Raw genomic sequence first — 144,179 nt, forward strand, 5'->3', positions numbered from 1 at the left:
CAATCTCTCCACAGCGGGCAATCCCCCCATCCAAGGAGTATAGGCCTAGTCCGCTCAATCTCTCCTCATGGGACAAATCCCCCATCCCAGGAATAGAGGCCTAGTCTGCTCAATCTCTCCACAGAGGCAATCCCCCCATCCAAGGAGTATAGGCCTAGTCAGCTCAATCTCTCCTCATAGGGAAATGCCCCATCCCAGGAGTATCTGCCCAGTCTGCTCAATCTCTCCTCATAGGACAATCCCCCCATTTCAGGAATCTATCTGGTGAACCTTCGTTGCACTCCCTCTATGGCAAGTATATCCTTCCTTAGATAATGAGACCAAAACTGTACACAATACTCCAGCTGCGGTCTCACCAGGGCCCTATATTATTGCAGTAAGAAGTCTTTACTGTTATACTCAAATCCTCTTGTAATAAAGGACAACATACAAGTTTGCTTTTTTAATTGTTTGCTGTACCTGCATGTTAACTTTCAGTGTGAACTTTCAGATTCATAAGAAATTAAGAAATAGGAGCAGAAGTAGGCCATCTGGCTCCTCGAGCCTGCTCCTCCATTCAATAAGATTATGGCTGATCTGATCTTGGATTCAACTCCACTTCTCTGCCCTCTCCCCATAAACCTCGGCTCCCTATCTCTCAAAAATCCATCCATCTCCACCTTAAATATATTCAATGACCCAGCCTCCACGGCTCTCTGGGGTAGAACATTCCAAAGACTCATGACCCTCTGAGAGAAGGTATTTCTCCTTATTTCTGTTTTTAAATGGGCAACCCCTTATTCTGAGACTATGCCCCCTAGTTCTACATTCCCCCATGAGAGGAAACATCCTCTCTGCATCTATCCTTTCAAGCCCCCTTTTATTCGTGTACAAGGACACCCAGATCCCTCTGCACACCAACACTTTCGAAGCTCTCACCATTTAAAAAATACTTAGCTTTTCTATTTTTCTACCAAAGTGGATAGCTTCACATTTCTCTACTTTATATTCCATTTGCCATGTTCTTTTCCACTCACTTAGCCTTTCTATATCCCCCTGAAGTCCCTTTGCATCCTAGATTGCTATCATCAGCAAATTTGGATATATTACATTTGATCCCCTCATCCAAATCATTGATATAGATTGTGAATAGCTGGGCCCAAGCACTGGTCCTTGCGGCACCCCACTAGTTACAGCCTGACAACCTGAAAATAACCCATTTATTCCTAATCTTTGTTTACTGTCCTTTAAACAATCCTAAATCCATGCTAGTATATTACCCCGAATCCCATGAGCCCTAATTTCGAACAACAACCTCTTGTGTGGCACCTTATCAAATGCCTTATGAAAATCCAAATACACCACATCCACTGGTCCCCCCTGATCTATTCTGCTGGTTACAGCCTCAAAAAACTAACAGATTTGTCAAACAAGATTCCTCTTTCATAAATCCATGTTGACTCTGCCCAATCCTATTTTCTTTTCTAAGTACCCTGTTACCACATCCTTAATAATAGATTCTAACATTTTCCCTACTATTGATGTCAGGCTAACTGGTCTGTAGTTCCCTGTTTTCTCTCTTCCTCCCTCATTTCTTAAATAGCAGGTTACATTAGCTACCTTCAATCTGCGGAACCATTCTAGAATCTATGGAATTTTGGAAGATGACAACCAATGCATCCACTATCTCTATAGCCACCTCTTTCAAAACCCTAGGATGTAGGCCATCAGGTCCAGGGGATTTATCGGCTTTCAGTCGGTCCCATTAATTTCTCCAGTGCTATTTTTTTACTAATACTAATTTCTTTGAGTTCCTCATTCTGGCTAGACCCCTGATATAGCACTATTTCCAGGCAGTTTTCGTGTCTTCTTCTGTGAATACAGACACAAAGTATTTGTTTAATTTCTCTGCCATTTCCTTATTCCCTATTATAATTTCTGCTGTCACAGTCTGTAGGGGACCCACATTTATTTCCACTAATCCTCTCCTTTTTACATACCTATAGAAGCTTTTACAATCTGTTATTATATCTGCAGCTAGTTTACTCTCATATTCTATTTTCCATTTCCTTATCAAGTTCTTGGTCCTCCTTTGCTGAATTCTAAAATCCACCCAATCCTCAGGCTTACTGCTCTTTTTGTCATCATTATAAGCCTCTTCCTTTGATTTACTTGTCTTGTTAGCCACAATCGGATTACTTCTTCTGTATGGTTTTTGGGCCTTAATTATGCATTAATTATTTAAATGCTAGCCACTGCTTGTCTACCATCATACATTTTAATGCAGTTTCCCAATCTAACTTACCAACTCTCCCTTCACTGTTGGAGAGGCAGTACTGAGGGAGTGCTGCATTATCAGAGGGCCAGTGCTGCATTGTCGGAGGGGCAATACTGAGGGAGCGCTGCACTGTCGGAGGGGCAGTACTGAGGGAGCGCTGCACTGTCAGAGGAGCAGTTCGGATCTCCATAGCACACACCCGGGTATAGTAATGATGAAAGCAATAGCCAGATCCCACGTGTGGTGGGCCGGTATCGACTCTGACTTAGAGTCTTGTGTACGGCAATGCAGCGTGTGTGCTCAGTTGAGCAATGCGCCCAGGGAGGCACCATTAAGTTTGTGGTCCTGGCCCTCCAGACCATGGTCAAGGATCCATATCGATGATGTGGGCCCGTTTCTCGGTAAAATGTTCCTGGTGGTAGTGGATGCTTTTTCAAAATGGATTGAATGTGAAATAATGTCGGGAAGCACTGCCACCACCACCATTGAAAGCCTGAGGGCTATATTTGCCACCCACGGCCTGCCTGACATACTGGTCAGTGACAACGGGCCATGTTTCACCAGTGCCGAATTTAAAGAATTCATGACCGCAATGGGATCAAATATGTCACCTCGGCCCCGTTTAAACCAGCCTCCAATGGGCAGGCAGAGCTGGCAGTACAAACAATCAAACAGGGCCTTAAAAGAGTCACAGAAGGCTCACTCCAAACCCGTCTGTCCCGAGTGCTGCTCACCTACCGCACGAGACCCCACTCGCTCACAGGGGTGCCTAAAAAGGACACTTAAAACCAGACTCTCGTTGGTTCACCCCAACCTGCATGATCAGGTAGAGAGCAGGCGGCAGCAACAAAATGTAAACGATGGTCGTGCCACTGTCATGGAAAATTGATCTGAATGACCCTGTGTATGTGCTAAACTATGGACATGGTCCCAAATGGATCGCCGGCACAGTGATAGCTAAAGAAGGGAGTCGGGTGTTTGTAGTCAAACTATACAATGGGCAAATTTGCAGAAAGCACCTGGACCAAACGAGGCTGCGGTTCACAGACTGCCCTGAACAACCCACAGCAGACACCACCTTTTTCGAGCCCACAACACACACCCAAAGGATCAACGACATCACCCCGGACCAGGAAATCGAACCCATCAAGCCCAACAGCCCAGCAAGGCCAGGCTCACCCGGCAGCCCTGCAGGGCCAACAACACGCCAGCCCAGCGAGGGCACAACAGAACAGACATTTGTACCGAGGTGGTCCACCAGATAAAGAAAGACTCCCAACCGCCTCACCTTGGAAATGTTTTTCACTTTGACTTTGGGGGGGAGTGATGTTGTGCATCTGTAAAGCATGTACTCCCATGTTCCACCACCAGGGAACGCATCCTCTGAAGTCCCAAGGGATCCCAGCATCCCTTGGGAGCACCGTATATAAGCCGGCCCCAAAGGCCTGTTCCACGCTCTGGAGTGTCTCAATAAAGACTGAGGTCACTGTTACTTTAACCCCCCTGTGTGCAGTCTCATCTGCGTTAGGAACACAATAAACAGCAATGAATATCTCTGTTGTTACGTTTAGAATAACTCCACATGACTGTACATCTTAAGTTCAAACTGTTGTGACCTTGGTCTCTTTATTGTAACTCCAGAGTCAGGAGGCAGCATGGTAGTCTGCCTTTTATACCTGCTTGCCCAGGTTGTGAAGGTGACCCTTGGGTCTCCCACAGGTGCGCCCCCTCATGGCAAGTCTTGCACAATGGTAGTGTTTATATACATAACATCATCATCCCCACCCCCCCCCAAATTCTTATGTACAAGTTATTTACAAGTTAAGGCGATCCGGGGCTCTGCGTTCCCGGGTTGATCACCTGAGTTGAAATCCTGGCATGGGTGAGTCGGTTGGATCATTGCTGCACAGCCGCGCGACTGGTCTGATCAGACTGTCGAACATGGTGGGTTCATCCTCGTGGTTGACAGCGAGGTCGATTGTGTTAGTGGGTCGCTGGGGGCCAGGTCCTTTCCAGTAGGTCCTGGTTACCTGTAGTTCACAGTTTGGTCTGTTCCAAATGCTTTCTGCATTTGCCCAGTACATGGTTTCACAACAAACACTCCATTTTCATCACACACACTCCATTCCCCTCTTTGGCTAATAGAGTGCTAGCAGCCCATTTGCGGCCATGAACATGGTCTACTTCATTTATTCTGATGTCGCATGGAGGAGTCATAGGATCATGGTGCATTCTTTGCTGATAGCATAAGGAAGACCTGGTTCTGAGTGATTCAGCCCGGTGACTGCGTAGCACCGGGGATAGCAGGGTGAGCCCCGTGAATCCTGGGCCATGGTATGGAGGCCCAGGACCACCAACTGTGTGTAGCCTCACTGCCTTTCTTTGCAACGTTGCAGGGTTGTCCCATATGGACCAATCTGATGGGATGAACATTACGTCTTTGCGACGGAAGGGCATCGACGCCATTCTCTGTGCCTGGCCCGTGGCGGATCATGTTACAGTGCACAGACGGTGTTGGACCTATTCGAGGCAAAGCATCGATAATGGTGCCTCTGCTCTCCAAAAACTATGAGATAGGCAGCTTGCCTGACTCAAGCAAATATTGGGACTCACTTTGGTATGTCTCTTTTATCCCGTGAACGCAGGCTATAGTCTTGGGTAACTTATTGGACACATGTACAACTGGTTGGGGTTCGCTTGCTACTTTGGCTTGTTGTAAAGTACGCCCCACCCCATGTGATAATCCATCATTTGCCACGAATGGGCGCTCACATGAGTTACACAATGCAAACAACTTATTGGAAAATAGTGGGTTCCTGGCCTTCTCAGTGGCTGCCCCTTTTCCTTTGCCCCAAGCCCAGTCATCTTCCTTGCTGGGCAACACATGCCTCTGTTTTGTTGCGGCGATATCCCGTGGTCTGGACGCACTCTCGTCCCGTGGCTGGACGCACTCTCGTCCCGTAATCTGGACGCACTTTCGTTCCGTGGTCTGGACGCAGTCTTGACCGTGTCCGTGATGCTGACAGCTGCGATCTTCCTCCCCAAGGATTTTGCCTCTGGCGTCGGGAAGACGAATTTGGATCGTTTCGGCCGGAGTCCCACTCTGCTTTGTCAACCTGGAGCCTCTTCCATCGTCGCGAAGAGGCCGTCAGCTTTGGGTGGTGGGTACCGTGCCTGTACCACTGCACGGTTGATCTTTACCTCCTTGTGGTCGTGATGAGCGACCTGTGCCTCGAGGATCTGCAAATGGATCTGCACTTCGATGCCTGGTTCAGCTGAAGGTGGGGGCTTGCTCAGCCTTTGAGCAAGGGGGACGTCGTTTGCCGGAGAAGGTACACAGAGGACTTCCCAGTTCCATCGAATCATCCCCATCCACCTTCTATCTAGCAGCATTGGCCCATCACCTGAAACAATCCACCATGGTAAATTGTGCACCTCTCCCTCATGGAATACTCTTATGTCTGCACTACCAATAACTGGTATCAGTTCCTTGGTGTAGGGGCGCAGCTTTGCCTGAATCAGGATCAGTTTGGGTCATTGTGCTCTGTCACCCCACAGCCTCTCGAATGCCTTCTGGTTCATAATTGATTGACTGGCCCCCATGTCCCATTCCATGGAGACTGGAGTGCTGTTAAGTTTAACTTTTAACATTATCGGAGGGCTTTTGGTGGTGAAGGTGTGTATCCCATACACTTCCTCTTCATCCTCAGGTTGAGTTGTCTCTCCTACTCGTTCAGTGTGGTCGACGCCGGATCGGTCATCTTCTGCTGACTCTGCCACGTGGTGAGTCGCAGTACGTTTGCACATTCGCTGGAGGTGCCCCATTGTTTCACAGCTCTTGCACGTGTAGTTTTGGAATCGACATTGATGGGCTCGATGATTATCCCCGCAGCGCCAACATGGTGCTAATGGATTTGCATTCACGCCCCACAGCGGGTTCTGAGTCATTCTAGGTCTGGCCTCTGCAGGCGTGTAGGCCCTGCCATGTACAGTTCTGCCTGCTGAAGGCATTATTATTGCAAAGTACTTGCCGGTGAGTTCCAATGCTGCAATGATATCTGTTTAGTGTTATCATGGACATAAAAGCCTGGGCTATCGTGATGGCCTTGCTCAGATCTAGGGATTCGGCATACAGCAGTTTGCGAAGGATGACCTCGTGGCCGATTCCAAGCACGAAAAAGTCCCACAACACTTCCCCCAAAAATCCAGCAAGTATGCACAGTCCCGCAAGACGTCTTAGGTCGGTGACATAGCTCGCCACGTCCTGGCCCTCAGAGTGGTGGTGCGTATAAAAGCGATAGCTGGCCATCAAGATGCTCTCCTTCAGCTTGAGGTGTATCCAAACCAGCATGCACAACCCTTCATATGTCTTCTCCATTGGTTTCATCACTGCTAGCAGATTTTTGATGAGGCCATATATCGTGGACCCGCAAAGGGTGAGGAGAATCGCCCTGTTCTTGACCGCGGTTTCTTCCTTTTCCAGCTCGTTGGCCACGAAGTATGGGCAAGATGCTCAATGAAGGCTTCCCAATCATCACCTTCAAAAAAACTCTCAAGAATACCAATGGCAGCCACAACTGCGTGAAAATTCATGATCTGTTACTCGTCGCCAATTGTTATGTTTAGAATAACTCCACATGACTGTGCATCTTCAGCTCAAACTGTTGTGACCTTGGTCTCTTTATTGTAACTCCAGAGTGAGGAGGCAGCATGGTAGTCTCCCAGCGGGAGATCGAGAGCCAGCAGCAGTTGGTGAGAGGGGAGCGACCTATCAAAAGCTCAGCGGGAGATCGAGAGCCAGCGGCGGTTGCTGAGAGGGGAGCGACCTATCAAAAGCCCAGCGGGAGATCGAGAGCCAGCGGCAGTTGGTGAGAGGGGAGTGACCTATCAAAAGCCCAGCGGGAGATCGAGAGCCAGCGGCAGTTGATGAGAGGGGAGTGACCTATCAAAAGCCCAGCGGGAGATCGAGAGCCAGTGGCAGTTGGTGAGAGGGGAGCGACCTATCAAAGGCCCAGCGGGAGATCGAGAGCCAGCGGCAGTTGGTGAGAGGGGAGCGACCTATCAAAGGCCCAGCGGCAGATCGAGAGCCAGCGGCAGTTGGTGAGAGGGGAGCGACCTATCAAAGGCCCAGCGGGAGATCGAGAGCCAGCGGCAGTTGGTGAGAGGGGAGCGACCTATCAAAGGCGTACCGGTGCAGCTACAGTGGGAGAGAAGTAGAAAGTAATCAAAAAGTGACGTCACAGCCAATGGGGTAAGTGATTGGCTGGTGATTGGTGAGTAGCTTTTCTTTTCTTTTTTATATCAGTAAGTGAACTGCAACATTGTTATTACCAATTTAAGGGAATCTAAGGTTAAGACATGGCAGGAGAACTCGGTCACGTGATATGCTCCTCCTGTACCATGTGGGAACTCGGGGACACTTCCGGTGTCCCTGGGCGCTACGTGTGTGGGAAGTGTATCCGCCTCGAGCTCTTGACGGTCCGCGTTGCGGAATTGGAGCTGAGGGTGGATTCACTCTGGAGCATCCACAATGCTGAGAATGACGTGAGTATCACGTGTAGTGAGTTGGTCTTACCGCAGGAGAAGGGTCCACAGCCAGATAGGGAATGGAAGACCAGCAGGAAGAGCAGTGCAAGAAAGATAGTGCAGGGGTCCCCTGTGGTCATCCCCCTGCAAAACAGATACACTGCTTTGAGTACTGTTGGGGAGGATGACTCATCAGGGGAGGGCAGCAGCAGCCAAGTTCATGGCACCGTAGGTGGCTCTGCTGCAAAGGAGGGCAGGAAAAAGAGTGGGAGCGCGATAGTGATAGGGGATTCGATGGTGAGGGGAATAGATAGGCGTTTCTGCGGACGCAACCGAGACTCCAGGATGGTATGTTGCCTCCCTGGTGCAAGGGTCAAGGATGTCTCGGAGCGGGGGCAGGACATTCTGAAATGGGGGGGAGAACAGCCAGTTGTCATGGTGCACCTTGGTACCAACGACATAGGTAAAAAAAGGGATGAGGTCCTACGAAAAGAATTTAAGGAGCTAGGAGCTAAATTAAAAAGTAGGACCTCAAAAGTAGTAATCTCGGGATTGCTACCAGTGCCACGTGCTAGTCAGAGTAGGAATCGCAGCATAGCGCAGATGAATACATGGCTTGAGCAGTGGTGCAGCAGGGAGGGATTCAAATTCTTGGGGCATTGGAACCGGTTCTGGGGGAGGTGGGACCAGTACAAACCGGACGGTCTGCACCTGGGCAGGACCGGAACCAATGTCCTAGGGGGAGTGTTTGCTAGTGCTGTTGGGGAGGAGTTAAACTAATATTGCAGGGGGATGGGAACCTATGCAGGGAGACAGAGGGAGACAAAAATGAGGCAAAAGCAAAAGACAGAAAGGAGATGAGGAAAAGTGGAGGGCAGAGAAACCCAAGGCAAAGAACAAAAAGGGCCACTGTACAGCAAAATTCTAGAAGGACAAAGGGTGTTAAAAAAGCAAGCCTGAAGGCTTTGTGTCTTAATGCAAGGAGTATCCGCAATAAGGTGGATGAATTAACTGTGCAAATAGATGTTAACAAATATGATGTGATTGGGATTACGGAGACGTGGCTCCAGGATGATCAGGGCTGGGAACTCAACATCCAGGGGTATTCAACATTCAGGAAGGATAGAATAAAAGGAAAAGGAGGTGGGGTAGCATTGCTGGTTAAAGAGGAGATTAATGCAATAGTTAGGAAAGACATTAGCTTGGATGATGTGGAATCTATATGGGTAGAGCTGCAGAACACTAAAGGGCAAAAATCGTTAGTGGGAGTTGTGTACAGACCTCCAAACAGTAGTACTGATGTTGGGGAGGGCATCAAACAGGAAATTAGGAGTGCATGCAATAAAGGTGCAGCAGTTATAATGGGTGACTTTAATATGCACATAGATTGGGCTAGCCAAACTGGAAGCAATACGGTGGAGGAGGATTTCCTGGAGTGCATAAGGGATGGTTTTCTAGACCAATATGTCGAGGAACCAACTAGGGGGGAGGCCATCTTAGACTGGGTGTTGTGTAATGAGAGAGGATTAATTAGCAATCTCAATGTGCGAGGCCCCTTGGGGAAGAGTGACCATAATATGGTGGAATTCTGCATTAGGATGGAGAATGAAACAGTTAATTCAGAGACCATGGTCCAGAACTTAAAGAAGGGTAACTTTGAAGGTATGAGGCATGAATTGGCTAAGATAGATTGGCTAATGATACTTAAGGGGTTGACTGTGGATGGGCAATGGCAGACATTTAGAGACAGCATGGATGAATTACAACAATTGTACATTCCTGTCTGACGTAAAAATAAAAAAGGGAAGGTGGCTCAACCATGGCTATCTAGGGAAATCAGGGATAGTATTAAAGCCAAAGAAATGGCATACAAATTGGCCAGAAATAGCAGCGAACCTGGGGACTGGGAGAAATTTAGAACTCAGCAGAGGAGGACAAAGGGTTTGATTAGGGCAGGGAAAATGGAGTACAAGAAGAAGCTTGCAGGGAACATTAAGGCGGATTGCAAAAGTTTCTATAGGTATGTAAAGAGAAAAAGGTTAGTAAAGACAAACATAGGTCCCCTGCAGTCAGAATCAGGGGAAGTCATAACGGGGAACAAAGAAATGGCAGACCAATTGAACAAGTACTTTGGTTCAGTATTCACTAAGGAGGACACAAACAACCTTCCGGATATAAAAGTGGTCAGAGGGTCTATTAAGGAGGAGGAACTGAGGGAAATCTTTATTAGTCGGGAAATTGTGTTGGGGAAATTGATGGGATTGAAGGCCGATAAATCCCCAGGGCCTGATGGACTGCATCCCAGAGTACTTAAGGAGGTGGCCTTGGAAATAGCGGATGCATTGACAGTCATTTTCCAACATTCCATTGACTCTGGATCAGTTCCTATCGAGTGGAGGGTAGCCAATGTAACACCACTTTTTAAAAAAGGAGGGAGAGAGAAAGCAGGGAATTATAGACCGGTCAGCCTGACCTCAGTAGTGGGTAAAATGATGGAATCAATTATTAAGGATGTCATAGCAGCGCATTTGGAAAATGGTGACATGACAGGTCCAAGTCAGCATGGATTTGTGAAAGAGAGATCATGCTTGACAAATCTTCTAGAATTTTTTGAGGATGTTTCCAATAAAGTGGACAAAGGAGTACCAGTTGATGTGGTATATTTGGACTTTCAGAAGGCTTTCGACAAGGTCCCACACAGGAGATTAATGTGCAAAGTTAAAGCACATGGGATTGGGGGTAGTGTGCTGACGTGGATTGAGAACTGGTTGTCAGACAGGAAGCAAAGAGTAGGAGTAAATGGGTACTTTTCAGAATGGCAGGCAGTGACTAGTGGGGTACCGCAGGGTTCTGTGCTGGGGCCCCAGCTGTTTACATTGTACATTAATGATTTAGACGAGGGGATTAAATGTAGTATCTCCAAATTTGCGGATGACACTAAGTTTGGTGGCAGTGTGAGCTGCGAGGAGGATGCTATGAGGTTACAGAGTGACTTGGATAGGTTAGGTGAGTGGGCAAATGCGTGGCAGATGAAGTATAATGTGGATAAATGTGAGGTTATCCACTTTGGTGGTAAAAACAGAGAGACAGACTATTATCTGAATGGTGACAGATTAGGAAAAGGGAAGGTGGAACGAGACCTGGGTCACATGGTCCGTCAGTCATTGAAGGTTGGCATGCAGGTACAGCAGGCGGTTAAGAAAGCAAATGGCATGTTGGCCTTCATAGCGAGGGGATTTGAGTACAGGGGCAGGGAGGTGTTGCTACAGTTGTACAGGGCCTTGGTGAGGCCACACCTGGAGTATTGTGTACAGTTTTGGTCTCCTAACTTGAGGAAGGACATTCTTGCTATTGAGGGAGTGCAGTGAAGATTCACCAGACTGATTCCCGGGATGGTGGGACTGACCTATCAAGAAAGACTGGATCAACTGGGCTTGTATTCACTGGAGTTCAGAAGAGTGAGAGGGGACCTCATAGAAACGTTTAAAATTCTGACGGGTTTGGACAGGTTGGATGCAGGAAGAATGTTCCCAATGTTGGGGAAGTCCAGAACCAGGGGTCACAGTCTAAGGATAAGGGGTAAGCCATTTAGGACCGAGATAAGGAGAAACTTCTTCACCCAGAGAGTGGTGAACCTGTGGAATTCTCTACCACAGGAAGTAGTTGAGGCCAATTCACTAAATATATTCAAAAGGGAGTTAGATGAAGTCCTTACTACTCGGGGGATCAAGGGGTATGGCGTGAAAGCAGGAAGGGGGTACTGAAGTTTCATGTTCAGCCATGAACTCATTGAATGGCGGTGCAGGCTAGAAGGGCTGAATGGCCTGCTCCTGCACCTATTTTCTATGTTTCTATGTTTCTATGTTTCTATGTGCTGGTGACCCTTAGGTCACCCACAGGTGTGCCCCCTGGTGGCAAGTTTTACACATTGGTCGTGTTTACATACATAACAAGAGTGACTGGCTCCCTGCTTCCTGTTCATCTCTCACACCCTCTCCCTGCAGCACTCACAGCCGACCTTCACGAAAAGGCCAGTACACTTTCATTGTTACACAGTGCTATCCCATTCAGGTACGCAGTCCGTCAGTGGGGCCTCTGGGAGTTCACTCCCGGATTGCTCCTTGTATGAAAACAATCTTCATTCTAATAACTAGAACTGAACAGCCTGTCTGGTGAATGGCCTGGTGTGTGGCAGGCTGGTTGTAATTAAGAGGCTGACAGGTTTACTCAGAGCCAAAACACCACTTCATGAAAGGATTTGTTACTGGAGCAGATTTGAATTGAGAGGACTGTTGAGTTACTGAGCTTGCTGGGCTGCTGGTTTTGTGTGTTGAAAGGAAGTGGATTGTTGGGAACTGATTCCCTTCACACAGTCCTATTGATGAGACCCAGGTTGGAAGTGAGAGATTGAGGGGCAGGCAATAATTAACAGGGGATTGTGAGGATTTACTTGTGTCAGTGACACTATTCCCAATAGGACAGAAGGTTGTCACATTACACAGAATGTACAGCACAGGAACAGGCCATTCGGCCCAACTAGGCCGTGCTGGTGTTTATGCTCCACTCGAGTCTCCGCCCACCCCTCTTCATCTCACCCTATCAGCATATCCTTCTATTCCTTTCGCCCTCATGTGTTTATTTAGCTTCCCCGTAAAAATATCTATACCAGTGGTGGGCAAAATACGGCCCGTGGGCCATATCCGGCCGGACAGGTCACTCTATCCAGCCCACTGGATGGGACAGAAATTGAACGTGAGCTGGAGCTCGAGCTTCACATTCATCTATCCACTTTCACCTCATGGGTCAGAGATAGACTCGAACTGCAGCCAAGGAAAAAACATAGTAATACTTCATTCAAATTTAGAACTCGCAAAAGCGATTCTCCCTGGCCCGATCTTAAAATGTGCTTTATTTATGGCCTTATTAACCTGCGTCACTACTTTTAATAATTTGTGTATCTGTGCCCATAGAGACATCTGTTCCTCTGCTCTTCGACATTTATTTTCCAAGGAGTATGTGGCCTCCTTCTTCTTCCTAGATTCTGGGCTCCAATGGCAGACATCTATATCCAGAATGCACTGCGTACTGGAATGTGCCCTATCCATTTTAGAGTGGAGTTTGGCTGCTCATCTCCACAACTCTTTTACCCGAAGAAAGTGACTGGCGTTGCATCTTTCCTCTCCCAATATCCAGAGTATGACGACAGGTGAGTTCTCATCTAGCACCAATGAGGATGGCAGTAGTAATCTTTGCTGAGGGATTACTGAGGTGCGGAATTGATGCTGACACAGGCTCTAAAGAGGGTACAGCTCTATTTCACAGCACTGATTGACAGAGACCAGAAGATAACACGTTTTCAACTTTTATCTTTAAATCATTTCTAAGCAGTACCGAATACATGTTGTGCATGTAAGATAGCATCTGATAACTATCTGAATTTATGTTCATCCAATGTTTATGCAATGTTCCTTCAATTTTTTTTGCGCGCGGTCCCTGTAAATGTGCTTTATTTATGGCCTTATTAACCTGCGAAGCTACTTTTAGTGATTTGTGTATCTGTGCCCGTAGCGACGTCTGTTCCTCTGTCCCATTTAGACTTATTTTCCAAGGAGTATATAGCCTTCTTATACTTCCTACCAAATGTACAGCCTCACACTGAGCTAGATTGAAATTCATTTTTCAAATACTCGCCCATTCTGTAGTTTATTAATATATTCCTGTTTAGTGTTGCAGTCCCCCTCTGTATTAACTCCAACCACCAATTTGTTAACTTCCGCAAATTTTGAAATTGTACTTCCGAATTCCGAGTCCAAATTGTTTCTGTAACTTACCTGAACACCAACTCTCTGTTTTCTGTTTTGTAGCCAGTTTGCTGCCCATTCTGATACTGGGAAACTAATGTTGGTATTCATAAGAACATAAGAATATAAGAAATAGGAGCAGGAGTAGGCCATATGGCCCCTCGAGCCTGCTATGATCATTTAATATGATCATGACCGATCCGATCATGGACTCAGGTCCACTTCCCTGCCCACTCTCCATAACCCCTTATTCCCTTATCGTTTAAGAAACTGTCTATTTCTGTCTTAAATTTATTCAATGTCCCAGCTTCCACAGCTCTCTGAGACAGCAAATTCCACAGATCCACAACCCTCTGAGAGAAGAAATTTCTCCTCATCTCAGTTTTAAATCGGCAGCCTCTTATTCTAAGATTATGCTCTCGAGTTCCAGTCTCCCCTATCAGTGGAAACATCCTCTCTGTATCTACCTTGTCAAGCCCCCTCATAAGCTTCAACATTTTGATAAGATCACCTCTCATTCTTCTGAATTCCAATGAGTAGAGATCCAACCTACTCAACCTTTCCTCATAAGTCAACCCCTTCATCTCCGGAATCAATCTGGTGAACATTCTCTGAACTGCCTCCAAAGCAAGTATATTCTTTCATGGAGGCCCTGACCTGCATGAGAACACCAGCGGCTGGTCAGGGACATAAAAGGAGCGGCGAGCAGCGGCCTGGGAACAGCATGGAGGCCCTGACCTGCGTGAGAACACCAACGGCAGGTCGGGGCCATAAAGGGAGTGGAGGTGCGGCACCTGGGAGCAGCAAGTAGGCATACCACTACAGGGAGCAGCATAAGCTGGTCATCAAGGTCCAGGTCGGTGATTGGAGCGTGGGCAGGTACAGCAGGAGCGTCGAGGTTGGGGCGAAGGAGTGGCAAGAGACTGTGGAGGGACGTGACCGGGGCCCAGGGGAGGCATGAGTTTGGGGCCAGGGCCCCAGGGCAGCACACACTGCGACATGTGTATGCACTAGGTCCATGCAGCAGAGTAGGTCTCCAGTCGCCTTGGGTAATCCTTGCCACTGGACCAAGACCTAGCTCTGTCAAGCCTGTGTGGTGGCTGGTGTGCAATGGCCACCACACATTAAAAAAATCCACACGCAAGCACCTTCCGCCCTTCAGGATGTAGTTCAGGACCTGGAACTTTAGGTCCTTCATTGGAACACCTGTGAACTTATCCTTTTTTGGCGTGGAAGCAAGTCGTCCTCGTTTTGAGGGACTGCCTATGATGATCCTTTCATAAATATGGAAACCAAAACTGCATTTGTATTCCAGGTGTGGCCTCACCAATACCATGTACAACTATAGCAAGACTTCCCTGCTTTTATACTCCATCCCCTTTGTAATAAAGGCCAAGATTCCATTGGCCTTTCTGATCACTTGCTGTACCTGCATATTAACCTTTTGTGTTTCATGCACAAGTACCCCCAGATCCCGCTGTATTGCGGCACTTTGCAATTTTTCTCCATTTAAATAATAAATGATTTTTTCTGCCAAAGTGCATGACCTCACAGTTTCCAACATTATACTCCATCTGACAAATTTTTGCCCACTGTCTATGTCCTTTTACAGATTTTTTGTGTCCTCCTCACACATTGCTTTTCCTCCCATCTTTGTATCATCAGCAAACTTGGCTACGTTACACTCAGTCCCTTCCTCCAAGTCGTTAATACAGATTGTAAATAGTTGGGGTCCCAGCACTGATCCCTGCGGCACCCCACTGGTTACTGATTGCCAACCCACGAATGAACCATTTATCCCAACTCTCTGTTTTCTGTTCGTTCGCCAATCCTGTATCCATGCTAATATATTACCCCCAACCCCGTGAACTTTAATCTTGAGTAGTAACCTTTTATGTGGCACCTTGTCAAATGCCTTCTGGAAGTCCAACTACACCACATCCACTTATCCAACCTGTTCCTTACATCCTCAAAGAATTCTCGCAAATTTGTCAAACATGACTTCCCCTTCATAAATCCATGATGACCCTGCCTGACTGAATGTTGCTTCCCCAAATGTCCTGCTACTGCTTCTTTAATAATGGACTCCAACATCTTCGCAACCACAGATGTTAGGCTAACTGGTCTATAGTTTCCTGCTTTTTGTCTGCCTCCTTTTTAAAAAAGTGGCATTACATTTGCACGTACAATCTCTGCGATCTTGTTCCTGGGAGTAACAGGGATCGTGTTCCTGGGATTTATAGGATCGTCACCCTGGGATTTACTGAGATCGTCACCCTGGGATTTACTGGGATCCTGTTCCTAGGATTTACTGGGATCCTGTTACTGGGATCATCTTCCTGGGATTTACTGGGATCATCTTCCTGAGATTAACTGGGGTCGTCTTCTTGGGATTTATTGGGATCGTCTTCCTGTGATTTACTGGGATCCTGTTCCTGGGATTTACTGGGATCCTGTTCCTGGGATTTACTGCTCTTCAGTTACAGCGAGTGAGCTATAAACTGCTTTTATTTCTCACAGCCCACAGAGGGTGTTTAAAGCACAATTGAACATCACTGATCTTGATCAATAACTCAGTGCTGGAGGTTCTGGTTGGCGAAGAATCACTAAATCAGCTCATTGTTTAAACTGCCACAAGCCATGTGAGATTACTCAGAACACATCTTTATCACAAAGCTCACACATCCTCAGGAACAGATTGGAGGGAGAGAGAATCGCTCACCCCTAGCCCAAGGAACAATGTCTGGGGGGAGAGACTCGCTCACCCCTAGCCCAGGGAACACTGTCTGGGGGGGAGAGACTCCCTCACCCCAACCCAGGGAACACTGTCTGGGGGGAGAGACTAGCTCACCCCTAGCCCAGGGAACACTGCAGCAATAAACAGTTCATAAATAGTTCAAGGTTCTTCAATCCAACATATTCAAAGAGTAATTCGTAATGTTTAAACATTAATGAAAGGCAGAAACTGCACTGAGCTCAAAGGGACACATAAAGAAATTATAATCACAGAAAGACTTGCATTTCTATAGCGCCTTTCCCCACCTCAGGATGTCCCAAAGCGATTTCCAGCCAGTGAAGCTTTTTGAAGTGAGCTCATTGTTATAATTTGTGTTTGTGAGTTGGTCCCAGGAGCAGTGAGTGGGGTCTCGAGCCCATAATCCAGGCCCACATTCCCAGCGCAGTCCTGAGGGAGTGGCATTGTCATCACAACCCCTGCCTACCCCCTCCACAGCACTCCCCTCACTCTCCCCTCCCCAGGCCCTCACTCCCCTCACTCCCCGCTCATACCGCCTCCGCCCTTACTCCCCCTCACTCCCTCCATCCTTCCCCTTCCCCTCACTCCCGCCTCTCACTTCCTGTCTCACTGCCCCTGCTCTGCTCACTCCCCCTCCCCCTCACTCCCCCACACCTTTCCCTCCACCCCTCACTCCCCCTTCTTCCCCCTCAGTCTCCCCCTTACGCTCACTCCCGGGGACGGGGGGAGAGACAGAGAGTGAGAGAGAGGTGTGGAGATAGAGAGGGAGAGGGAGCGGGTGGGGAGACAAAGAATGAGAGGGATATGGGGAAACAGAGAGTGAATGGGAGGTGGGGGGATGGAGAGTGAGAGGGAGGGGTGAGATAGAGAGTGAGAGGGAGGGGGGAGACAGAGTGAGAGGGAGGTGGGGATAGAGAGAGGGAGAGGAAGGGCGGGAGACAGAGAGTGAGAGGGAGGGGGGAGAGAGAGAGAGTGAGAGGGAGGGAGGAGACAGACAGTGAGAGGGAGGTGGGGAGAGTGAGAGGGAGGGGTATGCAGAGAGTGAGAGGGAGGGGAGGAGACAGAGAGTGAGAGGGAGGGGTATGCACAAAGTGAGAGGGAGATGGGGAGACAGAGAGTGCGAGGGAGGGGTATGCAGAGAGTGAGAGGGTGATGGGAGACAGAGAGTGAGAGGGAGGTGGGGATAGAGAGAGGGAAAGGAAAGGGGGAGACAGACAGTGAGAGGGAGGTGGGGAGACAGAGAGTGCAAGGGAGGGGGAGACAGAGAACGAGAGGGAGGTGGGAGACAGAGAGTGAGAGGGAGGTGGGAGACAGAGAGTGAGGGGGAAGGAGGGAGACAGAGAGAGAATGGAAGGGGGGGGAGACAGAGAGTGAGAGGGAGAGGGGAGATAGAGAGTGAGAGGGAGGGGGAAAGAGAGAGTGAGAGAGAGGGGGAGACAGCGAGGGAGAGGGAGGGGTATGCAGAGAGTGAGAGGGAGGGGGAGACAGAGAGTGAGAGGGAGATGGGAGACAGAGAGTGAGAGGGAGGTGGGAAGAGAGAGAGTGAGCGGGAGGGGGGGGGAGACAGAGAGTGAGAGGGAGATGGGAGACAGAGAGTGAGAGGGAGGGGGGAGAGAGAGAGAGTGAGAGGGAGATGGGAGACAGGGAGTGAGAGGGAGATGGGAGACAGAGAGCGAGAGGGAGATGGGAGACAGAGTGTGAGAGGGAGGTGGGGATAGAGAGAGGGAGAGGAAGGGGGAAGACAGAGAGTGAGAGGGAGGGGTAGAGAGAGAGAGTGAGAGGGAGGGAGGAGACAGACAGTGAGAGGGAGGTGGGGAGAGAGAGAGTGAGAGGGAGGGGTATGCAGAGAGTGAGAGGGAGGGGAGGAGACAGAGAATGAGAGGGAGATGGGGAGACAGAGAGTACGAGGGAGGGGTATGCACAGAGTGAGATGGAGGGGGGGAGACAGAGAGTGAGAGGGAGGTGGGGATAGAGAGAGGGAAAGGAAGGAGGGAGACAGACAGTGAGAGGGAGGTGGGGAGACAGAGAGTGCAAGGGAGGGGGAGACAGAGAGCGAGAGGGAGGTGGGAGACTGAGAGTGAGGGGGAAGGAGGGAGACAGAGAGTGAATGGAAGGGGGTAGACAGAGAGTGAGAGGGAGACAGAGTGAGAGGGAGGGGGAGACAGAGAGTGAGAGGGAGGGGGAAAGAGAGAGTGAGAGGGAGGGGGGAGACAGCGAGGGAGAGGGAGGGGTATGCAGAGAGTGAGAGGGAGGGGGAGACAGAGAGTGAGAGGGAGGTGGGAGACAGTGAATGAGAGGGACAGGGGGAGACTGAGAGTGAGGGGGAAGGGGGGAGACAGAGAGTGAGAGGAAAGGGGAGGGTGACAGAGAGTGATAGGGAGGGGGAAAGAGAGAGTGAGAGGGGGGGGAGACAGCGAGGGAGAGGGAGGTGGGGAGACAGAGAGTGTCATGGAGGGGGAGATAGAGAGTGAGAGGAAGGTGGGAGACAGAGAGTGAGAGGGAGGTGGGAGACAGTGAGTGAGAGGGACAGGGGGAGACTGAGAGTGAGGGGGAAGGGGGGAGACTGAGAGTGAGGGGGAAGGGGGGAGACAGAGAGTGAGAGGGAGAGGGGGAGACAGAGAGTGAGAGGGAGAGGGGGAGACAGAGAGTGAGAGGGAGGGGGGAGACAGAGTGTGAGAGGGAGGTGGGGAGACAGAGAGTGAGAGGGAGGGGGGAGACAGAATTAGAGGTGGGGGAGAGCAAGAGTGAGAGGGAGGTGGGAGACAGAGTGTGAGGGGGGGAGACAGAGTGAGAAGGAGGGGGGGAGACAGAGAGTGAGAGGGAGGGGGAAAGAGAGAGTGAGAGGAAGGGGCAGACAGAGAGTGAGAGGGAGGGGGGAGACAGACTGGCTGAGGCCCACAGAGCAGGCTGTCATTCCCTGAGCCTCTGACACGGGGCTGGGATGAAGTGCAATTGAGGACTTTCTCCCAGATTCCTGCTCCTTGTCCCCAGCCACACACAGGGAATAAGGATTGAGCATTGGATTGAGTCCCAGTTTAAAGGCATCGGCTGACACCGGCCACTCAGAGAAACATCATTATCCCCCCCACTAAATCCACCTGCAACATCTGGGTGGCAGTTCAGGGACACCACTAGGCATAAGAACATAAGAATTAGGAACAGGAGTCGGCCATCTAGCCCCTCGATCCTGCTCCGACATTCAACACGATCATGGCTGATCTGGCCGTGGACTCAGCTCCACTTACCTGCCCGCTCCCTGTAACCCTTAACTCCCTTATTGGTTAAAAATCGATCTATCTGTGATTTGAATACATTCAATGAGCTAGCCTCAACTTTCCTTGGGCAGAGAATTCCACAGATTCACAACCCTCTGGGAGAAGAAATTCCTTCTCAACTCGGTTTTAAATTGGCTCCCCCGTATTTTGAGGCTGTGCCCCCTAGTTCTAGTCTCCCCGACCAGTGGAAACAACCTCTCTGCTTTTATCTTGTCTATCCCTTTCATTATTTTAAATGTTTCTATAAGATCACCCCTCATCCTTCTGAACTCCAACGAGTAAAGACCCAGTCTACTCAATCTATCATCATAAGGTAACCCCCTCATCTCCAGAATCAGCCTAGTGAATCGTCTCTGTACCCCCTCCAAGGTTAGTACATCCTTCCTTAAGTAAGGTGACCAAATCTGCACGCAGTACTCCAGGTGTGGCCTCACCAATACCCTATACAGTTGCAACAGGACTTCCCTGCTTTTCTACTCTATCCCTCTCGCAATGAAGGCCAACATTCCATTCGCCTTCCTGATTACCTGCTGCACCTGCAAACTAACTTTTTGGGATTCATGCACAAGGACCCCCAGGTCCCTCTGCACCGCAGCAGGTTGTAATTTCTCCCCATTCAAATAATATTCCCTTTTACTGTTTTTTTTCTCCCAAGGTGGATGACCTCACATTTTCCGACATTGTATTCCATCTGCCAAACCTTAGCCCATTCGCTTAACCTATCTAAATCTCTTTGCAGCCTCTCTATGTCCTCTACACAACCCGCTTTCCCACTAATCTTTGTGTCATCTGCAAATTTTGTTACACTACACTCCGTCCCCTCTTCCAGGTCATCTATGTATATTGTAAACATTTGTGGTCCCAGCACCGATCCCTGTGGCACACCACTAACCACCGATTTCGAACCCGAAAAGGACCCATTTATTCCGACTCTGCTTTCTATTAGCCAGCCAATTCTCTATCCATGCTAATACATTTCCTCTGACTCTGCGTACCTTTGCCTTCTGCAGTAACCTTTTGTGTGGCACCTTATCGAATGCCTTTTGAAAATCTAAATACACCACATCCATCGGTACATCTCTATCCACCCTGCTCGTTATATCCTCAAAGAATTTCAGTAAATTAGTTAATAATGATTTCCCCTTCATGAATCCATGTTGCGTATGTTTGATTGCACTATTCCTATGTAGATGTCCTGCTATTTCTTCCTTAATGATAGCTTAAAACATTTTCCCCACTACAGATGTTAAACTAACCGGCCGATAGTCACCTGCCTTTTGTCTGCCCCCTTTTTTAAACAAAGGCGTTACATTAGTGCTTTCCAATCCGCTGGTACCTCCCCAGATTCCAGAGAATTTTGGTTGATTATAACGAATGCATCTGCTATAACTTTCGCCATCTCTTTTAATACCCTGGGATTCATTTCAACAGGACCAGGGGTCTTGTCTACCTTGAGTCCCATTAGCCTGTCCAGCACTACATCCCTAGTGATAATGATTGTCTCAAGGTCCTCGCTTCCCACATTCCCGTGACCAGCAATTTTTGGCATGGTTTTTGTGTCTTCCACTGTGAAGACCGAAGCAAAATAATTGTTTAAGGTCTCAGCCATTTCCACATTTCCCATTATTAAATCCTCCTTCTCATCTTCTAAGGGACCAACATTTACTTTAGTCACTCTCTTCCATTTTATGTATCGGTAAAAGCTTTTACTATCTGTTTTTATTATGTTTTGCTCAATTTTACTTTCGTAATCTATCTTTCCTTTCTTTATCGCTTTCTTAGTCATTCTTTGCTGTCATTTCAAATTTTCCCAATCTTCTAGTTTCCCACTAACCTTGGCCACCTTATACGCATTGGTTTTTAATTTGATACTCTCCTTTATTTCCTTGGTTATCCATGGCTGGTTATCCCTTCTCTTACCGCCCTTCTTTTTCACTGGAATATATTTTTGTTGAGCACTATGAAACAGCTCCTTAAATGTTCTCCACTGTTCCTCAATTGTGCCACCGTTTAGTCTGTGTTCCCGGTCTACTTTAGCCAACTCTGCCCTCATCCCACTATAGTCCCCTTTGTTTAAATGGGCAGCAACATCTGGGAATGGGACCCTGCTCCTGGGCATCTGCCCTCTTCAATCCCCCAGAGTGATGAATCTTTCTCAATGATTCTTTTCACACAGTCTTCACTGTGGGTTCAATATTGGCCGTGTGTGGTTAGTAAATACAATTCCGCACAGAGCCCCCTCAGAAATCAGCAGCTCATTTTCACACAGGAATCTCACAGCACTGAAGGAAGCCATTCGGCCCATCCTGCCTTTGCTGGCTCTTTTATCCGGTCATTGTCACATTGCTGTTTGTGGGAGCTTGCTGTGCGCAAATTGGCTGCTGAATTTACAACAGTGACGACATGTTTAATGTCCTTCATTGGCAGTGATGCATTTTGGGATGTCCTGAGGTGGTGAAAGGCGCTAGAGAAATGCAAATCTTTCCTTTTACTTTCCAACACACCCATCGGGTGTAACGGGAAGGTGAGATGATGCTGTCTGACTGGGATAGTCCCATCATCAGCATCCCCAAATACACAGAAGAGAGAGAGAGACTGAGAGAGGGAGAGAGAGAGAGATACAGAGAGAGAGATAGAGATAGAGAGACAGAGAGAGAGAGACAGAGATGGAGAGGGAGAGATGGAGAGAGAGAGGGAGAGGGAGAGATGGAGAGAGACACAGATAGAGACAGAGAGGGAGAGGGAGACAGACAAAGTGAGAGAGATACAGAGAAAAACAGAGAGGGAGAGAGGGAAAGTGACAGAGAGAGAGAGTGAGGGATAGAGATAGAGAGACAGAGAGTGAGAGAGAGAGACAGACAGACAGAGAGAGTGAGAGAGGGAGAGAGAGAAAGAGGAAGAGAGAGGGATTGAGAGAGAGAGACAGCGAGAGAAAGAGACAGAGAGACGCATCTGTGTTGTATTCACAGCTGACCCATCAGCTCTCACGAATTCCCGAGACTGAGGCAGTGATGGCCGTCTAGAATCATATCACCAGACAGAGAGAGAGAGGTTGATGCAGGGGATAATGTCTGAGAAACACAGGCACCAACTGTCGATGATCTGGGCCACATTTTTATTGATGAATGAAGACAGCGAGATTTAACCCTCGCCTCTCCGCAAGCATTGACCGGAAACTTATCTGGACCAGCAATATAAATACTGTTTCCCAATTCACCTCACGCCGCGTGGAGACAAATTCCATTGCAAGGCTGGAATGTGTCCGAGTGAATTATCCCCGCCTTGCTTCAGGACCCTGTTTAAACAAAGATTTCTCCGGCTGACTATTCCCAGAATCTGATTATTCCGGCAAACCACCGAAATCGCAATAAATAAATTTCTGAGCAGCAAATCAGATCTTTGTGTCATTAAACCATCACAAGCTGCCCTCGAGGCAATCTTCAAACACTAGATTCAATGTTGGGATGTGAGCGGGAGTTAGAGTAACCCAGACTCCAGCACTTTCTCCTCACATTGCTGACAATTGCCAGACCTGACTTCAGTCTCCGACAGCCCGTTACTCTTTATCGCAGCTCTCACCCTCCCAGCCTTTGTCACCAGCTCCCGGGGCCAGCCGGGGTCAGTGGGTAGCACTCTCGCCTCTGGCTCAGAAGGTCCTGGCTCCACAACTTAATGAGGAACAGGAGGAGGCCATTCAGCCCCTCGAGCCTGTACTGTGCAATGTTGGGATGTGAGCGGGAGTTAGTGTAACCCAGACTCCAGCACTTTCTCTTACACATTGCTGACAATTCCCAGACCTGACTCAGGGGACATGGGCCCTTTAAACACGGGCACATGTGATATTTTCATTGAAAATAAGGAAATGGCGGACTTGCTGAATAATGACTTTATATCGGACATCACAGGACAGGAAGAGGATAAAATACCAGAGGGACCGGGGTGGAAGATATGTTACAGTTTATATAAATCTCTGGTCAGACCCCACCTGGGCACTGCGTTCAGTTCTGGGCACCGCCCCTCAGGGAGGATATATTGGCCTTGGAGGGGGTAAGCGCAGATTCACCAGAATGATACCGGGGCTAAAAGGGTTAAATGATGAGGACAGGTTGTATTCCCTCGAGTATAGAAGACTGAGTGATCTGATTGAGATGTTTAAGATGTTGAAAGGATTTGATGGGGTAGATAGAGAGAAACTATTTCCTCTGGTGGGAGTCCGCAACAAGGGGGCAGGACCTAAAAATAAAGAAAGACTTGCATTTATATAGCGCCTCTCACGGCCTCAGGACATCCCAAAGTACTTTACAGCAATGAAGTATTTTTGAAGTGTAATTGCTGTTGCGATGTTGGAAACACGGCAGCAACATATTGTATAGCAAGATCCCACACACAGCAATATGATAAAGGGCAGATAATCTCCTTTAGTAAGGTTGATTAAAAGATAAATATTGAAACCAGGACCCCAGGGAGAACTCCCCTGCTCTTCTTCGAAGTAGTGGCCATGGGATGTTTTACATCCACCTGAGAGGGCAGACGGGGTCTCAGTTTAACGTCTCATCCCAAAGCCGGCACCTCGGACTATGCAGTGAGAGAGAGGGAAAGTGAGAGAGAGAGAGAGAGCGAAAGTGAGAGAGAGAGAGAGAGAGAGAGAGCGAGAGGGAGAAAGTGAGAGAGAGAGAGAGAGCGAGAGAGAGAGAGGGAAATCTGCCGCTCTATACATCAGCCTGTCCCACGAGCCCTGTTGTATAAAATGTGGATCAGAGAGACAGAGCCTCTCTCACTCGGTGAATCAGTGAACCCTGAGAATCACTTCCTTCTCAGTCCCAGGCACAGAATCCTCAGGAATATCTTTCCCGCTGATGTCCCGTATCTCCGGGGCAGGTATTCCCAGCATCACCTCCATCACTTCACCATTCCACAGCCCAGTGGGGTTTACAAACACAATTTTCAATGAGCTGCCCCGTTTTAGCTTTGAAATTCTGGGGAGAGAGAAATTTCGGGATGAAGCCTGGCTCCAGATCGAGGAGAAGTGCTCATTCTCCTAAAAATCCATCTGTCGGCGTCTCAGAAACAGTGGGAATAATTGAAACAGGAACAAGATTTTAGCAAAGCTCCCGCCCCCATAGATGGGGATTTATTAGTGAGCTGGTGACTGGGAGCGGGACTTAACCTGCACTGAGCTAGTGGGGTCAATGAAAGGCTGTTACAGGGACTGCTAGTTATTGGTGCAGGGGCTGTTAGTAACTGGTACAGGAAGTTGCTAGTTAATTAAGGAGCGCTGCACTGTCAGAGGGGCAGCACTGAGGGAGTGCTGCACTGTCGGAGGGGTAGTACTGAGGGAGTGCTGCACTTTTGGAGGTGCTGTCTTTTGGATGAGACATTAAACCCTTCTGCCCTGTAAGTTAGACATAAAACATCCCATAGCCACTACTCGAAGGAGAGCAGGTTAGTTCTCCCCCGTGACCTGGGTAATATTTATCGCTCAACCAACATCAAGAAAACAGATTATTTGTTAATTTATCTCATTGCAATTTGTGGGAACTTGCTGTGCGTAAATTATCTGCCCCGTTTCCTACACTACAACCGTGACTACGCTGTAAATATACTCCATTGCCTGTGAAGCATAATGGAACGTCCTGTGGTGGTGAAAGGCGCTATAGAAATGGAAGTCCTTTCTTTAAATGCATCCAGTTGTCTCCTTTACTCTGTCCCTTTGTTCAGATGTCACATGACCTTAGCTGAGCCCCAGTGCAGTGCGTGAGGACAGGGTGAACATCACTGAGGGGTTTCCAGTGTAACAGGTGCTGACACAGTCCCACTTTCAAAAGGCAAATGAGACTCAGATTTTAAACCCAATATTTAAATCTATAAATTACATCTCACTTTGGAGACAAGAACAGATTGAAAATGTTCCCATGTTAACCCTTCAGGAACTTCAGTAAAATTCTCGTCCTCCTGTTCAAATCCCTCCATGGCCTCGCCCGTCTCGATCTCTGTAATCTCCTCTCTGAAATGTCTGCGCTCCTCTAATTCTGGCATCTTATCCATCCCCGATTTTAATTGTTCCACCATCGGTGGCCGTGCCTTCAGCTGCCTGGGCCCTAAGCTCTCGAATTCCCTCCCTAAACCTCACCGACTATCTCTCCTCTTTTAAGACGCTCCTTAAAACCTAACTCTTTGACCAAACTTTTGGTCACCGAATATCTCTTTATATAGCTTGATGTCAAATGTTTCTGTTTTTTTCTTCTATCACTACCGTGAAGTGCCTTGGAGCATTTTGCTATGTTAAAGGCGCTATATAAATGCAAGTTATTGTTGTTGATATTAAACATTAAACAAAAAAAAGTGTTGAAAAGCCGGAATGTTTAGGGTGAAAGTCGTCAGCCTCCTCTGTGAAACAACGAGTCTTTGAGGTTATCTGTAATATAGAGTTCCACCTAGTGGCCCACTGCTTCACCGAATGGCCCACTGCTCCACCCAGTGCCCCACAGCTCCACCTAGTGGCCCATTGCTCGACCCAGTGGCCGACAGCTCCACCTAGTGGCCCACTGCTCCACCCCGTGAGGCTGCCTGGGGGAAGATTGGTTCACAGGGACACATACAAAGAGTTCAGTCATTAGAATGCGAGACTTTGAGCGGAACTGGAGGTTTGAGGAGAGATTGTAATGTCACCGAGGGAGAGAACTCAGTCGATCGATCACACTGTCACAGGGAATACGGAGACAAGATTCCACTCCACATTTTCCCCATATCTCCAGCACTTTCACCACCCACGGCCTCGATGGCTGGAGAATAAACAGCCGTTAAATCCTCATCCATCCTGCGCTGTTCCTGGGAGAGACTCTCTGCCCACAAATAACTCGGGGGGCGGGGAGGCAATGGGAGGGGGAAGGAGGGCGAGAGGGGCGAGGTGTGGGGCGAGCGAAAGGGTAGAGGAGTGGGAAGAAGGGTAGAGGAGTGGGAAGAAGGGTAGAGGAGTGGGAAGAAGGGCAAAGGAGGTGGAGTGGAGAGGAGGGAAGGTTTGGGAGTGGGGAAGGGAAGGGGAGGGGGAGGGGTAATGGGCCAGTGCAGATGTCACTGAGGGGGGTGGGGGGGGGAAGATGTTACTGAGTGGAAGATGTTACTGGGAGTGGGGGGGGGGGGTAAATGTTACTGAGGGGGAGATGTTTCTGAGGGGGGGGGGAGATGCTACTGAGCGGTGGGAAGATGTCACTGATTTACTGCGAGGCCTTTGGGGAAAACGTTCCAGATTATCCAGAAGACCAACAGGAAGAGCAGTGCAAAGAAGGTAGTGCAGGGCTCCCCTGCGGTCATCCCCCTGCAAAACAGATACACCACTTTGAGTACTGTTGGGTGGTATGACTCATCAGGGGAGGGCAGCAGTAGCCAAGTTCAAGGCACCATGGCTGGCTCTGCTGCAAAGGAAGGCAGGAAAAAGAGTGGGAGAGCGATAGTGAGAGGGGATTCAATTGTAAGGGGAATAGATAGGCGTTTCTACGGCCGCAACCGAGACTCCAGGATGGTATGTTGCCTCCCTGGTGCAAGGATCAAGGATGTCTTGGAGCGGGTGCAAAACATTCTGAAAAGGAAGAGAGAACAGCCAGTTGTCGTGGTGCACATTGGTACCAACGACAAAGGTAAAAAACAGGATGAGGTCCTAAGAGACGAATTTAAGGAGCTAGCAGCTAAATTAAAAAGTAGGACCTCAAAAGTAGTAATCTCGGGATTGCTACCAGTGCCACGTGCTAGTCAGAGTAGAAATGGCAGAATAACTCAGATGAATACGTGGCTTGAGCAGTGGTGCAGCAGGGAGGGATTCAAATTCCTGGGGCATTGGAACCGGTTCTGGGGGAGGTGGGACCAGTACAAACCAGACGGTCTGCACCTCGGCAGGACCAGAACCAATGTCCTAAGGAGAATCTTTGCTAATGCTGTTGGGGGGAGTTAAACTAATATGGCAGGGAGATGGGAACCAATGCAAAACATAGAAACATAGAAAATAGGTGCAGGAGTAGGCCATTCGGCCCTTCAAGCCTGCACCGCCATTCAATGAGTTCATGGCTGAACATGCAACTTCAGTACCCCATTCCTGCTTTCTCGCCATACCACTTGATCCCCCTACTAGTAAGGACTTCATCTAAATCCTTTTTGAATATATTTAGTGAATTGGTCTCAACAACTTTCTGTGGTAGAGAATTCCACAGGTTCACCACTCTCTGGGTGAAGAAGTTTCTCCTCATCTCAGTCCTAAATGGCTTACCCCTTATCCTTAGACTGTGACCCCTGGTTCTGGACTTCTCTAACATTGGGAACATTCTTCCTGCATCTAACTTGTCTAAACCCGTCAGAATTTTAAACGTTTCCATGAGGTCCCCTCTCATTCTTCTGAACTCCAGTGAAAAGAAGCCCAGTTGATCCAGTCTTTCTTGATAGGTCAGTACCACCATCCCGGGAATCAGTCTGATGAACCTTCGCTGCACTTACTCAATAGCAAGAATGTCCTTCCTCAAGTTAGGAGACCAAAACTGTACACAATACTCCAGGTGTGGCCTCAGCAAGGCCCTGTACAACTGTAGCAACACCCCCCTGCCCCTGTACTCGAATCCCCTCGCTATGAAGGCCAAAATGCCATTTGCTTACTTAACTGCCTGCTGTACCTGCATGCCAACCTTCAATGACTGATGTACCATGACACCCAGGTCTCGTTGCACCTCCCCTTTTCCTAATCTGTCACCATTCAGATAATAGTCTGTCTCTCTGTTTTTACCACCAAAGTGGATAACCTCACATTTATCCACATTATACTTCATCTGCCATGCATTTGCCCACTCACCTAACCTATCCAAGTCACTGTGCAGCCTCATAGCATCCTCCTCGCAGCTCACACTGCCAGCCAACTTAGTGTCATCCACAAATTTGGAGATACTACATTTAATCCCCTCATCTAAATCATTAATGTACAGTGTAAACAGCTGGGGCCCCAGCACAGAACCTTGCAGTACCCCACTAGTCACTGCCTGCCATTCTGAAATGTACCCATTTACTCCTATTCTTTGCTTCCTGTCTGACAACCAGTTCTCAATCCATGTCAGCACACTACCCCCAATCCCATGTGCTTTAACTTTGCACATTAATCTCTTGTGTGGGACCTTGCAGAAAGCCTTCTGAAAGTCCAAATGTACCACATCAACTGGTTCTCCCTTATCCACTCTACTGGAAACATTCTCAAAAATTCCAGAAGATTTTTCAAACATGATTTCCCTTTCACAAATCCATGCTGACTTGGACCTATCATGTCACCTCTTTCCAAATGCACTGCTATGACATCCTTAATAATTGATTCCATCATTTTACCCACTACTGAGGTCAGGCTGACCGGTCTATAATTCCCTGTTTTCTCTCTCCCTCCTTTTTTAAAAAGTGGGGTGACATTGGCTAACTTCCACTCCATAGGAACTGATCCACAGTCTATGGAATGTTGGAAAATGACTCTCAATGCATCCGCTATTTCTAAGGCCACTTCCTTAAGTTCTCTGTGATGCAGACGAGCAGGCCCTGGGGATTTATCGGCCTTCAATCCCATCAATTTCCCCAACACAATTTCCTGACTAATAAGGATTTCCCTCAGTTCCTCCTCCTTACTAGACCCTCTGACCCCTTTTATATCCGGAAGGTTGTTTGTGTCCTCCTTAGTGAATACTGAACCAAAGTACTTGTTCAATTGGTCTGCCATTTCTTTGTTCCCAGTTATTACTTCCCCTGATTCTGACTGCAGGGGACCTACGTTTGTCTTTACTAACCTTTTTCTCTTTACATATCGATAGAAACTTTTGCAATCCGTCTTAATGTTCCCTGCAAGCTTCTTCTCGTACTCCATTTTCCCTGCCCTAATCAAACCCTTTGTCCTCTTCTGCTGAGTTCTAAATTTCTCCCAGTCCCCTGGTTCGCTGCTATTTCTGGCCAATTTGTATGCCACTTCCTTGGCTTTAATACTATCCCTGATTTCCCTTGATAGCCACAGTTGAGCCACCATCCCTTTTTTATTTTTACGCCAGACAGGAATGTATAATTGTTGTAGTTCATCCATGCAGGGAGACAGAGGGAAGCAAAATGGAGACAGAAGCAAAAGACAGAAAGGAGATGAGTATAAGGGGAAGGCAGAGAAACCCAAGCCAAAAAAAAGGGCCACTTTACAGCAAAATTCTAAGGGTCAAAGTGTGTTAAAAAGGCAAGCCTGAAGGCTCTGTGCCTCAATGCGAGGAGTATTCGCAATAAGGTGGACGAATTAACTGTGCAGATAGCAGTTAACAGATACGATGTGGTTGGCATCACGGAGATATGGCTCCAGGGTGACCAAGGCTGGGAACTCAACATCCAAGGGTATTCAACATTTTGGAAAGATAGACAGAAAGGAAAAGGAGGCGGGGTGGCGCTGCTGGTTAAAGAGGAAATTAATGCAATTGTAAGGAAAGACATTAGCTTGGATGATGTGGAATCGGTATGGGTGGAGCTACGGAATACCAAAGGGCAGAAAACGCTAGTGGGAGTTGTGTACAGACCTCCAAACAGTAGTAGTGATGTTGGGAGGGCATCAAACAGGAAATTAGGGCTGCATGGCAATAAAGGTGCAGCAGTTATCATGGGTGACTTTAATATGCATATAGATTGGGCTAACCAAACTGGAAACAATACGGTGGAGGAGGATTTCCTGGAGTGCATAAGAGATGGTTTTCTTGACCAATATGTCGAGGAACCAACTAGGGGGGAGGCGATCTTAGACTGGGTGTTGTTAATGAGAGAGGATTAATTAGCAATCTCGTTGTGTGAGGCCCCTTGGGGAAGAGTGACCATAGTATAGTGCAAGGATGGAGAAGGAAATAGTTAATTCAGAGACAATGGTCAAGAACTTAAAGAAGGGTAACTTTGAAGGTGTGAGGCATGAATTGGCTAGGATAGATTGGCGAATGATACTTAAGGGATTGACAGTGGATGGGTAATGGCAGATACTTAGAGACCGTATAGATGAACTACAACAATTGTACACCCTTGTCTGGCATTAAAATAAAAAAGGGAAGGTGGCTCAACCGTGGCTATCAATGGAAATCAGGGATAGTATTAAAGCCAAGGAAGTGGCATACAAACTGGCCAGAAATAGCAGTGAACCGGGTACTGGGAGAAAATTAGAACTCAGCAGAGGAGGACAAAGGGTTTGATTCAGGCAGGGAAAATAGAGTACGAGAGGAAGCTTGCAGGGAACATTTAAATGGACTGCAAAAGCTTCTATAGATATGTAAAGAGAAAAAGGTTAGTAAAGACAAACATAGGTCCCCTGCAGTCAGAATCAGGGGAAGTCATAACTGGGAACAAAGAAATGGCAGACCAATTGAACAAGTACTTTGGTTCGGTATTCATTAAGGAGGACACAAACAACCTTCCGGATATAAAAAGGGTCAGAGGGTCTAGTAAGAAGGAGGAACTGAGGGAAGTTCTTATTAGTCGGGAAATTGTGTTGGGGAAATTGATGGGATTGAAGGCCGATAAATCCCCAGGGCCTGCTCGTCTGCATCCCAGAGTACTTAAGGAAGTGGCCTTGGAAGTAACGGATGCATCGAGAGTCATTTTCCAACATTCCATAGATTGTGGATCAGTTCCTATGGAGTGGAAGTTAGCCAATGTCACCCCACTTTTTAAAAAAGGAGGGAGCGAGAAAACAGGGAATTATAGACCGGTCAGCCTGACATCGGTAGTGGGCAAAATGATGGAATCAATTATTAAGGATGTCATAGCAGCGCATTTGGAAAGAGGTGACATGATAGGTCCAAGTCAGCATGGATTTGTGAAAGGGAAATCATGCTTGACAAATCTTCTAGAATTTTTTGAGGATGTTTCCAGTAGAGTAGATTATGGAGAACCAGTTGATGTGGTGTATTTGGACTTTCAGAAGGCTTTCGACAAGTTCCCACACAAGAGATTAATGTGCAAAGTTAAAGCACATGGGATTGGGGGTAGTGTGCTGACATGGATTGAGAACTGGTTGGCAGACAGGAAGCAAAGAGTAGGAGTAAATGGGTATTTTTCAGAATGGCAAGCAGTGACTACTAGGGTACCGCAAGGTTCTGTGCTGGAGCCCGAGGTATTTACATTGTACATTAATGATTTAGGCAAGGGGATTAAATGTAGTATCTCCAAATTTGCGGATGACATTAAGTTGGGTGGCAGTGTAAGCTGCGAGGAGGATTCTATGAGGCTGTAGAGTGACTTGGATAGGTTAGGTGAGTGGGCAAATGCATGGCAGATGAAGTATAATGTGGATAAATGTGAGGTTATCCAGTTTGGTTGTAAAAACAGAGAGACAGACTATTATCTGAATGGTGACAGATTAGGAAAAGGGGAGGTACAACGAGACCTGGGTGTCATGGTACATCAGTCATTGAAGGGTGGCGTACAGCAGGCGGTTAAGAAGGCAAATGGCATGTTGGCCTTCATAGCGAGGGGATTCAAGTACAGAGGCAGGGATGTGTTACTACAGTTGAACAGGGCCTTGATGAGGCCACACCTGGAGTATTGTGTTCAGTTTTGGTCTCCTAACTTGAGGAAGGACATTCTTGCTATTGAGGGAGTGCAGCGAAGGTTCACCAGACTGATTCCCGGGATGGCAAGACTGACGTATCAAGAAAGACTGGATCAACTGGGCTTGTATTCACTGGAGTTCAGAAGAATGAGAGGGGATCTCATAGAAACGTTTAAAATTCTGATGGGTTTAGACAGTTTAGATGCAGGAAGAATGCACCCAATGTTGGGGAAGTCGAGAACCAGGGGTCACAGTCTAAGGATAAGTGGTAAGCCATTTAGGACCGAGATGAGGAGAAACTTCTTCACCCAGAGAGTGGTGAACCTGTGGAATTCTCTACCACAGAAAGTTGTTGAGGCCAATTCACTAAATATATTCAAAAAGGAGTTAGATGTAGTCCTTACTACTAGGGGGATCAAGGGGTATGGCGAGAAAGCAGGAATGGGGTACTGAAGTTACATGTTCAGCCATGAACTCATTGAATGGCGTTGCAGGCTTGAAGGGCCGATTGGCCTACTCCTGCACCTATTTTCTATGTTTCTATGTAAACTGCAGCTTAATTATACTCTTGAGGTAATAATTATACAGAGTTACATCGGGCTGTGAGATCCGATATATCAATGTGTTTACCCTGAGGTGGGGAGGGGCAGTGATATATCAATATGTTTACCCTGAGGTGGGGTGAGGGCAGTGATATATCAATGTGTTTACTCTGAGGTGGGGAGGGGCAGTGATATTTCAATGTGTTTACCCTGAGGTGGGGAGGGGCAGACTCTGAACTGATGAATTGTCGGCCACACAGGGTTTTCTGGTGATTGAGATATGAATCCACTGTCCCCTCGCCCCTTTAGAGAATGTCCCCAACTCGCCCGCACTCCCTCGGGTCTTGGGTCTGAATTATTCCAGGATCATTTCCCTCTCCTCACTCCTTGGGAACATTTTGATTTGCTTGTTGCCTTGAGCAGAGAAACAAACTGCCGATTGAGACACAAAACCCGTGGGGTGAGGTTTAATCTCCGCACGGGGTGAAGAATGGGCCGAGTGTGATTTTTCCAGGAACTGTTCCACAGATAACCTTGAAAACTGCTGTGGTCGGGGAGAGAGATTTCCCGATGGAACTCGATCACAACAGAAATAAAGAGGCGGATAAATGCAGCAACAAGCCTAACGTTTTGACATTGTGGATCAGACTGGTGAAAAGGAATCTGAAATCACTACAATTCTAACAGATAAACAGCGTATCAGAATGGAACAAACACCAGGGCAATCTGTCAATGTTTGCAATCACTGGAAGTAATATTGAGTCCCGAGGGGATTGTTCTCTGTGACGGTGATGTTAGGGAAATTCTGTGTAAATGTACTGGTTCTATTCCTGGATCAATAATCCCGGGAACGGGAGTTCACATCCTGTTCCCGGGATTATTGGTCCAGGAATAGAACCACTGCATTTGCACACAGTCTGGGAATTTAGAATTCAGTTTACAAACTCTGGAAATAAAAATCTGGGATCAGTAAAAGTGACCATGAAGCTGTCGGATTGTAAAAACCCAACTGGTTCACTGATATCCTTTCGGAACGAAAACCTGCCGTCCTTACCTGGTCTGGGCCTATATGTGACTCCAGTCCCACACCAACGTGGTTGACTCTTAAACTGCCCTGTGAAGTGGCCGAGCGAGACACTCAGTTTGTATCAAACCCGCTCCCAGTGGTTCAAGAAGGCCCACCCCACCTTCTCAAGGCAACGCGGGATGGGCAATAAATGCCAGCTGTGCCAACGATGCCCACATCCCCAGATTTAATTTTAAAATCGGTCCGGGGTTATTTTTTATTGTTAATTTGGTTCCATCTCTCTCAGTGTTTGTGTCTATAAAACTGTTGGTAAATTGGAGTAAGGAGAAGATGGAGAGGCTTCAGTCAAGAAGGTTCAGGAATAGATTTTGTCCCAAACTTCTGATTGGTGTTTCTGATCGAGGGAAAGGAGCGAGAGAGCGAATAAAATTTCTGGGATAGAAAGCTGCCTTGGGACGTCAAACATTAGCTTTTTCAGGCCCAACCTGCTCAACCTTTCTTCATATGCCAACCCTTTCATGTCAGGAATCAACCTAGAGAGCTTTCTCTGAACTGCCTCCAATGCAAGTGTATATCTCCTTAAATAAGGAGACCAAAACTGTACACATTACTCCAGGTGTGGCCTCACCAATACCCTGTCCCGTTGCAGCAGGACTTCCCTACTTTTATACTCCATCCCCCTTGCAATAAAGACCAACATTCCATTTGCCTTCCCAATTACTTGCTGTACCTGCATGCTAACTTTTTGTGATTCATGTACATGGATGCCCAGATCCCTCTGTACTACCGCATTTTGTAATCTTTCCCCATTTAAATAATAATTTGCTTTTTTATTTTTCCTACCAAAGTGGATAACCTCATATTTTCCCAATTATACTCCATCTGCCAAATTTTTGCCCACTAATTTACCTATCTATAACCCTTTGTAGATTATTTGTGACCACCTCATAACTTGCTTTCCCACCTATCTTTGTATAATCAGCAAATTTGAGTACACTACACTCGGTCCCTTCATAAGAACATAAGAACATAAGAATTAGGATCAGGAGTAGGCCATCTAGCTCCTCGAGCCTGCTCCGCCATTCAATAAGATCATGGCTGATCTGGCCGTGGACTCAGCTCCATTTATCCGCCCGCTCCCCGAAACCCTTAATTCCCTTATTGGTTAAAATTTCCTTATTTGTTAAAAATTCCCTTATTGGTTCATCCAAATCATTAAGATAAATTGTAAATCGTTGAGTCCCCAGCACTGATCCATGTGGCAGCCCACTAGGTATTGTTTGCCAGCCTGAAAATGGCACATTTATCCTAACTCTCTGCTTTCTGTAAGTTAGCCAATCCTGTATCCACCCAAATATATTACCCCCAACCCTGTGAGCTCTTATCTTGTACAGTAACCTTTTATGTGGCACCTTATGAAATGCTTTCTGGTAATCCAAATACACAACATCTACTGGTTCCCCTTTATCCACTCTGCTCATTACATCCTCAAAGAACTTGAGCAAATTTGTCAAACTTGATTTCCCTTTCATAAAACCATGCTGGCTCTGCTTGACTGAATTATGATTTTATAAATGTCCTGCTATTACTTTCTTAATGATGGATTCCAGTATTTTCCCAATGACAGATGTTAGGCTAACTGGTCTATAATTTCCTGCTTTCTGCCTCCCTCCTTTCTTAAATAGGGGCATTACATTTGCAGTTTTCCAGTCCACTGGGACCTCTCCAGAATCCAGGGAATTTTGGTAGATTACAACCAATGCATCCACTATCTCTGCAGCCACTTCTTTTAAGATCCTCGGTTGCAGGCCACCATGTCCAGGGGACTTTTTTACCTTTAGTCCCAGTATTTTGCCGAGTACTTTTTCTCCAGTGATAGTGATTATTTTAAGTTCACCTCCCACCCCCATCCCCCGCCAATAGCCCCTTAATTATCAATTATTGGGATGCTTTCTACTGTCTTCCTCCGTGAAGACCGATACAAAATATTTGTTCAATGTCTCCGCCATTTCTCTGTTTCCCATTATTAATTCCTCAGTCTCTTCCTCTCTCAGGGACCAACGTTTACTTTAGCTACTCACTTCCTTTTTATATACCTGTAGAAGCTTTTACTGTCTGTTTTTATATTCCTTGCTAGTTTACTCTCATAAGCTATCTTCTCTCTCTTTTTCATTTTTTTAGTCGTCCTTTGCTGGTTTCTAAAAATTTCCCAATCCTCTGGCCTGCCACTGTTCTTCGCAAGTATAGTTTATGTTTCTCCATCGAATCTCACAGCACAGGAGGATGTTCAGTTCATCGTGCCTGTGCCGGCTCTTTGAAACACCTATCCAATTAGTCCCACTCCCCTGATTTTTCCCCCATAGCCCTGAAAATTCCTTCTTTTTCAGGAATTGGTAAAAGCACAGGGAGATGAGGAATCATTTCTTTGTGCAGCGAGTTGTTGTGATCTGGAATGCGCTGCCTGAAAGGGCGGTGGGAGCAGATTCAGTGGTAACTTTCCAAAGGGAATTGGATAAATACTTGAAGGGGAAACATTTGTAGTGCTGTGGGGAAAGAACAGGGAGTGGGACTAATTGGATCGCTCTTTCACAGAGCCAGCACAGGCACGATGGGCCAAATGGCCTCATTCTGTGCTGTATCATTCGATGATTCTATGATTTTATGAATTGTACAAAGTCACCTTGTCTTCCTGAATGTTCTTCCTATTCTGATTGATTTAGAGACACATTACATCTTTACAGTCTCTATGCTGTTACCAGGGCAATCTTCCAGATTGAAATAGAGCAATCAACAGCATAATAAGCCATTTATTGCTCCGGCCCAGACATCACAACACTTCAATATTACATTAAAGTCCCAGATTCCTGTAGTAAGCTGCTCTCTGTGTAGGTCGAGGGCATCAGATTGTTACAGATAAGCTGCTGTAATGGAGAGCGCGGCTTTAGTGAAGTCTGATTGATGGTTCCGCATTTCTGTAACCTCCTCCTGCCCTACACCCCTCCCCATCTCTGCAACCCCACCATCCTATACCCCTCCCTATCTCTGTAACCCCCTCCAGGCTCTACACCCCTCCCCATCTCTGTAACCTTGTCCAGCCCTAGACCCCTCCCTATCTCTGTAACCTCGTCCAGCCTTACACCCCTCCCCATCTCTGTAACTCCCTCCAGAGCCGACACACCTCCCCATCTCTGTAACCCCCCATTCTACACCACTTCACATCTCTGTACCCTCGTCCCACCCAATACCAATTCTCATCTCAGCAAAACTGCAAACCTTTCCTGCCCTACAGCATTCCGAGAACTCTGCATTCCTCCAATTCTGGCCTCTTGTCCATCCCCCACTTCCTTCACTCCACCATTGGCGGCCGTGCCTTCAGCTGCCTGGGCCTTCAGCTCTGGAATTCCCTCTTTAAACCTTTCTGCCTCTCTACCTCTCTATCCTCCTATAAGGCACTCTGTATAACATACCTCTTTGACCAAGCTTCTGGTTGCCTGTCCTAATAACTCTGTATATGGTCCAGTCATCTTGGTTAATCCTTGCCACTGGACCAAGACCTAGCTCTGTCAAGCCCGTGTGGTGGCTGATGTGCAATGGCCACCACACATTAAAAAATTCACACACAGGCATCTTCCAACCTTCAAGATTTAGTTCGGGACTTAGAATATTAGATCTTTCATTCAAACATCTGTGAACTTTTTTGGCATGGGAGCAAGTCATCCTCGATTCAAGGGACTGCCTATGATGATGCTGGTGATGGTGATGATGATGATGACGATGTATGTCGATCAATTTTTGTTTAATAATGCTCCTATGAAGCACTGATTACTATAAGCATGGATTGAGGATTGATTAACGGACAGAAACCAGAGAGTAGGAATAAATGGGGCATTTTCGGGTTTGGCAGGCTGTAACTACTGGGCCACCACAAGGATCAGTGTTTGGGCCACAGCTATTCTCAATCTATATCAATGATTTGGATGAGGGGACCAATTGTAATATATCCAAGCTTGCTGATGATGCAAAGCTCGGTGGGAATGTAAGTTGTGAGCAGGATGCAAAGATGCTTCAAATAGATATAGACAGGCTAAGTGAGTGGGAAAGAACATGGAATATAATGTGGAGAAATGCTATCTACTTTCATAGGAAATGTAGAAAAGCAAAGTATTTTTTAAATGGTGAGAGATTAAGAAATGTTGTTGTTCAGAGGGGCATGGTTGTCCTTGTATATGAATCACTGAAAGTTAACATGCAGGTACAGCAAGAAATTAGCAAAGCAAATGGTTTGTTGGCTTTTATTACAAGAGAATTTGAGTATAAGAGTAAAGATATCTTACTATAATTATATAGAGTCTTGGTGAGACCACACATCGAGTATTGTGCACAGTTTTGGTCTCCTTACCTAAGGAAGGATATACTTGCCTGAGAGAGAGTGCAACGATGGTTCACCAGACTGATTCATGGGATGGGGGGCATTGTCCTATGAGGAGAGATTGAGTAGACTAGGCCCATATTCTCTAGAGTTTAGAAGAATGAGAAGTGATCTCATTGAAACATGCAAAATTCTTAAAGGGCTTGACAGGGTGGATAGAGAGAGGATGCTTCCTATGGCTGGGATACTAAAAGCAGAGGTCACAGTCTCAGAACAAGGGGTCAACCATTTAGGACAGAGATGAGGAGACATTTCTCCACTCACAGGGTTATGAACCTTTGGAAATTCCTACCCCAGATGGCTGTAGAGGCTCATTTGTTGACTATATTAAAGACTGAGATCGGTAGATTTTAGGATATCAAGGGAATCAAGTGAAATGGGGATAGTGCAGGAAAGTGGAGTTGAGATAGAAGATCAGCCATGATCTCATTGATTGGCAGAGCAGGCTCGAGGGACCGAATGGCCTACTCCTGCTCCTATTTCTTACGTTCTTATGTTAAAGGCACTATTTAAATGCTGGTTCAGGTTTTGAATACGTGCTAGAGGGAATTTCAGAGAATCGGTCTCATTCTTCTTTGAAGTGAAAGTAGTTTAACTTCTGTTGCTTGTTGATTTGATGCAGGGCTGCAATGAGCTGACTGGATATTCACAGAGTGCGCAAGGTTATAATTGGGCAATGTCTGGGCCAGGCAGCTAATGGAGCAATAACTCTGTGTTGTGGGCCATTCAGATCATTCTCAGCTGTGAACAGAACAGTAACGAGCCCCCGAGGGATGATAAAAGCTGCCCACAGGATAGTTGGTCCATCAATCGGGCGCTGGCTGTAATTCAGGGCACTGACTCCAGATCACTTTCTAACCTCACTCCCAGAAACTCCTCGCATCCCTCCGCTCTCTGATCCATGCTTTGGGCCCGAAACGCTATCCTGTTTTTACAGCCTGGCGAGATCAGTAGAATTGTGTTTGCCTTTTACTGAGGGTTGAATCTCGCTGCTCCCTCTTGGTTCCAGAAAGTTCTCTGTGTGTTGAGCATGATCCCATTCCTCCTTCGCCATCTCTTCTGCCCCAAACAGGAGAGAAATCCCAATGGGGTTAAACGCTGAGATTGCCATCTCTCAGAGACAGAACGAACAGCAGAGATGATGGCCCCGATAGAGTCAGTTTCTGCTCCAGGCTATGTTGGGTTTGTGCGTCAGTGACAACTCACTCCCGAATATAGATTAATGATTGAGACTTGGGTGCACAGGGCACAATTTCTAAATATGCAGCTGACACAAAACTTGGAAGTATAGTGAACAGTAAGGAGGATAGTGATAGACTTCAGGAAGACATAGACAGGCCGGTGGAATGGGTGGACACGTGGCAGCTGAATTTAACGTAAAAAAATGCAAAGCGATATATTTGGTAGGAAGAATGAGGAGAGGCAATATAAACCAAAGAGGATGCATCAACAGAGAGACCTGGGATTATTTGTGGACAAATCGTTGAAGGTGGCAGGGCAGGTTGAGAAAGCATTTAAGAAAGCATAAATAAAGGGCTTCATAAATAAAGGCATAGAGTACAAAAGCAAGAAAGTTATGATGAACCTGTTTAAAACACTGGTTCGGCCTCAGCTAGAGTATTGTGTCCAATTCTGGCAATGCACTTTAGGAAGGATGTAAAGGCTTTAGATAGGGTGCAGAAAAGATTTACAAGACTGGTTCGAGGGTGAGGTACTTCAGTTATGTGGATAGATTGGAGAAGCTGAGGTTGTTCTCCTCGGAGCAGATAGCATAGAAGGTTGAGTGGAGATTTGATAGAGGTGGTCAGCATCATGAGGGGTTTAGATAGAATAGGTAAAGATAAACTTTTCCCATTGGCAGACCGGTCAAGAACCAGAGGACACAGATTTAAGGTAATTGGCAGATGAACCAAAGTCGAAATGAGGAAAAGATTTTTATGCAGCAAGTGGTTAGGATCAGGAATGCTCTGCCTGAAAGGGTGGTCGAGGCCGACTCAATTGTGGCTTTCAAAAGGGAACTGGATAAGTACCTGAAGGGAAATACATAGAAGGGCGGGGGGTAGGGTGGGACTAGCTGAAATGCTCTTGCAGAGAGCTAGCACATCCTCGATGGGCCGAATGGTCTCCGACTGTGCTGAACCATTCTATCATTCTGTGGTTCTATTCTAACACTGAGCCGCGTGATATCAATTCGCGAGGCTGATTGACAGATTGCTGGTTCTAATTGTGTCCTTGGTATCCTGGCCTGCCCTGGGGTTAATCACATCGATTGATCCCCAGAAATCTCAGGCAGAAGGAGAATCCCAGAAGGAGGCAGTACTAAGGAGTTACATTTCTCTACAGTTGAATGTTCTCTCAGATGTTCCCGTTTGAGGATCGGAGATATGGGCGAGTGTTGCATTCAGTCCCATGGACTGTGGGACCCGGGTTAACACAATGACACAGTAATTAGAGCGATGAACAGATCACTATTAGTCAAATGTGGCCTAAAGCAGAACTGAACATCAGAGCGAGAGAGCGAAGCCCCCGGATTATGGGCTGTTTGGGAGGTCAGCTTTCATTAGCTGCCAGAGGCAGAAATCTTTGTGAAAGAACGCACTTAAGACAATACTCCGATGTTCAGTGTTGTTGCGTTTATTCGGAATCTTTAAACAGATTATTGAGGCTCAGCGGCTCTCAGATGAAACAATCTAATAAGATTGAAGTGTGTGGGAGCTGTGATATATCAGCTGGTGAACACGGGGCGTTTCATTTAACTGGAGGGACGGATACAGCGGGAGCGGTCGATCGCATCGTGACCAGGAACAGGGGGATTTAACCTCTCCCCCTGTGCTCTGTTTTAGATCGTCTTTACTCCCATATTTGCCTCCAGGATCTCGGCAAGAGTCTCATTAAACCGAAACTTTTTTTATTCCTTCCTGGGATGTGGGTGTCACTGGCAAGGCTGGCATTTATTACCCATCCCTAGTCGCCCGTGAGAAGGTGGTGGTGAGCCACCTTCTTGAACCGCTGCAGTCCTTTTGGTGAAGGTGCTCCCACAGTGCTGTTAGGGAGGGAGTTCCAGGATTTTGACCCAGCTAAGATGAAGGAACAGTGATTATATTTCCAAATAAGGATGGTGTGTGACTTGGAAGGGAACGTGGAGGTGATTGTATAAGCAGTAGCCCTTGTGCTTCTAGGTGCTAGAGGTCACGGGTTTGGGAGGTGTTGTCGAAGAAGCCGTGGTGAGTTGCTGCAGTGCATCTTGTAGATGGTACACACTGCAGCCACGGTACATCACTGATGGAGGGAGTGAATGATTAAGGTGGTGGATGAGGAGACAATCAAGCAGGCTGCTTTGTGCTGGATGGAGCTGAGCTTCTTGAGTTGTTGGAGGTGCACTCATCCAGGCAAGTGGAGAGTATTCCATCACACTCCTGACTTGTGCCTTGTAGATGGTGGGAAGGTTTTGTGGAGTCAGGAGGTGAGGCACTCGCTGCATAATACCTAGCCTCTGACCTGCTCTTGTTGCCACTGTATTTATGTGGCTTGTCTAGTTCAGTTTCTGGTCAATGGTGACCCCCAGGATGTTGCTGGTTGGGGATTCGGAGATGGTAATGCCATTGAATATCAAGGTGAGGTGGTTAGACTCTCACTTATTGGAGATTTTCACTTGTGTGGCGTGAATATTACTTGCCACTTATCAGCTCAAGCCTGAATATTGTCCAGGTCTTGCTGCATGTGCACACGAACTGCTCCATTACCTGGAGAGTTGCGAATGGAACGGAACACTGTAGTCATCAGCGAACATCCCCACTTCTGACCTTATGTAACCGTAACCCTGAGCAGGACCCAGATTCTGAGAGGGGAGGACCAGCCTGGGAGAGATTCCAACCTTCCCATTATTAATGGCCAGCTGGATTTGAAATAAGATTTTTCATTTCCGAATGATCCTTTTGTATTTTGTGCTTTACTCATTTGTTCATTTCAGAAACAAGGCTGGGATTTATACAGTTCATATTTATTGGGAACACTGGGATAATTTGCAGGAACAGACTCACAGCCCAGGGATCGTCTGTCTCGGGATCTCCACTATGAGCAGGAAAAGAGTTACAGATCTCGCTCTGAAACTGGCAGAGTACCGGAATTATTCACACGGTTTGTGATGGATCATTTCTGCTGACTATCCATTGGGATTCTTCCCATTGTTATTGTGTGAGAGTGGGGAATATCCCAGCACCAGGTCCCTTGTTAGAGAACAAAATCTACACTGAAACACGACATTTACATATTGGAAAGCCCAGAGCCATTGTCTTCAGTCCCCGTCACAAACTCCGTTCGCTGACCCCCGAACCCATCCTTCTCCCTGACCCCATCCTTTTCCCTGACCCCCGACCCCATCACTCTCCCTGACCCCCAACTCCATCCCTCTCCCTGACCACCAACCCCATCCCTCTCCATGACTGCCAACCCCATCCATCACCCCCGACTCCATCTCTCTCCCTGAACCCCGACCCCATCCCTCTCCCTGACCCCCGACCCCATCCCTCTCCCTGACCCCCGACTCCATCCCTCTCCCTGACCCCCGACCCCATCCCTCTCCCTGACCCCTGACCCCATCCCTCTCCCTCTCCCAGACCCCCGACTCCATCACTCTCATTGCCCATTGCCTGAGGCTGAACCTGACGATTCACAACCTTGGAATCCTATCTGACCATGAGCTGACCTTCTGACCCCATATCCTCACCATCACCAAGACCGCCTACTTCCACCTTCGTGACATCACCCGACTCTATCCCTGCCTCAGCTCACCTGCTGCTGAAACCCTCATCCGTGGCTTTGTTACCTCCAGACTCAACTATTCCAATGCTCTCCTAGCTGGCCTCCCATCTTTCACATCCTTGTGTTCACATCCCTCCGTGGCACTGCCCCTCCCTATCTCTGTAGCCTCCTCGCACCCTACAACCCTCTCAGCTCTCCGCGCTCCTCCAATTCTGGCCAATTGTGAATCTCCAATTTCCATCACCCACCATTGGTGGTCGTGCCTTCAGCTGCTTGGGCCCGAAGCTCTAGACCTCCCTCCCTAAACCTCTCCACCTCTCTCTCCTCTTTAAAACGCTCCTTAAATCCTATCTCTTTGACCAAACTTTTGGTCACCTATCCTAATATCTCCATATGTGGCTCGGTGCCATATTTTGTCAGATTTACACTCCTATGAAGCGCCTTGGGATGTTTTATTACATTAAAGGTGCTATATAAATGCAAGTTGTTGTAAGATGATCACTGCACTAACCGTGCCCCTCTGATACATCCCATGATACTGTTACCATAGTGCTGACACTGAGCTGTGGGTTGAAATTGTTTTTTCATTGATACATCGAATGAGGAAACGAGGTCAGTGGGGAGATTGAAGAATGAAATGTGGCCAGGCAGGGACAATGTCAATCTCATTCCTCTAATCCCTGGGATTATTCTATAAAGAGCTTCCGACACACAAAGTATCAGAGATTTCAGTGTTTGCAATCTGATGGGTTTTCGAGATTCTCATCCTGCTTCTATTCTCTGGATTTCAATTTTATTTCACTCCCGTTATTAAACTGTAAAATAAAAACAACTTTAATTTCAACAATTCCCCGTCCAATCAACTTGATCGACCCTAGTGTCCATCAGACTGACCCTTGACCCCAGGACCAAGTGGTGTCCATCAGACTGACCCTTGACACCTGGACCAAGTGTTGTCCATCAGACTGACCCTTGACCAAGTGGTGACCATCAGACTGACCCTTGACCAAGTGGTGACCATCAGACTGACCCTTGACAGCTGGACCGAGTGGTGTCCAGCAAACTGACCCTTGACCAGGTGGTGTCCATTAGACTGACCCTTGACCCCTGGACTGAGTAGTGTCCAACAGAAATCTTTCATTGACAAATCGCAGGAGAAATGAAACAGAAACCACATTGCAGCATCTGAGTCCAGAGAGGAGACAGAAGGAGAAAGATTGGGGCCTTCGACACACAACCTCTTACTGAGATTTCATATTTGGGGAAAGGGGATAGGGAAAGCTTTTTATAATGGTGATATCAGAAAGGATTCGATATTGGAGGGGATTAGATCATCAATTTTCATAAGTTTGCAAGAAATGATGGATATTTATTTCGAGTGAAGACGATTTAATGATTTGTGAGGATGAATATTCTGGGCCTATGTCCCGTGTACTGATGATCCACAGACAGCTTTAGATATTATTTCCTGCCCAGCTCATTGCTCTTTTACTCTGCAGTTTGCTGTGATGCTGATTAAATTCACGTTGTGTCGGTATAATGTAAAACTAGTCAGATTCTAACATTGCAATCGAGCTGTACAGGGTCTGTAGCATATAGGAGATGTTTGGAAACAATCTTTAGCAGAATTTCCCCATCGCTGCAAAACACTCAGTGATTTTTAAATCCAAATGTAGTCAGGGTGAATGGGAATAGTCAGGATTGGAGGGACAGTAGTCAGAGTGAATGGCAATAGTCAGGTTAGGAGGGGCAGTAGTCAGGGTCAATGGCAATAGTCAGGGTAAGTCTCCAGTTCTAATGTAATGAACCTGCTAAATTCCACCAATAACAGGAGATGTTTTATTCCAATGAAGAGCTGTGGATATAATTTCCCAGCATTAATAATTCAGCTGCTGGCCACGATCGATGCTAATCACTCGAGCTCATTACCTCCCATTATTTGCTGCCATGTTAATTTATTGGTATTGAAGCTCCAATTCTTTCCTGTCCTGTATATTATGGGCTGGATCTGTACTCAAACAACCCGATTGGTGCAGAGTAAAACTTTGCTGGGATTGGTGTGGAGCAAAGAGTCTCTGAATGTCCCAACATTAAAAAGGGAGTCGGTGTTTGAGACAATCCCGGGGCTCCAGATTCCCGCCGCACTTTCGAGACTGAGACCTTTCAGGCTGATCGCCTGTGGTGGGCTTCACCCACTGATGGTGGACACGGGGCCAGAAACACAGTCAGCAGGATCATTATGGGATGGCATTAAAATGTATTAAGAGGCACGGGTGTGTTACTGGGAGCTGGGTTTAGATTAGCATTCAGCCAATGTACATTTAGGGGCTTTGTATTCACACAACATTACTGTGCTGAATCTGGTCTTAATGTGTCGGCACCGAGGCAATTATGGGGCAATAATTGGAGATTGTTTAACTCATTTCTGCTTAATGAGGACTGATATATTACTGGAACATGACAGAGATCGGATTACCATCACCAGGAACTATTAACAGAAAAACCATGAAGACAGCTTGTCTAATTTATAATGACAGTTCAGCCTATCACAGATGCGTCTGTCCATGACAGTATTGGTCGGAGTGACCACCACACATTACTTATGGAGACAAAGTCCCGTCTTCACACTGAGGATATCCTCCATCATGTTGTGTGGCACTCCCACACTGCTAAATGGGATAGATTCAGAACAGATCTAGCAGCTCAAACCTGGGCATCCATGAGGCGCTGTGGACCATCAGCAGCAGCAGAATGGTATTCCACCAAAATCTGTAACCTCATGGCCCGGAATATGCCTCACTCTACCATTAACATCAAGTCAGTGGACCAACCCTGGTTCAATGAGGAGTGCAGAAGAGCATGCCAGGAGCAGCACCACGTGTATCTAATAATGAGGTGTCAACCTGGGGAAGATGCAACACAGGACTACATGCATTCTAAACACCGGAAGCAGCATGCTATAGACAGAGCTAAGCAACCCACAATCAATGGATAGGATCAAAGCTCTGTAGTCCTGCCACATCCAGTCGTGAATGGTGGTGGACAAGTAAACAACTAACGGGAGGAGGAGGCTCCATGAATATCCCCATCCTCAATGATGGCGGAGCCCAGCACGTCAGCACAAAAACCATCTTTAGCCATAAAGGCCGAGGTCCCCAACATCGCACATGCCCCTCAGACAGTGCAGCGCTCCCTCAGTACTGCCCTTCCAAAAGTGCAGCGCTCCCTCAGTACTGCCCCTCTAACAGTGCAGCGTTCCCTCAGTACTGCGCCTCCGACAGTGCAGCACTCCCTCAGCATTGCCCCTCCAACAGTCCTGAGCACCCTCAGTACTGCCCCTCTGACAGTGCAGAGCACCATCAGTACTGCCCCTCCGACAATGCAGCACTCCCTCAGTACTGCCCCTCCGACACTGCAGCGGGCTCCCTCAGTCCCTCCGTCCATCCCCGGGGTATGGCCCCCCCTCCTCTCCCTCCTGCAGGCTCTTTGTCTGAGTACAAAATCAGGGAGGTCCTGCTGCAACTGCACAGGGTATTGGTAAGGCCGCACCTGGAGTACTGCGTGCAGTTTTGGTCACCTTACTTAAGGAAGGATATACTGGCTTTGGAGGGGGTACAGAGACGATTCACTAGGCTGATTTCGGAGATGAGGGGGTTACCTTATGATGATAGATTGAGTAGACTGGGTCTTTGCTCGTTGGAGTTCAGAAGGATGAGGGGTGATCTTATAAAAACATTTAAAATCATGAAAGGGATAGACAAGAAAGAGGCAGCGAGGTTGTTTCCACTGGTAGGGGAGGCTCGAACTAGGAGGCACAGCCTAAAAATACGGGGGAGCCAATTTAAAACTGAGTTGAGAAGGAATTTCTTCTCCCAGAGGGTTGTGAATCTGTGGAATTCTCTGCCCAAGGAAGCAGTTGAGGCTAGCTCATTGAATGTATTCAAGTCACGGATAGATAGATTTTTAACCAATAAGGGAATTAAGGGTTATGGGGAGAAGGCGGGTAAGTGGAGCTGAGTCCACGGCCAGATCAGCCATGATCTTATTGAATGGCGGAGCAGGCTCGAGGGGCTAGATGGCCTACTCCTGTTCCTAATTCTTATGTTCTTATATGTTCTTATGTTCTCTCTCCACCCCCAAGTGTGACCCCCCCCTCGCCAGGCTCTTTCTCTGCTACCCACTTCCCCCCGCGGGCTCTCTCTCTGCCCCACCCCGGGGTGTGACCCAACCACCGCCCCCCCCCCCCCCTCTGCGGGCTCTTTCTCCGCCGGTGCCTGGGGGGTTCGGGCGTGTTATTTGCGGATTCCAGGAGACGGTTTGAACAGAGGCGAAAGTGGCAGCCCCATCTTCCCACAATGCAGTGCTGCGGGGAAGTGCACATCACCAGCTGAGGCCGCATTGCACTCTGGGAGATAAAGTCACCTGGCCCCATGAGCGCGAACAGGAAGGGGAGGAGCCAACACGGGGATGGCCATGTTAACGCAGTGAGGTCACTGATGTTCCAAACTGCTTGTTGCATTTACACAAATAACAATTCGAAAATTAGTGGAGCTTACAGAAATATTTCAATATTCACGGACTTTCTATCTCCTGAGCACCATTTTTATCAATGCAAGTTCTGTCTTCCTTTAAAGGATGTTGTAGTTTGTGTCTAAGGCCCTTCCCAGATGTTGCAGCAGCTGTGTCAGAGGCCTGGGACTGAGTTACAAGCCCACCCTCCCATCCAGTCAATGTTGGCCAGTGAGAAGGAGGGAAAGGGAAGTGGGAATGGTTGGAACAATGAAGGAGGAAGAAGGGAGAAGATTACAAATAAACATTGACAATGATAAAAAGGTCAGTGGAAAGTGAACACCCAGAAACCCAAGTACTTCCCACAGACTCTTCCCTGTCCCATGTGTCCGAAGCTGAGATTTATATTCCAGCTGGCTTCAGTCAGAAATAAGAAACACATCTTTGAATTATTGATCTTTCCGACCTGTTTATTTCAACTTGTTTTAACTCTCACTGGACATCCTGTCAGCAGAGGCAGTAAATATTTCATTGGGGAGTGTGATGGTGACATTGTTTGCTCAGAGTTCTGACTGACAGTCGATGAGAAACAGATTTGGAGAAATCTCAGAGGTTTTTAAAGGAATGTTGAACTTTAGGTGTGAGCCGTGTCTCAGTGGGCAGCACTCTCGCCTCTGGATCAGAAGGTCGGGGGTTCAAGCCCCAGTCCCATAGTTATGTTCTTCCCCACAATTGGAAATGCTCTCTCTGTTTCTATATCAAAACCTGTCATCATTTTAATAACCTCCATTAGGTCACCCCTCAGCCTAATTTTTACAAGCAAAAAGAGACCTAGCCTGTTCATCCTTTCCTGATAGGTGTACCCTCGCATTTTATCCTTGTAAATCTTCTCTGCAACCTCTCCCGTGCCTCTGTATCCTTTTTATAATATGGCGACTAGAACAGTACACAGTGCTCCAAGTCTGGTCTAACCAAGGTTTGAAACAAGTTTAGCATAAATTTACTACTTTTCTATTCTATCCCTCGAGAAATGGACCCTAATACTTGTTTTTTTTATGGCCTTGTTAAAATGTGTCGCAGCTTATAGTGATTGATGTATTTGTACTCTGAGATTCTTTTGTTCTTCTACACCATCCAAACTCTTGCCCTCCAAGTAATAAGTGACCTCCCTATTATTTCTACTAAATTGTAATACGTCACGTTTATCTGTGTTGGATTTGATTTGCTAATTATATGCCCATTCTGCAAGTGTATTAATGTCTTCCTGTAATTTGTTGCAGTCCTCCTCAGAATTGACTATCTCCCCACATCTCACCCCCCACATCTCACCCCCCACATCTCACCCCCCCACATCTCACCCCCCCCCTCCAATTTGATGGCGTCTGCAAATTTAGAAATTGCGTTTTGATTCCAAAGTCTAAATCGTTAATATAAATTATGAACAACAGTGGTCCCAGTACTGATCTTTGTGGAATACCACTACCCACTTTCTGCCACTGTGAATAGCTATCTTTTACCCTACTCTCTGCTTTCTTTCTTGAAGCCAGCTAGCAATCCATTCTGCTACTTGTCCCCTGACACTACATTCTCTGACCTTATTCATTAGTCTACCTTATTGAAGGCCTTTTGAAAATCTAGAGAATTTACATCTGCTCAATTACCCTTGTCTATTCTCTCATTACCTCTTCAAAAAAATAAATGAGGTTGGTCAAGCAAGACGTTCCCTCTGAAAATCCATGCTGACTATTCATTATTATATATTTGGCTTCAAGATTTTCTTATATTTTCTCCTTTAGTGGGGATTCCATTATTTTTCCTACCACCGATGTTAAGCTGACTAGCCTATAGTTCCCTGGACATGTTAATATCTCCCTTCTTAAATATAGGTATTACTTATCTATCCACCAGCCCTCTGGCATGTCACCTCTTTCCATCGAATTATTAAATATGTGTAGTAAGGTCACTGCTATCTCTTCCCTGGATTCATTTAAAATGCGCGGATGTAATCCATCTGGACCGGGGTCTTTCCTCTGAGTTTGCTAAGTTTATTTAATGTAGCCCCTCTTTTTATTTTAAATGTAATTATCTCATTACTAATCTCAGCATCCAATATCATGTCCATTTGGAGATGGAGCAAAGACAGCTCACTGGGTATCAGAATGCTGAGAATGGCCACAAGCCCTCCAGAGCTGCTCCCCAAGTGGATGCAGACAGAAGCAGGAAGGAGCCAGTTTGCAATGTGCCCAGTGGCTCCTCTCAATCCCAGAGCCTGAGCTCGAAGCTTGACATGAAATGCTGCTCCATCTCGGCAGCATTCGGGAGGCCAGTAGTTGCACGTCAGCCTGTAGCTTGCTAGGGCTGCTCAGTAACTGGGCTTTGTCCCAGTGAGAAGGAGCCTGTGACTGAGAGCCACAGCTGGGAGTCTACACTAATCTGCACTTGCCCATCACTCTCTCGCTCCCAGCCCCTCACATTGTCCCCGACAATTGTTCAGCGCAGCGACCCAATGGTGCAGTGACCGAGCGACTGAGAGAGAAAGGGAGACTCGGGCAGCTTTATCAAGAGTGGGAACAGCATCAAGGGCACATTTGCTTATGGACAACCCATTTCAGCAGGCAGGCTCAAGGTGTCAGCCTTGGCTCAGTGGGAATACTCTCATTCTCTCCACACACACCAGCACATAATCCAGGCCAACACTCCCAGTGCAGTGCTGAGAGAGCGCGCATTATTGGAGGGGCAGTACTGAGGGAACGCCGCACAGTCGGAGGGGCAGTACTGAGGGAGTGCTGCACTGTCGGAGGGCGTTCAAAGTCATAAACAAAAGGAAAATAATGTCCCCAAACACTGGGCTCCAATTCCAGTCCATGTGGAATGGCTCGAATCTAAAGAGCAAATCATTGTCTGTAATCAGCAACAAGCAAATTTTAAATCTGCCAATAAATCTTCAACAAGCTGTTGAGCAAGTGCCGAACATTAAGCTGAGATAAAAGGGCCCAGTGGAGCCATTCTGAACCCAGCGAGTGACTTTTCACAATGTACTATCTGAAATGTCAGATAAAGGGGCTTTGACGGGAATTCCGAGCAACCAAGAAATATTCTGCAGGAGTTCTCGAGAGGTCAGGAAGAGATTCTCTGGAACAAGAAATAAATGATGATTAATGTCCCTGTCTATAGCAGCATTGACTGAAATATTGTCGGGACACAATCTCTCTTCTATTTTATTGTAAAAGCTTCGAACCCTCGATGTAAAATAAACTCCAAGCAAAGTGGATCATTTCTCAGCTGTGGTCAGTCAAGGTCACAGGTCAGAGTTCAACTGCACTTTCACCTTATTTTATGCTTCACATATATTTAGAATGCTCCCTTTTCTCACTCCTATTATCAGGTGTGAGTCGTGGCACAGTGGGCAGCACTCTCGCCTCTGGGTCAGAAGATCAGAGGTTCAAGTCCCACTCGAGACATTCGCCCATAATCCCAGCTGACACTCCCAGTGCAGTACTGAGGGAGTGATGCACTGTTGGAGAGGCAGTACTGAAGGAGTCATCATCATCATAGGCAGTCCCTCGGAATCGAGGAAGACTTGCTTCTACTCTTAAAATGAGTTCTTGGATGGCTGAACAGTCCAATACGAGAACCACAGTCTCTGTCACAGGTGGGACTGGTTTGCTGCACGCTCTTTCCTCTGTCTGCGCTTGATTTCTACATGCTCTCGGCAATGAGACTCGAGATGCTCAGCGCCCTCCTGGATGCACTTCCTCCACTTAGGGTGGTCTTTGGCCAGGAACTCCCAGGTGTCAGTGGGGATGTTGCAATTTATCAGCGAGGCTTTGAGGGTGCCCTTGTAACGTTTCCTCTGCCCACCTTTGGCTCGTTTACGTGCAGGAGTTCCGAGTAGAGCGTTTGCTTTGGGAGTGGGCAAATGCATGCCAGATGAAGTATAATGTGGATAAATGTGAGGTTATCCACTTTGGTGGTAAAAACAGAGAGACAGACTATTATCTGAATGGTGACAGATTAGGAAAAGGGGAGGTGCAACGAGACCTGGGTGTCATGGTACATCAGTCATTGAAGGTTGGCATGCAGGTACAGCAGGTGGTTAAGAAAGCAAATGGCATGTTGGCCTTCATAGCAAGGGGATTTGAGGACAGGGGCAGGGACAGGGGCAGGGAGGTGTTACTACAGTTGTACAGGGCCTTGGTGAGGCCACACCTGGAGTATTGTGTACACTTTTGATCTCCTAACTTGAGGAAGGACGTTCTTGCTATTGAGGGAGTGCAGCGAAGATTCACCAGACTGATTCCCGAGATGGCGGGACTGACATATCAAGCAAGACTGGATCAACTGGGCTTGTATTCACTGGAGTTTCAACGAATGAGAGGGGATCTCATAGAAACGTTTAAAATTCTGACGGGTTTAGACAGGTTAGATGCAGGAAGAATGTTCCCAATGTTGGGGAAGTCCAGAACCAGGGGTCACAGTCTAAGGATCAGGGGTAAGCCATTTAGGACCGAGATGAGGAGAAACATCTTCACCCAGAGAGTGGTGAACCTGTGGAATTCTCTACCACAGAAAGTTGTTGAAGCCAATTCACTAAATATATTCAAGAAGGAGTTAGATTTAGTCCTTACTACTAGGGGGATCAAGGGGTATGGCGAGAAAGCAGGAATGGGGTACTGAAGTTACATGTTCAGCCATTAACTCATTGAATATCGGCGCAGGCTCGAAGGGCCGAATGGCCCACTCCTGCAGCTAGTTTCTATGTTGGCCTGGTCGAGGATGCTAATATTGGTGCATCTGTGCTCCCAGGGGATTTGTAGGATCTTGCGGAGACATCGTTGGCGGTATTTCTACAATGACTTGAGGTGCCTACTGTACGTGGTCCATGTCTCTGAGCCATACTGAGGGAGTACTTAGGAAGTGGTGCACAGTCGGGGGGGGGGGCAGTACTGAGGCAGGGCTACACTGTTGGGGGGCAGTACTTCCTGCTTGAATCCCCTCTTCTGTCTGAATGCCCCTCACATACCCCTGAAGCCCTTGCCCTCCTCCCTCCACCCCCCTGCCCCCCTTCACACCCTCTCGTACCTCCCCCCTCCCACACATGGCCCTGACTCAGGACACTTGCTGCAGGAGCATTTATTGTTGTCCAGTGTAAAGGGACGAGTCCTTTGCTGGATCTTAAGGGCATTTTCCCGAGCCGGAAACTCCGATTCTTTGATGCAGCAAATTGCAATTACAGAGAAATCTGTGCCCAGGAAAATCAGACCCAGAAAATGGTCTCATTGCTCCCATCGCTGGGAGTTCCACAGTGACAGATATATTCACCAACACAAACCGCGATTCATATACAAACTACATCGCAACTTGTGGCATTGCAAGAAAATAACTTAATCTTAATACAAAAGAATCAATAAACGCACTGACACTCCGATCGCTGCTCAGGATTATTCTCACTTTGGACTGATGCGGTCCCCGTGGATAGACCAGTATAGGAGCCGGATTTCAGGAGGAGAGGATGGGGAAGCGATTACACAAAAACCCAGTGACCAGGATCACACAGCAACGCTCACTGAAGCCCAGGCTGTAGGCTGCTCGAAGCCCCCCTCACATTCCATCAGGTCAGAGAGAGAGGCCTGGTCCCCATTCAGCAACCCTCGCAGGGAGGGAGAGAGTGAGGGAAGGGAGAGAGTGAGGGACGGAGTGAGGGAAGGGAGAGAGTAAGGGAAGGGAGAGAGTAAGGGAAGGGAGTGAGGGAGGGACAAAGTGAGTGAGGGAGAGAAGGAGGGAGGGAAGAAGTGAGTAAGGAACAGAGGGAGGGCAGGAGGGAGAGGGAATGGAACGAGAGACGAAGGGAGAGTGTGAGGGAGGGTGGGAGGGAGAGGATGTGAGTGAGGGAGGGAATGACTGCTGTACTGTCGGAGATGTCATCTTTTGGATGATTGTTAAACCGAGGCCCCGTCTGCCCTCTCAGGTGGTGTAAGAGATCTCATTTCACTATTAGAAGAAGAGCAGTGGAATTCTCCCCGGTGTCCTGGCCAATATTTATCCTGCACTAACATCACTAGAACAGATTGTCTGGCCATTTTCACATCGCTGTTTGTTGAAAAAGTCCTCCATTGTCTGTGAGGCGCTTTGGGCCGTCCTGAGGTGGTGACAGGCGCTGTAGAAATGCAAGTCCTTTCTTTCTGTCTTTGTCCCAAAGCTGGACATGGGCCGAGTGGCTGGCGATTACAGAATGAATATTAGCAGCTGCCTCGGGCCCGCGGGGAGTGCGAGAGTCCAGTCCTCACTGACTGCCCATTCCTTCCGAGCTCTCAGATCCAGTCGGGCTGGGTGGGCTCCGGTCTCGGTTCCAGTTTGCCTTTCCCGGGGGGTGGGGGAGGGGAGCGTGTTTTACCGACGATGCAGTAAACGCTGGATTCTCCTGCACTCTTCTCAGCTTCCCGTGAGAGACCATGGCGCTGGAGGCCGGTCAGAGCGGCGGTTAGCAGCACAGTCAGTGACAGCAGCACCTGGTGTAAGGTGGGGTCCCGCGGGGATTGGGAGACACACCCACCCACTCCCTCCCCACACTGGCCTTTCTCACACAGGAGCCCAGTGTAGGGAGCGGGGCACACACACCTCCCATTGTCCTCACACACTGCTCCGTTCTCACACCGCGTCAGCAAGTTATCGCACACGCCCGCTGCAAGAGGCCAGAGAAAAGGAAGGTCAGCTCATTGAAAATCTCCCCCGGTTACAGATTGTTCCAACCATCGCCGCTCCCAGGCTCGCACTGTCACAGCAACATTTTATTAGAGAAACATCCAGAAACCGAGAATATAACAAAGAATAGTCAGCCCGGGTTCCAAAAGGGAAAATGAAGAGGTGAGGAAAGAAGTGAAGAAACAATTAGGAAAGAGGAAGTACAGAATTCAATGATCACGGAATATCAAAAGCAACAGTAAAGTATTCGACAGACACATAAATAACAAAAGGGGAATGAGGATCGGGAGAGGGCCACTGAGGGACACACACGATAAACTCACTGGTAATGACAGCGAAATGGCAGAAATATTCAATAATTACTTTGCCTCAGCATTTACCAGGGACGCTAACATGGTGGACATGACATTAGAAGAAGAGATCAAACAGTTATAAAGAGATTTAAGATAGAAAGGGTGAGATAAATGATAAACTGATCAAACTTAGAGACGATAAAACCCCTGGTCCAGATGGATTGTATCTACGCATAAAAAAAGAAGTTGGGGAAGAGATAGCAGAGGCACTGTTACTTATATATAAAGATTCATTAGAAAAGGGAATAGTGCCAGAGGACTGGTGGACAGTTAATGTGCTTCCTATATTTAAAAAAGGAGATAGAACAAGTCCAGGGAACTATAGACCAATTAACTTAACGTTGGTGGTCGGAAAGATAATGGAATCTTTACTCAATGATGTGATAGAAAAACATCTAGGCACTGAAAATATAATAAAGAATAGTCAGTAAGGATTCCAAAAGGGAAGGTCATGCTTGACCAACCTTATTCAATTCTATGAAGAAGTACCAGAAAGGGTCGATAAAGGTAATGTAGTAAATATAATATATTTTGAATTTTGTTTACGCAGCGAGTTGTTGTGATCTGAAATTCGTTGCCTGAAAGGCCGGTGGGAGCAGATTCAGCAGTAACTTTCAAAAGGGAATTGGATAAATACCCAAAAGGAAAAAATTAGCAGAGCCATGGGGAAAGAGCAGGGGAGTGGGACTAATTGGATAGCTCTTTCACAGAGCCAGCATGGACATGATGGGCCGAATGGCCTCCTCCTGTACTATGTGATTCTATGAAACTCCCCTCACTGAACTCCAGACCTCGCTTTGCGAGGAGCGGTGCCACTAATTGTGTGGCAGGTGATGGGAGAGTCCAGGAGGGTTCACTCACTAAAACCCTCTGTGTTTCCCCCCACGGTATCTCTGCTATTGGATACTCTGCTGACCCTGACACACAGAAGCCAGGGCCGAGTGAGGGGAGGGGCCGGTGCTGGAACAGTTACTTACCTCGACAGCCTCTGTGCCAGTAATATCCGGGCAGGCACTTGTCAAACTTGGGCTCTGTCGCCCCCTTCTTACAGTCACGATATCCCGTGTCATTGCAGCGATGGTGGAGTGAGCCATCAGGGTGACACTCACAGTCTGCAGAAACAAGACAAGACACACACTGCACACGGCTGTTCCCAATAAAACACAGCGACACAACCTCAGCGACAGGAATGATTGCGAGCCGGGACAAGGGAGGCTCAGATTGTGGGGGTGGAACAAGTCTCCAACACTTTACAAACAGCTTCAATCTTCCACACACTGACTGCACACGGCCTGTGTTCCACTCCCTGGGGCGACTGCACAGAATTAACACAGGTTAACAAGGCCAGAAAAAGCAAACCCAGCACTGGCTTCATCACTACACGATAGAATTCACAAGCACAGAACTGATGTTAAACTTGTATCAAACTTTGGTTAGATTGCATTTGGAGCACTGTGCACAGTTGTGGTCTCCATATTATAAGAAAGATATAGAGGCACTGGAGAAGGTACAAAGAAAGATTTACAAGGATGATAGCAGAACTGAGAGGTTATACCTGTCAGGAAAGGCTGAACAGGCTGGGGCTCTTTTCTCTGGGAAAGTGATATTGAGGGGTGACTGAATACAGGTCTTTAAGATCATGAAAGGTTTTGATAGGGTAGACGTAGAGGAGATGTTTCCACTTGTGTGGGAGAGACCAGAACTAGGGGCCGTAAATATAAGATAGTCATTAATAAATCTAAGAGGGAATTCAGGAGAAACTTCTTTACCCAGAGAGTGGTGAGAATGTGGAACTCGCTACCACAGGGAGTGGTTGAGGCGAATAGCAGAGATACATTTAAGGGGAAGCTGGATAAACACATGAGGAGAAAGGAACAGAAGGATATAGTGATAGGGTGAGATGAAGAGGGGTGGGAGGAGGCTCGAGTGGAGCATAAACACCACATGGACCTGTTGGGTCGAATGGCCCATTTCTGTGCTGTACATTCTGTGTAATTGTGTGTGTGGAGAATGGGAGGAGATGAGGAAATGGAGAGAGAGGATTGTTGGTGGACACTGGGCGGGGGGGTGGGGCAACATTGAGCAGAGGCGAGCGACGCTGCTACGATGCAGGATGGTCATTTACTGAGAGTACAAACAAAATACACATTCCTGAAAAACACTGGAGCCAGGGAGGCAATGATTATATCATCAAAACACAGCGCTTTCGATTGACCTCCACAAAGCAAGGGCCAGGCCTCTTCACTAGGGGAAACCTGGACTAGGCCTCATCGGTGGGGAAAGGTTGGACCATGCCTCATCGCTAAGGAAAGATTGGGTCGGGGTCGAGTCACCGGGGAGCAGTTGGGTCGGGGTCTGGTCACTGGGGAAAGGTTGGGTCGGGGCCGAGTCGCTGGGGAAAGGGGAGCTGATTTCTGACACCCCTTTGCTCAGCCCTATTGAAGGTATTTTCTTTGTTTGTTTATCTTGTATTGGACTGAAAGCAGAAGGGTGAAGGAAGGAGGCGAGAGCAGAGATTGTAACAGGAACTGACCTAGACAAACGTTGTGGTGGTCCAGCTGTGCTGAAGGGTTTCGGTGGTAGCCCAACCGGCATAACTGGCAGTGCCGGCCTCGAGTGTTGTGCTGACAGCTCACGCAAATAGCGGTGGTGAGCAGCTCGAGGTAACTGCACCGGTTCGAGTGGCTGAAGCATTCGCAGGCTGGCAAGGGAAAGACAGAGAGTGTAGATGGGACATAGTCGGGATGCAGTGGGGCACAGACGGGACGCAGAGTGTGAGAGGGTCACATGCTGCAACAATGAGAGGTTGGGAGGAAATGGCTGGAATGCGAGAGAGGGAACACTGAGGCGTTTAGCAGTGAGGGGAGAACAGCAGACTCCGGGCTAGTTAGGGTTTGCATTCAATCAGGCAAATGACAATGGATGGTCCCAATCCCAGGTTTGTAGAATCCTGTGCCAGGGTTTATACTGTACTGCCAAGTTTGGGGCCTTTCAATTGTGGTTCAGTGGACATCAGTCTCGCCTCGGAGTCAGAAGGTCGTGGGTTCAAATCCAACTCCACAGACTTGAACACATAATCCAGACCGGCACTCAAAGTGCAGTACTAATGGAGTGCCTGCACTGTCGGAGGGGCAATACTGAGGGACTGCAGCACTGTCGGCGGGGCAGTACTGAGGAACCATTATATAAATGCAATCCTTGCTTTCTCTTCCTGACCTGAGCCAGTCGCTTTAATGGCAAGTTTCTACCTTGCTCTGGATTCACGACCTCTAGTGATGAGATTCTTGACCGTGTGTGACCGAGCTTTCGGTGAGCTGTATGTGTCAGGGGAAATGAGCAATTATTGATCCCAGCTGGAGAACAATGCGCGGGCTGAACAGAACATCTGTAATGTGCACACATCGAGGGGAGACTGCCCGGGACTGCAAGAGTGTCCGAGAGACAAGCAAGCAGACATTTCCATCTCCGTCTCACCACCAATCAGACAGAAACAGACACCAAGACATGGGAGGAGATATTGGGACAGGTGACCAAAAGCTCGGTCAATTAGGTAGGTTTTAAGGAACATCTTAAAGGAGGAGAGAGAGGTAGTGAGGATAGGAGAGAGAGGTAGTGAGGATTAGGGAGGGAATTCCAGAGTTTAGGGTCTCGGCAGCTGAAGGCACGGCCACCAAAGCTGCAGCGATGGGAGTGAGGGATGCTCAAGGGCCAGAATCGGAGGAACACAGATCTTGGAGGGTGTAGGGCAGGAGGAGATTACAAAGTTAGGGAGGATTGTATGGCTTGAGGAGGTTACAGGGATAGGGAGGGGTGTAGGGTGGGAGGGGGTTACAGGGATAGGGAGGGGTGTAGGGTGGGAGGGGGTTACAGAGATAGGGAGGGGTGTAGGGTGTGAGTAGGTTACAGAGATAGGGAGGGGTACAGCCACGGAGGGATTTAAACGCGAGGATGAGAATTATAAATTGGAGATGTTGCTGGACCAGGAGCCAATGTCGGCTCAATCAATCGCTTCTCCGGGTCTGCTCACTGTCCGGGTTATCGCTCAAAGTGGATCGCTCACTAATTAGCAGGAATCTGGTCCGTGGAGTGAGGGTTTAATGGGGTGAGGACGGTGACAGGTTATTGTGGGATTTGGGTACATTCGAGTAGGTTGAGGGTGTGAAACATAGAAACATAGAAAATAGGTGCAGGAGTAGGCCATTCGGCCCTTCTAGCCTGCACCGCCATTCAATGAGTTCATGGCTGAACATACAACTTCAGTACCCCATTCCTGCTTTCTCACCATACCCCTTGATTCCCCTAGTAGTAAGGACTTCATCTAACTCCTTTTTGAATATATTTAGTGAATTGGCCTCAACAACTTTCTGTGGTAGAGAATTCCACTCTCTGGGTGAAGAAATTCCTCCTCATCTCGGTCCTAAATGGCTTCCCCCTTATCCTTAGACTGTGTCCCCTGGTTCTGGACTTCCCCAACATTGGGAACATTCTTCCTGCATCTAACCTGTCTAACCCCGTCAGAATTTTAAACATTTCTATGAGGTCCCCTCTCATTCTTCTGAACTCCAGTGAATACAAGCCCAGTTGATCCAGTCTTTCTTGATAGGTCAGTCCCGCCATCCCGGGAATCAGTCTGGTGAACCTTCGCTGCACTTCCTCAATAGCAAGAATGTCCTTCCTCAGGTTAGGAGACCAAAACTGTACACAATACTCCAGGTGTGACTTCACCAAGGCCCTGTACAATTGTAGCAACACCTCCCTGCCCCTGTGTAATGCAGGATGTGACTGAGCCACCCTGTTATTATTCAGCATGACTGAATCCAGCAACAAGACGCTCAGTAATTCAGTGCAACATAGAGATTCATCGCCAGGCATTAGAACTTGTTTATTGTCAGTTCAGCTTGTGTCGGTGATAAAGGTTTTTAGTGTCTGTTTCTTCCTGTAGGTTCTGGCTGTACCTGGGCAGGAAAGGGGCAGGACTGGGGTCAAACTGTAACGTTTCATTGAAGCCCAGGGTGCCCCAGACCCCCAATCCCAGTCACTGTGGGGAGTTATGGTCACTCCCAGTCAGTGTGGGGAGTTATGGTCACTCCCGGTCAGTGTGGGGAGTTATGTTCACTCCCGGTCAGTATGGGGAGTTATGGTCACTCCCGGTCAGTATGGGGAGTTATGATCACTCCTGTTCAGTATGGGGAGTTATGGTCACTCCCAGTCAGTATGGGGATTTATGGTCACCCTGCCCCCAGTCACTCTGGGTGTTGATTTGGGAGTTCAATGTGGAGAATGGTTTGGAATGACACAGACAGCATGCGAGGGGTTAAATAAACAGGAACAAGTTGATGCAAAATCTGGGAACAAAGGGGAACAGATTGAGACCGAGACACTCACCCAGTTCCCATTTATGTATCTGGGATAACGGGATTATAACAGGTCCCCATTGATCTCGGCCTCAGCAACCAATCGGCTTTCTACAAATCTTCCCTCCACTTCCCACTGAACATTCTCACTGAGACAGAGTTAAGAAGCATTTTCCTCTCAGCTAAGATGTGCATCGTATATATTACATCTTCCCTGCTTCATATCTGCTGCCCCACTCGAGGAGATTATACTTTGCTCCAGATACACAGACATGCAGCCTCCTGATCCCAGCCCTGTTCACACTCAGGCCCCCCTGTTCACACTCAGGCCCTGTTCACACTCAGGCCCTGTTCCCCACCTACACCTGTTCACACTCAGAGCCCATTCACACCTACACCAGTTCACACCTACACCTGTTCACCCTCATACCCTGTTCACACCTACACCTGTTCACACTCAGTCCCTGTTCACAACTACACCCGTTCACACTCAGTCCCTGTTCACACCTACACCCGTTCACACTCAGACCCTGTTCACTCAGACCCTGTTCATAACTACACCCATTCACACTCAGTCCCTGTTCACAACTACACCCATTCACACTCAGTCCCTGTTCACAACTACACCCGTTCACACTCAGTCCCTGTTCACACTCAGACCCTGTTCACACGCACACCTGTTCACGCTCAGCCCCTGTTCACAACTACACCTGTTCACACTCAGACCCCATTCACACCTACACCCCTTCACACCTACACCCATTCACACTCAGACCCTGTTCACACTCAGACCCTGTTCACGCTCAGAGCCTGCTCAGAGCCTGTTCAAACCTCCACCTGTTCACAACTACACCCGTTCACACTTAGACCCTGTTCACACCTACACCTGTTCACGCTCAGCCCCTGTTCACACCACCACCCGTTCACACTCAGACCCTGTTCACACTCAGACCCTGTTCACACCTACACCTGTCCCTCAATCAGGGGACAATGAGGGAGGTTTGAGGGGAGCGGTTTGTTCCTGATACAGAAATGGGCTCTTGGTTAGCAGGTCACAGGTCAGAGAGCGTAGGTCCTACTTACGGCCACTCACGACAGTGTCAGGGTGGCCTGGAGAGGGAAACGGAAACAATGAGAGTTAGAGAGATGTCTGATTAACAATTTTTAATCGATAAATATACTAATACAACCCGTCACATGGAGTGTTCATGAGATCGACATCACTCAAACTCACGAACAAAGAACTCATTGGGCTGTATCCTCTGAGCGCTCACACCAGCCCTATGTGAGACCAGGTAGAGTTGCTAAAGTGCTCCCATAAGGTGGGCGTGCGATTAGTGTGCAAGTACGCTGGGTTAATATGTAAGAGTGTCCGTCATCACAGGGACCCCTCTCCCACTGCCCAGTCATGTCACTATCTGGATATTGATCTCGGGACATTCCACACACAGCAATGGCCACAGATATCCCTCACAACCTTCACTTCCTGATCTGCTTCAGATATTGATTACACAGAGGCTTATTCTCTTCTCACCCTCTCCAGCTGTTCCCCAGATGTTCATCCATCCATTAACATTCCATTCTCACATCAGTCTACACCTCAGTGCTGGCTCTGTATCTGTGGGTGTGTCCGGAGTGAGCTTCCATCAAATTGAACCACTGCGGCTATTCTAACCTCACCCTCTACATAATGCCAGTGATTCCCCCTCGCTCACTGACCCCGACATTACATTGATAGAGAGCTTCAAAATCAGGAAGGGTTTCAATAGAGTAAATAATGAGAATCTGTTTCCAGTGGCAGGAAGGTCGGGAACCAGAGGTCACAGATTGAAGGTGATTGGCAAAAGGACCAGAGGGGAGGTGAGGAGAGTTTATTTACACAGCGAGTTATTGTGATCTGGAATGTGCTGCCTGAAAGGGCGGTGGGAGCAGATTCAATAGTAACTTTCAAAAGGCTGTGGGGAAAGAGCAGGAAGTGGGACTAATTGGATAATTCTTTGTTCTTTCTTTCCTTCTCTATATCTCTTCCATTCTCTCATTCTTACTTTCTTTCTCTCCTCTCTCTCTCACTTTCTTTATTTCTTTGTCTCCCAATTTCTTTCTTTTCCTTCTCACTTTCTTTAACTCTACTCTTTTCCCCTCTCTTCTCTCCCCGCCCTTCCATCTCTCTCTCCCTCTCTCCCACTCTCTCTCTCTCTCTCACTCCCTCTCCTTCACTCCCACTCAGTGTGGAGCCGTGGACACGGACTCTATTTCTGTCCCTGGCTCTGTCCAATCTCCCGCTGTGAGCCCCTGTTCCCACATTAAAACAGTCACAGACACCCATGGGGCTGTATTTTGGAGTCGATGTGTTGTTGGGAATTGGGCTGAGAATGAAATGTGAAGGGAATCTAGCGCCGGCACTGGGCCGGGCCGGAGCAGCTCTGGTTACTCACAGACATTGGCCGTCCCTTTGGGGATTGGGAGGCATGAGCTCACTCTCCACACTCGGCCTTGAAAGCCTTTCTTGCATCTCCCGCAGTCCGGCCCTGTCGTGTTGTGCTCGGACTCACAACTCAGCTTCCCCTTCTCCCAGATACAGTTGTTAGCGTGAAGATTGCACTTACACCTGGCAAAAAACAAGGGCAAGCTGGTTTCAAATAAGCTGAGCAGCTGGGTTAGACTGGGGACTGCCCGCTCCGGGAGTCGCTCTCCCTTTCCCAGCTTCACTCTGCAAACAGCAACATTTTTCTCCCAATTATTGCATTTCAAACCAGGCGGCAGGACAGTTTCTGGGTGTGTTTCCGCTGATTGACGATCAGGTTCTGGGCAGCAACAAGAACAAGTTAGGAGAGAGTTTCTGATCAGCTCCAGCGTTCCAGGCCCCTCAGAGAAAGAGTTTGCATTTATGTAGCGCCTCTGAAAACCCTCAGCATCTCCCAGCAAAATAGTTCATTGGCTGTAAAGCACCTTGGAACGTCCTAAGGGCGTGAAAGGTGCTATAGAAATGTAAGTACATTCTTAACAACAAAAACAACCAACTACAACAACAACCTGCATTTATATAGCATCTTTAACATAGTAAATGTCCCAAGGTGCTTCACAGGAACATAAATCAGACAAAAAGTGACACCTGGACACATAAGGAGATATTGGGGCAGGTGACCAAAGGCTTGATCAACAAGCTAGGTTTTAAGGAGTGTCTTAAAGGAGGGGACAGAGACGGAGAGGTTTAGGGAGAGAATTCTGGAGTTTGGGGCTCAGGCAGCTGAAGGCACGGCCGCCAATGGTGGGGCGATGGAAATCGGGGCTGTACTAGAGGCCAGAATTGGATGAGTGCGGAGATCTCAGAGCATTTCACCTCCTCACTTTGTCCCAAAGCATTTCACAGCCAATGAACTACTTTTGGAGTGTAGTCACTGTTGTAATGTTGGAAATGTAGTAGCCAATGTGTGCACAGCAAACTCCCACAAACAGCAATATTTCCCTCCCTATACCTCTCTGGCTCTCCCTTCTCTAAGATGCTCCTTAAACCTACATCCTTGAGCAAGCTTTTCGTCTCCAGTCCTAATATCTCCTTCTGTGGCTCGGTGTTAATTGTGTCTGATTTATGCTCCTGTGAAGCGCCTTGGGACGTTTCACTACGTTAAAGGCACTATATAAATGCAAGTTGTTGTTATTCAGTTAATGTGATTTGGAAAAGCCCAATGTGCTGTGACGGTCTCTCTGCCGTGAAGCGTGAGAAAGCTGGTCTCGGTGACTCTGTGCTAACAGCATCGAGCCGCTGTTTAACTCACTGCGAAGGTGAAGCTTCACAATCCGCACATTGTACGTTGCACATTCAGCAAATATGGCAGTTCTGGGCTCTGTTTGCTGAACTAAGCAGAAACCTAGACAGTTCCTTGGAGTCACATTAACGGCAGCGTAAACATTTTACTGCTCCTGATCTCCAATTAGTGTCTGAAGATTCTCCAGGACTAAAAGCTGGAGCGAGCCTCCCAGAAACCGAGTGTAGAATAATGAGGGAATGGCTCCGAGCCCAGGAGATTGTGTGATGGGCCAAAGGTAACTCACTGAGCCAGACTGAATATAGATTGAAGACGAAGGGAGCGTTCAGTCACAATCATTCATCAAACCAGGAAGGGCTTTGATAGAGTAAATAGAGAGACACTGTTTCCCGTGGCAGGAGGGTCAGGAACCAGAGGGCACAGATTGAAGGACATTGGCAAAAGGACCAGAGGGAGATGAGGAGAGTTTATTTACACAGCAAGTTGGATAAGGAATTAAATACTTGAAGGGAAAGATTTGCAGGTCAATGGGGAAAGAGCGGGGAGTGGGAGAGCTCTTTCACAGAGCCAGCACAGGCCCGATGGGCCGAATGGCCTCCTCCTGTGCGGTCTGATTCTCGGAGTCTCTGACTCCTGATGAGACTGGAGCTCGGCAGTGTTGAGAGTAAAGGGACAGATTCTGCTCGTTCCGTGCTGCTCGATTGGCTGAACACTGAGCAGGAACTCGCTGACTCATCGCCAGCCAGCCAGCAGGACTGTGAAAGCTCGCTACCAAGCCCATCACCAGGGGCAGGGGGAGCTGGCACAGTGCTGGTCTGTGCACACTGTCACACAGCCATTCAGGGAAGCTCAAACACCCGACACAGGGGCAGCTGACCGTGCCGAGTGGGCCGGGGGGAGGGATTCCCATCTATCGCTGTAAAACCTCCCAGTTACCCAGCGCTCACATAGGAACAGGAGGAGGCCATTCAGCCCCTCGAGCCTGCTCCGTCATTCAATGTGATCATGGCTGATCCGTGACCTAACTCCATATACCTGCCTTTGCCTCATATCCCTTAATATCTCTGGTTATTAAAATCTATCAATCTCAGATTTAAAATTAACAATTGATCGAGCATCAACTGCTGTTTGCGGTAGAGAGTTTCAACCTTCTACCACTCTTTGTGTACAACTGCTTCCCAACATCATTCCTGACAGGACTGGCTCTAATTTTTCAGACTTTTCCCCAAGTCCCAGAATAACCAACCAGTGGAATTAGTGGAAATGGTTTCTCTCTATCTACCCTTTTAGTTCCCTTTAATAAATTGAAACCTTCGAACAAATCACCTTCTAAATTCTAGGGAATACAATCCTTATTTGTGTGATCTCTCCTCGTTATATGTTGGCCCGGATGGACTGCCCTCCATATGTTAATTAAGATTGCCTTGCCAGATGTTATCCCTGCTAGAGTGCACCCCAGATGTTGCCCTGAGTGCCCGCAGATGTTTACTCTGTGAGTGCCCCCAGATGTTGCTCAGTGAGTGCCCCCAGATGTTTGCCCTGACTGGCCCCAGGTGTTGCCCCGTGAGTGCCCCCAGATGTTTACCCTGTGAGTGGCCCCCAGATGTTGCCCTGCGAGTGCCCCCAGATGTTGGCCAGACATGGCTTCCCCTGGGTGTGACGTGTGGGATCAGCGACTCTGACCAGAAGGGGCGAGGAGCTCTCACCGGCCACGAATGTCCAGTAGAAGTATTTGGAGAGGTTGTGCTGGTCAACACTGGTGGCCCCAGTGGCCGGCCGGAGCAGCCTGACCCGCAAGTCGGTCAGGGTGAAGAAGTCCCTCAGGTCCTTGGTGGTGTCCAGCTGGCCGTACAGTGAGGCCATATCGCGGAGACGGGGCCCCCCGAACAGGGCGAAACGCTCCTGGATCTCCAAGCGCACCATCTTGTCCACCTTCCACACGTAGCCCCTGGAGTACTCCTCTGTGCAGATGATGTCCAGCACCGAGACCGGGCTCAGATCCCGGGCCCTTCTCGGCTCCATCCCGAAGGAGGTGAGGCAGTCGACCGCGTAGAACTGGTAGGGCTGCCACGTCCGGCTGTGGTCCAGAGACTTCTCCAGGACCATCTGCTCCGGCCGGCCTGACTCGAAGGTGATGACCATGTCCTCGGTCAGCTCGATGGTCTTGCCCCAGGACAGAGTGATGTTGATCAGGAGGGGCTCGGGGAAACTCCTCCAGGAGACGCTTTGCCAAAAGGTGTTGGGAGTCCGCCCCTCGGCATCAAGCATCAGCTCGAGCGGGTGTGCGAGCTCGGGCGTGTGAGCATCACACTCGTTGTTGCACATGTACGGGTTGTCCTGGAAACCGAGACAGAAACAACATAGATTAGATACAGAGTAAAGCTCCCTCTACACAGTCCCATCAAACACTCCCAGGGCAGGTAAAGCATGGGTTAGATACAGAGTAAAGCTCCCTCTACACTGTCTCAGCAAATATTCCCAGGGCAGAAACAAAAAAACATAGAAAATAGGTGCAGGAGTAGGCCATTCGACCCTTCGAGCCTGCACCACCATTTAATATGATCATGGCTGATCATGCACTTAAGTACCCAGCTCTTGCTTTCTCTCCATACCCCTTGATTCCTTTAAGCCATAAGGGCCATGACCAACACCTTTTGAATATATCTAATGAAATGGCCTCAACAACTTTCTGTGGTAGAGAATTCCACAGGTTCACAACTCTCTGAATGAAGAAGTTCTGGGAGAGATTCCTGTCACTGGGATAGAGATTCCCTGTCACTGGGAGAGAGATTCCCTGTCACTGGGAGAGAGATTCCCTGTCACTGGGAATGTTTTCCCAATTGCCCTCAATCTGTGCCCTCTGGTTACCGACCCTCCTGCCACTGGGCACAGTTTCTCCTTATTGTCTCTATCACTACCCGCCATGATTTTGAACAACTCTATTAAATCTGCCCTGAACCTTCTCTGCTCTGAGGGGAACAATCCCAGCTTCTCCAGTCTCTCCCTGTAACTGAAGCCCCCCGTCCCTGGGACCAGGAACGAGCCCCAGACTGTTCAGCCTTTCCCCAGAGTTAGAACCTCTCAGTTCTGGAATCTTCCTCGTCAATCTATTTGAGCAAAATATAATGGGCTGTAAAGAGACAAGGGAGCTGACATTGGGACAGATTTCTGACATGTCGACATTCTGGACCTTATCCTTGTTTCGAATTCCCAAAGTTGATGTTCAGTGTGAGAATCTCCGACCTGTGACCTCTGGAGATGGGACAATGACCCTCACTTCAGCTCTGTGTTTGAGTTAGAGAGAGAGAAAGAAAGGACGGGAGTTTTGTGGGTGCAATGATTGAGGTGAATTTGTCTTTTTATCGTCTGTTGGTAAAATAAGGGCGGTGGCAGCAGATTCAATCGGGAATTGGAGAAATACTGGGAGGGGAAAGATTTACAGGATTGTGGGGAAAGAGTAGGGGAGTGGGACTAATCGGATAGCTCTTTCACAGAGCCGGCACAGGCACGATGGACCGAATGGCCTCTTTCTGTGCTGTATCATTCTATGATTCTCAGATTCGAAGTCGGGACGGTTTGTGACTCGGAGGGGATCTTGGAGGTGATGGTGTTCCCAGGCACCTGCTGCCCTTGACCTTCTAGGTGGTGGAGATGTCAGGTTTGGGAGGTGCTGCTGAAGAAGCCTTGGCGAGTTGCTGCAGTGCATCCTGTGGATCGGACACACTGCGACTCTACCCGACATCGGCAATACAGAATCAGCCCAATATTATTTTCCAAATGATCAGACAGCTCGCTTGTTAGACCTCAATCTCCAGCAATCAATAAAATTAATGCATGTGATCAAGGTGGAGAACGCGGCAATATACAGAGATCATCGAGATTAATGAATCTACAAGTGGCACAGCATCGACTAAAGGCTTTGACTAAAGCCGTATATTGGAATAGGTTATTTTTAATTCTCTATGTGTAAGGAATCGAGTGATCATTAGTAACAGAATGCTAAAGCTGTGTAAAGTAAGAATGAATAATGGAACGGTGCAGATGTTAAGTGCTCCTGAATTGTCGTGTCCTCGGTACATAATTAACAATTATCGACTTCAAGAGGACATAGACAGGCTGGTGGAATGGGCGGACACGTGGCTGATGAAATTTAACACAGAAAAGTGCAGAGTGATAAATTTTGGTAGAAAGAATGAGGAGAGGCAACAGAAACTAAAGGGTACAATCATAAAGGAGGTACATGAACAGAAAGACCTGGGGGTATATGTACACAAATCGTTGAAGGTGGCAGAGCAGGTTGAGAAAGCGGTTAAAAAAGCTTACGGGATCCTGGTTTTCATAAATAGAGACATAGAGTACAAAAGCATGGAAATTATGATGAACCTTTATAAAACACTGGTTCGGCCTCAACTGGAGTATTGTGTCCTATTCTGGGCACCGTACTTTCGGAAGGATGTGAAGGCCTTGGAGAGGGTGCAGAACTGATTCACGAGAATGATTGCAGGGATGAGGAACTTCAGTTATGTGGATAAGAACCAAAGGCAACATAAGAAAAAACTTTTTTACACAGCGAGTGTTTAGGATCTGGATTGCACGGCCTGAAAGGGTGGTGGAGACAGACTCAATCATTGCTTTCAAAAGGGAATTGGACAAATACCTGAAAGGAAAACATTTGTAGGGCTTCGGGGAAAGGGCGTGGGAGTGGGACCAGCCGAAGTGCTCGAAGTGCCGAATGGCCTTCCGTGCTGTAACCGTTCTATGATTCGGTGATTCTGGCCTCTAGCGCATCTCTGATTTTAACCGCTTCACCATTCAGCTCCCGAGGTCCTAAGCGCTGGAATTCCCTCCCTGTAACTCTTCACTTCTCTTTCCTCTTTTAAGATGCTCCCTAAAACTTATGTCTTTGATCAAGATTTTGGTCACCTGTCCTAATATCTCCTTATGTGGCTCGCTGTGTCTGATTTACGCTCCTGTGTAGCACCTTGGGATGATTTACTCCATTAAAGGCGCTATATAAATGGCAGTTGTTGTTGTTGAAGCAGTAATGAAACATCACCATACAGCCCAGGGAGAGAGAGACACAACAGGCTCCTGCTGTGTGTGGCTGCATCAATGCAGGAAGGGAAGATATTTCAATATAAGGATCATATATTACAGAAACTGCTCCTGTGACACTGGAGTGTAAATGGAGTATCTTATGAATCATTGTTACTTCAACAAATCCACTGAGCCCTTGACATTTATTTCCGGGCTTTAAGTGTTGCTATCGGGGATTTACACTGTGTGGTGTGACTCTTGGCCTGGTGTTATCACTAACTAAAGCCTTCGTTATCAGCACGGTTCAGTCCCTGGTTAATGATGTGAATCAGTGTATTATTGAGTACGGAAGATAGTGGCTTCATAAAGTACACCCCGCAGGCTGCTGTCACTTCCCATCACCCAGTAATCAGGCCCTTTGTTGGGGTTAATTGTCGAGCAGAGTTGCTCAGTTAGGAGGTGAATGATTCGGCCAAGAATACAATGAGCAGCATTTAGTGGGCCAGTGCTGAGCTGAAAGGTTCTGCAGGAATGGCGACAGGACAGAGGCAGCGAGATGATAAAAGGGGTCAGAGATTCACCCCGATACTTGATACTGTCTGAGGGTGAAAGAGACAATAAATCAACTCCAAACCCCGAAACTTTTACACCAACTCCTTGACAAATCCCAACAGCACATGGACTTCCTGCTCATTATTGTGACGGATCGCTGACTTTTATCATCAACTCCACTATTTTGAGTGATGGCTTGTATTGTGTTCCAAACACAGATGAGACTGCACACAAAGGAAGTTAAAGTAACAGTGACCTCAGTCTTTATTAAGACACTCCAGAGAGAGGAACAGGTCTTCGGGGCCGGCTTATATACAGTGCTCCCAAGGGATGCTGGGATCCCTTGGGACTTCAGGGGATGCGCTCCCTGGTGGAGGAATATGGGAGTGCATGCTTTACAGGTACACAACATCACTCCCCCCCGCAAAGTCAAAGTGACAACTATTTACAAGGTGAAGCGATCGGGAGCCTTTCTTTCCCTGGTGGACCACCTCAGTACAAATGTCTATTCTGGTGTGTTGGCTGTACCCTCGCTGGGCTGGCGTGTTGTTGGCCCTGCAGGGCTGCTGGGTGAGCCTGGCCTTGCTGGGCTGTTGGGCGTGATGGGTTCAATTTCCTGGTCCGGGGTTGTGTCGTTGAACCTTTGGTTGTGTGTTGTGGGCTCGAAAAAAATGGTGTCTGCTGTGGGTTGTTCAGGGCAGTCTGTGAACCGCAGCCTCGTTTGGTCCAGGTGCTTTTTGCAAATTTGTCCATTGTGTAGTTTGACGACAAACACCTTATTCCCTTCTTTAGCTATCACCGTGCCCGCAATCCACTTGGGACCATGTCCCTAGTTTAGCACATACATCGGGCCATTCAGATCAATTTCCCGTGACACAGTCGCATGACCATCATTTACATTTTGTTGCTGTCGCCTGCTCTCGACCTGATCATGCAGGTTGGGATGAGAGTCTGGTTTTAAGTGACCTTTTCATGAGTAGCTCAGCCGGGGGCACCCCTGTAAGTGAGTGGGGTCTCGTGCGGTAGCTGAGCAGTACTCAGGACCGGTGCGTTTGGAGTGAGGCTTCTGTGACTCGTTTAAGGTTCTGTTTGATTGTTTGTACTGCCCGCTCTGCCTGCCCATGGAGGCTGGTTTAAATGGGGCCGAGGTGACATGTTTGATCCCATTGCGGGTCATGAATTCTTTAAATTCGGCACTGGTGAAACATGGACTGTTGTCACTGACCAGTTTGTCAGGCAGGCTGTGGGTGGCAAACATGACCCTTAGGCTTTCAATAGTGGCGGTGGCGGTGCTTCCCGACATTATTTCACGTTCAATCCATTTTGAAAAAGCATCCACCACCAACAGGAAATGGGCCCGCATAGTCAACATGAATCCTCGACCATGGTCTGGAGGGCCAGGACCACAAACTTAGTGGTGCCTCTCTGGGTGGAGTAAAAATGCAGGGAGGTCCTGCTGCAACTTTATAGGGTATTGGTAAGGCCGCACCTGGAGCACTGCGTGCAGTTTTGGTCACCTTACTTAAGGAAGGATATACTGGCTATGGAGGGGGTATAGAGACGATTCACTAGGCTGATTCTGGAGATGAGGGGGTTACCTTATGATGATAGATTGAGTAGACTGGGTCTTTACTCGTTGGAGTTCAGAAGGATGAGGGGTGATCTTATAGAAACATTTAAAATAATGAAAGGGATAGACAAGATAGAGGCAGAGAGAATGTTTCCACTGATCGGGGAGACTAGAACTAGGGGGCACAGCCTCAAAATACGGGGGAGCCAATTTAAAACCGAGTTGAGAAGGAATTTCTTCTCCCAGAGGGTTGTGAATCTGTGGAATTTTCTGCCCAAGGAAGCAGTTGAGGCTAGCTCATTGAATGTATTCAAGTCACAGATAGATTTTTAACCAATAAGGGAATTAAGGGTTACGGGGAGCGGGCGGGTAAGTGGAGTTGAGTCCACGGCCAGATTAATGGTGGAGCAGGCTCGAGGGGCTAGATGGCCTACTCCTGTTCCTAATTCTTTTGTTTCTTATTTTTCTTATGGGTGCGTTGCTCAACTGAGCACACACGCGGCATTGCAGTACACAGGACTCGAAATCAGAATCGATACCGGGCCACCATACGTGGGATCTGGCTATCACTTTCATCATTACTATACCCGGGTGTGTGCTATGGAGATCCAAGATGAATGTCTCTCTGCCCTTTTTGGGTAGCACTACGCGGTTACCCCACAACAGGCAGTCTGCCTGAATAGATAGCTCGTCCTTTCGCCGCTGGAACGGCTTGATTACATAAGAACATAAGAATTAGGAACAGGAGTAGGCCATCTAGCCCCTCGAGCCTGCTCCGCCATTCAACAAGATCATGGCTGATCTGGCCGTGGACTCAGATTCACTTACCCGCCCGCTCCCCGTAACCCTTAATTCCCTTATTGGTTAGAAATCTATCTGTGACTTGAATACATTCATTCAATGAGCTAGCCTCAACTGCTTCCTTGGGCAGAGAATTCCACAGATTCACAACCCTCTGGGAGAAGAAATTCCTTCTCAACTCGGTCCTAAATTGGCTCCCCCGTATTTTGAGGCTGTGCCCCTAGTTCTAGTCTCCCCAACCAGTAGAAACAACCTCTCTGCCTCTATCTTGTCTATCCCTTTCATTATTTTAAATGTTTCTATAAGACCACCCCTCAACCTTCTGAACTCCAACGAGTAAAGACCCAGTCTACTCAATCTATCATCATAAGTTAACCCCCTCATCTCCGGAATCAGCCTAGTGAATCGTCTCTGTACCCCCTCCAAAGCTAGTATATCCTTCCTTAAGTAAGGTGACCAAAACTGCATGCAGTGCTTCAGGTGCGGCCTCACCAATACCCTATACAGTTGCAGCAGGACCTCCCTGCTTTTGTACTCCATCCATCACGCAATGAAGGCCAACATTCCATTCGCCTTCCTGATTCCCTGCTGCACCTGCAAACTAAATTTTGTGATTCATGCACAAGGACCCCCAGGTCTCTCTGCACCTCAGCATGTTGTAATTTCTCCCCATTCAAATAATATTCCCTTTTACTGTTTTTTTTCCCCAAAGTGGATGACCTCACTCTTTCCGACATTGTATTCCATCTGCCAAACCTTAGCCCATTCGCATAACCTATCTAAATCTCTTTGCAGCCTCTCTGTGTCCTCTACACAACCCGCTTTCCCACTAATCTTTGTATCATCTGCAAATTTTGTTCCACTACACTCTGTCCCCTCTTCCAGATCATCGATGTATATTGTAAACAGGTGTGTTCCCAGCACCAATCCCTGTAGCACACCACTAACCACCGGTTTCCAACCCGAAAAAGACTCATTTATCCTGACTCTCTGCTTTCTGTTAGCCAGCCAATTCTCGATCCATGCTGATACATTTCCTCTGACTCCGCGTACCTTTATCTTCTGCAGTAACCTTTTGTGTGGCACCTTATCGAATGTCTTTTCAAAATCTAAATACACCACATCTATCCACCATGCTCGTTATATCCTCAAAGAATTCCAGTAAATTAGTTAAACATGATTTCCCCTTCATAAATCCATGCTGCGTCTGCTTGATTGCACTATTCCTATCTAGATGTCCCGCTATTTCTTCCTTAATGATAGTTTCAAGCATTTTCTCCACTACAGATGTTAAACTAACCGGCCTATAGTTACCTGACTTTTGTCTGCCCCATTTTTTAAACAGAGGCGTTACATTAGCTGCTTTCCAATCCGCTGGTACCTCCCCAGAGTCCAGAGAATTTTGGTAGATTATAACGAATGCATCTGCTATAACTTCCGCCATCTCTTTTAATACCTTGGGATGCATTTCCTCAGGACCAGGGGACTTGTCTACCTTGAGTCCCATTAGTCTGTCCAGTACTACCCCCCTAGTGATAGTGATTGTCTCAAGGTCCCCCCTTCCCACATTCCTGTGACCAGCAATTTTTGGCATGGTTTTTGTGTCTTCTACTGTGAAGACCGAAGCAAAATAATTGTTTCAAGTCTCAGCCATTTCCACATTTCCCATTATTAAAGCCCCCTTCTCATCTTCTAAGGGACCAAAATTTACTTGAGTCATTATTTTCCATTTTATATTTCTGTAAAAGCTTTTACTATCTGTTTTTATGTTTTGCGCCAGTTTACCTTCGTAATCTATCTTTCCTTTCTTTATTGCTTTCTTAGTCATTCTTTGCTGTTGTTTAAAATTTTCCCAATCTTCTTGTTTCCCACTAACCTTGATTAGCTCTTGCATTTCAACGGGGATACTGGCCCAGCTCCCATGCAGTACACAGTTTTTTACTCGGGACAGCAGAGGATCTTGGCTGGTCCAAGTCCTAATCTGGCGGGCCGTGACAGGTGATTTATCATTTTCAAACGCTTCCATGACCATCAACAAGTCTGCAGGCTGCGCCACCATCAACAAGTTTGCAGGCTGCGCTATTTCCACCCCCGTGGTGGGCGATGGTAGCCGACTGAGAGCATCCGCACAGTTCTCGGTGCCTGGCCTGTGGCGGATGGTATAGTTATACGCTGATAGCGCGAGTGCCCCCCTTTGTATGCGGGCTGAGGCATTAGTATTTATCTCCTTGTTTTCAGCGAATAGGGATATGAGGGACTTGTGATCAGTTTCCAGCTCAAATTTGAGGCCAAACAGGTACTGATACATTTTCTTTACCCCGAACACACACGCTAATGCCTCTTTCTCAATCATGCTGTCGGCCCTCTCGGCCTTAGACAAGCTCCTGGAGGTCCATCTCCCCACGGCCCACAGTGGGTCAGGGAGAATGTCCATCTCCCCACGGCCCACAGTGGGTCAGGGAGAAGGTCCATCTCCCCACGGACCACAGTGGGTCAGGGAGAAGGTCCATCTCCCCACGGCGGGTCAGGGAGAAGGTCCATCTCCCCATGGCCCACAGTTGGTCAGGGAGAAGGCCCATCTCCCCATGGCCCACAGCTCAGGGAGAAGGTCCATCTCCCCATGGCCCATGGAGGGTCAGGGAGCAGGTCTATCTCCCCATGGCCCATGGAGGGTCATGGAGAAGGACCATTCTCTCACAGCAAAAAAGGAGGTTTTATGGAGTGTCTTAAAGGAGAGAGACGCAGAGAGATTTAGGGAGGGAATTCAAGAGATAAGGCCCAGGTAGCTGGGGACATAATAATCCGTGGGATATTAGATCAAACTGATTCGCTCCCAATCTCGGAGGTGATCATTAACAGATCAGATCCTGTGATTCCCAGATTCGCACTGCCTGCTGTCAGTGCCGATTTCAGAACCAATTGCCTGCCCAACACTGCCAGCAAGCACAGCAACATTAACAGGTGGATCTGACACGTCCAGGCTGACACTCCTAGTTCAAGAAGGCCGCCGACGCCCACCTTCTCCGGGCAACTGGAGACGGGCAATAAATGCCGGCCATGTCAGCGACACCCATATCCCCAGAATGAATTTAATAAAGGAACAGCGGTTTTAAGTCACCATCTTCCCAGGGAGCTCGATGGGATTCGAAGCTTTTGAATTTAATAATAAAGAATGTGAGCCGGCAGAAATGAATGTTTGTTCAAGTTAATGAAACCCAGACCTCTGCACCTGGTGTTTGTGTCTAAACATCTCAGCAATGAGAAGCCCAGAGGGAGGTTTCAGAGAACGGAAACCAGACTGGGGAAAGAATGAGAATCTCCAGCAAACCTTCAACAGGCTGTGGTGTAATCCCACATTACTGACAGGCCTGTGTCGATCAGTCCTTATAGACCACAGTCATCGTTCTGTCTGCCTCTATGTGTGTTTATAATTAAACTTGCACGTGGGAAATACAGAGAACAGTTAACAGAGAATAACAGGAGATGGAACCGAGACTCATCATTCAAACTACTCGATAGAAAAATTCATCCGCTGGTGACAGGGTCAGGGGTCAGTCAATCATAGCCACAACAACAGTAAATCATTCTTCAAACATTCTCCTGTCTGAGCTGCTAAAGTGAGCAGAACATTGTCAGAGACAGCAGCGCAGTGAGGGAGCTCTGATCCAGGAATAGAGAGACTGGGAAAGTTTACTGTGCAGCCGGTTTACTGGGGACAGTGGGCAGTGAGTGAGATATTGGTCAGGGGCAGGATTCATGGGGATAAAGTCGATGGCCTCAGGTTTAATCCACTTACTGTCACCTCTCCCGGGCCCTCGATTTCCCGTCTGAGTATTAAAGGTTTAGTCCAAGACCCAATAGAACGGAATGAGATATTGCAGAGCGAATGTTTGGCTCATTCAGACTGACATCCCGTCTGCTGTTCCAACCTGCTAAAAATAAACACAGGAAATATCACAGAATTCACAGCACAGCAGGAGGCCATTCAGCCCATCGTGCCTGTGCCGGCTCTTTGAAGATTTATTTGAACCTTAAACTGAACTCCCTTAAAACAGGGAACAATATATTGAAAAGGATAAATGTGCAGGGCTGTGGGGAAAGAGCAGGGAGTGGGACTAATTGGATCACTCTTTCACAGAGCTGGCACAGGCACGATGGGCTGAATGGCCTCCTGCTGTGCTGTGAGATTGAGAGAACAGCTGGTGAGGAAAGGGATACAGATGTTAACCATCCCGAGAGGATCAGACACAATCCCCAGGCACCAATTTAGAATCAGTTCACACTCACAACATCTGTGAGGAGACCCAAGTATATCCTGGAGTCAGGTACCTGGGAAACACCTCACATTTTACACTGTGAATGGCTTTCTGAATAGCACCAGCAACACGCTGGGAAATGGTCAATTTGTGAATGATAATGTTTGTAACATGACGGAGAACATTCTGCAATTGCTGCTGGAAATCCCGGGTGTTGGAGGAACGGGTGAAACTTGGAAGTATAGTGAACAGTGAGGAGGAGAATGATCGACTTCAAGAGAAAAACTGTTCCCATTGGCAGAACGTCGAGAACCAGAGGACACAGATTTCAGGTGCTGGCAAAAGAACCAAATGCGACATGAGGAGAAACTTTTTTACGCAGTGAGTGATTAGGATCTGGGATGCACTGCCTGACAGGGTGGTGGAGGCAGACTCAATCACAGCTTTCAAACGGTGTTGGATAAGTACCTGAAAGAAAATGTTTGCAGGGCTACGGGGAAAGGGCGGGGGAGTGGGACTGGCTGAGGTGCTCGACGGGCCGAATGGCCTTCTTCGTGCTCGATCCATTCTATCATTCTCTGATTCTAGGAACATGGTGTTCATCTCAATCCAACACTGCGACAAAATCTCAGCTGCATCTCCCACTGTCCCTCTAGTGGAGAACCTGCAACATCACATCCTTCACCTGCTCTCTGTGTAGGAAGGGGCAGCTCATGGATTTATCCAAGGTCACCATTAATGCAAGTCTGGCAGCTCTCAGCAAACAACAGTACATTGCCACTGTCCCATCAAACACTCGCAGGGCAGGTACCGCACAGGTTAGATACAGAGTAAAGCTCCCTCTACACTGTCCCATCAAACACTCCCAGGGCAGGTACAGCATGGTTTAGATACAGAGTAAAGCTCCCTCTATACTGTCCCATCACACACTCCCAGGGCAGGTGCAGCATGGGTTAGATACAGAGTAAAGCTCCCTCTGCACTGTCCCATCAAACACTCCCAAGGGCAGGAACAACACGGGGTTAGATACAGAATAAAGCTCTCTTTACACTGTCCCATCAATCACACAATGGGACATTGTGAGGCCATGAAAGGTGATACAGAAATGCAAGTCTTTATTTTGAAGTTGAGAAGCAGAAACTCCATATTTACATTCACCAGCTGTCACCACTCGCTGAGATTTCCATAATTGGTGCTCGGATTCAGAAATAATTGGCTGTCAGCCTTTTAGCCGAGCAAGGCCCAGACTGTGTTTCTACAGAAGTAGTGATGATCCTCCCTTTAATTCGACAGTTCGAGCAAACCTCACAACACATGTAGTGAATTCACTGAGATGAGAATTTCTAGTTTACGACATCATCCTTCAAACTCATCGAGAGTGACTGAATTTAAAGGGAGCGAAATAGTGAGGTCATCCTGTCACTTTATAAATTCATTCTCCCCTGGTGAGTCTGTGTCACTGTGCCCCTTGTCCCATCTCTCTCTCCCCCTCGCCCCTGGTCACACTGTATCAATGTGCCCCATGTCCCATCTCTCTCTCCCCTCACCCCTGGTCACACTGTATCAATGTGCCCTGTGTCTCATCTCTCTCTCCCCTCACCCCCGGTCACACTGTGTCACTGTGCCCTGTGTCCCATCTCTCTCTCTCCCCTCACCCCCGGTCACACTGTGTCACTGTGCCCTGTGTCCCATCTCTCTCTCCCCTCACCCCCTCACCCCTGGTCACACTGTGTCACGGTGCCCCATGTCCCATCTCTCTCTCCCCCTCGCCCCTGGTCACACTGTATCAATGTGCCCCATGTCCCATCTCTCTCTCCCCCTCGCCCCTGGTCACACTGTATCAATGTGCCCCATGTCCCATCTCTCTCTCCCCTCACCCCTGGTCACACTGTATCAATGTGCCCTGTGTCCCATCTCTCTCTCCCCTCACCCCCGGTCACACTGTGTCACTGTGCCCTGTGTCCTATCTCTCTCCTATAATGAGAAGCCCACTCTGCCTGCAGTATTCCAGATGTGCCTCTCCCTCGGTTTGTGCAGAGTCACTGTGAGTTTAGCTTTGCAGCACGAGAAACATTCACATGAATGAACAAATCGGCACTGAAGTGGAATAGGAGGCAAATCCTTTGAACTGGTGCCAGAGATGAACAAATTGAGGATTACAGAGCCAGCGGGAGATTCTATTTCCCACACAGAGATCGATGAGGATTAACTGACGCCTTTGGTCTGGAAAAACTAAAAACACAATCATATCTGCTCCATCACCAAGACCACCCACTTCCACCTCCATAACATCACCCGTCTCCGCCCTCCCTCGGCTCATCTGCTGCTGAAACCATCATCCAAGCCTTTGTTACCTCCAGACTCGACTATTCCAGTGTTCCCCTGGCCGGCATCCCACCTTCCACCTTCCATAACCTTCAGCTTGTTCAAAACTCAGCTTCTCCGTATCCTAACTCGCACCAAGTCCCGTTCCCCCATCACCCCTGTGCTCACTGACTAACGTTGGTTCCCGGTCCGGCAATACCCAAGTGGCGAGTGTCTCACCTCCTTACTCCCCAATGTATTTCCACCACCTTCAGGGCGCAACTCATCCACTTGCCTAGATGAGTGCGGCTCCAACAACACTCAAAAATCTCAACACTGTCCAACACAAAGTAGCCCGCTTGATCAGCACCCCATCCAGCAGCTTAAACATTCAGTCCCTCACCAAGGATGTACCGTGTCTGCAGTGCGTACCATCTCCAAGATGCACTGCAACAATTCACCAAGGCTTCTTCGGCAGCATCTCCCAAACCCATGAGCTCTACAACCGAGAAGGACAAGGGCAGCAGGCGCATGGGAGCAGCATCACCTCCAGATTCCGCTCCAAGTCACATACCATCCTGACCTGGAAGTATATCGCCGTTCCTTCATCATCGCTGGGTCAGAATCCTGGAACTCCCTCCCTAACAGCACTGTGGGAATATCTTCACCACACAGACTGCAGTGGTTCAAGAAGGCAGCTCACCACCACCTTCTTGAGGGCAAATAGGGATGGGCAATAAATGCCAGTCTTGCTAGCGACGCCCACATCCCTTGAACAAATGTTTAAAAAATGAAGAATGTGACTGGGACTGAGTCTCCCAGCAGGACCGGCAGTATCTCCCTCTGCCCAGTCTCAAAGCCCATGCTGGGATTGGAAGTCTCGTTCTCTGAATGACTGGTCCAGTAACAGGACTGGAAGACTGCGAACATGGTACCTTTGTTTAAAAAGGGAGAAAGGGAAAGACCGAGTAATTACAGGCCAGTCAGCCTAACCTCTGGTGGGAAAATTATTGGAGAAAATTCTGAGGGACAGGATAAATCTTCACTTTGAAAAATTAATCAAGGACAGTCAGCATGGATTTGTTAAGGGAAGGTCGTGTCTGACCAACTTGATTGAATTTTTTGAAGAGGTAACAAAGAGGGTTGATGAGGGTGCTGCATTTGATGTAGTGTATATGAATTTTAGCAAGGCTTTTAATGAGGTCCCACATGGCAGACTGGTCATGAAAGTAAAAGCCCATGGGATCCAGGACAAAGTGGCAAGGTGGATTCAAAATTGGCTCAGAGGTAGGAAGCAGAGTATAATTGTTGATGGGTGTTTTTGTGACTGGAAAGCTGTTCGCAGTGGGGTTCCGCAGGGCTCAGTTCTAGATCCTTTGCTTTTTGTGGTATATATCAATGATTTAGGCTTGAATGGAGCGGGTATGGTAAAGAAGTTTGCAGATGATACTAAAATCGGCTGTATGGTTGATAATGAAGAAGAAAGCTGTAGACTGCAGGAAGATGTGAATGAACTGCTCAGTTGGGCAGAGCAGTGGCAACTGGAATTCAATCCGGAGAAGTGTGAGGTCTAACATGGCAAGGGAATACACATTAAATGGTAGGACACTGAGAAGTGTCGAGGAACAAAGCAACCTTGGAGTGCATGTCAACAAATCCCTGAAGGTAGCAGGCCAAGTAAATAAGGTGGTTGTGAAGGCATACGGAATAATTCCCTTTATTATTCGAGGCATAGAATACAAGAGCAGGAAGGTTATGCCTGAACTATATAAACATAGAAATATAGAAACATAGAAAATAGGTGCAGGAGTAGGCGATTTGACCCTTCAAGCCTGCACCGCCATTCAATGAGTTCATGGCTGAACATGCAACTTCAGTACCCCATTCCCGCTTTTTCGTCATACACCTTGATCCCCCTAGTAGTAAGGACTTAACACCACTTAAAACACAGTTAGGAGTACTGTGTGCAGTTCTGGTCACCATATTACAGGAAAGATGTGATTGCACTGGAGAGAGTACAGTGGAGTTTTACAAGAATGTTGCCTGGACTGGAGAATTTTAGCCATGAGGACAGATTGGATAGGCTGGGGTTGTTTTCCTTTGAACAGAGGAGGCGGAGGGGAGACCTTATTGAAGTATATAAAATTGAGGGGCCTACATTGGGTGGGTAGGAAGGACCTATTTCCCTAAGTAGAGGGGTCAACAACCAGGGGGCATAGATTCAAAGTAATTGGTAGGAGGTTTAGAGGGGATTTGAGGGGACAAATTTTCACCCAGAGGGAGATGGGGGTCTGGAACTCACTGTCTGAAAGGGTGATAGAGGCAGAAAACCTCACCGCATTTAAAAATATTTGGATGTGCACTTGAAGTGCCGTAACCTACAGGACTACAGACCAAGAGCTGGAAAGTGGGATTAGGTTGGAAAGCTCTTTGTTAGCCGGGGCAGACATGTTAGGCTGAAATGGCCTCCTTCCATGCTGTAAATTTATATGGTTCTATGAAGTCCTGTCCCACCATACCTCGGTACATTCGATCACAGCAGCTTTTGAGCAGGAGTTAGTTTCTTTGCACCAAGGTTACAGCCACAGTCTGAATGCATTCTCACCCTGGAGTCTTTCCGGCTCACTCACCCACTCACAGTGAATACAGAATCAGGGAACAGAAGTTCCGGAGACGGAACAGATTGGGAAAGAATGAGTGAGTACACGTGTCAAAAACTGTTTCATATTAAACTATGCAAACTACGGGATAAAGGCCCATAAATTCAGCTCGTTTTTAAATCGGTGAAAGAAAAATTATTGCCACTTCACACAGTCCTTCATTGGCTGTGAAGCTTTGGGACGTCCTGAGGTGTGAGATTGACACAGTAACACCTAATCTGCTCTCACTGGATCCGGGCAGTGTTTCACACACAGCTGCCACAGTGCAATATGCAACAGCTGGAAGGTTTACCTCAAAGATTTGGATTGTTTTTATAACAGATCACTAATTGAGCTGGAGAATAATTCCCTCCGATAAACTGCATGTTCTGCAACAAGTTATACATTTCAATTATTGCTTAAACAAGGAGTTTTCCCTCGAACAGTGATGTCGGAACCAGTTATCCTGAGGAGACAATTAACTCACCGAGAGGATCATTAATATTTAGAAACAGGCCTGAATTTACATTTCAATTACATCTTTGCGGGCCAGTTTATATCGTACTGACACCCATTCAGATCAGATTGCCAGGCACGGTGAGATTACAGCAACACTCACTGGAACCAGTCGGTGCCTATTGGGCTAAATCAGACTCGCATGAAATGAAAAGTCTCGCAGCAGCACCAGAAACACTGAACATTATAAACAGCAGTGACCAGAAACACAATGGGACATATTCCCCACTGGGGATATGGGACAGGGCTCAGACACAGGGTCAGGGCTCCAGGGGGTGTGTATAAACATTCGACCTCCCTCCTCACATCTATTACCGTGTCTAATTTTACAAACACTGCCCCCCTTACGGTGCGACACTGGGAAGCAGTGAATTTAAGGGTTTAAGTGTCCTGACCTTTCCTGTTCAGTCCAGCAGTGTTACATCTCCTCACAATTCCACTAAATGCAACTTATCAGACTGTTATTCCATCCCCATATCTCCTCTTTCACCAAGACCACCTACTTACACCTCAGTCACATCGCCCGTCCCTGCTGCTTAAACCCTCATCCTTGCCTTTGTTACCTCTCGACTCAACTATTCCAACACTTTCCCAGCCGGCGGCCCACCGTGCTCCCTCTGTAAGTTCATCCAAAACTCTGCTGCCCATTTCCTGACACGCACCAAGTCCCGTTCACCCATCACTCCTGTGCTCGCTGACAGGCATTTGCTCCCAGTCCAGCAACGCTTCAATTCTAAAATTCTCATCCTCATTTTGAAATCATGGCATAGCCACACCCCTCCCTATCACTGTAACCCCTTCCAGCCCTTAACCCCTCCCTATCTCTGTAACCCCCTCCCACCCTGCAACCCTCCCTATTTCTGTAAGCCCCTCCCAAACTACACCCCTCCTTATCTTTGTCAATCCCCGCCAGCCCTACACCTCTCCCTATCCCTGTAACCCCCTCCAGCCATACAAACCTCCCTATCTCTAACCTTCTCCAGCCCTACATCCCTCCATATCTCTGTAACCCCTCCAGTCCTACACCCCTCCCTATATCTGTAATCTCCTCCCACCCTGCACCCCTCCCTATCTCTGTAACCCCCTCCAGCCCTACACCCATCCCAATCTCTGTATCCTCCTCCCACTAATATCGTCTATCTCTGCCACTAGCTCAGAAATATCCAATTAGTCCCACTCTCCTGCTCTTATCCCACAGCTCTCCAAACATCTCCTTTTCCAGTATTTATCCAATTCCCTTGTGACTGTTATTATTCAATCTGCTTACAATTCCCTTTCAGCACATTCCAGATCATAAAAACTCGCTGCTTGAAAAAATTCTCCTCATCTCCCCCCGTGGATTTTTGCCAATTACCTTTAATCTGTGTCCTCTGGTTACCGACCCTCCTGCCACTGGAAACAGTTTCTCCTTATTTACTCGATCAAATCACTTCAGGATTTTAAACACCTCTATTAAATCTCCCCGTAACCTTCTCTGCTCTAAGGAGAAAACTCCCAGCTTCTCCAGTCTTTCCACATAACTGACGTCCCATATCCCGGGTACCATTCTGGTAAATCCCCTCTGCACCCTCTCCAAGGCCTTGACATCCTTCCTAAAGTGCGCTGCCCAGAATTGGACACAATACTCCAGCTGGGGCCTAACCAGTCATTTATAAAGGTTCACCATAACTCCCTTGCTTTTATACTCGATGCCTCTGTTAATGAAACAAATGTAGGAGTTTGGATGGAATTGACTTTGATAAAGGCCGTTCAGCGAGCGTCCATTCACAGCACCACACACAACAGAGGCTGTCTCAGAAGGTTTCTACTCACCAGCGAGCAGTACATCTCAGGGGTCTCTTCACACGTACTGTCGGCGGGATCCAAGTTGATCTTCAGGAACTTGGTGAGCAGGGTGGCCTCGGGCTGGCAGGCCATGTAATCCCAACTCATCCCCTGGTCCCAGTGAAGCTGAGCCTTACACAGGTGATAGTGACCCCAGGACGGGAAGTGCTGCGCGGCGAGAGACAGGGCCGCCCAAAGGGCCTGAAGGGGCAACAAACCGGACAGATGCATCGCTCCGACAGAACCCCGCTCAGAGAGAGTAAGGATCTTGGTTCGTCTGGGGGTGATTCGGGGGGGTCTCTGCTCCAACTAGTCCCCACTCAGAGAGGGACCATCTCTCTGCTTGCAGATGTTCCAAGTGTTGGGATTCCAGTTGATTTCCCAGTGTTGGTGCAGATGTTCCAGATGTTGGGATTCCATCTGATTTCCCAGCATTGGTTGCAGATGCCACGGGTTTTGATATTCCAGCTGTTTTCCGAGCATTGGTGCAGATGCGCTGGGGGTTGGGATTTCAGCTGATTTCCCAGTGTTGGTGCAGATGTTCCAGATGTTGGGATTCCAGCTGATTTCCGTGGGTGCAGATGTTCCAGATGTTGGGATTCCAGCTGATTTCTCAGTGTTGGTGCAGATGTTCTGGGTGTTGGGATTACAGATGTGTTTCCAGAGTTGGTGCAGATGTGCCGGGTGTTGGGATTCCAGCTGTTTTCCCAGTGTTGATGCAGATGTTCTGGGGACTGCAGCTGTTTCCTCCAGCTGTTCACTGTGTCAGACAGATGCTCTGATTGGCTGATCAGTCAGTACTGGGACCCAATGAGATGACTTTCTCCTGACCAGAGTCTGTTTTCCATCGATCATCTCTTCCTTCTGGCATCAGTTCCCTGTTAGGGGAGAAATAAAATCAATGCATTTCGGAACAGGTGCAGCTCGTGATCTTCGACCTTCGATCTTCGGCCCCCAATCTCAGACTCCGACTCCCATTGGCTGCAGGAATAATCACCAGTTGGGAATCACAGCAGCCAATAGGAGGCAGCTAAATGACTTGCGTTCAGATCCCAAATGAGACGAAAGTCCAATTATCCTGAACTTCATGATGCTGGTTGAAGGATAATTATTGGCCATCAACAGGGAGAACTCCCCTGTTCTTTGAAATACGGCCATGCAATCATTTACATCCACACAAGAGGGCAGACGGGGCCTCGATTTAATGCCTCATGCAGAAGATGGCACCTCCGACAGTGCAGTCTCCCTCAGTACTGCCCCTCCGACAGTGCAACACTTCCTCAGTACTGCCCCACCGAGAGTGCAGAGCTCCCTCAGTCTGCCCCACCGATAGTGCAGAGCTCCCTCAGTACTGCTGCTCCGACAGTGCAGCACTTCCTCAGTACTGTCCCTCCGACAGCGCAGCACTCCCTCAGTACTGCCCCTCCGACAGTGCAGCACTCGCTCAGTACTGCACCGGGAGCGTCAGCCTGGATTCTGGATTCAAATCTCTGGAATGGGATTGAGGCAGCTCCTGCAGGGGAGGGGAAGTAACTGCAAAAGCAAAATCTATTCTCCGTCCTCCATCATCTCACCTCAATCTCAGCCGCAGCTCATTCTGGAAAAGCAAAATTATTCTCATTCTTAGTGTAAAACATTGTCCTTTAAACACTGACACTCTCTGGGTTTGGTGACTCTCCCACGACATGTTTTATGACACAAGGTTTTACTCTGGGCTGTGACTGATATACAGACGCGTAACGGGGATATTTATAACCCAGTTTCTGTAATAAATACTATGGGTTTTATAAACTGCTACACTGCGAGCAGGAATAGCCTCTGAATGTCTCACTTCCTCCCCCGTAATGCTGTTCCCCTTCAGCTCGAGCATCACAATCCACAGTCACCTTCTGGGCCCGACGTCACTCCTCCTGCTCAAACCCTCAACACACACTCACCATCTCCAGTCACACCCCCAACACACACTCACCATCTCCAGCCACACCCCCAACACACACTCACCATTTCCAGTCACACCCCCAATACACCCCCAACACACGCTCACCATCTCCAGTCACACCCCCAACACACACTCACCATCCCCAGTCACACCCCCCACCACACAATATCTGCAATTACATAGCGCTTTTAACACAGTAAAAGTAGGAGACATTTTAGGAGAAATTGCATAACTCTCAGCAAAAATAAATTCCAGTGGGAAAGAAAGACTGTAAGAGAAGGATGAACCATCCGTGGCTAACTAAGGAAGTAAAGGATGATGTCAAATTAAAAACAAAGGCATACAATGTAGCGAAGATTAGTGGGAGGCCAAAGGATTGGGAAAGTTTTAGAAATCAGCAACAGACAACTTAAAACGTAATAAAGAGAGAGAAGATAGATTACAAGAGTAAACTAGCAAGAAATATAAAAACAGACAGTAAGAGTTTCTACAGGTATATAAAAAGGAAGAGAGTAGCTAAAGTAAACGTTGGTCCCTTTGAGGATGAGTCTGAGGTATTAATATTGGGTAACAGGGAAATAGCAAAGACTTTGAACAAATATTTTGTATTAGTCTTCATGGTCGAAGACACTAAAAGCATGCCAATAATAATAATAGATAATCACGGGGCTATAGGAGGGGACCTTAAAACAATCACTTCACTAGAGAAAAAGTATTAGGCAAACTAATGTGCTAGACAAGTCCCCTGGACCTGATGGCCACCATCTTAGGATCCTAAAAGAGGTGGCTGCAGAGATAGTGGATGCATTGTTTGTAATCTACCAAAATTCCCTGGATTCTGGAGATGTCCCAACAGATTAGAAAACCGCAAATGTAACATCCCTATTCAAGAAAAGAGGGAGACAGAAAGTAAAAACTATAGACCAGTTAGCCTAACATTGGGAAAATGCTTGATAGAGTATTCAAACAGGCTCATTTAGACAGACTGTGAAAATTCACAGACACCCCAAGTCAAGGCTGCTACATGCAGTTCGGCATGTTGCATTAACTCATCAATCAACTTGACATTTTTGGACCTTGGGTAGCGAGCCAATTAAAACGTTAAAAGAATATTGATTGAGTCAATAAGGTCAAAGGCGGCGAGTTCTTTTCTGTAAATTGAACCCGGTATAAAATACAGCCATTTTGACCATGTGTCTCAGTAAGACAAAGAAACTGGCAATCAGCCAGCAGCTTGTTACTCTCTGCCAAGATTAAAAAGTTAAAACTACCATCGGAGTTCGTATTTCATTGGAAATTAAGAGATCTAACAATGCTGGAATCCATTATTAACGAAGCAGTAGCAGGACATTTAGAAAATCATAATACAATCAAGCAGAATCAGCATGGTTTTATGAAAGGGAAATTATGTCTAACAAATTTGCTGGAATTCTTTGAGGTTGTAACGAGTTGGGTGGATAAAGGGGAACCAGTGGATGTCGTGTATTTGGATTTCCAGAAGGCATTCGATAAGGTGTCATATAAAAAGGTTACTGCACTAGATAAGAGCTCACGGGGTTAGGGGTAATATATTAGCATGGATAGGGAATTGGCCAACTAACAGAAAACAGAGAGTCGGGATAAATAGGGGAGTCAAGGATTATGGGGAGCGGGCAGGAAAGTGGAGTTGAGGCCATGATCAGATCAGCCATGATCTCATTGAATAGCGGAGTAGGCTCGAGAGAACAAATGGCCTACTCCTGCTCCTATTTTTTATGTTCTTATGTGTGAATCATCCCAAGGTTCCTTACAGTTGTATAATCTGGCAAAAATTGACACCGAGCCACATATGGAGATATTAGGGCAGGTGACCGAATGCTTGGTCAAAGACGCAGGTTTTAAGGAGAGTCTTAAAGCAGGAGTGGGAGAGACGGAGGTTTAGGGAGGGAATTCCAGAGTTTAGGGCCCAGGCAGTTGAAGGCACGGCCGCCAATGGTGGGTTGAAGGGAGTAGTGGATGGATTAGAGGCCAGAATTGGAGGAGTGCAGAGATCTCGGGGGGTTGTAGGGCTGGATGTTCTCACAGTCAGGCATCACTAGAGTTTGATGAGATGGTGATATTTTCTGCCTAGTTAAGGGGAGATAATTTTCATAGATCACATTATCTTCACAAACTGCAGATCAATGTAAATAATGACACCTTGGGAACTGGCGAGTTGGGTTTGAATTTATAGAGAGCTCAGAGCTGAGGGGAGTTTGAATCTTGCCCAGTGTGTGGTTCTGGGATGTGGGCTGGTGTGATGCCCTCGCTCTGGACACTCTCTGATTTAACATTAAATAAAATGTGGGGGAAAGTGAATCTGATGCCAGACAGGAGCATTAAACACACGGCGGGGAAACAGAACAAGTTCAGGATCAGGCTCTTCATCTAAAACTAATTTCCATCAGCGCTGATTGAAGGTTCATCCAATCCCAGTGTTTGTGTGTGCAGGATTATTTCTTCATTAACCATGAAATAAAGAAAGCTCCTTCTGCATCTCCGATCGTTTCTAAATTCCGACAATGTGGGAATGAGTGAGTGGGGAGAAGCTCAGTGAGAGCCAATTGTCCCCATCACTGGGAGTGGTCCAGGGTGTGAGACTGGGCCCCGAGTGGCAGGGGGCGCTGTTCAGTGTTCCAGCCGCTCCATCCCAGGGTGAATGGGAATGTGACTCTGGGAGTGTTGGTGATTGGCAGATTGCAGGAAACAGTATAACTTACCCTGCACTGCTCACAGCTTCCCATACAATGCACACGTCCCCCTATACAATAATGCGCACATCCCCCTATACAATGCATACATCCACCTGTACAATGCACACATCCCCCTATACAATGTACACATTCCCCTATACAATGCATGTAATCCTCTTTTACAAATATCCATAACTGGATGAGGAGAAATTTCCTCCAACTAAATATTGGGAAGACCAAATCCATTATCTTCGGTCCCGGCCACAAACTCCGTTCCCTATTCACCGACTCCATCCCTCTCCCTGCCAACTGTCTGATGCTGAACCAGGCTGTTCACAACCTTGGTGTTGTATTTTACCCTGAGACGAACTTCCGACCCCATAGACTCGCCAATACCAAGACTGCATACTTCCATCTCCGTAACATCGCCTGTCTCCGCGCCTGCCTCAGCTCATTTGCTGCTGAAACTCTCATCCATGCCTTTGTTACCTCCAGACTCGACTATTCCAATGTTCTCCTGGCTGGCCTCACATCTCCACCGTACATAAACATGAGCTCATCCAAACCACGCACCAAGTCCCATTCACCCATCACCCCTTGCTCGCTGACTGACATTGGTTCCTGGTTAAGCAACGCCTCAATTTTAAAATTTTCATCCTTGTTTTCAAATCCCTCCATGGTCTCGCCCCTGCCTATCATTGGATCCCCGACCAGCCCTACAACCACCGAGATCTCTGCGCTCCTCCAATTCAGGCTTCTTGTCCATTCCCCCAGTCTCTTCGCTCCACCATTGATGGCCGTGCCTTCAGCTGCCTGGGCCCCAAGCTCCGCAATTCCCTGCCTGAACCTCTCTACCTCTCTCCTTCTTTAAGGTGCTCCTTAAAATCCACCACTTTGACCGAGTTTTTGAAAACCTGTCTTAATATCCTTATGTGGCTTGGTGTTAAAGTTTGTCGATTTACATTCCTGTGAAGTGCCTTTGCATGTTTTACTACATTAAGGCACTATATAAATGCAAGTTGTAGTACAATGCGATTATTCATCATACAGAATGCATACTGCCCTCCTATACAATTTCCAGCTCTCCTAAAGTAGGCATGCAACCCTCAGATACAATGCACAGAAAGAAGCCACTTATACAATTCACAGCTCCCCTATACAATTCACAGCCCACCCCCCGCCGATACAATGCACAGCAGCCCCTTATCCAATTGGACATTGCTGCTCTCGAATGCACACAGAATCTTCCTCTCCAATTCTCCAGCCCTCCCACACAATACAAACAGGAACCTATCTCATCCCCGAGTCAAGCCGCCAATCGTTGCTGGAAACAGCAAGGCGATCCCGGGAGATCCCGGGACAGAGTCTGACTCACTCTGGGGGACATCAGCGAGCTCCGGACGGGGCGAGATCCCGGAGCCAGCTCCGCATTGCTCAGCAACAAGTCCAGGAGGCTCTTCAATGGACCAGAGGAGTTTAGCCCAGAATCCGCACTCAGGGGGAGGGAGATAGGGAGAAAGAGAGGGGGGGGGGGGGAGAGGAGATTGGGAGAGCGCGAGAAATAGAAAAAGAGAAAAGGGGGAAGAAAACGAGAGCGAGAGAGAGAGAAATAGAGATCCCGAGATTCACAGAGAGAAAAATCTCAATCCAGGGACTCAGACTGGGAACGTCCCAGCTCAGCATTCCGCGCGGTCCTAAAGCCCGCCCGGCTTTATTGTATTGTTCCATTCTTTTAACAATCGTCTGCCCAAATCACAATGACTCGGATATTCAGCACGGTTTGGGCTGTGAAATGTTTTCTGCTGTTATTTTCAATAAAACCCACATGAAATGCGGTAATTACAGGTTTAATAATACGGGGGAGGGGAGGTGAAAGTCCAGGGTGGAGATCAGATTCCTGCACTGCTTCAGGGATCTGTCCTGTTTCTGTTTACAATCTTCCCGGGGGAGCTGACTAATATCCCATCTATACAGGGCTCTGGGGAAAGGGCGGGGGGAACCGAGCGGATCGCTCTTTCAAAGAGCAAGCACAGGACGATGGGCCGAATGGCCTCCTCCTGTGCTGTGAGATTCTGTAGAAGTATTAAACACATAAACCTTGGGGTGTGGGGTTCTTGGACCATTCGTGCCTGCAGCATTTAATTCGAGAAATGAAGGCAAGTCCGGCAGCTTTATGAGAGCCGCAGAAGGAGGCCGTTCAGCCCATCCAGTTCCACTTTCCCAGAAATGCTACAAATCCTTCAGCCCCGCCCATCACAGCCTCCCACTGACCCTTGTGATTGGCTCAGAGGTTTCAATCCCACTTCCTGTCCCGGGCCCATTTCACATATTGGTCTCTATCGGTGTGAAATGTCTCCTGACACCAGTCCTGAACCTGCCTTTTCCCAGTCTGTCCCTATGTCTCCTTGTCCTGCAGTCACCGCTTAACTTCACACGGTGACTGTGGATTCACCTTTTCCATTCCACTAAATGTCATATACAGCTCTGTAAGATCCCGTCTCATTCACCCCCAGAGAGAGAGAGAGTGAGAGAGCAAAAGAGAAAGGGAGAGATAGAAAGAAGTAGATAGATAGACAGGCACAGATACAGATACAGAGATACAGAAACAGAGAAACGGAGACAGATTTAGACAGACTGAGAAACAGAGACAGACACAGAAACAGACAAAGAGAGAGAGCGAGAGAAAAAACAGACAGAGATACAGAGACCGACAGAGACACAGGAGAGAAAAACAGAGAGCCATTTTCCAAGTCTTGCTCCATATTTATATTCCCTCACACCAGGCAGCATCCGAGTGAATCTGTGCTGTTCCGTCTCTAAAGCCTCACTATCCTCCCTATAGTGTGGAGCCCAATACTGCACACAGTGCTCGAACTGAGAGTTATTGAGGTTTTAGACAAACTCATCGTTACCTCTGAGCTTTTATATTCTATACCTCGAGGTAAATCCTAGAATGCCATTGACTTATTTCACAACATTATCTCCCTGAGGTGCTGCCTTTAATGACCTGAGACCTGTCCCTCAAATCCCTCTGCTCCCCCCAGCCCCGAGCTCACTCCCGTTCACAGTATAATCACTGCTCTTGTTAATTTAACCCAAATATATCACCTCATACTGACTGACAAGTGAATTCCCTCTGACCCTGTCCAGCCCATTGCCCATCCCATAATGTCCCTGTGCCAGGCCCTTGGACCTGAACCACTCCCCACACCTCCCAATCTGGGACCATCCGCACATTTGCCGCTCCGAAGCCTCAGTGACCAACACGCCCAGTGTCCCGATCGCAGAGACTCGCCCAATAAACTTCTGTCCTTCAGGCATCTCAATTGTTGCAGCAGCAAATCCTCAGGCCGTGAATCGGGATCAGAGCGTCGCCACACACCCACATCCAGCTGCTTGGGATCGCTGGCTGGACCATCGACTCGATCAAACCCTCGGCCGTGCGGTTAGAAACGGCCAAAGGAATTCTCTCCCAAACTCTGTTCCACACTCTGCTCCCAAGGAACAATGTACAACAATTAACGTGTCCGTTTGATAAACCCCAGAACAACACCAGCAATAACTGGGCATTGATTGGTATTTAGAGAGTTCTGTAAACTGATCCTCAGATTAGATTTAAAAGATATCTGAGGACAAACAAATCGATCAAAATATAAACAGAGCTTCGAAATTCTACTCAAGGAACAATGTACAACAATTACCGTGTCCTGTGCAGCGCATTGGGAGGTTTACTAGTTAAAGGCGCTATATAAATGCAGGTTGTTGTTGTTGTTGATGTGGGTTGTACTCTGTCCACACACTGTAATAAATTGATGGTCTTGGGCTGCAATATCTAGACCCACCTGCCCGGAGCCCCCGATTTCTCTCTCACTCTCCGCCTATTTCTGAAGGTTATTTCCTGCACGGATTATTTCAGGGACTGATTGTACTGACCCAGCCCCACTTTAAAGCTCACAGTTTGAGTGGGGTTGGTTTCTGAGAGTCATGTGTTCACGAGAGACGGCCGAAGGTTCCCTTCTCTCGATAGCTCGACACGTCCAGCCCCAGGATCCACAGCAGCATCCGCACTGAATGAGCCAACAGGGGAAGCTGGTCACTGGGCAGATTGGGGCCGCGCAGCCCTTTCATTCAGTGTCAATGCTGGCCTGTGAAAGCTTTGTCCACACTGCCTGTGGGCAGGTGGCTGGGAGATCAATACACACTGATCAATAACTGGAGCCTGCAATCAATGAGCAGCCCCTCACTCACCCTGAGACACTGCTCTCACTCTTCCTGCAAATCCCCTTCCTCAGGCTGGATCCCGGCAATGTTACAGGGGAATGAGTGAGGGGCAGAGTCCTGTGTGTGGGCACAAGGGCGGCAGTATGGGCTTGTGATCCACTGACACGCTGTGTGTGTGTGGGCTTGTGTGTATGTGTGTGAGTGTGTGGGCATAAGGGCGGCAGTATGGGCGTGTGATCCACAGACACACTGTGTGCAAGTGTGTGTGGGTGGGTGTGATTGTGTATGTGGGCTTGTGTCTGTGGGCGTGTGTGTGTGTGTATGTGAGTGTGTGTTTATGCGAGTGTGTCGAAATGTCGACTCACGATATACAACTCAGACACCTTCAGCTCCGGCAGAAGTTTCTTTAATTTTACTTGCAGCAAGGGAAAAGTCTCACCGAGTCAAAGGCTAAGTGGAGACCTCCAAAATGGTAAAATTTCACGAGATATTTATACAGTAAAAACCCAAGTTATGGCCTCTTCCTGTGTATTGGCTCTGTCTTGCAGTCAGTGAATACAGATAAAGAGTTAATTACTACATTCTTGTCCTGACATGGTTTCCAAACCTTTGTCAGGGTTATTAGTTGGCCAGTTGGCCATTACTTGATGAGAGTGTGGTAATGAGCTATTACCGGTCTTGCATTGTGTCAGGATTGTCCAGTTTCCTAGTTAGTTATCTTTTTGCATGAAATGGATTAGGTCTGTACAAGAGATACTGGCTGGTGGTTTGAGTATTACAGAAAAGGGGGGGCGGAGTGGAACTGGTGTTGTCTGGACAATAGGAGAGTACCATGGGTGGTACTTGTCATTTATTCAACCAGCATTGTAACCCATGTATAAACTGACCTAAGTTGTACACCGTGAGAACACTGACCACTAGGTGGGAGACACTCCTAATCTGGACCTTCAGGTATAAAAAGGGAAGCTCCACCCACCTTCATCACTTGAGTGCTAAGGAATAAAGGACAGGTCGCAGACTGACCTCTCAAGCATGGGCCTTGTGTGCATTTATACTGTGTAGTAAGGACGTATCAATGGTGACAAGACACTGGGATTTAAGCCACGCAAGCATGGCCACTAGCAGAACAGACGAGAGGTACTGTGTTAAGGAATGGTTGGGACAGAGATTTAACATTGTTAAAGCAGCACACAGTTCTCCAGGCAGACAACGGCAGTCAGGCATGCCCCAGCATGTAGTCGAACTCAGAGGGGGAGTTCGACAGAGACAATGGCAAGCTGAACAGCGATTCACGCCATTGCAAGGGACAATGCGGCCAGTAATGGAGCCATCAACACCTGTTAAAGGTGCACTCAAGGAAAATAACAGGGGCAGTCAGGGACGATCGACTGGCAAGGGACCTTTTGTTTCAAACCGCAACTCATGCTGGAGGCGTGGAGGCATACATTCAGCTGGAGTTTGCAGAGATGAGCAAAATACCTGCAGACATTGCAGAAATGGCAGAAATGGACACTGGGGGAAATCGCTGGAAGCTGAAGTTCAGCGAGTTCATGTGGAGCATGTATAAAGTTCATACACCAGGACGCCACCGATAATGATGAAAGTGCTCCTCAATTGCATCCCAGTATCAATGGAGTTAGACACGGGTGCCAGCCAGTCCCTGATGGGTATCAAACAGTTTGAAAAGTTGTGGGCATCCAAGGCTAGGAGGCCAAAATTATCGCCGATTGACGCACAGCTACGGACTTGCACAAAGCAGATCATTCCGGTGTTAGGCAGTGCCATGGTAGTCGTGACCCACAAAGATTCGGAGAACAGGTTGCCACTCTGGATTGTCCCAGGGGACGGTCCCGCACGACTGGGGAGGAGTTGGCTTGCTGTCATGAACTGGAAATGGGGCGATGTCAATGCAATTTCCTCTGTGGAGCGAGTATCATGCTCACAGGTCCTGGACAAATTTGACTCATTATTTCAACCCGGCATTGGCACTTTCATGGGGGCCAAGGTAGTGATTCACATAAACCCGGACGCCAGACCAGTACACCACAAGGCCAGAGCGGTGCCGTACGTGATGCGGGAAAAGATAGAAGGCGAATTGGACCGCTTGTTGAGGGAAGGCATCATCTCACCAGTCGAATTCAGTGACTGGGCGAGCCCGATTGTGCCGGTGCTCAAGGCGGATGGGTCGGTCAGGATATGTGGCGATTACAAGGCCACCATCAATCGGGTGTCACTCCAAGACCAGTACCCGCTACCGAGAGCGACGCTATCCGGTGGCAAACTTTTTTCAAAATTGGACCTGACCTCAGCTTACATGACCCAGGAGCTGGCGAGTGAGTCGAAGAAGCTGACCACCATCATGACACACAAGGGGTTGTTTGACTACAACAGATGTCCGTTCGGGATTCGCTCGGCCGCCGCGATCTTCCAACAAAATATGGAAAGCCTCCTCAAGTCGATTCCAGGGGCGGTGGTTTTTCAGGACGACATCCTCATTACGGGTTACGATACTGAAGAACACCTCCACAACCTGGAGGAGGTGCTACGCAGACTGGACCGGGTAGGTCTGCGACTGAAAAAGGCGAAGTGCGTCTTCCTAGCTCCAGAGGTAGAATTCCTGGGGATGAGGGTAGCAGCAGACGGGATCAGCCCTACTGCATCCAAGACGGAAGCGATCCAGAGAGCACCCAGACCCCATAACACGACGGAGCTGCGTTCGTTCCTGGGGCTCCTGAACTATTTTGGTAACTTTCTTCCCAAATTGTGCACGCTGCTAGAGCCGCTACACGTGCTCCTACGCAAAGGTCATGAATGGGTCTGGGGGGGACAGCCAGGAAAGGGCTTTTAATAGAGCACGCAATTTGTTATGTTCCAACAATCCGTTAACGCTATATGACCCATGTAAGAAACTTGTGTTAACGTGCGATGCGTCGTCCTATTGTGTCGGGTGTGTGTTGCAGCATGTCAATGCCAAGGGTCAGTTACAGCCAGTAGCTTATGCCTCCAGGAGTCTGTCCCAGGCAGAAAGGGGCTACGGGATGGTAGAAAAGGAGGCGCTCGCATGTGTATATGCGGTAAAGAAAATGCACCAGTACCTGTTTGGCAGGAAATTTGAGCTGGAGACAGATCACACACCCCTAACGTCCCTTTTGGCTGACAACAAGGCCATAAATGCAAACGCATCGGCCCGCATACAGAGGTGGGCACTCACGTTAGCTGCCTATGACTACACAATTCGGCACAGACCGGGCACCGAAAACTGCGCCGATGCACTCAGCAGGCTCCCACTAGCCACCACTGAGGGGGCTACCGAGCATGGTGCTGAGATGGTCATGGCTGTTGAAGCTTTCGGAAGCGAAGGCTCACCCATGACAGCCCATCAGATTAAAGTCTGGACAAATAGAGACCCGCTATTGTCCCTAGTCAAGAAATGTGTCCTGAATGGGGACTGGGCAGCCACGTACAGGACATGCCCTGAGAAATTTAAACCATTTCACAGGCGCAAGGATGAACTCTCGATTCAGGCCGATTGCCTACTGTGGGGAAACCGCGTAGTCATGCCCCAGATGGGCAGAGAGGTGTTCATCAGAGAACTCCACAATGGGCACCCGGGCATTGTCACGATGAAGGCAATTGCCAGGTCACACGTTTGGTGGCCAGGGATAGACGCAGATCTGGAACTTTGTGTTCGCAGGTGCAACACGTGTGCCCAGCTGGGCCATGCGCCCAGAGAAGCCCCCCTTAGCCACTGGCCATGGCCCGCCAAGCCTTGGTCACGCATCCATGTGGACTACGCAGGTCCTTTCATGGGGAAAATGTTTTTGGTTGCAGTAGACGCCTACTCCAAATGGATCGAGTGTGACATTTTAAATTCAAGCACATCCTCTGCCACGGTAGAATGTCTACGGGCAATGTTCGCCGCCCACGGTCTACCGGACATCTTGGTCAGCAACAATGGCCTGTGCTTCACAAGCACTGAATTCCAGGACTTCATGGCAGGCAATGGAATTAACCATGTTAGAACGGCACCGTTCAAGCCAGCCTCAAATGGCCAGGCAGAACGAGCAGTGCAGATAATCAAACAGGGGATGCTCAGACTCCAAGGGGGTTCCCTACAAACCCGCTTATCACGCCTCCTGTTGGCCTATAGATCCCGACCACACTCACTCACAGGGGTTCCACCCGCAGAGCTACGAATGAAAAGGATGCTCAAAACCCGATTATCCCTTATAACCCCACCATGAAAGAAATTGTCGAGAGCAGGCGCCAGTCACATTATCACTACCATGACAGGAATGCGAGGGCGCGATGTATTGATGTAAATGATCCTGTTTTTGTCCTCAACTACGCTGCAGGACTCAAATGGCTCGCAGGCACTGTGGTTGCCAAAGAGGGAAATAGGATTCCGGTAGTTAAACGTACCAGTGGACAAATCTGCCGCAAACATGTGGATCAAACAAAAAGGAGGTTCAGCAACCCCATAGAAGAAGCAGAGGAAGAACATGATACAGAGTTCACTCCACCACAGGTGACCAAACACCGGAACCAAAGGGAGGAGAGTCCAGTCACTGTGGGCAGTCTGGACAGGCCTGAGGCACTGCAAACAGCAGACACTCAGGCCAGCGCCCAACAACCGGAGCCCCAACTCAGGCGCTCTACAAGGGAGCATAAACCACCAGATAGACTCAGCCTGTGATCCCAATAAGACTTTGCGGGGGGAGGTGATGTCATGTATTCAACCAGCAATGTAACCCATGTATAAACGGAACTAAGTTGTACACCGTGAGAACACTGACCACGAGGTGGGAGACACTCCTAACCTGGACCTTCAGGTATAAAAGGGGAAGCTCCCCCCACCTTCATCACTTGAGTGCTAAGGAATAAAGGACAGGTCACAGACTGACCTTCTCTCAAGCATGGGCCTCGTGTGCATTTATACTGTATGGTAAGGACGTATCAGTACTTGTCTCAGCAAGACTTGTCTCCTAGCTGTCTGGTGGCTATTGATTAGTTATCAGCCGTTTCAAGCTCGGTTTAGCTGTTTATGCAAACAGACTGTCTGTTGCAGAAATTTCTGGAAGGACCAGGACTACATTTTGTTTTATATCAAAAAGTGCACAAAATACAGTGTGATACAGCTTAGATAAAAAATAAATTTTCACAAGTGTGCGTGTGAGTGTGTGCGTGAGAGAGTGTGTGTGTGTGTGTCTGTGTGTGTATGGGCATGCGTATGTGTGGGCATGTGTATGTGTGGGCATGTGTATGTGTGGGCATGTGTATGTGTGGGCGTGTGCATGCTAATTTTAATATCTGTATAATTTAACCCTATATATACAGAACCTGAGCTGTGTCCACAGGGGAATGGGGATTATGCTGGGATACTGGGCTGTGTCCCACAGACACCCTGTAATTAGAGTGACCGAGAGTAACCAGCTTACCATCAATCTGCAGGCTCCAGTCACAAGCCGAGCTCTCACGCAAGGAATATTTGTGGATAAAGGAATGAATTATTTATGATCTGTGACTTTGAATAAAGTCACATTGCATTTTTGTCAGACAAGAATCTGGAGCTTTTTTCATTCCTTTTGTGCTCCAAAGGTGAAGGTGAACATATGCACAGCATAACTAAGACTGTCTATTTCCACCTCTGTAACATCGCCGGTCCCCACCCTTGTCTCAGCTTATCTGCTGCTGAAGCCCTCATCCATGTCTGTTACCCAGCAGGCTGAGTGGTCCCCGATCTGCGAGCACCATCAAAGCAGACCGGGGCGTGGAAGGAGCAGCATGGCGGCATACCACTCCAGGGAGCAGCACGTGCTGGAGCAGGAGAGCAACGGCAGTGAAGAGGGACGTCACCAAGATCCAGGTCAGTGATTGGAGCGTGGGCAGGTACAGCAGGAGCGGCAAGCTCCGGAAGAAGAAGCGGCGAGAGATTATAGAAGGACGTGATTGGGGTCCAGGAGAGGCGTGAGTTCGGGGCCCAGAAGAGGTGAGGGCCCAGGGGCAGCACAGGCCAGCCCACACTGCGATTTGTGTGTGTACTAGGTCCATGCAGCAGAGCTGGTCTCCAGTCGTCTTGGTTAATCCTTGCCACTGGACCAAGAACTAGCTCTGTCAAGCCCGTGTGGTGGCTGGTGTGCAACGGCCACCATACTTTAAAAAATCCATGCACAGGCATCTTCCACCCTTCAAGATTTAGTTCGGGAGCTGGAATTTTAGGTCCTTCACTGAAACACCTATGAACTTTTTACGTGGAAGCAAATCATCCTTGATTCGAGAGACTGCCTATGATGATGATGACTTCTAGACTTGACTATTCTAAAGCACTCCTGGTTAGCCTCCCACATTCTACCCTATATAAACTAGAGGTGATGCAAAACTCGGCTGCCCGTGTCCCAAATTACACCAAGTCCCACTCACCCATCACCATCGCTGACCTACATTGGCTTCCAAAGCAACACTTCGATTTAAAAATTCTCATCTTTGTTTTCAAATCCCTTCATGACCTCGTCCCTCCCTATCTCTGTAATCTCCTCCAGCCCCATAACACCCCTGAGATGTCTGCGCACCTCCAATTCTGCCCTCTTGAGCATCCCAGATTATAATCGCTCAACCATTGGTAGCCGAGCCTCTGTTGCCTGCATCCTAAACTCTGGAACTCACTGCCTAAACCTCTCCTCCTTTCTACCTCTCTTTCCTCCTTCAAGAAGCTCCTTAAAACCTATCTCTTTGACCAAGCTTTTAGTAACCTGCGCTAATTTCTCCTTACGTGGCTCAGTGTCAAACCTTTTGTCTCATAATACCCCTGTGAAGTGCCTTGGGATATTTCACAATGTTAAAGGTGCTATTTAAATACAAGTTGTTGTTGTTGTTGTAGATGTTGGTGCTGGGACAGGAACAGTTCCCCATGTCATCACCCAGTGTCGGCATCACACACTCGCAGGGCAGCGACAGCATGGGTTAGATACAGAGTAATGCTCTCTCTACACTGTCCCATCAAACACTCCCAGGGCAGGTACAGCATGGGTTAGATACAGAGTAAAGCTCCCTCTACACTGTCCCATCAGCACTGTCAGGGCAGGTACAGCGTGCCATTCTAGTTAACCCTTTCTTCACCCTCTCGAAGTGTTTGACATATTTCCTGAAGTGCGCTGCGAAAAATTGGACACAATGGCCCTGAAATTCCAATGTCCCGGGTCCATAAAAAGTTCCTACAGACCCGGGAAGGCATCGGAAAAGCCGGTTTTCAGCGCACAATGTGTATGCGCTGGAAACGGTCATTTCCGATCTTTCAAGTTTTTAGTCTTGACAGATGACTGCATCCCAGGAGCTAGGACACTTGCAGGGTAAGATTTCCAATATTTACCAATATCTTGCCCTGCAAATGTCCTTTAAAATCCTGCACCTGAAAAAGCTGGTGTAGATCCTACTTTTACAGGTGCAAGTGGTTAAAAATACACATACAAATAAAAAATAAAGTTATAAAAGCACTTTTTTATGTTTAAAAACCCTCCCCACTACAATAAGTTTATTTTAAGTGTGAATAAAAAAAATGTTTTTAAGTCGGAAAACTACTTTTTTATAACAACTTTAATTTAAATGAATGTTAATTGTGTACTTTATTTTCTATTTTTTTTTTAAAGTGTTTTGGGGTTATTCTCATTCATAGCAATAGGAGTTCTGCACTTACGGAACTCCTATTGCTATGACTGAGAAACTATACTGTACCTGATTGGTTGCTGTCATTAGATCCCGGCCTGCGCAGGCCCCCACGTGCACGAGCTACGCGCACAGTCGCCTCTGGGCCTCAGGCTCGGAAGTTCGGACAGTCGCAGTAGCAGCAGGTAAGTGCGTATCTTTTTTCTTTTTTAGGTTTTTTGCCCGCGGGAATGATGTTACCGGAATTTCAGGGCCAATATTCCAGCTGGGGCCCAACCAGTGATTTATAAAAGGTTTAGCATAACTTCCTTGCTTTTGTACTCGATGCCTCCATTTATAAAACCCAGAATCCCGTGCACTTTTTACCAGTTTTATCAGCCAATGGTTGAAGACAGCTGTGATACCACCATGGTGGAATAGCCAGTTGACATCAGGACTCGCAAATAAATAATGGAGAGTTGGGGGTGAGGTACCATGGGGCGGGGGGAATGGGGGGACCAGAGCTGGTGAATCACAGGCCAACACAGAGCCACTGGGAGGCTGAGGGAAGGGGATTGAAACAAATAGAAACAGCAAGAAGGATCTGATTTTAGGCAGAGTGAATGCTGAGACGTGGAATGAGAGAAATAGTCAGGATATCGAAGCACTGGAGCTGGAATCAATGATCCTAATATAGACTGGGATAGTAATAGTGTAACGGGCAGAGAGGGGGGAGGATTTCTGAAGTGTGTTCAAGAAAACTTTCTTGATCAGTACCTTTGGAAGAAAGGTACGGCAATAATCATGGGCAATTTTAATCTTCATATTGATTGGACAAATCAAATTGTCCAAGGTAGCCTTGAGGAAGAGTTCATAGAGTGTATCCTGGATGGTTTCCTTGAACAGTACCTTGCAGAACAAACCAGGGAGCAGGCTATCTTGGATCTGGTACTGTGTAATGCGACAGAATTAATAAATGATCTCATTGTAAAGGATCCTCTGGGAAAGAGTGATCATAGCATGATTGAATTTCAAATTCAGTTGGACGGTGAGGAAGTTGGATCTCAAACCAGTGTACTGATCTTAAACAAAGGGGATTACAAAGGTATGAAGGTGGAGTTGGCTAAAGTGGACTGGGGAAAGAGATTAAAGTGTAAGACGGTTGATAAGCAGTGGCAGACATTTGAGGAGATATTTTCTAACTTTCAACAAAAATATATTCCAGCAAGAAGGAAAACTTTAACAAAAGAGAGATCCATCTGTGGCTAACCAAGAAAGTAAAGGATGGTATCGAATTGAATACAATGGCCAACATTAGTGGGAGGCAAGGGGATTGGGAAATGTTTTAAACCAGCAAAGGACGACTAAAAAAATAATAGAGAGGGAAGATAGATTATGAGAGTAAACTAGCAAGAAATATAAAAACAAATAGTAAGAGCTTAAATTGGCATATAAAAAGGAAGAAAATAATTAAAGTAAACTTTGGTCCCTTAGGGGATGAGACTGGGGAATTAATTATGAGGAACAGGGAAATGGGAGAGACTTTGAACAAATATTATGTATCGTTCTTCACGGCAGAATACACGAAAAACATCCCAATAATGTATAATTAAGGGCTATTTGCAGGGAGGAACTTAAAACAAACATCATCAATAAAGAAAAGGTACCCAGTAAAATAATGGGACTAAAGGTGGACAATTCCCTTGGACCTGATGGCTTGCAACCTAGGGTATTAAAAGAAGTGGCTGCAGAGATACGGATTGGAACATCGGAAATTTAACGCCCTTATTTAAAAAAGGAGGCAGACAGATAGCAGGAAACCAGCCTAACATCGGTTGTTGGGAAAATGCTAGAGTCTATTATTAAGGAAGAAGTAACGGGACATTTGGAAAAGCATAATACAGACAAGCAGAGTCAGCATGGTTTATGAAAGGGAAATCATGCTTGATAAATTTGGTGGAGTTCTTTGAGGATGTAATGAGCAGGGTGGATAAGAGGGAACCGGTGGATGTGGTGTATTTGAATTTCAAGAAGGCATTCAATAAGATGCCACATAAAAGGTTACTGCATAAGATATAAGCTCACAGGATTAGGGGTAATATATTAGCATGAACAGAGGATTGGCTAACTAACACAAAAAAAGAGTGTTGGGAAAAATGGGTCATTTTCCGGTTGGCAAACGGTAACTAATGGGGTGCTACAGGGATCGGTACTGGGCCCTCAACTATTTACAATCTATATTAATGACTTGGATGAAGGAACCAAGTGTATTGTAGCCAAGTTTGATGATACAAAGGTGAGTGGGAAAGCAAGTTGTGAGGAGGACACAAAAAATCTGCAAAGGAATATAGACAGGCTAAGTGAGTAGGGAAGCATTTGGCAGATGGAGTATAATGTGGGAAAGTGTGATGTTATCCATTTTGGCACAAAAAAGATAAAAGCAAATTATTATATAAATAGGGAGAAATTATACAATGATGCAGTACAGAGGGACCTTAGGGTCCTTGTGCATGAAACACAAAAAGTTAGTATGCAAGTACAGCAATTAATCAGGAAGGCAAATGGAATGTTGGCCTTTATTGCAATGGGGATGGAGTATAAAAGCAGAGAAGTCCTGCTGCAACTGTACAGGGTATTGGGCGAGACCACACCTAGAAAACTGCGTGCAGTTTTGGTCTCCTTATTTAAGGAGGGATATACTTGCAATTCCGAGAAGGTTCACTAGGTTGATTCATGAGTTAAAGGGCTTGACTTACGAATAAAGGTTGAGCAGGTTGGGCCTAGACTCATTGGAGTTTAGAAGAATGAGAGGTAATCTTATTGAAACATATAAGATAATGAGGAAACTCAACAAGGTGCATGCAGATCTGTGGACAATTTCCCATACCTGGGGAGCCTTTAATCAACAAAGGCAGACATTGATGCGGAGATTCAACATCGTCTCCAGTGCGCCAGTGCAGCCTTTGGCCGCCTGAGTAAAAGAGTGATTGAAGACCTGGCCCTCAAATCTACCAAAATTTGTTCAATTGGTCTGCCATTTCCTTGTTCCCCATTATGAATTCCCCTGATTCTGACTGCAAGGGACCTACATTAGTCTTCACTAATCTTTTACTCTTCACATGTCTAGTTCTAGTCTGCAAAAGCTTCTATAGAGGGCGTGGCCTTAGAATAAGGCCCACCCATTTAAAACAGAGATGAGGAGAAATTTCTTCACTCAGAGGGTTATAAATTTGTGGAATTCGCTGCGTCAGAGAGCTGTGGAAGCTGGGTCATAGAATAAATTTAAGACAGAAATAGACAGTTTCTTAAACGATACGGGGATAAGAGGTTATGGGGAGCGGGCGGGGAAGTGGAGCTGAGTTCATGATCAGATCAGCCATGATCTTATTGAATGGTGGAGCAGGCTCGAGGGGCCGTAGAGCCTACTCCTGTTCCTATTTCTTATTTTTGTTATGTTCTTATGTTCTGTGCTGTAACCATTCTATGATTCTATTCTAGGAGTCACACCGTGTGATATTAGTCCCAATCCCCAACTCCCAGCTCTGCTCATTTCACAGGATTTACAGCGCTACAATTTGTAAACAGGGGGAGATAAAAGGGCAAAGCTCGATGTAATTAGACCCTCAACGACCCGAACGATCTAAAAAAACTGGGAGAATTGAGAAACGTGACGGGACACATCAGCTGAGGCCGAGACTCGGAGGCAGAGCGGAATCTGAAATCTGCCGTCATTTATCGTCCGTCTCCAGGGAACAAATGCAGCCGTTTCACTCTGAGTGAGAACCAGGTCTGAAACCCCCAGCTCTGGGCCGCAGACAGGAAAGAAAGGATGGACTTGCATTTCTATAGCACCTTTCACCACCTCAGGATGGCCCAAAGCGCTTCACAAGCAATGAAGTAATTTTAAGTGTAATCACTGTTGTAAAGTAGGAAATGCAGCAGCCAGTTTGCGCACAGCAAGCTCCCACAAAAAGCAATATCTTCAATATGAGTGCCGTGGGATCTTTTACATCGAACTGAGAAGGCAGACAGTGCCTCGATTTAACATCTGCATAATGGCACCTCCGACACTGCAGCACTCCCTCAGTACTGTCCCTCTGACTGTGCAGCACTCCCTCAGTTCTGTCCCTCCCACAGTGCAGCATTCCCTCAGTACTGCCCCTCCGACAGTGCGGCACTCCCTCAGTATTGCCCTCCAACAGTGCTGTGCTCCCTCAGTACTGAACCTCCAACAGTGCAGCGCTCCCTCAGTACTGCCCCTCCCATAGTCCGCCGCTCTCTCAGTACTGCACTGGAAGTGTCGGCCTAGATTTAGTGCTCGAGTCTCTGGATTGTGACTTGAACCCTCGATCTTCTGACTCAGAGGTATGAGTGCTGCCCACTGAGCCACGGCTGACATCTATTAACTCATTAGTGCCAAACCCATTACTTCCACCACCGGTGCACCGTGGCTGCAGTGTGTACCATCCACAGGATGCACTGCAGCAACTCGCCAAGGCTTCTTCGGCAGCACCTCCCAAACCCGTGAACTGGAAGGACAAGGACTGCAGGCGCATGGGAGCACCATCACCTCCAAGTCCCCCTCCAAATTTCATGCAAATATATCAGCTGTTGCTTCATCGTCGCTGTATCTAAATCCTGGAACTCCCTCCTAAACAGCACTGTGGGAGCACCTTCACCTGCAGTAGTTCAAGAAGGCAGCTCACCACCACCTTCTCAGGGTGAATTGGAATGGACAATAAATGCCGGCCTTGCCAGCGATGCCCACAACTATTTTAGTTGAACCTATAAATCAAATGCCCCCTTTTTAAAGGGGCACTAAAACCAAGAAATTAAACAAATTAAACTTTAAACAGTCAAATTAAAATTGGTTGCCAGAGATGATGATGCTCTCCAGTCCCTCTGGCGCCCACCTCCTGCGACACCCACATGCAGAGAAAGGATGAAGTGATTCTCCCTCCTGCCTGCCCTCTGTCTGTCCTGCTGTGGGTGTGGGGAACAAACCATCCATTTTCTCCACAGTCGCAGTGAATGTAAATGAATGAAATGACTGCCCTGATCGACATTCCATCACCATCAGTCACTGCTCCCACAGCGCAGTTTACATGGAAATAACAGTACGCCGTTTACTGATAAATATCTCAGTGACATATGGGGAAGAGTGGAGGGGAGGTGGGGGGGAGGGGAGGGGATGATGAAGGAGATGAGGTGTTGGGAGGGAAGGTCGGGGGAGGTGGGGGGGGTGAGGGGAGGTGTGGGGGGAGGGGAGATGGGGGGGAGGGGAGGTGGGAGGGGAGGCGGGGGGGGAGGGGAGGCGGGGGGGAGGGGAGGTGGTGGGGGGAGGGGAGATGGGGGGGAGGGGAGGTGGGAGGGGAGGCGGGGGGGGAGGGGAGGCGGGGGGGAGGGGAGTCCTGAATCCCTGGAAATTGCTGAAAGTTGTCGGGAGATCAGTTGATTGATGAGGGTATCAGTGACTACATTGCAGCTTTAAAAAATTCTATCCATTCTCTGTCATTTTGGAAACTTTCAGGACCGACGTTGTGTGACGGCTTTGTTTGTGGGATGAAAAATAAAGCAATCAGAGGGAAATTGTTGACAAACTCTAAACTGACTTTTGATTTCGTTTGTCAGACAACTATGTAGATCAATATGGCCGACCAATACTCTCGAGAATTTTGCGCCATTTCCAGTCATCAGGCAACCGAGGTGAATCGCCTGCAGGTTAAAAATAAAAGGTAGTTGGGCCCCAAGACTTCAGCAACTGGCCAATGTAACATCGCAGTGCCTGGGACAACACATTGCTCAAAGCTGTCCATATGTGTTTCTTCTGCAAGAAAACTGGGCATCTTGCAAAGGTGTGCCGACTGAAGAGTAAACTGATTTTCAATGCTGGAAGTAGAAATCGACAGACACCACATAGCAATGAAGGGAAGCAACAGGACGAGGAGGTTCTGGAGAGGCACGTTATCAGAAGCACAAGGATACCTAACAGTGATTTGCAAAGTATTGTCATCCAAGTAGACGTTGCAGGAACCAGGATACCCATAGAAACCGACATTGGTGCATCCATGAACATAGTGCAGGAATCGCTATGTCTTGACAAGTTGAATGATTTTCGACTGGAGAAATTGAAGAAGAGCTGCAAGGGTACTCAGGAGATCAAATCCCTTTGGTAGGACGTATCACCATACCGGTGAAATACAAGGATCAGTTTCAGATCTTGCCTTTCAGAGTAGTGGAAGGAGACAAGCCTACCTTGATAGGTAGAAATTGGTTGGGATCGCTGAAGTGAGATTAGAATGAGATTACTTCTTCAATAAGGAGGGAGAAGTGTTATAGAATCCCCCCTAGTGCACTACTGCTCCACCTCATGGACTACTGTAGTAATGCATCTACTGATGTAAGTGCAATAAAAGGGTTATGTGGCAAAGTCACATGACAGTTTCTGTATTGGACCCATCTTGTGCAGTGTGTTTCTCAGGGATGTCATAAGAATATATCACACTTCCTTTGTTCCTTAAAGTTGAGCCTGCAACCCCACTCCTGCACCGTGTACAGGGTGAGATACTTCAACACTTCAACTCATTCTTACAACCTGCACATCATAATTTGTTCCCCACTGTCTGTTAAAGTCAACATTGAGCTTAGTGTGCTAAATATTGATGTCTTGCAGAGCTATTAAAGATTCTCACACAACGCATTAATTCACCAAACATTGCAGTAAAAAGGCCATTTATACAGTGATATTAGCATCAAGTTTATATATTCAACCTCCAGCGGTGACCAGATGAATTATTTCACATCAACATTCCGGATGTGATTATTTTCTCCTATTTTCAGCTGTTTGTATTTTAAACAATTAATTCTGGGATGTGGGCATCGCTGGCATGGCCGGCATTTATTGCCCTTCCCCAGTTACTGTGAGATTGTTTACCCTTTCAAGGTCTGTCACATTAACCCTTCATTGCCCTGAGAAGGAGGTGGTGGGCCTTCCCAAAACGCTTCCCAGCCAATGAAGTACGTGTGAAGTGTAGTCACTGCTGTAATGTAGGGAAACATGCAGGATCTGCAATAGCCCTGCAATTATCACCCCTTCAAGTATTTATCCAATTCCCTTTGGAAGTTACTATTGAATCTGCTCCCACCGCCCTTTCAGGCAGCGCATTCCAGATCACAACTACTCGCTGCGTAATAAACATTGTCCTCATCTCCCTCTGGTTCTTTGGCCAAATACCTTCAATCTGTGTCCTCTGGTTACCGACCCTCCTGCCAGTGGGAACAGTTTCTCTTTATTTACTCGATCGACAGCACATTTATATTACATTACAAAATCACTGGTTAGGCCCCAGCTGGAGTATTGTGTCCAATTCTGGGCTCCACAATTTGGGAAGAATCTCAAGGCCTCAGAGAGGGTGCAGAGGAGATTTACTAGAATGGTACCAGGGATAAAGGACTTCAGTTATATAGAGAGACTGGAGAAACTGGGATTGTTCTCCTTAGAGCAGAGAACGCTAAGGGGAGATTTAATAGAGATCTTCAAAATTATGCGGGGTTTTGATAGAGTAAATAAGGAGAAGCTGTTTCCAGTGGCAGGAGGGTCGGTAAACAGAGGACACAGATTGAAGGTGAATGGCCCCTTCCTATGCTGTATCATTCTATGATTCTATTACATTACAATTATATTACATTACAATTATTTTACGAGACTTTTTACCAACTTGCAAATCTAACAGCCACAAAGGAGATAAAAGTCGATGTTGATGATACGGAGAATCTTAAATAAGAGATTCTCCTTTCCACGAGTGACTCAATCCGACCATTAGGAGGAAATCGAGATCTTACTCGCTCGCAGAAAATGAGTCTGGCTGTATAATGTCATATTTCTCAATGTTGCCGACATTTCAGTGAATGAATTCTCAGTGCGGCCTCCTTTATCTGTGGGCCTGGTCTCCAGCTCGCTCCAACCAGCTTCTATTGAGAGTCAGTTGTTGTTTTGCACAGGCCCAAAGCCTGGGATTGAGGCCCATCGATTTAACACAAAGATTGTGGACAGAAAACGAAGCCAGAAATGATGGGCCTCCCCCAGCTTTTGGGCCTGGGCTACAGGTGAACTGAGATCAGGGACACGAGCCTCCTATTGGCCCAGTCACGGCTCTGAGTCCCCTTACTGAGCGAGTCAAGGAGCGCAGTTTCAAACACTGTGTTTATCCATTATAATGAAGCGTGTAATAAAGTAATAAAGCTAACAGGATAATGCTATTGCACTGAACACTGATTATGGGCTGTTGAGCGTGTCTGGAGTGTGTAATGAACAAACTCAGTGCAATCTCTCTTACACCAGCAGACGATTATTCTATATTCCCTTGTGAATATATTTCCATGTTCAGTCGCTGTTTGTGGGAACGGATCACATTCTCCAGTCTGCTTTGTGAATAAATCCATTTCCAATCGTCACTCCGCTGCTGATCGGAGACACCTTAGGGAACGAGCCGTGTGTTGGAATCATTCAAATATACGTAGAATGTACAACACAGAAACAGGCCATTTGGACCAACTGCTCCATGTGGTGTTTATGCTCCACTCGAGCTTCCTCCCACCCCTCTTCATCTCACCCTATCACCATATCCTTCTATTCCCTTCTCCCTCATGTGTTTATCTCACTTCCCCTTAAATGCATCAATACTATTCTCCTCAATTACTCCCTGTGGTAGCGAGTTCCACATTCTCACCATTCTCTGGGTAAAGAAGTCTCTCCTGAATTCCTGATTGGATTTATTAGTGACTATCTTCTATTGAAGGCCTTGAGTTCAGATAAAGATCAGCCATGGTCTGATTCAATGTGGACCAGGCTCGAAGGGCTGAATGGTCTCTTCCTGTTCCTACGAATGGTGGACCTGGCTCGAGGGGCTGAATGGCCTCCTCCTGTTCCTACAAATGGTGGACCAGGCTCGAAGGGTTGAAAGACCTCCTCCTGTTGCTATGAATGGTGTAACAGGCTCGAGGGGTTGAATGGACTCCTCCTGTTCCTACGAATGGTGGAACAGGCTCGAGGGGTTGAAAGGCCAACTCCTGTCCCTACGAATGGTGGAAAAGTCTTGGCGTGTTGAATGGACTCATCCATTCCTACGAATGGTGCAACTGTCTCAAGGGATTGAATGGCCTCCTCTTGTTCCTATGAATGGTGGAACAGACTCGAGGGACTGAATGGACTCCTCCTGTTCGTTCGAATGTTGGGCCTGGCTCAAGGGGCTGAATGGCCTCCTGTTCCTATGAATGGTGGACCAGGCTCTGGGGATGAATGGCCTCCTTCTGTTCCTACGTCTGGTGGACCAGGCTCGAGGGGTTGAATGGCCACCTCCTGTTCCTGCGAATAGTGGAAAAGGCTCGAGGGGTTTTTGGAAACATAGAAGCATAGAAAATCGGTGCAGGAGTAGGCCATTCGGCCCTTCGAGCCTGCACCGCCAGTCAATGAGTTCATGGCTGAACATGCAACTTCAGTACCCCATTCCTGCTTTCTCGCCATACCCCTTGATCCCCCTAGTAGTAAGGACTACATCTAACACCTTTTTGAATGTATTTAGTGAATTGGCCTCAACAACTTTCTGTGGTAGAGAATTCCACAGATTCACCACTCTCTGGGTGAAGAAGTTTAGAAAATAGGTGCAGGAGCAGGCCATTCAGCCCTTCTAGCCTGCACCGCCATTCAATGAGTTCATGGCTGAACATGAAACTTCAGTACCCCCTTCCTGCTTTCTCGCCATAACCCTTGATCCCCCGAGTAGTAAGGACTTCATCTAACTCCCTTTTGAATATATTTAGTGAATTGGCCTCAACTACTTTCTGTGGTAGAGAATTCCACAGGTTCACCACTCTCTGGGTGAAGAAGTTTCTCCTCATCTCGGTCCTAAATGGCTTACCCCTTATCCTCAGACTGTGACCCCTGGTTCTGGACTTCCCCAACATTGGGAACATTCTTTCTGCATCTAACCTGTCTAAACCCGTCAGAATTTTAAACGTTTCTATGAGGTCCCCTCTCATTCTTCTGAACTCCAGTGAATACAAGCCCAATTGATCCAATCTTTCTTGATAGGTCAGTCCCGCCATCCCGGGAATCAGTCTGGTGAACCTTCGCTGCACTCCCTCAATAGCAAGAATGTCCTTCCTCAAGTTAGGAGACCAAAACTGTACACAATACTCCAGGTGTGGCCTCACCAAGGCCCTGTACAACTGTAGCAACACCTCCCTGCCCCTGTATTCAAATCCCCTCGCTATGAAGGCCAACATGCCATTTGCTTTCTTAACCGCCTGCTGTACCTGCATGCCAACCTTCAATGACTGATGTACCATGACACCCAGGTCTCGTTGCACCTTCCCTTTTCCTAATCTGTCACCATTCAGATAATAGTCTGTCTCTCTGTTTTTACCACCAAAGTGGATAACCTCACATTTATCCACATTATACTTCATCTGCCATGCATTTGCCCACTCACCTAACCTATCCAAGTCACTCTGCAGCCTAATAGCATCCTCCTCGCAGCTCACACTGCCACCCAACTTAGTATCATCCGCAAATTTGGAGATACTGCATTTAATCCCCTCGTCTAAATCATTAATGTACAATGTAAACAGCTGGGGCCCCAGCACAGAACCTTGCGGCACTCCACTAGTCACTGCCTGCCATTCTGAAAAGTACCCGTTTACTCCTACTCTTTGCTTCCTGTCTGACAACCAGTTCTCAATCCACGTCAGCACACTACCCCCAATCCCATGTGCTTTAACTTTGCACATTAATCTCTTGTGTGGGACCTTGTCGAAAGCCTTCTGAAAGTCCAAATATACCACATCAACTGGTTCTCCTTTGTCCACTTTACTGGAAACATCCTCAAAAAATTCCAGAAGATTTGTCAAGCATGATTTCCCTTTCACAAATCCATGCTGACTTGGAGCTATCATGTCACCATTTTCCAGATGCACTGCTATGACATCCTTAATAATTGATTCCATCATTTTACCCACTACTGAGGTCAGGCTGACCGGTCTATAATTCCCTGTTTTCTCTCTCCCTCCTTTTTTAAAAAGTGGGGTTACATTGGCTACCCTCCACTCCATAGGAACTGATCCAGAGTCAATGGAATGTTGGAAAATGACTGTCAATGCATCCGCTATTTCCAAGGCCACCTCCTTAAGTACTCTAGGATGCAGTCCATCAGGCCCTGGGGATTTATCGGCCTTCAATCCCATCAATTTCCCCAACACAATTTCCCGACTAATAAAGATTTCCCTCAGTTCCTCTTCCTTACTAGACCCTCTGACCCCTTTTATATCCGGAAGGTTGTTTGTATCCTCCTTAGTGAATACCGAACCAAAGTACTTGTTCAATTGATCCGCCATTTCTTTGTTCCCCGTTATGACTTCCCCTGATTCTGACTGCAGGGGACCTACGTTTGTCTTCACCAACCTTTTTCTCTTTACATACCTATAGAAACTTTTGCAATCCGCCTTAATGTTCCCTGCAAGCTTCTTCTCGTACTCCATTTTCCCTGTCCTAATCAAACCCTTTGTCCTCCTCTGCTGAGTTCTAAATTTCTCCCAGTCCCCAGGTTCGCTGCTATTTCTGGCCAATTTGTATGCCACTTCCTTGGCTTTAATACTATCCCTGATTTCCCTAGATAGCCACGGTTGAGCCACCTTCCCCTTTTTATTTTTACGCCAGACAGGAATGTACAATTGTTGTACTTCATCCATGCGGTCTCTAAATGTCTGCCATTGCCCATCCACAGTCAACCCCCTAAGTATCATTCGCCAATCTATCCTAGCCAATTCACGCCTCATACCTTCAAAGTTACCCTTCTTTAAGTTCTGGACCATGGTCTCTGAAATTACTGTTTCATTCTCCATCCTAATGCAGAATTCCACCATATTATGGTCACTCTTCCCCAAGGGGCCTCACACAATGAGATTGCTAATTAATCCTCTCTCATTACACAACACCCAGTCTAAGATGGCCTCCCCCCTAGTTGGTTCCTCAACATATTGGTCTAGAAAACCATCCCTTATGCACTCCAGGAAATCCTCCTCCACCGTATTGCTTCCAGTTTGGCTAGCCCAATCTATGTGCATATTAAAGTCACCCATTATAACTGCTACACCTTTATTGCATGCACCCCTAATTTCCTGTTTGATGCCCTCCCCAACATCCCTATTACTGTTTGGAGGTCTGTACACAACTCCTACTAACGTTTTTTGCCCTTTGGTGTTCTGCAGCTCGACCCATATAGATTCCACATCATCCAAGCTAATGTCTTTCCTAACTATTGCATTAATCTCCTCTTTAACCAGCAATGCTACCCCACCTCCTTTTCCTTTTATTCTATCCTTCCTGAATGTTGAATACCCCTGAATGTTGAGTTCCCAGCCCTGATCATCCTGGAGCCACGTCTCCGTAATCCCAATCACATCATATTTGTTAACATCTATTTGCACAATTAATTCATCCACCTTATTGCGGATACTCCTTGCATTAAGACACAAAGCCTTCAGGCTTGTTTTATTAACACCCTTTGTCCTTTTAGAATTTTGCTGTACAGTGGCCCTTTTTGTTCTTTGCCTTGGGTTTCTCTGCCCTACACTTTTCCTCATCTCCTTTCTGTCTTTTGCTTTTGGCTCCTTTTTGTTTCCCTCTGTCTCCCTGCATTGGTTCCCATCCCCCTGCCATATTAGTTTAAATCCTCCCCAACAGCACTAGCAAACACTCCCCCTAGGACATTGGTTCCAGTCCTGCCCAGGTGCAGACCGTCCGGTTTGTACTGGTCCCACCTCCCCCAGAACCGGTCCCAATGCCCCAGGAATTTGAATCCCTCCCTGCTGCACCACTGCTCAAGCCACGTATTCATCTGCGCTATCCTGCGATTCCTACTCTGACTATCACGTGGCACTGGTAGCAATCCCGAGATTACTACTTTTGAGGTCCTACTTTTTAATTTAGCTCCTAGCTCCTTAAATTCGTTTCGTAGGACCTCATCCCTTTTTTTGCCTATGTCGTTGGTACCAATGTGCACCACGACAACTGGCTGTTCTCCCTCCCATTTCAGAATGTCCTGCACCCGCTCCGAGACATCCTTGACCCTTGCACCAGGGAGGCAACATACCATCCTGGAGTCTCGGTTGCGGCCGCAGAAACGCCTATCTATTCCCCTCACAATTGAATCCCCTATCACTATCGCTCTCCCACTCTTTTTCTTGCCCTCCTCATCTCGGTCCTAAATGGGTGACCCCTTATCCTTAGACTGTGAACCCTGGTTCTGGACTTCCCCAACATTGGGAACATTCTTCCTGAATCTAACCTGTCTAAACCTGTCAGAATTTTGAATGTTTCTATGAGATCCCCTCTCATTCATCTGAACTCCAGTGAATACAGGCCCAGTTGATCCAGTCTTTCTTGATATGTCAGTCCTGCCATCCCGGGGATCAGTCTGGTGAACTTTCGCTGCATTCCCTTAATAGCAAGAATGTCCTTCCTCAAGTTAGGAGACCAAAACTGAACACAATACTCCAAGTGTGGCCTCATCAAGGCACTGTACAACGGTAGTAACACCTCCCTGCCCCTGTACTCAAATCCCCTCGCTATGAAGGCCAACATGCCATTTGCTTTCTTAACCGCCTTCTGTACCTGCATGCCAACCTTCAATGACTGATATACCATGACACCCAGGTCTCGTTGCACCTCCCCTTTTCCTAATCTGTCACCATTCAGATAATAGTCTGTCTCTCTGTTTTTACCACCAAAGTGGATAACCTCACATTTATCCACATTATACTTCATTTGCCATGCATTTGCCCAGTCACCTAACCTATCCAAGTCACTCTGCAGCCTCATAGCATCCACCTCGCAGCTCACACTGCCACCCAACTTAGTGTCATCCGCAAATTTGGAGATACTACATTTAATCCCCTCGTCTAAATCATTAATATACAATGTAAACAGCTGGGGCCCCAGCACAGAACCTTGCGGTGCCCCACTAGTCACTGCCTGCCATTCTGAAAAGTACCCATTTACTCCTACTCTTTGCTTCCTCTCTGCCAACCAGTTCTCAATCCACGCCCCATGTCCATTAACTTTGCACATTAATCTCTTGTGTGGGATCCTGTCGAATGCCTTCTGAAAGTCCAACTGCACCACATCAACTGGTTCTCCCTTGTCCACTCTACTGGAAACATCCTCAAAAAATTCCAGAAGATTTGTCAAGCATGATTTCCCTTTCACAAATCCATGTTGACTTGGAGTTATCATGAATGGCCTCCTCCTGTTCCTATGAATGGTGGACCAGGCTCGAGGGGTGGACCAGCCTCCTGTTGCTGTGTCGGAAGGAGCTGGAAGCTGGAGGTTAGATGTTGCTGAAAGTGTCGGGGCGAGTCTCTCAGTGAGTCCCAATCAAGCAGCAGTTAACAGGACTGAGTGAATTGTGGATACATAGAAACATAGAAAATAGGTGCAGGAGTAGGCCCTTCGGCCCTTCGAGCCTGCACCACCATTCAATAAGATCTTGGCTGATCATTTCCTCAGTACTCCTTTCCTGCTTTCTCTCCATACACCTTGGTCCCTTTAGCCGTAAGGGCCATATCTAAATCCCTCTTGAATATATCTAATGGCAGCGTCGAGGAGGTGCGTGGAGAGGCGGGAGATCCTGGGTTGGTGAGAGGCCTATAAAGGCCAGTGAGACCGGGAGCAGCGTCGAGGAGGTGCGTGGAGAGGCGGAAGTTCCGGGGTCAGCGAGAGGCCTATAAAGGCCAGTGAGACCGGGAGCAGCATCGAGGAAGTGCGTGGAGAGGCGGGAGTTCCGGGGTCAGCGAGAGGCCTATAAAGGCCAGTGAGACTGGGAGCAGCGTCGAGGAGGTGCGTGGAGAGGCGGGAGTTCCGGGGTCGGCGAGAGGCCTATAAAGGCCAGTGAGACCGGGAGCAGCGTCGAGGAAGTGCGTGGAGAGGCGGGAGTTCCGGGGTCAGCGAGAGGCCTATGAAGGCCAGTGAGACTGGGAGCAACGTCGAGGAAGTGCGTGGAGAGGCGGGAGTTACGGGGTCGGCGAGAGACCTATAAAGGGCAGTGAGACCGGGAGCAGCGTCGAGGGGGTGCGTGGAGAAGCGTGACTTGTGCAGCTACAGGGAGAAGGCAAAAAAGTAGAAAGAAACAGAAAGGTGATGTCACAGCCAAGGGGGTAAGTGATTGGCTGTTGATCGGTGAGTAGTTTTTCTTTTTTCTCCGATAACAGTGAGTAAACTTTAGCATTGCTGTTGCCAATTTAAGTTAATCTAAGGGTTAAGTCATGACAGGAGAGCTCGGTCACGTGATATGCACCTCCTGTACCATGTGGGAACTCAGGGACACTTCCAGTGTCCCTGAAGACTACGTGTGCGGGAAGTGTATCCGCCTCCAGCTCCTGACGGACCGCGTTGAAGAATTGGAGCTGAGGGTGGATTCACTCTGGAGCTTCCACGATGCTGAGAACGACGTGAGTAGCACATGTAGCGAGTTGGTCTTACCGCAGGAGAAGGGTCCACAGCCAGATAGGGAATGGAAGACCAGCAGGAAGAGTAGTGCAAGGAAGGTAGTGCAGGGGTCCCCTGGGGTCATCCCCCTGCAAAACAGATACACTGCTTTGAGTACTGTTGAGGGTGATGACTCACCAGGGGAGGGCAGCAGCAGCCAAGTTCATGGCACCGTGGCTGGCTCTGTTGCACAGGAGGGCAGGAAAAAGAGTGGGAGAGCGATAGTGATAGGGGTTTCAATTGTGAGGGGAATAGATAGGCATTTCTGCGGCCGCAACCGAGACTCCAGGATGGTATGTTGCCTCCCTGGTGCAAGAGTCAAGGATGACTCGGAGCAGGTGCAGGACATTCTAAAAAGGGAGGGAGAACAGCCAGTTGTCGTAGAAACATAGAAACATAGAAAATAGGTGCAGGAGTAGGCCATTCGGCCCTTCTAGCCTGCACCGCCATTCAATGAGTTCATGGCTGAACATTCAACTTCAGTACCCCATTCCTGCTTTCTCGCCATACCCCTTGATCCCCCTAGCAGTAAGGACCACATCTAACTCCTTTTTGAATATATTTAGTGAATTGGCCTCAACAACTTTCTGTGGTAGAGAATTCCACAGGTTCACCACTCTCTGGGTGAAGAAGTTCCTCCGCATCTCGGTCCTAAATGGCTTACCCCTTATCCTTAGACTGTGACCCCTGGTTCTGGACTTCCCCAACATTGGGAACATTCTTCCTGCATCTAACCTGTCTAACCCCGTCAGAATTTTAAATGTTTCTATGAGGTCCCCTCTCATTCTTCTGAACTCCAGTGAATACAAGCCCAGTTGATCCAGTCTTTCTTGATAGGTCAGTCCCGCCATCCCGGGAATCAGTCTGGTGAACCTTCGCTGCACTCCCTCAATAGCAAGAATGTCCTTCCTCAGGTTAGGAGACCAAAACTGTACACAATACTCCAGGTGTGGCCTCACCAATGCCCTGTACAACTGTAGCAACACCTCCCTGCCCCTGTACTCAAATCCCCTTGCTATGAAGGCCAACATGCCATTTGCTTTCTTAACCGCCTGCTGCACCTGCATGCCAACCTTCAATGACTGATGTACCATGACACCCAGGTCTCATTGCACCTCCCCTTTTCCTAATCTGTCACCATTCAGATAATAGTCTGTCTCTCTGTTTTTACCACCAAAGTGGATAACCTCACATTTATCCACATTATACTTCATCTGCCATGCATTTGCCCACTCACCTAACCTATCCAAGTCGCTCTGCAGCCTCACAGCATCCTCCTCGCAGCTCACACTGCCACCCAACTTAGTGTCATCCGCAAATTTGGAGATACTACATTTAATCCCCTCATCTAAATCATTAATGTACAGTGTAAACAGCTGGGGCCCCAGCACAGAACCTTGCGGTACCCCACTAGTCACTGCCTGCCATTCTGAAAAGTACCCATTTACTCCTACTCTTTGCTTCCTGTCTGACAACCAGTTCTCAATCCATGTCAGTACACTACCCCCAATCCCATGTGCTCTAACTTTGCACATCAATCTCTTGTGTGGGACCTTGTCGAACGCCTTCTGAAAGTCCAAATATACCACATCAACTGGTTCTCCCTTATCCACTCTACTGGAAACATCCTCAAAAAATTCCAGAAGATTTGTCAAGCATGATTTCCCTTTCACAAATCCATGCTGACTTGGACCTATCATGTCACCTCTTTCCAAATGCACTGCTATGACATCCTTAATAATTGATTCCATCATTTTACCCACTACCGATGTCAGGCTGACCGGTCTATAATTCCCTGTTTTCTCTCTCCCTCCTTTTTTAAAAAGTGGGGTTACATTGGCTACCCTCCACTCCATAGGAACTGATCCAGAGTCAATGGAATCTTGGAAAATGACTGTCAACGCATCCACTATTCCCAAGGCCACCTCCTTAAGTACTCTGGGATGCAGTCCATCAGGCCCTGGGGATTTATCGGCCTTCAATCCCATCAATTTCCCCAACACAATTTCCCGGCTAATAAGGATTTCCCTCAGTTCCTCCTCCTTACTAGACCCCCCGACCCCTTTTATAACCGGAAGGTTGTTCGTGTCCTCCTTCGTGAATACCGAACCAAAGTACTTGTTCAATTGGTCCGCCATTTCTTTGTTCCCCGTTATGACTTCCCCTGATTCTGACTGCAGGGGACCTACATTTGTCTTTACTAACCTTTTTCTCTTTACATATCTATAGAAACTTTTGCAATCCGTCTTAATGTTCCCTGCAAGCTTCTTCTCATACTCCATTTTCCCTGCCCTAATCAAACCCTTTGTCCTCCTCTGCTGAGTTCTAAATTTCTCCCAGTCCCCAGGTTCGCTGCTATTTCTGGCCAATTTGTATGCCACTTCCTTGGCTTTAATACTATCCCTGATTTCCCTTGATAGCCACGGTTGAGCCACCTTCCCTTTTTTATTTCTATGCCAGACAGGAATGTACAATTGTTGTAGTTCATCCATGCGGTCTCTAAATGTCTGCCATTGCCCATCCACAGTCAACCCCTTAAGTATCATTCGCCAATCCATCTCAGCCAATTCACGCCTCATACCTTCAAAGTTAGCCTTCTTTAAGTTCTGGACCATGGTCTCTGAATTAACTGTTTCATTCTCCATCCTAATGCAGAATTCCACCATATTATGGTCACTCTTCCCCAAGGGGCCTCGCACAACGAGATTGCTAATTAATCCTTTCTCATTACATAACACCCAGTCTAAGATGGCCTCCCCCCTAGTTGGTTCCTCGACATATTGGTCTAAAAAACCATCCCTTATGCACTCCAGAAAATCCTCCTCCACCGTATTGCTTCCAGTTTGGTTAGCCCAATCTATGTGCATATTAAAGTCACCCATTATAACTGCTGCACCTTTATTGCACGCACCCCTAATTTCCTGTTTGATGCCCTCCCCAACATCACTACTACTGTTTGGAGGTCTGTACACAACTCCCACTAACGTTTTTTGCCCTTTGGTGTTCTGCAGCTCTACCCATATAGATTCCACATCATCCAAGCTAATGTCCTTCCTAACTATTGCCTTAATCTCCTCCTTAACCAGCAATGCTACCCCACCTCCTTTTCCTTTTATTCTATCCTTCCTGAATGTTGAATACCCCTGGATGTTGAGTTCCCAGCCCTGCTCATCCTGGAGCCACGTCTCCGTAATCCCAATCACATCATATTTGTTAACATCTATTTGCACAGTTAATTCATCCACCTTATTGCGGATACTCCTTGCATTAAGACACAAAGCCTTTAGGCTTGTTTTTTTAACACCCTCTGTCCTTTTAGAATTTTGCTGTACAATGGCCCTTTTTGTTCTTTGCCTTGGGTTTCTCTGCCCTCCACTTTTCCTCATCTCCTTTCTGTCTTTTGTTTTTGCCTCCTTTTTGTTTCCCTCTATCTCCCTGCATTGGTTCCCATCCCCCTGCCATATTAGTTGAACTCCTCCCCAACAGCACTAGCAAACACTCCCCCGAGGACATTGGTTCCGATTCTGCCCAGGTGCAGACCGTCCGGATTGTACTGGTCCCACCTCCCCCAGAACCGGTTCCAATGCCCCAGGAATTTGAATCCCTCCCTGCTGCACCATTGCTCAAGCCACGTATTCATCTGAGCTATCCTGCGATTCCTACTCTGACTAGCACGTGGCACTGGTAGCAATCCCGAGATTACTACTTTTGAGGTCCTACTTTTTAATTTAGCTCCTAGCTCCTTAAATTTATTTCGTAGGAACTCATCCCTTTTTTTACCTATGTCATTGGTACCAACGTGCACCACGACAACTGGCTGTTCTCCCTCCCTTTTTAGAATGTCCTCCACCCGCTCCGAGACATCCTTGACCCTTGCACCAGGGAGGCAACATACCATCCTGGAGTCTCGGTTGCGGCCGCAGAAACGCCTATCTATTCCCCTTACAATTGAATCCCCTATCACTATCGCTCTTCCACTCTTTTTCCTGCCCTCCTGTGCAACAGAGCCAGCCACGGTGCCATGAACTTGGCTGCTGCTGCCCTCCCCTGATGAGTCATCCCCCTCAACAGTACTCAAAGCGGTGTATCTGTTTTGCAGGGGGATGACCACAGGGGACCCCTGCACTACCTTCCTTGCACTACTCTTCCTGCTGGTCTTCCATTCCCTCGCTGGCTGTGGACCCTTCTCCTGCAGTAAGACCAACTCGCTACACGTGATACTCACGTCATTCTCAGCATCGTGGATGCTCCAGAGTGAATCCACCTTCAGCTCCAACTCCGCAACGCGGACCGTCAGTAGCCGGAGGTGGACACACTTCCCGCACATGTAGTCGTCAGGGACACTGGTGTTGTCCCCGTGTTCCCACATGGTACAGGAGGAGCATATCACGTGACCGAGCTGTCCTGCCATGACTTAACCCTTAGATACACTTAAATTGCCGACAACAATGTTAAAAGTTACTGACTAATAAAGAAAAAGAAAAACTACTCACCAATCAGCAGCCAATCACTTACCACGTTGGCTGTGACGTCACCTTTTGATTTCCTTCTACTTCTTTTTTGCCTTCTCTCCCAGCTGGAGCTGCACCGCTACGCCTCTCTGGACTCCCGCCTCTCTCGACGCTCCCCGGACTGCTGAGCCTTTTATAGGCCGCTGCCTCTCTGGACTCCCGCCTCTCTCGACGCTCCCCGGACTGCTGAGCCTTTTATAGGCCGCTGCCTCTCTGGACTCCCGCCTCTCTCGACGCTCCCCGGACTGCTGAGCCTTTTATAGGCCGCTGCCTCTCTGGACTCCCGCCTCTCTCGACGCTCCCCGGACTGCTGAGCCTTTTATAGGTGCACATTGGTACCAAAGACACAGGTAAAAAAAGGGATGAGTTCCTTAAAAATGAATTTAAGGAGCTAGGAGCTAAATCAAAAAGTAGGACCTCAAAAGTAGTAATCTCGTGATTGCTACCAGTGCCACATGCTAGTCACAGTAGGACTCGCAGGTTAGCGCAGATGAATACGTGGCTTGAGCAGTGGTGCAGCAGGGAGGGATTCAAATTCCTGGGGCATTGGAACCGGTTCTGGGGGAGGTCGGACCAGTACAAACCGGACGGTCTACACCTGGGCAGGACCGGAACCAATGTCCTGGGGGAGTGTTTGCTAGTGCTGTTGGGGAGGACTTAAACTAATATGGCAGGGGAATGGGAACCAATGCAGGGAGACGGAGGGAAAGAAAAAGGAGACAAAAGCAAAAGACAGAAAAGAGATGAGGAAAAGTGGAGGGCAGAGAAACCCAAGGCAAAGAACAAAAAGGGCCACTGTCCAGCAAAATTTTAAAAGGGCAAAGGGTGTTAAAAAAACAAGCCTGAAGGCTTTGTGTTTTAATGCAAGGAGTATCCGTAATAAGGTGGATGAATTAACTGTGCAAATAGATGTTAACAAATATGATGTGATCGGGATTACAGAGACGTGGCTCCAGGATGATCAGGGCTGGGAACTCAACATCCAGGGGTATTCAACATTCAGGAAGGAGAGAATAAAAGGAAAAGGAGGTGGGGTAGCATTGCTGGTTAAAGAGGAGATTAATGCATTAGTTAGGAAGGACATTAGCTTGGATGATGTGGAATCTATATGGATAGAGCTGCAGAACACCAAAGGGCAAAAAACGTTAGTGGGAGTTGTGTACAGACCTCCAAACAGTAGTAGTGATGTTGGGGAGGGCATCAAACAGGAAATTAGGGGTGCATGCAATAAAGGTGCAGCAGTTATAATGGGTGACTTTAATATGCACATAGGTTGGGCTAGCCAAACTGGAAGCAATACGGTGGAGGAGGATTTCCTGGAGTGCATAAGGGATGGTTTTCTAGACCATTATGTCGAGGAACCAACTAGGCCATCTTAGACTGGGTGTTGTGTAATGAGAGAGGATTAATTAGCAATCTCGTTGTGCGAGGCCCCTTGTGGAAGAGTGACCATAATTCTGCATTAGGATGGAGACTGAAACAGTTAATTCAGAGACCATGGTCCAGAACTTAAAGAAGGGTAACTTTGAAGGTATGAGGCGTGACTTGGCTAGGATAAATTGGCGAATGATACTTAGGGGGTTGACTGTGGATGGGCAATGGCAGATATTTAAAGACCACATGGATGAACTACAACAATTGTACATTCCTGTCTGGCGTGAAAATAAAAAAGGGAAGGTGGCTCAACCATGGCTATCAAGGGAAATCAGGGATAGTATTAAAGCCAAGGAAGTGGCATACAAATTGGCCAGAAATAGCAGCGAACCCGGGGACTGGGAGAAATTTAGAACTCAGCTGAGGAGGTCAAAGGGTTTGATTAGGGCAGGGAAAATGGAATACGAGAAGAAGCTTGCAGGGAACATTAAGATGGATTGCAAAAGTTTCTATCGATATGCAAAGAGAAAAAGGTTAGTAAAGACAAATGTAGGTCCCCTGCAGTCAGAATCAGGGAACAAAGAAATGGCAGACCAATTGAATAAGTACTTTGGTTCGATATTCACTAAGGAGGACACCTACAACCTTCCGGATATAAAAGGGGTCAGAGGGTCAAGGAATGAGGAGGAACTGAGGGAAATTCTTATTAGTCGGGAAATTGTGTTGGGGAAATTGATGGGATTGAAGGCCGATAAATCCCCAGGGCCTGATGGACTGCATCCCAGAGTACTTAAGGAGGTGGCCTTGGAAATATTGGATGCATTGACAGTCATTTTCCAACATTCCATTGACTCTGGATCAGTTCCTATCGAGTGGAGGGTAGCCAATGTAACCCCACTTGTTAAAAAAGGAGGGAGAGAGAAAACAGGGAATTATAGACCGGTCAGCCTGATCTCAGTCGTAGGTAAAATGATGGAATCAATTATTAAGGATGTCATAGCAGCGCATTTGGAAAAAGGTGACATGATACGTCGAAGTAAGCATGGATTTGTGAAAGGGAAATCATGCTTGACAAATCTTCTCGAATTTTTTGAGGATGTTTCCAGTAGAGTGGACAAGGGAGAACCAGTTGATGTGGTATATTTGTACTTTCAGGATGCTTTCGACAAGGTCCCACACAAAAGAGATTAATGTGCAAAGTTAAAGCACATGGGATTGGGGGTAGTGTGCTGACATGGATTGAGAACTGGTTGTCAGACAGGAAACAAAGAGTAGGAGTAAATGGGTACTTTTCAGAATGGCAGGCAATGACTAGTGGGGTACCGCAAGGTTCTGTGCTGGGGCCTCAGCTCTTTACAGAGTACATTAATGATTTAGACGAGGGGATTAAATATAGTATCTCCAAATTTGCGGATGATACTAAGTTGGGAGGCAGTGTGAGCTGCGAGGAGGATGCTATGAGGCTGCAGAGTGACTTGGATAGGTTAGGTGAGTGGGCAAATGCATAGCAGATGAAGTATAATGTGGATAAATGTGAGGCTATCCACTTTGGTGGTAAAAACAGAGAGACAGACTATTATCTGAATGGTGACAGATTAGGAAAAGGGGAGGTGCAATGAGACCTGGGTGTCATGGTACATCAGTCATTGAAGGTTGGCATGCAGGTACAGCAGGCGGTTAAGAAAGCAAATGGCATGTTGGCCTTCATAGCGAGGGGATTTGAGTACAGGGGCAGTGAGGTGTTGCTACAGTTGTACAGGGCCTTGGTGAGGCCACACCTGGAGTATTGTGTACAGTTTTGGTCTCCTAACTTGAGGAAGGACATTCTTGCTATTGAGGGAGTGCAGCGAAGGTTCACCAGACTGATTCCCGGGATGGTGGGACTGACCTATCAAGAAAGACTGGATCAACTGGGCTTGTATTCACTGGAGTTCAGAAGAATGAGAGGGGCCCTCATAGAAACGTTTAAAATTCTGACGGGTTTAGACAGGTTAGATGCAGGAAGAATGTTCCCAATGTTGGGGAAGTCCAGAACCAGGGGTCACAGTCTAAGGATAAGGGGTAAGCCATTTAGGACCGAGATGAGGAGAAACTTCTTCACCCAGAGAGTGGTGAACCTGTGGAATTCTCTACCACAGAAAGTTGTTGAGGCCAATTCACCAAATATATTCAAAAGGGAGTTAGATGAAGTCCTTACTACTAGTGGGATCAAGGGGTGTGGCGAGAAAGCAGGAATGGGGTAGTGAAGTTGCATGTTCAGCCATGAACTCATTGAATGGCGGTGCAGGCTAGAAGGGCCAAATGGCCTACTCCTGCACCTATTTTTCTATGTTCTATGTTTCTATGTTTCTAATGAACTGGCATCAACACCCCTCTGTGGCAGGGAATTCCACAGGTTAGCAACTCTCTGAGTGAAGAAGTTTCTCCTCATCTCAGTCCCAAATGGCCTACCCCTTATCCTAAGACTGTGACCCCTGGTTCTGGACTTCTCCCGCATCTAACCTGTCCAGTCCCGTCAGAATTTTATATGTTTCTATGAGATCCCTTCTCATCCTTCAACTCCAGTGTATAAAGGCCCAGTTGATCCAGTCTCTCCTAATATGTCAGTCCCGCCATCCCGGGAATCAGTCTGGTTAATCTTCGCTGCACTCTCTCAATAGCAAGAACGTCCTTCCTCAGATAAGGAGACCAAAACTGAACACAATATTCCAGGTATGGCCTCACCAAGGCTCTGTACAACTGCAGTAAGATCTCCCTGCTCCTATATGCAAATCCCCTAGCTATGAAGGCCAACATACCATTTGCCTTCTTCACCGCCTGCTGTACCTGCATGCCAACTTTCAATGACTGATGAACCATGACACTGAGGTCGCATTTCACCTCCCTCTTTCCTAATCTGCCGCCATGATGAGTAAATAAGGAGAATTGTTTTACACAGCGAGTTGTTGTGATCTGGAATGCGCTGCCTGAAAGGACGGTAGAAGCAGATTCAATAGTAACTGTCAAAAGAGAATTGGATAAATACTTGAAAAAGATAAATTAGCAGGGCTATGGGGAAGAGCAGGGTAGTGGGGCTAATTGGATCACTCTTTCACAGAGCTGGCACAGGCACGATGGGCCAAATGGCCTCCTTCTGTGCTGTGAGATTCTGTGATTCTCTGAACACCACGTCACCAGAATAGAGACATTCCACACTGCCAGCTCCTCCCGTGTTCCCCGATTATCTTCCTGTGCGATTGGGGTTTTCAGACCAGCTGAGGGACATGGGAACATCTAAAGGGGGCGATCTTTACCCCGGGACAGATCAAACTCACCACAACCCAATAGCAGCAAAATCAATGCAGCAGCAATAGTGAGACATACAGATTGATGGGAGTGACATTTCAATCTGCACATCGCAGAGGGAAATGTGTTTAAAGAGGATATTGGAAGTGAGAGTCTCTCCTGCCTGATGTGGGCTTTCTGGAGCCCCAACCTGATCTTCAGGGATATTTCCTGGGATGGTGAACTGCTTCAGAGAGTTTACAGAAGATTCAGAGAGTGACAAATCATCTTTATTCATGGAATAATAAGCCTGTCGCTGGTAGTTTATTGTGTCTGCGAATGTGTCTGTGTTCTTTTGTGGATAGCTGCATGTGTGTGTGTTTGTGTCTTTGTGTGAGTGTATAAGTGTGTCAGTCCTTGAAAGTGTGAGTGTGTGAATGCATGTGTGTTTGTGTGAGTGCGTCTGTGTTTGTGTAAGTGTGTCAGTCATTGTCTGCGAGTGTGTGCGAGTGTGTGTGGATATGAGTGTATGAGTGTGAGTGTGAGTGTGAGAGGCATGTGTGAGTGTGTGAGTACGTGAGGCCATGTGTGAGTGTGTGTGTACGTGAGAGTGCATATGAGTGCGTGAGTGTGTGCACATGAGAGCGTGTGTGAGTGTGTGTGTACATGAGAGCGTGTGTGAGTGCGTGTGTACATGAGAGCGTGAGAGTTTTTGTGAATATGAGAGCGTGTATGAGTGCGTGAACATATATGTGTGTGTGAGCATGTGAGAGTGTGTGAGCATGTGAGAGTGTGTGAGCATGTGAGAGTGTGTGTGAGCGTGTGTGCGTGTTTTTATATGTATCTGTGTCAGCCAGTGAGTGTCTGCATCTGTGCGTGTCAGTTTGAGGGCAAGAACATTTTCCAGCAAGCGACATCAGGAGATATTAGGACAGGTGATCAAAGCTTGGTCGAAGATGTAGGTTTTAAGGAGCGTCTTAAAGTAGGAGAGAGAGGGGTAGAGCGGGGGAGAGGTTTAGGGAGGGAATTCCAGAGTTTAGGGCCCAGGCAGCTGAAGGCACGGCCAATATTGGTGGGGTGATGGAAATCGGGGGATTGACCAGAGGCCAGAATTGGAGGAGTGCAGATATCTTGGAGGCTTGTAGGACTGGAGGAGTTTACAGTGATAGGGAGGGATGTAGGGCAGAAGGAGATTGCAGAGATAGTGAGGGGTGTAGGGTGGGAGGGGGTTACAGAGATAGGGAATGATGTAGAGTGTGAGGGGGTTACAGAGATAGTGAATGAAGTAGGGTAGGAGGGGTTACAGAGATAGTGAGTGGCGTGGGCCATGGAATGATTTGAACGCAAGGATGAGAATTTTAAATTCGAGGCATTGCCGGGCTGGGGGACCAATGTAGGTCAGCGAGCACGGGGATGATGGGTGAGCAGGACTGGGGGACCAATGCAGGTCAGTGAGCACAGGGGTGATGGGTGAGCGGGACTGGGTACGAGACTCAGTGCTGTGCTGGGAGTGTGGGCCTGGATTATGGGCTAATCCACCAAGGTGTGACTGGGCTGTGAATCTCAGAATGAAACCTCGAAATGAGGAACGACAGTAAAATGGAACAAGCAAAGGCTCCATGTGAAAAACCGTGATGATAAATCAGAGACAGAAAGAGAAACTTCAAATCAGCAAGTGGAACAGTTAGTGAGGATCAGACATCACTCCCCAATAAACTTGTTATTTTTGTGGACTTGTATTTACCCTGTACAACCACCAGAGCTCATCCCCTGGAGTCCCAAGGGATCCCATAATCCCTCGGGAGCACAGGTATTTAAGGAGGCTTCACAGGTTGGAGAGGCACTCTGGAGACCTGCAATAAAAGACTAAGGTCACACTTTACTTTGAGCTCATGGGGTTCAGTCTGACTCTTTCTCCATACACAACAAAACTGATGACAAATCACCAGACATCTTCCCATCAGACCCCAGTCACCCGCTCCAAACTCATCCTCCACGCTAGTTTCACACCCATTAAACAGCCGTCACTTTCAATCCAGTCCCAGTGATCATCAGCAGCAGCCTGGGATAATATATCTCCATCTAGAATTGGCATTACTGGCTCACATCACCTGTCAGACCCTGTGGGAAAGGGTTTGTTAAACAACTATTAGAGGATAGCGTTTCTCTATAGTGAGCGGAGTGATCTGTCCAGGGACGTGATTTCCTGAGGTCACAGAACGATGTCATGCCCTGGGATGGGAGATGATTGTGGAAACAATCTCGTTTTCTAACAAGGTTCACTTTATGTCAGAAAGATTTCAACCAGAATAAGCTGTGAGTGATCAGCAGCACTTTCCCAAAGCCCCGAGCCTCTGGGAATGGGCCTCCATTCCCTGTAATTGCTTCTCAGCCGTTTGGTTCCAGTGAGGAGAATTATAGCAGAGAATGCGAGGTTAGGAAGGAGCATTAAACACTCAGAGGCACTCAGCACAATCCTGCACCAAGAAAGATATTTCTGCTCAACAAATATCTCCTTCGAGCAGAGAAGGTTCAGGGGAGATTTAATAGAGGTGTTCAAAATTATCAGTGGCTTTGATCGAGTAAATAAGGAGACACTGTTTCCAGTGGCAGGAGGGTCGTAAACCAAAGGACACAGATTGAAGGTAATTGGCAAAAGAACCAGAGGGAGATGAGGAGAAATGTTTTTACTCAGCGAGTTATTGTGCTCTGGACAACAACAACTTGCATTTATATAGCGCCTTTAATGATGTTAAATGTCCTAAGGCACTTCACAGGAACGTTATGAAACAAATTTGACACCGAGCCACATGAGGAGATATTAGGATCAGTGATCAAAAGCTTGGTTAAAGAGGACGTTTTAAGGAGCATCTTAAAAGGAGGAAAGAGAGTTTGAAAGGCAGAGAGGTTTAGGGAGGGAATTCCAGAGCTTAGTGACCAGGCAGCTGAAGGCACCGGCACCAATGGTGGAGCAAAGGGAATGGGGGATGGATGAGGTCAGAATTGGATGAGTGCAGAGATTGCGGAAGGTGGTAGGGCTGGAGGAGTTTACAGGAATAGGGAATGGTGTAGGGTGGGAGGGTATTACAGCGATAGGGAGGGGTGTAGGGTGGGAGGTGGTTACAGGGATAGGGAGGAGTGTAGGGTGGGAGGAGGTTACAGAGATAGGGGGGGTGTACGGTGTGATGGTATTACAGAGATAGGGAGGGGTGTAGGGTGGGAGGTGGTTAAAGGGATAGGGAGGACTGTAGGGTGGGAGGAGATTACAGAGATAGGGGGGGTGTAGGGTGTGATGGTATCCGCCCCCGAGATAAAGACCAACGTTCCATCAGCTTTGTTAATTTTTGTTTCTCCTGTCCACTAGCTTTGAGCAATATCTGTACCTGGACCCTGAATCTCTCAGCTCCTCCACAGCTCCGAGCTTCTCACCAGGTAGGAAATACACTGATTGATCTTTCTAAGGTCCAAAGTGGATGATCTCACACTTCTCCACATTGAACTCCATCTGCCACAGTTTCTCCCTCACTCAATCGGTCAATGTCTCTTTGTAATCTTCTGCTCACTTGGGACCATGTGGACAATCGTTGGAGCCTCAGGGACTGGCCGAACCAATCAAAACCCTTGGATTGTAGGATCTGAATGAGACCAACATCAGGCTACATTCTAATTGAGGATTTGGATGACCAATCACTGAGCTTTACTCTCACGATCTATGACGCCATCTGAAGCCTGTGATCCAGTTCCAACCCTTGTAGCGATCAACTGATCAAAGATTGTAAGAAGCTGAGCATCAAATAATCAAATCTCACCATGTGGGTGAGGCATTTGCTCACCTGTTGGAGAAAATGGCATCTTATCCCCAGTCTCGGTAACAGACCCAGCCCCACACCAACAACTGGCATCGGTCACAACAACAACTGGCATCGGTCACAACAACAACTGGCATTTATATAGCGCCTTTAATGATGTTAAACATCCCAAGGCACTTCATAGGAACGTTATCAAACAAATGTGACACATGAGGAGATATTAGGATAGGTGACCAAAAGCTTGGTTAAAGAGGTAGGTTTTAAGGAGCATCTTAAAGGAGGAAAGAGAGCTTGAGAGGCAGAGAGGTTTAGGGAGAGAATTCCAGAGCTTAGTGACCAGGCAGCTGAAGACACCGGCACCAATGGTGGGGCAAAGGGAGTGGGGGATGGATGAGGTCAGAATTGGATGAGTGCAGAGATCGCGGAAGGTTGTAGGGCTGGAGGAGTTTACAGGAATAGGGAAGGGTATAGGTTGGGAGGGTATTACTGAGATAGGGAGGCGTGTAGGGTGGGAGGGGATTACAGAGATAGGGAGGAGTTTAGGGCTGGAGGGGTGTTACACGGATAGGAAGGGGTGTAGGGTGGGAAGGAGTTACAGAGAAAAGGAGTGTAAGGTGGGAGGGGCTTACATAGATAGGGAGAGGTTTAGGGCTGGAGGAATGACTGGGATAGGGAGGGGTGTAGGGTGGGAAGGCATTACAAGGATAGAGGGGCGTGGGGTGGGAGAGGGTTACAGAGATGGGGGGCAGGTGTATTGAGGCTTACAGAGAAATGGAGGGGTGTTGGATTGTAGGGTGATACAGGGATAGGGAGGGGTGTGGGTGGGAGGAGGTTACAGAGATAGGGAGGATGTAGGGTGGGAGGAGGTTATAGTGATGGGGATTACACTACTGTACTTGCTTTAATAACAGAGCGTGTCCCTCAGTTTCATTCCTCGAGCAGTGACTGGGGAATGAGAGTGCTGAGGGTCTTGGGGACGTCTATCTGCTTAATCCCATCATCTGATGGAATGATGTCAGATGGCCTTGGAATAAACACCTTATCTGGGATTCCATTAATCACTGGCAGTCAGTAGTAGGACATTCAATTGCTGAATAGTTGCCCGAACCTGTCACGTAGCAGTCCCGCTGAATCTATGTTAATCAGTATAACTGGTTGAAGGGTTAATAGTATTAGTGCGAAGTTGCTGTGCTTGAGAAAATGTACTGAATGACAGGATGAGATAAGCAATTGCGAAAAGGTCACAAGACGCTGAGCAACATGGAAACCAACTTGGTCGACCACACACCAGACGCTGACCGAAGATAAGGAAGTGTGCCGAACGACAAACTTTCATAGGAACTTTTGTATGTCAGTTAATTAGGTCATGTATTCATGTGACCTCTGCGGTTTACGACTTTAAATATGCTGTTTGTGTAACACCAAGTTGAGTTTTGTGCCTGGTCGAGGGACCTCCACACAACTCCCCTGGTACCTTGTATTCATAAACTGTGTGTGTTCTCTACTCTCTAATTTTGGTCTCGAAGTAGATTTATTTCTACCTCGAGGTTTTACCCCAACAGGGTGTTAAGCAGTTGATTCCTTCATCTTCCAGCCGGCACCAGTCACCCTCTCAAGGTGACTGATTTAATTTGCAATTATAATAGCCTTGGGTTGAGATGTTTTGACTGCAATGATTTTCTGTCCTTGTCGCTCAGTGTCTGAAGCCCAGGACTGGGGATGAGCTTGTTGGTCTGCCTGGTGTCAGAGTGTGGAGTGAGGTGAAGGGTTAAGGATGAGTTGGAGCTGACAGTAACGGGACGGAGAGCAGGATTTTGCTCAGCACAGTGCAGGAGTCAGTGGGCTGGAGCTCAGGTCCATAAGTGGCTTCTCTTAAACAGTTCATCAAAAGGAAGAAAAGTTCCTTCTGTAAGGTTACTAATCTTCAGGAAAAAAGAACATAGACCATGAATTAAAAATTGATTGACAGAAGCTTTGGAATAAATTGTACAATTAAGGACATCCTGTGAACAGGAACCAAAACTGACTTCATACATAACAACAGTGGAATGATACGTGAGGCCCAGAGTTTGATTGACCAGGGTGGGGAAACAGCCAATTGGAGACATTGAGTCTGTAAAACAAAGGACCCCCCACAAGGTGCATATTTTTGGGCAAAAAATATTTCAGCATATGGAAATATCTTTTGCATTGTCAACTCTGCACACAAATCAGGAGCAATTCAACCTCATCATCAAACAGTTAAACGGATCAATAATCCAATTTCGTCACAGTGGGAAACATATTCAAAACCTGAATATAAATATACGGTTAGAGACAAGCAGAAAAGTAAAGCAGAGAACACAACTAAATAGAAGCAAGAGGAAGAGCAGAAGAAACAACAGCTAAACAGAAGCAGGAGGAAGATCACAAAAAGAAACAGCAAGCAGGCACGGAAGGAAAGGAACCGAAGCTGCAGGTAACGGCCAGAAGAACCATGAACCTACAATAGCTACAGCCAGGGCTGGTGATTGTGTGTCTTAAATCAATTTCTCTCGGCAGTCTAGTCCTGTAGTTTTTAGTTGGTTTTTGCTGCGTAATAAAACGAACACTGGGTTAAGCCTAAAATTTTGTGTCACATGTTGTCCTTTCCCAGGATAAGTTCCGAGGTCTAAGAATCAGAAGAGAGTGAAAAACAAACACCCTACAAACTCCGAGCTCTCACAGACACTCACCTTCATGGGGCAAGAAGACATCAACCAATGGGAATTGATTTGTTGCCCCATTGGAAAAGGAGCAGAGATCTCCCGGTGTCCTGGTCAACATTCCTCCCACAACCAACGAAGGGTTTACATCAACCGAGGGCAATAAAATTGGGGGTGACCGAAGGCAGCCTCGGAGTGTCACTGGGTCCTTCCGAGTAACAGATCTCCCTGTGGGCCCTACATCCCTCCAAAATCACTGTGCTCCTCCAACACTGGGAACATGCGGTGTAACAGATCTTCCCTACATTAAAGGGTGCGGAGAGTGAGGGGGAGGGGGGATTAGACTGGGTGAGATATTAAAGAGTGAGGGGGGGAGTGGAATTAGACTGGGTGGGATAGTTTACACGAACACTGCAGATATTGTTGGGTGGAGTTAATTGATGGGCTCGTGGAGTTTTCCTCTTAACAATCTTACTCAGTCTTTTCCCCACAAATACCATTTGCTGGTCTTTAGATGGAGAGAAGTTTAAATGGTCTTCATTATCCAAAAGAATCAGATTTGAACCTGATGGATTGAAGCAGTGATAAAGCTGCTGCTCTCTCATGGACTGGATTATTGTGCTCACCTTAAGCGTCTCTTCTCAATACAAGGTCACTCACTGACGCAAATCACAGACTCCCCGCTGGTAAAATCACTTTAGTAAGACCTCCGATACTTTCACCCCAGTCCAATTAGGGAAATCTGGCCAATTCGAATAACCCGAGCTGCAGCTTTTGTCTGGGAGTTTTGATGTCACAATATGTCGAGCACTAACTTTGGGCGCTGGCCTGATCTCTCAGGGAGTTGGTTTTCTCCAGCTGAAAGCACACATTGATCCTCAAATTAAATAGATTATTTCTCAACTTCTTGAAGCTGATTTCTCACCTACAATAGAGAGATAAAAAGGGCCCAGGATTTCTGCCTTGTTATCTGGTCCTTTATTTCAGTGCTGTTTGTGCGATCTTCCTGTGCAGATTGGCTGCCCTGTTTACCTACATTATAATAGCGACAACACCAAACATAAAACTTCATTGGCGATGAAACACTTTGGGGTGTCTTTCTCTCTCTCGCTCCCCACCACATTTATCTTTCTTGCCTCTTTTTATTTCTCTCTGTCGTTTCCTTTCTCTCTCTCCCTCTTTCTCTAACACGACCGATCTCTCTCGCACCCTCTTTTCTCTCTCCTTGTTTCTCCATCTCTGCCTGTCTCTTGCTCGCTGTCTCTTTTCCTCTCTCTCTGTCTCTTTCCCTCTGCCTCTTTCACATTCCCTGTCCCTCTCTCTCTCTCTCAGCCTTTCTTTCTCTCCCTTTGTCTCGCCACCTCTTTCTCTCACTCCCTGTTTCTCTTTCTGTCTCTCTCTCTGCCTCTTTTTCTCTCTTTCCGTCTGCCTCTTTTGCTGTCTTTGTCCCTCTTTCTCTCTCTGCCTTTCTCTCTCTCCCTCTTTCCCTTTATCTCTCTCTCTTCTTCTCACTTCCTCCCTCTCTTTCTTTCTCTCCCTCTCTTTCTCTCTCTCTCTCTCTGCCTTTTTCTTGCTCTCTCCCTTTATCTCCCTCTCTCTCTCCGTCCCTTTCTCTCTCTCTCTCCCTCTCTTTCTGTCTCTCTGCCTTACTCACTCACTCTTTTTTCTCTATCCCCCTCTTTCTTTCTCTTTCTGTCCCTCTTACTCTCCCTCTCCCTCTTTCGCTCTTTCTTCATTCAGTGTTTTAGTGGAGCTGTGAACCATTTAGAATATCCTAACTTCATTTACCCGCCTTGGCTCTATATCCCTTAATACCCATGGCCAGCAAAAGTCGATCAATCTCAGATTTAACATAATTAATTGAGCCAGCATCTATTGCATTTTGTGGACGAGAGTTCCACACTTCTACCAGCCTTTGTGTGAAGAAGTGTTTCCTAATTTCTCTCCTGAATAGCCTGGCTCTGATTTTAAGTTTATGTCCGCTTGACCGAGACTCCCCCACCAGTGGAAAGTGTAGTAAATGTATATACCCTGTACACTCAATGTACAGTTACAGAAAACCATTGAATGTATCTTCACACTGTATACAATATGCCTGTACCACCAGAGGGTGCAATTGGTGGAGACCGAGAGGTCACCTGCACACCGCAGGTAACCAAGTATAAAAGGGAGCTCATATTACTGTACCCTCATTCAGGAGCTGCAATAAACAGATTAAGATCACAACAGTTCAAGTGCAATACCTTACCTCATGGAGTCATTGCTAATGTGCTTACAGACACAACAATTGGTGACGAGAATACGAATTTCCACGCGAAAAATGGCTAACCTTGGCAACTTTCAACAATTCGCTGGTGGGGAAGATTGGGATGCCTTTGTGGAAAGGCTAGAACACTACTTCATCATGAACGACCTGGCTGGAAACATACCGACCTCACTGGCTGATAAGCGCCGAGCTATACTGCTCAGCAGTTGTGGGCCCACCGTTCATGGCCTTGTCAGGGACTTACTAGCCCCAGAGAAGACGACAACCAAAATGTTCATGGAACTCGTAACGTTGATACAGGAACAGCCCAAGCTGAAAGAGAGCATCCTCACAGCCAGGCATCGATTCTACACAGACCGGAGCCCGAAGGCCAAGAAATCGGAAAATATGCTGCAGACCTGAGACGATTGGTTGCACCATGTGATTTTGGCGACCACCTCACCGAAGCACTGAAGGACATCTTTGATATTAGAATCGGCCACGAAAGCCTCCTCCACAGGTTGTTTTCTGTGGACACCACGGTCGCCCTGCAGAAGCCAATTAACGTGAGCCAAGCGTTCATGTGCTCGGCCTGCGATTCCAGAAGGACTCTAACCCAGCAAGCACAGTGAATCGAATGGTGCCTTTCAGAGGCAAGACTGCGAGCCCGAACCCTGCAACCCTGAGTCCGCCACATGGGGCCAACCGGCCAGCCCCATGCTGGCGATGTGGCGGAAATCACAGAGCCCAACCGATACAGAGACTATACTTGCAAAGGCTGCAACACTGAAGGCCATCTCCAGCGAAGGTGAAAAATAAATTTTACTCACTGAGTCGCTGAAGAATTGGCCAATCACCCGGGCTCCAGCGCTGATGAAGAAGTCCAGGAGGCAGCTCAGCCCCAGGAAGAGGTGTACGGAGTGTTTACCTGCTCCACTGAGAGTTCCCCGTTGAAAATAGAAGTCGAAATCAACAGTGTTCCAGTCTCGATGGAGGTCGACACAGCGGTGAGCCAATCACTGATGAACCAGGTGGCCTTCGAGAAACTCTGGGACAACCCTATCGAACAACTCAAAATGCTACCAATCCAGGTGAAGCTGCTCACTTACACAAACGACACCATCCCAGTCGTTGGCAGCGTCAATATCCAGGTGTTCCATGGCAGCGCGATGCACAAGCTACCTTTGTGGATCATTACTGCTAATGGTCCAATGCTACTAGGAAGAAGATGGATGAAACAAATCCAAATCTGTTGGAGCTGGGAAAACCTCCAGTCCCTGGCGATCGACATCCTATGCAGCCCCAAATTTGGATCCATCGCAGCACCTGAAGATCCTACCGTCCAACTTGACTGCGTGGTGACGACACAGACTGCACTACCCAACGGCGAGATGAACCAACCTGAACGACCAGGCCTCACCTCCCGGGCTCCAGTGGCAGGACTCCAAAGGTAGAAGATTGACGCAGAAGGTAAATTCCCAGCTTCATTGGCAGAACCTGGGGAAAGAAGGATCACCGCAGCCTACCTCATGGAAAGAGAAAAGATGGCGCCCGCACCACGAGGTGAAGGACCTGAAATCAAGATGGCTGCAACCAGACCACAAGAGGCAGCGTTGAGGGAGGAACACGTGATGCCGAGCAGCAAACCGGATTGGGGAAAAAATTGCAAGGCCCTCTTAAAGGGGACCGGCAACCCAGAACAATTAAAGGGACAGTTCCACTTTTTATACAGCGATGCCAGTGATAATAATGTAAGAGATGTAATTAACAAAAGCAAGTATCGAAATGTACCTTTGAACAGCGATGCCGGAAGGATACGTGGAAAAGATGTAATTGATGAATACAAGTATCGAAATGTAATATTGTACAGTGATGCCGGGAGTATACAGGAAAAATATGTAATTGAGGGAAAAGATGTAATTGACAAAGGTGAATTTGTACCTGAGTGCGATCGGAACCAAATGATCATGAATGTAAATGATGGAATAATGTGTGATGCCGGGTTCAATATGCACGCCGACAAAACCAAGAGCAACCTCCCGTTTGAAGCACCAAGGTCCAGCGGGCTACCCGATCATGCAGCCTGCGCCTCCGGGATCAATGTGATGCCCCAGGGAGTGTGGTGTGGACACACACAGTGGGAGCATACCCACTGCAGGGCCGGCAATTACGGACGGCACAGGCACCACTACTGGCACCCTGTCCCAGATCGGTCTTACCTCTTTGGCCACCAGGGCCAGTACCGGGATCAAGAGGCCAGGACCGTCCAGCCCTCCCGACGGGACCTAGGATGACCAGGCTCCCAATACCGCTGAAGGGCAGCAGAGAGATCCTGCAGCCCTCAAAGGAGGACAGGGAGGCCACACATTCCTGTGGCTCTGCCCACCACTAGGCAACGGCAAAGGCCCTGAGACTCAGCCAGGGGAGTGATCCGAGCCCACCCAGCTGGCAGGGGACACAGCGCCGCCATCAGACAACCTGGACACAGTTCGGTCACTCTGGAACTAGTGTCCTCACACACCTGCACCTACACCCCAGGGGCATGACTATAATACCATGTATGTACCTTACCTATCATATGTACTCGTTCCACTTCTGCAAAACTTAAACAGTGATGTAACCAATCCTAATTTTTTTTCTCCCATTCTCTGTACATGTATGTAAATGCAGATGTCGAGCCACACACACGGTCTATGTATGGGGGGGTGGGAATGGATGTATGTAGCCATGGACACACATGGATCACACACAGAACCCACTAAAACCCCACTGCAACATCCAACTGTCCGCTGCTGATCATTTCCCAATGTTGTGACAATAAGGACTTGGGAATCCACAGGAAGAGAGCCATTCCCAAGCACAGACAAAGTGCAAGGGCTTTGGGCACTCAAGTCGAGGGTCAGAGCACCCAGTGCAAAGGTCTGTGGCACAAGACTTAGGGGGCAGTGATGTTTTGTATGTAAATACCCTGTACACTCAATATACAGTTACATAAGACCATTGAATATATCTTCACACTGTATACAATATGCCTGTACTACTAGAGGATGCAACTGGTGAAGACCTAGAGGTCACCTGCACACCGCAGGTAACCAGGTATAAAAGGGAGCTCACCTTACTGTACCCTCATTCAGGAGCTGCAATAAATGGACTAAGGTCACAACATTTCAAGTGCAATACCTTACCTCATGGAGTCATTACTGAGTGCTTACCGACACAACAGAAAGGGTAGATGGAGAGAAACCTATCAGTTCACAGTGCTGGCGGAGAGTGATGTCAGCTCCCAGTCTCCCCTCGCACTGTTCCAGAAGGTGTCCTTGTTAGTAAGGAGCTCTCAAATCACTTGGTTTGAAGCTTTCGCTTCAGATCCTCCATGAATAGATTGAGCGGGGGTTGGATTCTCTCTCAGGTCGCGCACAGACTGAATAAACATTTGTGTCTCAGTCACTGAGACTGGATTCATTTATTGCCCCGTTTACACCACACTGACCCCTGACCCCGGCCATTGGCTAATTAGGGTGCAAGGATAAAATAGCAGCTGGGAGTGACTAGAAACGTTAAACTCTGTGTCTGGGACATTTACAGAGCAATATTTCTATCTGCGCTTCCTCCGTGACCAAGGTATGAAAACGTCATCATTTGTGAATGTATGATCTGTAATCTGTGCATGTTAGGGCCCTGCAGAGAGGAGAGAGCTTTGTTTCTGTGTCTACAAAGAACTTTATCATCCTCGGTGTACAAAACCTGACAACGGAAATCTTTCACTGAGAGAGATTGTGCATCGACTGCTGGAAAGGGAAAGGTTTTGATCTCCGAGAGTTTGTTGAAAGGACCTCCTGCAGAATCAGCAACTCGAATACAAGAAAGGAGAAGAGAAGAAAGAGAGAAGGAAAGAGAGAAGGAAAGAAAGACAGAACAAATTTGCATTTCTATAGGGGACTTTTAACCACCTCTGGACTTCCCAGCCCATGAAGTCCCGCTAAGTGTAGTCACTGTTGTAATTAGCAGGGCTCTGAGGAAAGCGCGGGGAGTGGGACTAATTGGATCGCTCTGTCACAGAGCCGACACAGGCACGATGGGCCGAATGGCCTCCTTTTGGGCTGTGAGATTCTGTGATGTTTATCCAGACCTTTAAAGACGTGTATCAGATCATCTCTCAATCCGATTGTCTCCAGTGAAAGTCAATTCTTCCTCATTAAAAATATCTCCTCTCAGTATTTTTCATTCATCTATCAATTTTATGATAAATATAATACGAATAAAATGTGGGCAAATCTCACCGGGTGTCACCTTTAAAGGGCAGGAATGGAGATAAACGATACCGGGGTGTGGGGCTGCTCATTGTCTGTCTGTGTCTCTCACTGGGCGAAGGACCTGCATTATTCATCGGGTGCTTGGCTCATGCTGAGAGTCACATTGAAACTGATTCAGATCTTTTGCAAAGCATTGATAATACTGCGGCAATAGAACGCTTCATTCAATATCATTTAAATACGGAATAATCGGCCTGAAATTGTGCCCCAGGACTAAACAAAGAGGAAAGAGTTCATCAGAATGGAAATGTAACTCAGCACCGAGGTCAGAATCACAGAATCTCACTGCATAGGAGGAGGCCATTCAGCCCATCGTGCCTGTGCCGGCCCTTTGAAAGAGCGATCCAATTAGTCCCACTCTCCTGCTCTTTTCCATGGCCCTGATAATTTTTCCTTTCCGGTGTCTATCCAATTCCCTTTTGCAAGTTACTATTGAATCTGCTCCCACCGCCCTTTCAGGCAGCACATTCTAGATCACAACAACTCGCTGAGTAAAAATGTTTCCTCAACTCCCCTCTGATGCTGTTGCCAATAAAAAGAAGAAAGATTTGTATTTCAATAGCACCTTTCATGACCACCGGACGTCCCAAAGCGCTTTACAGCCAATGAAGTACTTTAATGAAGTGTAGTCACTGTTGTAATGTGGGAAACACGGCAGCTAATTTGCGCACATCAAGCCCCCACAAACAGCAATGTGATAATGTCCAGATAACCTGTTTTAGTGATGTTGGTTGAGGGGTAAATATTGGCCCTGGACACCGGGGAGAACGCTTCTGCTCTTCTTCAAAACAGTGCTCTGGGATCTTCTGGGAAGAATGTTCCCAATGTTGGGGAAGTCCGGAACCAGGGGTCACAGTCTATGGATAAGGGGTAAGCCATTTAGGACCGAGATGAGGAGAAACTTCTTCACCCAGAGAGTGGTGAACCTGTGGAATTCGCTACCACAGAAAGTTGTTGAGACCAATTCACTAAATATATTCAAAAAGGAGTTAGATGTAGTCCTTACTACTAGGGAGCTCAAGGGGTATGGCGAGAAAGCAGGAATGGGGTAGTGAAGTTGCATGTTCAGCCATGAACTCATTGATTGGTGGTGCAGGCTCGAAGGGCCGAATGGCCTACTCCTGCACCTATTTTCTATGTTTCTATGTTTTACATCCAGCTGAGAGAGTAGACACGGCCTCAGTTTAATGTCTCATCCAAACGATGGCACCTCCGACAGTGTAGCGCTCCCTCAGTATTGCACTGTGTCAGCCTAGATTTTTGCACTCAAGTCTCTTGGTTGCCTTGAACCCACAACCTTCTGACTCAGAAGTGAGAGAGCTAGTCACTGAGCAATAGCTGACACATAAATCTGTGTCCTCTGGGTACTGACCCTCCAGCTACTGGAAACAGTTTCTCCTTATTTACTCTATCAAAGTCCTTCCTGATTTTGAATATCGAATCTCCTTTTAAACTTCTCTGCTCTAAGGAGAACAATCCCAGCATCTCCAGACTCTCCACATAACTGAAGTCCCTCATGCCTGGTACCATTCTAATAAATCTCCTCTGCACCCTCTCCAATGCCTTAACATCCTTCCCAAAGTGTGGTGCCCAGAATTGGACACAATTCTCCAGCTGTGATCTAACCAGGATCCCCTGTTCCAGGCCTGTGATTGGAGAGTTGGAATCCAGAAGGGTATTTTTTCGATATTGTCATTATCTAAAGTGAGGCTTAAAGAGCAAAATCCTTGCACTTGTCTTCAAATTTAAATCCCTATCTCTGTAATCCCCTTCAGCCCCACAACCTTCCGACATGTCTGCACTCCTCAAATTCTGCCCCTTGAGCATCCCTAATTATAAATGCTCAACCATTGGTGCCGTGTCTTCAGCTGCCTGGGCCTAAGTTCTGGAACTCTCTCCCTAAACCTCTCCGCCTCTCGAGCTCTCTATCCTCCTTTAAGATGCTCCTTAAAATATTCCTCTTTGACCAAGCTTTTGGACATCTGCCATAATTTCTTCTTATGTAGCTCGGTGTCAAATATATTTGTTTTGTCTTATAACACTGCTGTGAAGCACCTTGGGATGTTCTACAACGTTAAAGGCACTATATGAATACAAGTTGATGTTGTTAAAAAGATAATCCCAATAATAAGGAAGAGCTTGCATTGGTACAGTGCCTGTCACAGCCTCAGGATAGTGTGTGACTTGGAGAGGAACTTGGAGGTGGTGGTGTTGCCAGGCACCTGCCGCCCTTGTCCTTCGAGGTGATGGAGGGAGTGGGTTTGTGAGGTGCTGTGGAAGGAGCCTTAGCGAGTTGCTGCAGTGCATCCTGTGGATGGCACACAGAGCAGACACGGTGCGCGGGGTTGGAGGGAGTGAGTGTTTAAGGTGGTGGATGGGGTGTCGATCACATGGATTGCTTTGTCCTGATGAAGAGATGGAGTCATCTTGTGAACATGTGTAAACTTATTCCTTTCGAGCTGGGAACCACCTTTTGGGCTTTGCCTGATGACTGAGTCCCGACAAACATTCCCGAACCTCACTCAACATTCCCCACAGTCATTAATGGGACTTCCTAGCTAATCACATTCCCATCCTCCTGTCTGAGTGTTCGTCCTCCAGCGAAGTGTTGACAAAGAGAATCCATTAATAGAGATAAATGGTGAAGGTTGGAAGCCGAGCCTCCGTTGTGCAGTGATTGGCTGAATCTTACACTGGAGCTGATTGTGAGCTGATCTCTCTCAGTGACGCAGGGCAGTGGTTCCTGATAGAAAATACACACAGCTTGTGATCACAACACAAATCTGTCAGACCGCACTCTGTCAAATCCTCACTGGGAAGCTTTTAAATGGAAGGGAAGATGGGCCTCTCACTATTTGAGACACGGACCATAGAGATGGCAAGTGGTTGTTGGGGCAGCTCAGAAACCTCCCAGATTTGTTGAGGGAGCACTGCACTGTTGGAGGGGCAGTACTGAGGGAGAACTGTGCTGTCTGAGTTGCCGTGCTGAGGGCGTGCTGCACTGTCAGAGAGGCAGTTCTGAGGGAGCACTGCACTGTGGGAGGGGCATTACAGAAGGAGTGCAGTACGTTCAGAGGGGCAGTACTGAGGGACTGCTACACTGTCGGAGGGGCAGTACTGAAGAAGCACTGCACTGTCGGAGGGGCATAATGAGGGAGCGCTGCAATGTCAGTGGGGCAGTACTGAGGGAGTGCTGCAATGTCAGAGAAGCAGTTCTGAGGGAATGCCGTCTTTCAGATGGGATGATAAACCGAGAGTCTGTCTCAATTGGACATATACAAATCCAATGGCACTATTTCAAAGAAGCGCAAGGGAGTTCTCCCTGGAATCCTGTCCAATATTGGTTCCTCAAGCAGCAGTGATAAAGCATATTTTCTGGCCATTATCACATTGCTGTTTATGGGAGCGTGCTGTGCACAAATTGGCTGCTGCTTGCCTTACATTACAACAATGACTACACAACAAAAGTACTTTAATGTCTGTAATACACTTTGGACTGGCCTGAGCTTGTGAAAGACTCTATCGAAATGCAAATCCTTCTTTCTAATTTGAAAGCAATTAATTCCTCACAACAGGGAGGAGAATATTTAATTACCAGACTCATTAAAGCAACACTGAGCTCGCCAGATTGGAGCTGAGTCAACACATACTGTGCACAGCAGACACACTCCCCTTAACCCATTCTCTGTGTGCTAATTGCTGCTGTGTTTTCTACTTCACAGATATACCACATCCATTGGTTCCTCCTTATCTACCTTGTTACATTTTATCAAGGAGACTTTGAAGGTGACCTTGAAATGTTTCCTCTGCCCATCTAGGGCTTGCTTACCATGTAGGAGTTCCAAGTAGAGCACTTGCTTAGGGAGTCTTGTGTCAGGAATGCGGCACCTGGGACTCCCTGGCCCAAGACCACCCAAAGTGGAGGAAGAGCATCCGGAAGGGCGCTGAGCACCTCGAGTCTCGTCGCCGAGAGCATGCACAATTCAAGCGCAGACAGCGGCTGGAGCGTGCGGCAAACCAGACTCCCCACCCATCACTTCCTTCGACCACTGTCTGCCCACCTGTTACAGAGACTGTAATTCCCACATTGGACTGTGCAGCCACCTGAGAACTGACTTTTAGAGTGGAAGCAAGTCTTCCTTGATTTCAAGGGATTGCCTGTGATGATGATCGACCATGCCAGTTACATCTTCCAGAAATTCTAATAAATTTGGTAAGCATGATTTCCCTTTTATAAAAACATGTTGACTCTGCCCAATCATATTATGATTTTCTGAATGCCCTGCTACCACTCCTAAATAATGGATTCCAGTATTTTCCTGACAAGTGGTGTAATGAGCTCCCCCTGTTCCTATATTCCTATGGATACTGTCTCAGTATAGTGGCTCTCTCGCTATATCTGAAGCACGATGAACATTTAGATTTATTTTCAACAAGTCCAAAATCAGTTTGTATTCAGCTCCTGTCTGTTGCCGTGTGAGAGGTGAAAGGTCACGCTGAGCGCAATTAATTCCTCCGAACAGGGAGGAGAATATTTAATTACCTAACTCATTAAAGCATAACTGATCTCGCCAGATTGGAGCTGAGTCAACAGATACTGTGCGTGGCAGACATACTCCCCTTAACCCATTCTCTGTGAAGCACAGAAACTAGTGAAATGCAGAACAATCTCAAATCAAATCAAGTCTTCACTTCAGGGCAATGGCTGGAAATCAGACATCTCACTGGAGAAAATCTCTGCTGGTTCAACACAGGCAACGAGTCTAATTTTACATCGAGTGGATAATAAGAGTGTTGGCAGATTGTGAGCTCCTTCTGTTCCTCTGGGCACTTGAGGGATAATTAGTGGGACAGGCTCCAATCGGGGAGATTATAAGGATGTCACTGGCATCAAAATCTGAGCTAAACAGTGTGACCTCAACAAGAAATTACTGGAGAATCAGCATCTGTATCAAACTGGACTGGACCCAGACTGTTCACACCCAGTCATGGACATCCCATACTACACAGATATAACATCACCATATTCCTTAGGTATAATATCGCCATATTCCACAGGTACAATGCTGTAGCGCTCCCTCAGTACTGCTCCTCCGACAGTGCAGTGTTCTCTCAGTACTGCCCCCCGACAGTGCAGCACTCCCTCAGTACTGCCCCCCGACAGTGCACTACTCCCTCAGTACTGCTCCTCCGACAGTGCAGCACTCCTGCAGTACTGCCCCCCCGACAGTGCACCACTCCCTCAGTATTGCACCTCTAACAGTGCAGCACTCCCTCAGTACTGCCCCTCTGACAGTGCAGCACTCCCTCAGTACTGTCCCCCAACAGTGCACCACTCCCTCAGTATTGCACCTCTGACAGTGCAGCACTCCCTCAGTACTGCCCCTGCGACAGTGAAGCACTCCCTCAGTACTGCTCCTCCGACAGTGCGTGAATGATTCACACAATGAATGATATGTTTATGAAGGGTTGGGTTTGGAGTTTTCATTAAGCTGGGTGATTAGAGATGAGTCGATTAGCTGTGGCTCAGTTTGTGACACTTGCTCCAGGACTGGGAATGAGAAGGTGCAGAATAACTGGACTTTCACTAATATCCCGTGTCTGCACCTTCTCCCAGTGAGGATCAGGAATCAGCTCCGGGATATTTGCTCTCATTTATGGGGAGATAAACTCGGGGACTGGGCTGGTTTTTGCTTCAATTCCATCGACACAATCTCTTCCCAACTTGCTGGGAGCAGCTGTTTTCAGATGTGTCCCTGCGCTGTGCTGGGATGATTTGTGTGTTGACTGTGATGGGAAGATGTGCCTCCTTGTCTGCAGTGTAACCAGGAAGAAAAGGTTCAGGAGCTTCCCCGGGGCAGTCGGAAGATTTCAGAGGCGTTTTACTAAAATATTAAAGGGAATGGAGCGAGGGAGCGAGAGAAAGAGATGGGGAAGAGCTGAGGAGGGGAGGAGGGGGAGAGTGGACAAAGGAAGATGTGAAGCGGAGTTTGTGAATTGCTTGCTGATCGAGGCAGGCGAGCGAGAGGAGTGGAAGAAAATCTTCTTGAGGTGTGTGTGTTGTTGGGAGTAAAGTGCAAGGCCATCAGTAATGGTGGGTTAGTCACCAGGGAGCTGCTGTCAGAGTGAGATTAGAACGCTGATGACCTTATATTGATGTTTCTGTCTGCAGGAAATAGCCTTCCTGCTCTTTTCACTCTTCGATAGTACGTGGCCCACTAATTACTGGGAGGATCGCCACCCCAATGTGACGGGGTTTGCATTTTAGAAATGTGGAGCCTGTCATCCTGCCCGTGCCCTTTGAACTACGAACCCTTGGGACAGTTTCCGACCTGCCCGAATTGCAGCTGGATATGGAAAGAATGTCTAACCATTTACTGTCTCCATCCTGATCACAGGACCCTCCCTATATCTCATCGAGTCAGAGAATCTCACAGCACAGGAGGAGGCCATTCGGCCCATCGTGCCTGTGCCAGCTCTTTGAAAGAGGGGTCACAGTCTGAGGATAAGGGGTAAGCCATTTAGGACCGAGATGAGGAGAAACTTCTTCACCCAGAGAGTGGTGAACCTGTGGAATTCTCTACCACAGAAAGTAGTTGAGGCCAATTCACTAAATATATTCAAAAGGGAGTTAGATGAAGTCCTTACTACTCGGGGGATCAAGGGTTATGGCGAGAAAGCAGGAAGGGGGTACTGAAGTTTCATGTTCAGCCATGAACTCATTGAATGGCGGTGCAGGCTAGAAGGGCTGAATGGCCTACTCCTGCACCTATTTTCTATGTTTCTATGTTTCTATCCCATTCG

General features: G+C 47.6%; 1 protein-coding gene across 1 annotated transcript; it reads right to left on the reverse strand.

The window, feature by feature from the left end:
• Positions 1 to 1,822: 1,822 nt before the first annotated feature.
• On the reverse strand, positions 1,823 to 83,356 carry LOC139268369 (netrin-G1-like). Its single transcript, XM_070886439.1, has 8 exons — positions 83,114 to 83,356; positions 65,344 to 65,963; positions 62,291 to 62,491; positions 61,334 to 61,353; positions 57,039 to 57,206; positions 55,483 to 55,617; positions 54,069 to 54,132; positions 1,823 to 2,183 (listed from the first exon to the last, which is right to left on the reverse strand). The coding sequence occupies exons 1-8, from the start codon at positions 83,354 to 83,356 to the stop codon at positions 1,823 to 1,825; spliced, it is 1,812 nt and encodes a 603-aa protein (XP_070742540.1).
• Positions 83,357 to 144,179: the final 60,823 nt, after the last annotated feature.

This window comes from Pristiophorus japonicus, chromosome 8 (genome assembly GCF_044704955.1).
Source record: "Pristiophorus japonicus isolate sPriJap1 chromosome 8, sPriJap1.hap1, whole genome shotgun sequence".
Classification (NCBI taxonomy): Eukaryota; Metazoa; Chordata; class Chondrichthyes; family Pristiophoridae; genus Pristiophorus; species Pristiophorus japonicus.

Bases quoted from the DNA above. Each gene is read 5' to 3' on its own strand.
- LOC139268369 (XM_070886439.1), bottom strand. From the start codon at position 83,356: ATGCATCTGTCCGGTTTGTTGCCCCTTCAGGCCCTTTGGGCGGCCCTG. The intron at 62,492-65,343 runs ATTCGTGGCCGG...CTTATTTGAAAC, and splicing joins TCCAAATACTTCTACTGGAC to CAGCTTGCCCTTGTTTTTTG. The intron at 61,354-62,290 runs GTAACCAGAGCT...CAATATCTGAAG, and splicing joins GGGACGGCCAATGTCTGTGA to CAGATCAGGAAGTGAAGGTT.